Genomic DNA, 134,844 nt, shown 5'->3' with positions numbered 1-134,844 from the left:
CTTCTCCCTCCCCAGGCAACAACGTTGAAGGGGTTGCAGACCCCTGGTAGCTAAATAAGTGAGGAAGACCAGACTCCCCATCCAGACCACCAACTACCATAGGCTTCTCTTCTTCAACAACACCAAGCTGGGATTGGGAAGAGGCCTCAGTTTTAAGTTGAAACTGAAGTTTGGGTTATTATTGGGATGGACATGATCATTACTGAAATAAGACTGAGACCAAGGGTGACCAGAACAATCATGTGACTTGTCTAAATTTCATCCAGTGGCAGAGCAAGATCTAGACCTACAGAATAAATTTAAAAAGCAACAAGAGGGGCTTCCCTGGTGGCGCAGTGGTTGAGAATCCGCCTGCCATTGCAGGGGACACGGGTTCGATCCCTTGTCTGGGAAGATCCCACATGCCGCGGAGCAACTAAGCCCGTGCTCCACAACTACTGAGCCCGCGTGCCGCAACTACTGAAACCCGCACGCCTAGAGTCCGTGTTCCACGACAAGAGAAGCCTCCGCAGTGAGAAGCCCGCGCACTGCAAGGAAGAGTAGCCCCCTCTCGCTGCCACTAGAGAAAGCCTGCGCTGCAACGAAGACCCAACGCAGCCAAATATAAATAAATTAATTTTTAAAAAAAGCAACAAGAGGCAGAAATCAAGTTACTTTCTGATTTTATCTGATGAGTCATGCTTATTCAATGGAATAGTTATACAGTATTATTTTCAGTTGTTAATTGAAATGCATGCATCTTGCATCTCCCCCTAGATTGTAAGTTCACTGAAGGCAGGTCCCATGTGCTATTTATCCTCATACTGCCCCCACAGCCTAGCAAAGTGCCTTGTATGTACACAGTGGGCACTGAAATGGCTGCTGACCAAGAGGGCTTACCCCATAGGAAGCAGCACCGGGCCATTAGTGTGCTTATACAGTACCTAGCACAGAGCAGGTGAGCAACAAGACCTGGTTGAGTTGACATGACTCTTCCTAAACAGAGAGCCTGTGTTCTAGGAAGTGTGATATAAAATGATGTTGCTCTCACACCAGTCAGAATGGGCATCATCAAAAAATCTACAAACAACAAATGCTGGAGAGGGTGTGGAGAAAAGGGAACACTCTCACACTGTTGGTGGGAATGTGAATTGGTACAGCCACTATGGAGAACAGTATGGAGGTTCCTTAAAAAACTAAAAATAGAATTACCATACGACCCAGCAATCCCACTACTGGGCATATGCCCTGAGAAAACCATAATTCAAAGAGAGTCACATACCAAAATCTTCATTGCAGCTCTATTTACAATAGCTAGGGCATGGAATCAACCTAAGTGTCCATGGACAGATGAATGGATAAAGAAGATGTGGCACATATATACAATGGAATATTACTCAGCCATAAAAAGAAATGAAATTGAGTTATTTGTAGTGAGATGGATGGACCTAGAGTCTGTCATACGGAGTGAAGTAAGTCAGAAAGAGAAAAACAAATACCATATGCTAACATATATATATGGAATCTAAAAAACAACAAAAAAATGGTCATGAAGAACCTAGGGGCAAGACGGGAATAAAGATGCAGACCTACTAGAGAATAGACTTGAGGATATGGGGAGGGGGAAGGGTAAGCTGGGACAAAGTGAGAGAGTGGCATGGACATATATACACTACCAAACATAAAATAGATAGGTAGTGGGAAGCAGCCGCATAGCACAGGGAGATCAGATCGGTGCTTTGTGACCACCTAGAGGGGTGGGATAGGGAGGGTGGGAGGGAGGGAGACGCAAGAGGGAAGAGATATGGGAACATATGTATATGTATAACTGATTCACTTTGTTATAAAGCAGAAACTAACACACCATTGTAAAGCAACTATACTCCAATAAAGATGTTTAGGGCTTCCCTGGTGGCGCAGTGGTTGAGAGTCCGCCTGCCAATGCACGGGACACGGGTTCGTGCCCCGGTCTGGGAAGATCCCACATGCCGCGGAGCGGCTGGGCCCGTGGGCCATGGCCGCTGAGCCTGCGCGTCCGGAGCCTGTGCTCCGCAACGGGAGTAGGCCACAACAGTGAGAGACGCACGTACCGAAAAAAAAAAAAAAAAAAAGATGTTTAAAAAAATAAAATAAAATGATGTTGCAGGTTGCCCAGACTTAAGGTAAAAGAGGCAGAGATGAAGGAGGTGTGGATGGTCCTTTTCTATTTCTCTGTTAGGGCTGTTCTTGTACTGGATTAAGGAGAGGAAGGCTAAACCACAAGAGGAGGGTGAGTCAGACCTAGTTTACAACCTGTTATACCAGAAGTGAGTATTGCAGTGCCTTATTAGGCCTCAAACCAAGCTGAATTCATTTTTTATTAAGAGACTCTTAAAGGGCTCCTGTCCTCAAGGTTATATAAAATCATCCCTATCATGTACTTTTGAGATAATAAATCAATAGAAGCACAGAGCCCAATTCTTTAGATAGGGAAGTATATCTCAAGTAGCTCAAGGAGCAACCATTTCTACAATGAAGGTTGAGAAAAGGAAACCCGAGACCAGTTGATTCTGGTTTGGGGAGTGATAACATTGGAGAACACACTCTACTGTCTGATTCTTGTCATGACATCACTCATGCTGAAGTTATCTCCTTTGTTGGCATGGCCTCCATCCCTGCTGGGAGGTAAAAGAGGTGTTTGAGTGGCTCCATTACTAAGTTTAAGTAGTTGATTACTGCCTCTCTGGGAAAATGAACTTGACTGAAAGGAGAGTGGGCAAGCATTCAGTCAAGCAACAAACCACTTACTGAGTGCCTGCAATTGATGGGGAAAGATGTTCTCTCCTTAGACTGGTCCATCCAAAATAAGTTGGGAGGTGAGAGGGAGAAAGACCATAGTTGGTGGGTCTTTGGGGTACTCCTGAGGTAATACCTCAGGTCATGAGCTTACAGCTCAGTTCCAAATTCCAGGATGCCTGCTTAGAGAGACAGTAAAACACACTTTCTCAGGGACAAAAGCCCACAGAGCCAAGGGCTCAGGGTTTCTGAGTCAGAATTTCATCAAGGGCTGGGTGACACTTTCTTTAGAAAGCCATCTGATCTCCAGGGGTCCTGATACACAAGAACTATGCAGCCTGTTCCATCTAGGGAGACAGATGTGGACTCGGCGCCCCCTCCCCCGGCCTCTCATGCATCCCTCCCTCTTACTGCCTCAAGAGCCCCAGAAGCGGGTCCTTCATAAAAGGGTGCATCCCTCAGGCCTGAAAGCTTAGCTGAAGTGGGGATTTTTGTACAAGTCCCATGTTTCCTGGATTTTTAGGAGACTCCAAAAAGATGCTATGAATAATCATTACTGAACTGGAAGAAGCGTGAAGCAGGCACAGGACCAACCTCTGTGACTTCCATGGCTGAAAAGCATGGATTTAAGAGGGGTAGTTAGACCTCCATGCAGAGAATATAACTATTCTCAGCCCCTCACTGTAGGAGTCTGACACTGCACAGATGCACACATGCATACATGATTCCTTCTCTGAAGGCAGAGATGGGAGCACAGAAAAGCAACACTACTATAGGACAAACTGGTCATTCTCTTACTTGTCCTTTACCGTGTTGGAATAGTTATAGATTAATTTAAACAATTAGATTGTCTCTTATCTTTACTCTCTAAGTCTTGCACAGACCTTTAGCAAAAAGCAGTAATATTCTCACGTGACCCTCGGTGGGCTGGGGATTCCTGCCTATACTACTAAGTTCTTTCACTCACATCCCCAAACCAAAACATACAACCAAGCTGTAACTCCATATATTTAAAATTCACTCTACTCACCCCCAGTGCAGCGGCCTGTTGCTCCTGGGCCCTTGAATCCAATCTCTTTAAGGTGGGCCTTGCATTTGGAACCCACCCGTCACTCCTTTTTCTACTTTTGCTATTAAGATAGCCCCTCCACTATTGCTTCACCAACCATCTATTTTAGAATCAAAAGGTCTTTGTCTATTCATAGACACTGTAAAAGTAACATTCATTTTATGTTTTTTAATCTACTGTCTGTGTCTTCCATGATTCTCATTGGTTTATCTAATCAGCATGTTCTAGGGAGGCTTATTATTTGCTGGTTTAGCTTGTCCAAGTGCAACAGGGCCAGCCGAGGCATTTACTCAAGGAGAATCAGCTTCTTTTTTTTTTTTTTTTTTTTGCAGTACGCGGGCCTCTCACTGCTGTGGCCTCTCCCGTTGCGGAGCACAGGCTCCGGACGCGCAGGCTCAGCGGCCATGGCTCACGGGCCCAGCCGCTCCGCGGCATGTGGGATCTTCCCGGACCGGGGCACGAAACCGTGTCCCCTGCATCGGCAGGCGGACTCTCAACCACTGCGCCACCAGGGAAGCCCAGAATCAGCTTCTTAAAATAGGCAATCCTAGGGAAGGATGTCAGACCTTTTGCCTCTTCTCTCCATAAGCCTGAGATTAAGGAGAATGTTCCACATCCCACTGCCACTCCAGCTCTGCAAACCCCAATTCCTGACTTTTCAGAGAAGGATACAGAAAAGGAAAACCAAAGAACAAACCAAACCCTGCCTGCAAGAAAAATGTTGCATACTTTCTGATTTTTCTAGGTTTTATGCTGATTTTTGCCCTCATTTTATTACTTCCTTCTTCGTAAGTAGGAAACATAAGATGAGGGAGCAGTAAGTGGAAAATAGGAAGTTTGGAGAGAGGAGAGAAAGGAGAGACAGTGAATGGGAAGTGAAAAGAAAAAAAGCAAGTGGGAGTGGGAGGCCAGGCACCAGCGCAGGGAGGGGGCAGGAAGCATGCTGGGAAGTCTCTGGCAGTTTGGGAACTCCAGGAACCAAGCACTGGGCTTGATACTACACATACCTTCCCTTATTTAACTTCCTCAATGGTTCTGCCAGGACAGCATTTTCATCCCCAACCTTGTAAACATAGAAACTCAGGTTCAGAGAATACAATACTTGCCCATGGACTCATAGAAATAGGAGGAAGAGGAGGGGCTGGAAGCTCCACTGAAAAATGAATTCCACTCCTCTTATTCCACAGGCCCTTCTGTGGATTTTCTGTGTCTTCAGACCTGTATTTCAGGGTTTACTTCCCTTTCACGTAGGAAATTTATCTCCTGGTTTAAAGTCTTACTTTATTCCCAGATCATGTGGAGTTTTCCCTCAATGGAAAAGCCACACTCTTGGACCTAGTCCTGCCTGCAGGAGACAGTGGAACATGTTCTGGAGGCCATGGCTGAGCCATCGCGTTAACCGTACATCCTAGTTCTCTTCACAATCCAAGGAATGAAAGACTAGCAAGACGACGATGACCAACTCATCCCAGTTTGCCTGAGACTTTCCTGGTTTAAGCACTGAAAAGTCCAGTGACCAAGGAAACCCCTCAGGCTCAGGCAGACCAGGACAGCCTAAGCCAGAAGACATACAGACTTTTGCCTCAGGGAGTTTCCAGCAGGCCAGAGATTAGACAAATTCACAAGCAGAAGAGTGTGAGGCCCCTCAAGAAGCACATAGGGAGGAAGGCATTCAGTAAAAGAGAAACTATGTGTGTTTGGAGAATTAACTCATTCCACAAATGGTCATTTCTTGCCTTCTAAGAGCATTTGAGGCAGAGGCAAGGAGCCACATAAATGAAGAACTGAGAGGTGGAAGAACACAGTATATCCTGGGAATATGGACGTGGTTTCCCTGGCACGGGGCAAATTTGGGGAGAAAAAGGTTTGGGCCTGTAAGATAAGCTGCGCCATTCTAGAGAGAGAAATAAACATCAGCAAATGTGTCTAACTCAAAGGCACGTGGAATGGGACTCTGTACAAGAATGGAGTAATTGGCGTCAGAGTAGACTGCAGCACAGGTGGGAAGACCAATGGGGACATTACTGTCAAGCATTCAAGTGAAACCCTTTGGTTTCTACGCACCCAGGTTTTGTCTAAACCATTTGGATGTTTACTTCAGATTATTTTAGCTTCTAATTTTTGTTTTTGTTTTTGACTTCATAGAGGTATTTGAGGGTGAGCTTTATCCTGGATTGGGGAGGGAACAAGAAGATATGGGATAGGTAGCTTTCCCTCCAGGATGCACACAGGGAACAGGTTTGCAGGCTGAGGATACGTGTGAATTTTAAGGAAGTCAAATTTATCCATATTTTTCTTTAAGGTTTCTAGGTTTGTTGTCAATCTCAGAAATGCTTTAACTATCCCCAAGTTTATGTACACCTATATTTTCTTCTAGTTCTTTTCTGGTTTTGTTTTTTCTGGACTTTAATTTGGTATATGCTCTAAGATAAGGATTTAACTTTATTATTTTTCCCAAGTGTTACATCACCATTTGGTAGATGGTATAAGATAAGGATTTAACTTTATTATTTTCCCCAAGTGTTACATCACCATTTGTCAAACTTTGTACCCTGTACGCACTGGAGTTTGGTATATCTGGGACACTCTGGGTCTCTGCCCCCTGGCATTTGCTCACTTCCCCTCTTTTATCTTCTCCCCACAAATTTTCTCCTCTCTCCTGTGAGCTTGCATCCTGCTGCTGGCCTAAGCCAACTCTACCACCATCGCCACTCTCCGCTGAAACGCAAACCAGCTGAGAGCTTTAAAGACTCACCTTCCTAAAACCTCATTTTTGCATTTTGTTCCCTGTTCCAAAATCAGTAGTGGCTTCACAGGAGAGTCAAATAAAGTCTGAACTCCTTGGAATGGCGCCCAAAGCCCTCCCCTGCCTGGCTTCCTCATTTTTTCCAAGACTTATCTCCCCCGACTCCCAAAGGGAGTGCACTTGAATCCAACCCAAGGGCACTCACCCTGCTGGTGAGGGTGTAAACCAATACAGGCACTCTGCAAAAACAATGTGGCAATGTTTAATAAAGATGAAAATACACATACTGAATGACCAAGCAGTTTCACTTGAGTATGTGTGTACCAGGGCACATGAACAAGGATGTTTATGTAGCATTGTTTGTAGGTGCTCAAACATGGAAGCGACCCAAATGTCTATCAAGAGTAGAATGCATAAGTATGTTCCAGTCTCTGCAGCCTTCTTCACTCTGTCCCCCCACTGACCCTAGGTCAGTGGGCATGTTTCTTTTTCAGATGTATCTTCATTTAAAACAGGAGCCCAACTACCTACTTGCAAAATAGAAAGTTAGGATATTTTTCCACTGAAAACTGAATTTCCAATATCATTGTATTAATATGTAGGAAAATTCTCTTTAACAAGCTGTGGTCATGTTTTATCATTCTGTTAACCTAAGTGCTCCTTTTCTTTTTAAATTAACTTTAGGGCTTCCCTGGTGGCGCAGTGGTTAAGAATCCGCCTGCCAATGCAGGGGACATGGGTTCGAGCCCTGGTCTGGGAAGATCCCACATGTTGCGAAGCAACTAAGCCCGTGCACCACAACTACTGAGCCTGCACTCTACAGCCTGCGAGCCACAACTACTGAGCCCACGCACCACAACTACTGAAGCCCGTGTGCCTAGAGCTCATGCTCCACAACAAGGGAAGCCACCGCAATAAGAAGCCCACGCACCGCAACAAAGAGTAGCCCCCAATCGCCCCAACTAGAGAAAGCCCGCGTGCAGTAACGAAGACCCAACACAGCCAAAAATAAAATAAATAAAATAGATTTTAAAAATAGTAATAATGATAAATTAACTTTTAAAAATGTACACACGTTAAATGGAGTATAATCTATAAAAGTATTGACTCATTATGTTGTACACTTGAAACTAATATTGTAAGTGGACTATGCTTCAATAATAAGTAAATAAATAAAATAGCATATGTTAGAAATATAAAATAAAATCATATTTATATACAGTAAAATCCATTCTCCTTTGGGGGTCAAGTCTATGAGTGTTTAATGCATACAGCTTATCCTTTGTTTGTTTGTTTGTTTTTTTACAAAGGAGTATCAAGATGGGTTTAAAGTAATTTTTCTTAGATACTGTTCACTGGGGCTTTGGAAAACAAAGTTTGACTTCACAACTTCGTAGGTAGGTTGAGTTCATGAAAGTGCAGTTCCACCTATTGGTCCTTCCTCAACTGTTTAAGTAGGTACTGATTGCCTGCCAGGATGGCCAGTCCTGGGCTGACCCTTTCCACTAAGATCAGAAGGATCGCTCCTGACAAAACAGGACTGGCTTTTACTCTCTATAGGAAATTGACAAGCTGTCACTGCAGATGAAGGATCCAGCCAAGGATCTTTCAAAACCAGGTGCTCCTGGCTGCCAAGTACAAAGGTGACCTAAAACTCCAGAGGAGGGTCTGCCATATCTGAGCTACCTTGTCTTCTAGAAAGTGTCAAGATTTGATGGCATAAGCATTGAGGGAGAGTGAATACTTGTCCCCTCACTTCTCCAAGAAAGACAGGGAACATTGAACCAGTAATCATATAGTTTTCAAAGTACATTAAATCAGCTAAGTTAACTGTTTAACCATAAGCCCACCATTCCATTCCATTTGCTCTGACATTATGCAAAAAAAAAAAAAATCAAAATTGTCATTGTTAGAAAAAAAGCCTAGAAATACCTACCTAGTGGTAGACCAGCCACTACCCTGCCCACCCCTTTCACCCCTTCCCACTCCAGTTGTTTTGACCTTTCTACTTCAATGGGTGACTTCACAAAAATGGGATGCTAGGCCTCACCAAGATGGTGACCTTGATGGCAAGCCTCTCTGGGTGGGTAGGATTTAGCATCTCCTACAAGTCTCCAGGTGATGCTAATGATGTTGGTCAGGGGACCATACTTGGAGAATCACTGCTCTAAATCTAACTAATAATTTATAGGAAATATGAAAGGTAGAGTAACCTATTAACACCATGAGGATGCATTATAAAAACACACTCAGAGAAATTGTTCCTTCAACAAATAAATTATAAGGAAAAAGCAAGCAAAAAAGAATCTAGGGATTAAAGGAAACAATAGGCATGGAGAGCAGGGCCAAGACAGTGGCCCAAAGTACAAGCCTTGTCCTGCGCATGAAGCTGGATGTCAATGTCTACCAGATTCTGCCCCAGGCCTCCAATGGTGGCTACAGGCTGGAATTCAGGTCAGTCTGCTTAGACTGTTCACTTTAAAAGGAAAGACTGCCTATATCAACTCGAGTATAAAATATCAGGGGAACTGTTTGCTCAGGCACCAGTAGAACAATATCCTGGCTGAGGAGACAGTGACAGATTCCAGGTTCTATTTTGCAATCTAGCTCCAGGATGACACTGTACATAGTGCTTTCATTGGCATTTGCTTCATAGATCAGGGTGAAGTCTTTGACTTTAATATCCCTTTGCAAAAATCACTTCAGGTGGGTAAAGCAGGTATCTGAGATATCCTAAGAATCTCAGGAAATGGCTGCTCATCCCAAGTTGAATCTGGGCTTTAAGGAAGGACAGATCATCAAGTTAAATAATGGGAACATTATGACCAAAAGATGACGTTTCCCAGGACTACAGGGATTGGAGGCCTAAGTTTACTCCCAACCCCACCTAGAAGCAAAGTCACTATTCTCCCTCCATCCTCCAAGACCGACATCAGCAATCATGTCGTCCCACCACCCATCCAAATCTAACCATGGAAGCAGTGATGCAGATTTCCCTTTAGGGTGGGATTCTCCTGCTGCTGTCATGACACCAGCTCCAGTCATTGAGTAATGACTTGGGGAGACCTTGGCACTGCACCCAGCTCTGTTCCAAACCTGGCACCCCAGCCATCCAACTGAGTCTAAGTCTGAAATAGCACTGGCAGGACATCGAGGACATACTTGAAGAATAAAAATGTCCTTGAGAAGATAGGGAAGAAAACCCCACCTTTGAGGAAGAAAATGAAGAAAGAGGAGGAGGTGCGGAAGGTAGACCTGGTAAAAGAAACTTTTTTCTAAAGAATTACAAGAATGATGTATGGGTTTGGGGATGATTAGAATCCTTATACTAAGCCAGTGGATATTCTTGAAGACTTTGGCATAGAGTTCATCACTGAAATGCGTCAAGGAAACATCAATTGGAAGACAAGGTCAAGTACAAATTGAAGATATCTTTTTTTTTTTTAATATTTATTTAGGCTGCTCCGGGTCTTAGTTGAGGCATGTGGGATCTTCGTTGCCACGTGTGCGACCTTTAGTTGTGGCCTGCAGACTCTTAGTTGCAGCACGTGGACTCTTAGTTGCGGCATGCATGCAGGATCTAGTTCCCTGACCAGGGATTGAATCCAGGCCTCCTGCATTGGGAGCAGTGGAGTCTTACCCACTGGACCACGAGGGAAGTCCCAGATATCTTCTTCATTTGAAAGGATCCCAGGAAGTTTGCTGAGGTTAAAGTCTTGCTTACTATGAATGAAGAACTGAAGCTTCTTTTATAATTTTAAATTTCTGAAGCTTCATTATTTTCTGGGGCAACCATAAATAGTAACAATATTTTCTACAGTAAGGTCCTGATACCTAACCATGTAAATAAAAGATAAAGAAACACAAGATTTTCATGTCTTTGATTTTTGAGTGATATTTGAGATTTTAATTGCTTGCCTTTATAATACCATACTCAAATTACTTATTGGGTTTTAATGACCACACAAAAGCTAAAGTATCTTGCAAACCATGTAGCTCCTTCTGACTTTTGACTATCTGAATTAAGTATTACGTGTCTTTGTGCCATTGTAGGCTATACTATAACTGTTTAATATGTGAAATATAAATGTCACCTTGGACCCTATGATAAGTGAAAATGTGTTTCATGTATTCTCATTTCTAGACAACAGTAATTAACAGATTATTAAGGATAGTGAATTAATTTGTGTTTCTCTTTTGTAAGAATGTTTATCTGTCTCAAAAGATAACTTGTTTTAATATTTTCTTCAGATAGCGAGTGATTTTTTTTTGAGAAACTAAGTTTCACATGAATGCTTCAGAGTTGGAAGGCTTTTTTTTATTTAAAAGCTTTGGGGCTTATACATGCTATTTGTCAAGTTGGAGGAGAACCCATTTTCCCAGATCAGATTAAAGCTTCTAAAATAAATGCTTTCAGTAGTAGCTGGAATGGCATTGCTTAAAAAGCTGACAGCCCAGGGGCTTCCCTGGTGGTGCAGTGGTAGAAAGTCCGCCTGCCGATGCAGCGGACGCGGGTTCGTGCCCCGGTCCGGGAGTATCCCACGTGCCGTGGAGCAGCTGGGCCCGTGAGCCCTGGCCGCTGAGCCTGCGCGTCCGGAGCCTGTGCTCCGCAACAGGAGAGGAGAGGCCACAACAGTGAGAGGCCCGCGTACCGCAAAAAAAAAAAAAAAAAAAGTTGACAGCCCAATAAGCATTTGGTATAGTATTTTATTAATATTTGTTAGTACTTGTTCATTGTGGAAAAGTGTCCTTGACTAAAATCAAATATAGCTATAGAAATCACTTGCTCAACTTACTGCCGTTCAGGATACACAGATTTTGAAATTGCATTTAAAGGGATCAGTGAATGTTATTATTTGTGAAACTGAACATTTTGTGTGCTGCTTATAAACATTATCTATCAATCAGTACTTGGGAAAGTTCTACTTTCTTAACCTATTAATACCAGGAATAAAATATGAAAAATTAAGCAGAAAACAAATTACCCTGGGGGCACAAATCTTTGAGAAGTTGGAAATACCTCCCTCCCCCAGAACTAAAATTACTGGGCAATCTTTTTCTTAGCTTCCCCATTTCATGGGGAAGCTGGTTTATGCCATTCCCTTTGTTGTTGTGCAGCCAAGATTAACAAGATGGGAATAGTGGGTCATACCACGCTCATGGCTGACTCTGAAGGGCTCAGCAAGCCAGGGAGAAATGACCTCTAAAGTCTGTAAAATTCGCCTTTCAAGTTCCTCAACTTATTTCAGAGTCATCTCATGACCCTCATGTGCCTCTTTGTAAAGTCCTATTTAGCAATTTCAGGGGACAAAAAAAAATCTTGCCACTTCCTTCTCCACTAAGCCAATTCTCTGAAAATGGATAGACTGGCCTCAGTGTTTATAAATCCAGAATTTTGACAGGGATAGGGATGGAGAAAGTCATCTTTTCTGGTCACTGTTCTATACTCTTCCTCACTGCATCCAGTGCTGACTGCAGCTCCATCACTCTCTTGCACGTTTACATGTCTCTTCCTATGATAAAAGGGTTGTCTGTGGCACCTCCACTATTCTGTTTGTTGAAAAGTGCAACATCCTTGGCCAGTTTGGTGTGGCTTGAATGAAGGAAGTTCAAAGGGCTGTTCTAAGTTACATTCTATGGAAGTGTTTATTTTCTTATAGCTCCATCCAGTTGCTGCATTTGAAGAAAAGCTTTACTTGGTATTTGCCCCATATTTAAAGTCAAAGGGTTTAGAATTTTGAACCTGACCTGTGGAGCAGAGGTTGAAAGCACATAACTCTTGTTTAATACCCACGTTCCCTTACTGCCTGGGTATCTATCTGACCCCTTTCCATAAACATTTTTTCAATCCTTTCAAATCTTCAGTATAAATTTGTTACATCTACCATCATTTGTAAAGTTGGAGAGTCACTGCTTCAGCTATTTGACAGACTTCCCAAAGTGAAGGGTTTGATACCCATTACCTAGAGTATCTCAAAAGCAAGTTGCTCTCCCATCACTTTCCTTTCCCACTGCCCAGCCTTTCCATATACAATGCTGGGAGGAGAGTGCTCCTTCTCAGGTGATGGGCACTATATATTTGGTATATTAATGGGTAATCTGAGGCAAAAGCAAGAGGATATAATTTCTTTCCTCAACACCAATTTGGATGCTGTTATGGACTGAATGTCTGTGTCCCCCAAAATTCATATGTTGAAATCTAATCCCCAATGTGATGTATTTTTCCAAGTAAAAGCTTTGGGAGGTAATTAGGTCAGAAAGGTGGAGCCCTCACGAATGGGATTAATATCCTCATAAAAGGCCAGAGAACTAGCTTATTCTCTTTCTGCCATGTGAGGATATGAAGAAGTCAGCTGCCTGCAACCAAAAGAGCACTGTCTCCAGAACCTGACCGTGCTGACACCCTGATCTCAGACTTCCAGCCTCCAGAACTGAGAAGTCAATTTTGGTTGTTGGTAAGTGACCCAGTTTATGGTGTTTTGTTATAGCAGCCCAAGCTAACTATATTCAGGATGCTTACACCCTGAATGAAGGAAATCCTTATATTTCGTTTCAAACTATATTCTCTCTCCTTGACTTCCATCTTTTATCTCCTAACGACTCTGGGTCCATTTTTTTTTTTCATTGTACTCCCCCTCTGGCAAATCTATTCTTGCAGAGCCATGGCAGGACATCTTTAAATTCATGTTTTACATAGAAAACACTAAAAGGAAAATCTCTACAATCACTAGTGACTACGTACTGGGAACCTCTGTTCTCAATCTTCCTCCACGTTGTGTTCTTTGTATTCTCGGGATAACATAAGCTATATTTGAATTGCTGACACACTGAAAATGAAGTTTAAGATACATGCATATAAAGTATATGTTGTATTGGTACACTAATGGTAATTTAGAATATGGAACTCAAAAGACAACTATTTGTAGTATATATCTTTTACGTGAACCTTACCCGAATACACATACTATAATACAAAACATTTATAAGACAATCAGGGAAATCTGAACACGGGATATTTGATGAATTTTTTTTTTTAGGTGCAATAATGGTATTGTAGTTTTCTTAAGTGCTCTTTTAGGGATACTAAAATACTTTTGGATGAAATGATGTCTGGGATTTGCTTCAAAATAATCTGGGGGTAGAGGAGAGTGAAGAAGAGCTACACAGAGGAAACAAGATGGATCATGAAACAATGAATATGGGCACATGGAGATTCATTACACTCTAGTCTCTTCATTTGTATGTTAAAATTTCCCACAATAAAAAGTAACAAAACACAGGGTCGCAGACATATATTTACTCTGACACCAGTTATTTGAGCGAGATGAGTCCAGGTCTCACCCCCAAACTCCCCAGCCTTCTGGAGAGAAATGGAGGCCGAACATCCCAGGCTACCCCCCTGAGTACCTCAGCAACAGAGGCTGGCTGTCCCTGGGAGCAGCACTGCCTGTTTCCGTTGTCACATGTGGTAGAGATGAAGGAAGCCTGGGTGAATGGACATGCTTCTCAATATACATAGAGGAGGAGAGGGCTACATGGAGTTTAACATCCACAGGGAGGCAGGAGAGGCTGCTCACCCTCAGATTCCACGTTCTCTAGGTGTTCTGGGCCTACCTGACAGGGTTCAAGGTATTCGGTGCTATGAAGCTTCCCCAGTTGGGCACGTGGGGCTGTAGAGCACACAGGCTCCTGGCTCACTTTCAGCTCCAAGGCTGAGTAGGGCAGAATTGACTCTGGGGCCTTGCACATTTCCTAGGATTAGCCAGCAGAGACCAGGGTCTCCGTATTGCACCCACTCCTGCTTCCCACTCCGCGACAGCACAGAAAATGGGAACCACGAAGGTATATTCAAACTGGGGTGAGGTAGGAGTGCCATGAACATTTGACTCTTCCCCAGCCTTGGCCTGCTAACAGTAGGAGGAAACAGTGCCTAGATGGTAGAAAATAGGATGGTAACCACCCATGAAAACAAGCCAAAAACTGGGGCACTGAGGATTGCCTGTCCTTTGGAGCCCAAAATATGATGATTTGTGTCACAAGTGTATGTCTTGGGAATGTGGCTGCTTGCATTTTATTTCCTTTTCATTTGTTCAATATCATCCTCCCCCAGTATCATTTCCTACTGAGCACCTGTGTCAAACACGCTTTCTCATTTAACCTTTCCCTGAGGATTACGAGGAAAAAATACCACTTGAGGAAGGTGCTATTAGCCTCATATTATAGATACAGAAACTGAGGTTGAGAAGTTAAGCAACTTCCCTTAAGTTCATACAGCTTACAAGTGTAAGAGCTGGGATATAAGCCTTATACTTACTTCACAAAGTTGTCTCCAGGTTGGGGAAGGTGATGTTGACCCTGGAAATCCGCCGAAGAACCCCAAAAAGAGAGGGGCTCATAGGAGACAAAATTGAGACTGTGTTCTTGTATCACAACTGGCAGTTCTGGGTGTAGATGGATCAAAGAAGACTGTTCCCATGCTATGCACCATCCTTGGTACACATAGTGCCTCCCTAGGTCTCCCTCCCCACCACCACATCCTATCCGTTTCCAGAAATCTCCTGGGCTCCATGAGCAGCTCCCATTATCATCTACAGGCAATGATGCTTGCGTCAGCTATCTGTCATCCCCTGGCCACCCAACTTCCACCACTGAATAACGGGAAACAGTAGTGCACACGTGCTGCTCTCTCCCCTTTCTCGTCACCACAACCGTTTCTTTTCCCTCTATTCCACCAACAGAGGGAGCTCTGACCAGCTCACGGGGCATCTCAGAATCAGATGCCACTTTCTCTCTGAACTCAGGCCCATTTGACCACTGAGCAATATAAGAAACTATCAACTACCTCCCCCAAATCTCCCTCTTCCTTGGCCCTGTGACACTTCCTCTGGGGGCCTCTGCTCCAGTGATGATCCCTGGGGCTCTGCTGTGGGTTCTTTAACTCTCAGAACTGCCCAGGGCTCCGCCCTCCTCCTGCCCTATACTCTCTCCTCAGGTGATCTGCCGCCTCACCTGATTCCCAGGCCTCTAGCTGCTTACTCTGTCTTGACCAAGTCCTATAGGCCAGTGCCCGTCTGTTCACCTCACACTTCAGGACTTGTATGATATGCCATGCTGCACGGCGTGGGATCTGGCTTTTCGGGTGGCCAACTAACACAATCCCAACAAGTGAAGGGGAGCAAACACCCAACAGGGCAAACTTGGAGCAACGAAGGACAGCAGACAGAAGAGAGAGGAGGTGAGTTTGCTCTCTCCATCCCTCCATCAACCCAAACGTAGCATTTCTGAATAGTCTATCCAGGGACATCACAGTTATTTGTGAAGCAGTGGCCCACTCATTAAAACAAACCTTGTGTTTTCTTCTCTTTTCCTGCCTAGCTTTCCTCACCCTCACTGCTTGGGGATAGTATCTACCAATAAAGCACTAGGACTGCAGCTTTGCCTCCGGTTCAGTTTTCTAAGTAACCTGAATTAAGACAATACACCTCATCCCAATCATGTCTTCAACCACCACTGACACACTCCCAACCCATTCCCCAAAGTTTCTCTCCAATCCAGACTTCTCTGCTGAGCTCTACACCCAGTTGGATCCAACTGCCAATGGACATCTCCACTTGGACATTCTCACAGGCACCTCAAACTCATTTCTAAAATGAAACTCATAGTGCTGCTCCCCAACCGTGTGCCCTTCTCCTGTGTTTTGGGGGAGTCAGAGATGAAAGACACCTTAAAGGAACTCTCAGTCTGGCTGAAGAAGGAGACAGATGGGTGAACTCACAATTACAATGCAAAGAGACACGTACTGGTATAAAGCAATGCCATAGGGGCATGTACTGAAGAAGAGAAGGAAGCCTGCTGTGGGCTAGACTTGCATGCGTTCTCTCATTTAGCCTTTACCACAGCCCTGTAAGGTTTCGTTATTCCTATTTTGCTGTTGAGAAAGCAGACCAGAAATGAGAAACCTCGCCAAGGTCACAAGGCAACTAAATCCAAGCACACCTGAAAAAAAAAAGGTTCATATTCTTTGCTGCTCCAGAAGAGGAGCACCTAAGAGGTTACAGGGATTGGAGATTTCCTAAGGTAGCAGTGCCGGAACTGTCTTAATAAATGAACAGGCTGTCAGCTAAGATGGGGTGGGGTGGGGGCAGAGAGATAGAAAGGAAGGAAGGAGGTAACTGGCATTCTTGGCAGTGGGAAGAGGCCTGAGCAATCACATGGTGGCAAAGAAACTGCAGGGGTTCACTAAGCCTAGACCATAAGGCACAAGAGAGGCTGGACAGGTGGGCAGGATCCAAATCATGGATGGCCTCGTGCGCCATCCTAGTGAATTTAAATTTGAAATTCTAGACACTTGGAGGAACCATTTCAGGATTTTGTTTAACTTTTAAATTCTACTTGAAAGAACCATTTCAGAATTTAAAGAGAGAATGACACAGCCCAGTGTGCATTTTGGAAAGGTCTCTCGGGCATCCATGAGAATTGGGTGAGAGAGGCAACAGAGGTAGGATGACCATTTCAAAGACTGCTGAAATACCCAGAGCAAGAAATTATACACAAAGTTAGCAGTGGAGGGAGTGGAAAAAAGTGAACAGATGTGAGAGACAGTAATGAAGGAAAAACTGAACAAGACTGGGTAACTAAATTAGCTAAGGAAGAGTGGAGAAGCCATCAGATACCCTGGTTTGTGGCTTGTTATATACAGGACATGGAAAAGATGCTTTCCATTTTAGACATGCTGACTTTGAGATAGATACCAGCAGGCAATTGAATAAATAAGTATGGTATTCGGAAAGCAGTAATGGTGAGAAACCACTACCAAGGCAAACGGACAGAACAAGAAAGCCCTGTCCTCTTCTCGTACCCCCAGGAGTTGCCCAGTCTTGGCCCTTGGTATCTCAAACACCAATGGGAAGGGAGGCCAGCAGCTTAGGTAGAAAGGACAGGAACACAATCCAATCCCAGGGAAAGAACAGTGTGGTCTGCAACTTCCTCAGCACTAGAGGAGGCCAATTTGGAGAGGTGAGGTAAAGACTCTCTGATATCAAGACACAGCCACCCTCCTCAACCAATTCTGGAAGAATTAAGCCCGAATACCCTAAGGTATCCCTTAGGTATATGCATCTAGAATGCTATCAGCTCTGTGTAATCCTTGAGAGTACTGAGGAAAGTCACACAAATCATTTTCTCTTGGAACCCCAGTTGAAAAAGGCTAAGGTGCAGAGCAGGTATCAAAACACCATAATCCACGGACCTTCCCAAAGGGTACGTCAATTGGGAATGCGCCCAGCGCTAACGTGTGCCCTGGGCTCCCAACCTGGAACCTCCTTGTCCTGTTTGCTCCTTTCCCACAAGCAGAGGACCTGACCTAGCTGGAGCTGCTCCTAAGCACTAGGGGTCTCTCCCTCCAATTGGATCAGAGACCTCTGGCAGCCTGCGTAGGATTTCCCCAAGGAGGGAATAAAAGAGAGTATCAAGGGAATTCCCTGGCAGTCCAGTGGTTAGGACGCCACACTTCCACTGCAGGGAGGCGCGGGTAAACGACGCAGACCAAAAAAAAAGAGAGAGAGAAAGAGAGAGACAGACAGAGACAGTATCAAGGAGTCAGCCAACTGAACTAAACTGGGGTTAAGTTCTAAAATGCCGGGGCACTGCTCATTGGCCTAACGGGCCCCAAATCTAGAAGTGATTTCAGTAGGTCTGGGCCAAGGCCCAGAAATGTGCAAATTTTTTTCAAAGGAGCTCCCCAGGTGATACTAATTTGTAGTGGGACTTGGGAGCAGCTTTTGCAACTTCTATCCTTTCTTACCGGTCTGTTGCTTTGGTCTTCCCTTGCTTAGTAAATGTTCCCTCTGAGAGACCCCAGATCTTATGGAGAGACTGTGCCAGTGCATCAGAAAGTTGTCTGGGGTGATGATCATACCATTAGCCCAGCTCCAAACACTGGCCTGAAGAGCAGTGGAAGATCCAGAAAGCAGAGGCAGGCCTGCTGGCAGAGACTACATACTCCTGGCCTCCTAACTCCATAAATCAACTCAGGAGCTAAGCCCGTGGTCTAGCCCTTTTCCCCTTGCTCCGAGAAACTTACTGCACACAAATTTGAGGAACACAAATTTGAGGCATTCTACTGGTCACTAGAGGGAGACCTTCAAATGTGACCCAGCCAAAGCCTCCTCAGCATCCCTTCTCCTCCACTCCTGCTCTGAGCCAAATGGCCCAGGTCCCACTCCCAACACCACACAGAGAACACTGAAGCAGAAGTGACTTTAATCAAGGGGTGAAGTCCTCAATCAGGGAGACCTCACTTGACCTTTGCTGGTGGGGTCTCAGCCTGCCTACCCGCCACGGCCCCTGAGTCTCCTCAGGAAGGAGGGAGCAATTGAACAGCAAGTTCCAGCAGAGGTCAGGGAATGGAAATAGGGGAACCAGGTCAAGGGGCAAGGGGCAGGGCACTGACAGGTGGGAGTGAAGCTGAAAGGGGCAGCAACAGCTTTACACAGGCGGTTCTACCTGGGGGCTACCCAGTGGCTATGCATCAGGCAGAGCGGCACCAGGAGGGCTGAGTGTAGAAGAGGACAGCGAGGGAAGGAGCATTTAGGAGATGAGGCGACCATGAAGCTGGTGCAGCTGCTCCTGGGTGAGCACCAGCCGGTGTCGCTGTCCAAGGCCAGCAGCACACGAGAAGGTCACTTTGCCCATGTATACAGTGTCGTCCTGCTGCTCTTCCTTGGCCTGGGAGTTGGGAAGGGGAAGAGGCCTCCAGGTCAGGGGCTCACTTGAGCTGTGTGCCACTGACAGGGTCCCTGAGCACTGAGACCCTGGGTGACTGAGGCTTTGAGGCTGCTAGACTATAATGACCACATTTTCCAAATCAGAATTGAGGTGCACAGCCTGACAAGGGAGTTTTGAGCCCCTTCTGATGTCAAAAGTCATAGAAGATGTTTAACTGCTAAAATATTGGAATTTCAGGAAACAATGCAAGCACTCTTAAGATACTTGCAAGTAAGACTTGGCCAGATTTCTCAGGATGTTCAGTTGTTGGACCTGAGACCCTAGAAGCCTCTTCAAATTCTGGAGGAGAGGGGAAGGACCCACCTGAGCCCTCCATACTGCCCATCCCCCTCCCCCGCTCCCTCTTACCCTGAGGAAGGCTGATGAAGGGAAGGTAGCAAAGTCAGTGGGAACCGTGGCTCCAGGGCGCTGAGATACAGTCTCCTTAAGGACCTCATCCTGGCAGAGGGGAAAAGGATTCATTTAGGGGACCCCCCACAGGCTGGCCCAGTACCTCCCTGGTTTCACAGGAAGGAACACTAATACCAAAGAAGCAGGGACCAATCCTCTTTATCATAATACTTTTGCTCTCAACTCCAATCCCATCCCTACCCAACATCCTTACTTTACAGATACTTACCCTTTTAAGGCTCAACTCAGATTCTATAGCTTCTGGGAAGCCATTTCCAAGCATTCTACTCTGCAGTGATATCAGCTCTGACAGAAGTTGTGCCTGAAACCACACACTCTAAAGATGATCCTAGCTCAACCCACTTTGTTGATAAGAATCTGTTTTCTGTTGATGAGAATCTGTTTGGGAGTGAGGGCAGGTTCCCAAGGCAGGAATCCTGCCTCCCCTTCCATCTCTTCCCCAGTGTGTCATCTAGCACAGGGATGGGCCCCCAGGAACCCTGGGAGTCCTTGTGGAAATGAACATGCTAGGGGCTCCACCACGGAATGCTCTGAAGTGGGCACTGTCGGGTGAGAAAGGTCAGGGTCTAAACTAACCTTGAGCTTCTCGATGGTGTCGCTTAGGGACTTGAGCTGAGCCACTTGCTCCAGGAGCTGGGCCGATGGGCTCTTGGCAGCTGTGGGGATAGAAGGCTAGTGAGGCCCACCAAGGCCCAGGCAGGCAGCTGTACTGGATTAAGGGTCATTAGTGCAGATACTGGACCCGCTCATGGAGTAGACACGTAAGAGAGTAGGTGAATCAAGCAAATTAAACACTGAGACCAAAGGGCAGTGCTAGGAAGAGCCTCTCTGGCGTGGGAACTGCCTGGGGCAAGGGGAAGGGGTGTGTTTTCCATCTCAGGATTTGGCTGGTCCATACCAGGGCTGGTGCGGGTGATGTCCACGACATGGGTGTGTGCGCTCAACTGATTCAATGTCTCCAGCAGCTGGTTAGTCTTACGATACAGCACTCCAGCAGCTAGATCACTGCCAGGGCCCTCACGGGGTAGGAGAGAGAGCTTTGCCACGTGCAGAGGGGGCAGGGCTGCTAAGGATGCCTTCATCTGGGCTCCCTGTGGGGGAAGGGGGAAGAAGGGTAGCGGTAATAAGTGACAGAAGGCCCCGCCATCTATCATCAATGAGGCAGTTACACTCCACCTCTACCCATCCTCCCTGTGACCTCCTCACCTTGAGGATGCTGTTCTCATGCTGGAGCTGGGAGATGTGCAGCCTCATGGCAGAGATCTGCTGAAGCAGCAGTGGTGAGTCCTTCACCAGCCCTGGGCCTGGCACAGATCCCGGAGCCTGCCCAGAGGCACCTCCTATGGGTACCATAACAAGTGTCATGAGCCCCAGGTGCAGAAGGCTGAAGATGGGCTCCATCCCTACTCAGCCCCTTTCCTTATCCCCTCCTACCTCCAGTCTTGATTGCTCCCAAGGGGGTAGTCTCACCCTGCTCCCCCAGCCCCAATTCCCACCAGCCCTGTTAACCCCCCACCAGGATGGGTGTCTACCTCGCTGCTGTTCTTCTGTGCTCAGGATAGCCCATTGGGGAGCAGGAAAAGAGGAGAGAGGAATTAGATGATTTGGGAGTGAGGGGGACATACCAGAGGAATCCTGGGCACGCAGGAAGATTTTTTTCCTAATCACCATACCTTCTCTAACAAGATCCTGCCTCTACTTTTGGGGAAAGAGCAAATATGTGTGAAAGACAGAAAAGGGGAGCCAGGCCACGATACAGGGTGCAACACGTGAGCAAGAGTGGCAGTGGGAGCGTGCGCAGGAGGAGAAGCACCTGAGGCCATTCTTGCCTCCCTGCCTCAGACTCCAGCTCCCAGAAGGGCAGACGGAACGCTCCTGAAACCCTGATATGTCTGCACCCTTAGTGCTCCCTAGCAGCAAAACTTAAGTGGAGGATGTAGACACATTCCCATGTTCCTCAGGTTCCCCAGTGCTCTGAGACAAAAGTCACTGTTTTTTTGGTGTGAAGTTTCATAAACTAAGAACCAATATTTGTTTAAAGAGCCTATGCTAAAGCAACGCAATGCGGTAATTCTGGAGACTCCCCTCCCAAGGAACATGGAGCCGTCTGCACCACAAGAGTCTAAAGTCAAGAAGACGCTTGGTCACTTTCAGGGTCAAGCGGCACCAGTGACGGGGGCTTTGATGAGGACAAGACCCTAGGTGAGGCCAGCTGACGAGGCAAGCACAGCAGGGGAGATCTAGAGATCCTGAGGGTTTAATTCCATTACAAGGAGTTTGCCTTCTGGAGGTGAGAAGGGTAAGTAAGAAACTGAAGAGAGAACAAAAACCAAACTACACGGTAGATGAGAACTAACATGGTGGTGGCCGCCTCCTTGGTCAGGAAACTAAGGAGACTAGGCCTGGAAGCCAGAAAAACTCCAGGTAAGGAGCCCTGACCACACTAAGAGACCAGGCAAAGGTCAGAACACAAGCCCCAAGTGAAACTGGGAGAATTCAGCAATGGAAGAGACAACTACCCTATAGGGTGAAGCCACGTGAACTCAGTGGGGAAGAAAAAATGCAATGCCCAAGCAGAGGAGGAATCAAGAGCAAGCACCATCCACTGCTGTGGATACCACAGCAGTTAGCCCAGCCTGCTGCAGGCTGATGACCCTCTGGAATACAGGGCTGGGACAGAAAAGCCAGACTGTAGACCCACAAAGGACATCTACTAGAGTCCAACTGTCACTGTAATTCTGAGCTTCACCAACAACTTGGTAAGGCCCCACTGCCCCACCTTGGTCAGAACTCTGCACATATCTTCAAGGAGAAGTAAAAACTTGGTGAAAGTTGCCAGAGGGCTTCCCTGGTGGCGCAGTAGTTAAGAATCCACCTGCCAATGCAGGGGACACGGGTTTGAGCCCTGGTCCAGGAGGATCCCACATGCCACGGAACAACTAAGCCCACGCGCCACAACTACTGAGTCTGTGCTCTAGAGCCCACGAGCCACAACTACTGAAGCCCGCACGCCTAGAGCCCATGCTCCACAAGAGAAGCCACCGCAGTGAGAAGCCCACGTGCAGCAAGGAAGACCCAGTGCAGCCAAAAATAAATAAATTCATTAAAAAAAAAAAAAAAGTTGCCACGGAGTGAAACTGGGCAAGCATATTCCTGGTTGAATATCCAGGGGTAAAAGAGGGGGGCAGAAGTCAAACTGAAGCCAAGGGCAGGAGGGGGGCCATCCAGTCTCCTCTGGGCTAGTGCTGCCTGTCCCACTGCACTCACCACCAGCAATGCCAGACACCAGGGTAGCAATACCCGAGGGAGGGGGACCCCGGAGCCCCTCGATCGTGCGCTTGGACTGGCTGTTCAATCGCTGCTTTAACTCTGCTTTCTCTGCCTCCAGTTGGTCGATGTCAGCCTGAAGTGCATCCATCGTCTCCTCGAACTCTCTGTGAAAGAATCTGGGCTTGGACAGTGTCCCTTCCCCATGGCCCCACCCCACCCTTCTCAGTCCTAACTGAGTCCTTGGAGTAGCCCTACTGGTGAGGAGCCAGAGGCAGAAGAGGCTCAGACTGGGATGAGATGATGGGGATGTCAGTTGGGAAGGAAGATGGCGTCTGTCCCCCTGGGGAGTCTCACTACAAGAGGCCCTGGGCTAGGCGGCAGGGAGCTGCTGGAAGGAGGGAGGGGTGGAGTGAGCAGAGGCCTGGGAAGGTGCCTGACTTCTCCTTCTTCCGCAGCAGCGCCTGGGTCTCCTCCAGCCGAGTCTGGACTTTCTCGATGCGCTCGTCTGCATCCTTGGCTGCACTGTCCAGCTTCTTCTCCAGGAGGCTCAGCCGCACATTGGCCTCACTGAGCTCTTCCCCCTGGACGAGGGCAGAGAGCGTCTAGTTCCCTTACACCCTCCCATGGCCCCCCAGAGACCTGGAATAGACCATGAGATAGAAAGCTTCCTGAGGGCCCACGAGAACTCCCACTGATCACAGGTGCCACTTCTCCCCACTCAACCCCCAGCCCCCCTGAGTTCTGATCACCAACACTCACTGCTTCCCTGTGCCCCATGCTATTTCCTGGCCCCCCAGATCCAGAGCCTTCCCTATCCTCACCTTGATCTTGAGTGACTTCTTCAACTCCTTAATAACTGTCTCTCGATCTTCAAGCTTCAGGCCCAGGCCTTCAGCATCTGTGATCTCTGCACGAAGGGCTGCAGCCCGCAGCTCAACTGGGGGAGGCTAAGGGTAGGGACAGGAGACAGAGGGCAGGGATAGGGAGAGGAGGTCATCAAGGCACTCCTTTCAGAGATCCAGTCAAAGGGAAAATCTTCTCCTTGCCTCCTAAGCAGGATGGTGCTCCCCAGATTCCTTCCTGCTGCCGCCCAGCCCTCCCTCCCACAATTACCAGCAGCTCTCCAAGTCCTGCTCCTCCAGGCCCCTGGAGCCCCTCCAAGGAGCTACCCCACCCACCTTGCTAGGGGGCCGCTCTGCATCGTACTCTCCCTCCTGCATGGCGGTGGCCAACTTGTTCATGGTACTGATCAAGATGCTGCATGACTGGCGCAGACACTCATAGGGGCTGCCGGAGGGGGCTCCGTAGATCTGCAGGTGTCAAGGGCAGTAGTGAAAACCCCACACTGGCCACCTGACTGCCCCATTACCACCTTCCGCCCAGCCTTCCCAGCCCACCTGCTCGCCTGCTTTGAAAGCCAGCTCCTCCAGGGCAGCCACAGGCAGGCCTTCATTCTCTGCCAGTGGGGCAATGAGCTGGGCAGCAGCAGCAGCCACCTCCTGCAGCACAGCCACCACCCACGTCAGGTGTTTCCTGCAGTCTAGGAGTGTGTCGGATACCTGTGCAACAGGCCAGAGTCAGGAGCCCACTCTGGGCCCCGCACCACGGCTCCCAGCTACCTCAGAACAATTCTTGTCCCCTGACCATATCCAGATCTTGACACGCTGGGCCCCTCCTGGTTCTACTTGGCTTCCTTCCCATCCCCCTTCACAGCCCAAACCTGTGGTCCAAAGGCCAGTGCAGCTGGGATCCCAGGAGCATCTGTCCCTGGCATTCGCCTCCGGATCTTCTTGCAGAACTGGCGGATATCACTGCACGAAGTTTCCAGGTCCCGGAGCAGGAGTGCAATATCTGAAGCCTCCTGCCCACCCTACTCAGGGAGCAGGAAACAGATGGAGAGCCAAGTCAGCATGAGGGCTGGGGCGAGGAGGTGGGGACTAAAAGGAAGAGGAGCTCAAATAGACCTAGTTGTGCTCTCACCTGCAAGAAGGCCCGCAGCCGTCCCACCTCCACACTCATGCAGTCCAGGGCACTCTGGGTGAACTGTGAGGACAGAAGCAGGTCGTTGTCAGCCCCCAACAGGAGCCCTTCTGCCCCATCACCATCTCTAAGAAGTCTCCGCCCTCGGCTGGCCCCCATCCATAAGTGGGTCCTCTGGCTTCCCTGATCTGGCCTTAGTGACCCTGTTCCAGTCTTATGCCGACACCCCTTGAGGGTGTGAACTGATGTCTTCCATTTCTGATCTCTATAAGGGGCTCAACCACTGGCCCAGACACCTCACCTTAATGTGGTCAGCCAGCTGTATGGTACTGTCCTCCGGTTGTTCAGAGAGGTGGATGCTGTACAGATGCTGAGGAGGGATGGCAAAGAAACAGACAGTCTTTAGGCCTTGGAAGAATGGAGAACTCTTCCCAAACTGCAATTTGACCCTGTCGTCACAGGACTCCAGAGGTATGAGAGCACCCAAAACCCTCAAGGAGCTGCATGCTGAGGAGAGTCCATCTACGAGCCTCAAGCCGTCAGCCTGGGACATACAACCTTGGCTACACTGGCCAACAGCCTCCAGCAGAAGAAACCCTCCCTCCCTCCTGTGCCAAGGCTGAATTCTCGCCCCAGACCTGGTAGTACTTGATGGCTTTGGTGAGAGGCTCTACGTTGACAGTCTCGTCCAGCTGATCCTTGTGCAGCAGCTCAATGAGAAAATCCAAGGAGCGTTCGTGGGCACTCATCTCAGGGTAGAGGCTGCCCACCTTCTTATACATGTCCACACTGCACTGAGAGAGGGCACTAGAGACCAGAGAAGGGCCCTGTGAGGCCAGGGTCTACCAGGCAATCTCAGACCCGTGGCCCTGGAGTAGAGGTCAGGGGTTACTTACTGCTCATAACGGTGGAGTGTGGCCTGCAGCAAACTCAGCGAATACACCAGCCCAGCAGCAAAGCTGAGCTGCTCCCCCACAGCTCCTCGAAGTCCTGGCCGCTCTGAACAGTTCTCACTTAGTTCAAATTTCTCCTGGGCCTGCTTCCGGATTAGCTCTGCCTGTGGGAAGAAGCACCAGAGACCTGGGGCTCAGAGCAGAGGATGGAGAACACAGACTCAGGAATATAGAGAGCTGAGCAACTATGTAGGGGGCACGGATACATGGGGGAGAAAGCAGAAACGGCTCTTAGATGGGCAGGGACTATCACATGGGCAAAGTGTAATGATGTGATTACTGGTGGTTATGAAGATTTGGGATGTGGGGATGAAAGGGTGGCAGGACCAGTGGGACCAAGCTCTTTCCCGCCTTAAAGCTGCTGCTCCTGCTACCTTTCTACCTAGAATGCTATCCTGACAATTACCTCCCCACTAACTCCTAGTCATCTTCTAAGTCTGGCCTCAAATGTCATTCCTTCGGTGACATCCCTCTATCTAAATCGGCTCTCCGACCGTGCTCTCTCAAAAACGCTACCTCCACTTCACAACGTGCCATCTCCCCTTCACAACATGCCATCTGTAATATACATCCATCTGTGACTCTGCTGACTGTGCTCCTCCACTACATCATAAACTCTGTGAGCAGGGAGAATGACTGTTATCTTCACTTGGCATCCTCAGTGCCTGGTTCACAGCAAGTTCAACAGAGTCCTGTTGGGCACGTGATTGATAGACCATACCTTGCAAATGAGACGAGGCATGAGCAGCAGCACCAGGACGCAGTCATGGTCCCCACCTGGCCGAAGGAAGCTGTCAGGCATGAAGGCTGTCAGCAGGGACATGTGCCGGTTGGCCTGTGCCACCTCCATCTGCCTCAATTCCATCTCAATTGCCTGTGAGGAGGTGGACAGGGAGGTGGGCTCTCAGCCAGGCTGCAGAGGGCCTCATAACCACCATGCCATGCTCCACCACGTTCCCCGCTTCTAGGCCCAGGCCAGGAGTCTTCCAAACCACCACACAAAGCACCCCCCAATCCAGGAAGCTGAAGCCCAGAACCCCACACCAGATCAGCCCACCGCCACACCCAGGCTGGGGTCCCCAGTACTCAGCCCTCTGCGACCCACCCACTTTCCTGACCTTGGCATGGGCCTTAGTCTCAGCAAACTTGATTTTGAAGTCAAAAGTCTCTGGGGGTGGCTGCTGCTGCCTCTCCACAGATGCTTCCTGCTGGTTTGTCAGTTCCCGGTTCACATCCTGGGAACAGGGACAGACAATGAGGCACAGCTGGGTCCTCAGGGAGCCCTGGGGAGATGGTGGGCAGAGAGTAGCGGGTATGCAGGCACCTGCAGGTGGGCGGTCAGCTGGCGATACTTCTTGATGGTCTGCTGATAGTCTGCAACTGTCTCCTGGGCCGCCTCCACACGCTTCTGGGCCTCTCGCACCCGTGCACCCGCCATATCCAGCTGCTCCCGCAGCTCCAGTTCTGTCTCACGTGCATTCTCCTGCAGCTCATCGTTCATTTCATTCATTGCTTCCTGGGAGGCCACAGGGGAGTTGAGGCAAAGGAAAGTCAGAGTCAGGGTAGCAGGCCAGGGTGGGTTCACTCACCACGCCTCCTACTCAAAGGTCAGGGGTCACATGTCAGCCCTTCTCTCAGCAAGTCACTTCCAACTACCCTCCATCAGGGTCATGAGTCAGAGTCTGCTCTTCTCTTACCAAGTCCCCCACGGTTTCTCTCAGTTCCCGCACTTTCTCTTCCAGATTCAGGTTCCGGTCTGTCAGCATCTCCACCATCTCCTCAGCACCCAGAGCAGCATCCACCTGTGTTACAGAGAGGGAACAAGGAGAAGGGCTGAAAGGTACCTAGAAACAGAAGGTGCCTATAACAGAAGCGAGCCAGTGGAGGTGCTCTGGGCAAGGCGCTGGGCTCCCCAGACCTGCTCCTTGAGCTCATCAATGGTGCTCTCTGCCTGGCTCAGCTCCTCCTGCAGACGCTCCCGCTGTTGCCTCACAACTTCCAGCTCTTGGTTCTTCTTTTCCATGAGCTTCTGGAGTTTCACGTGCTCCTGCTTCTCGGAGGAAGAAAGATCCCGCATTCTGTGGGAAAATGGAGAGAGAGAAGAGAGCGCGTGTGTCGGAGTCACCGGGTGGTGGACGCTCGAACACATTTGGAGACAGGAGAGTGAGCCGCACAACGAGAGGACCCTACCTCACTAGGGCATCCTTTAGGCGGGCGTTCTGCTCCTCAAGCTGCTTGAGCTGATAACTGGACGCAGCGCCATCTGAGCCTGGGGAAAACCATTAATACTTTCAGACAAAGTTCCAACCCCACCATTTGGCCCCCAGCAGCTCCTGGCCCCTTACCCTTCTCTTCAATCTCAGCCTTGAGGATCTCCAAGTCAGTGGTGAGCTCGTCCACACGCTCCTTCAGCGCCTCCACCTCTTGCTGTAGGGACTCAGCCCGCTCTTCGGCCATCTCCTTATCCAGAGTGGCCATCTCGATGGCATCAGCAGTGTCAGCCATCTCCTCCATGTAGCGTTCCTTTGCCTCTAGGGCCTCCTTGGCTTCCTGAAGAGGAGTGGAGGTTGGTTGGGGTACAAGCACAGAGCTGCCTCATGCACCCTTTCTCACAGGACACTCCAGGCTCCAGTTTCAGCTTCCAGTACACTTCCTTGGGCCCCGTGCCTCCCCAGACACCCTCTTCATCCCAAGTCCCACCTTCCGAGCCTCCTTGAGGCGCCGCTGCAGGTCTGCCTGCTGCTCCTGCATTTTGCTTTTCCATTCCTGCACCTGCTCCAGCTGAATCTTGTGTTTCTCCAGCTCTTTTAGCTTTGCCTTGTCTTCTGCACGTTTCAGTCGCAGAGTCTCCAGTTTCTCCTCCAGGTCCCGCACTTGGGCCCTCAGCCCCTCCTCCTCCTGCAAAGGAGAGACCCTTCAGTCTATGCACAGCCTCCCCCGTTTTCCCCATCAAGACTGAGCTGGAGTGGAAAGGACAGGAATGTGTGCAGACATCATTCCAGGCCCAGGGCCAAAGCAAGTGGCATACAAACATCTGAGAAGAGCCTGATACATAAGGGGAAAGTGTGGAAGGGCAGAGAGTATAAGAGCTTAGTCAGTGATGGGATACCTATATGCTGTGTCCCCCACTCTTCTAATCCAAGTTCTGGGTCTCCCCCAACCCTGGGAAACTTCGAAGACCCTGCCAGGGGTCATAGGCCCTTTCGTGTCTTGGATCTTCTTCACTCCAACCCCAGACCTTACCTTAGACGGGGAAGGAAGCGGTGGGGCTGCTCCAGGAGAGGTGAGGGCTGGCGTGGGGATGATAGGTGCCGCCAGCGGAGTCTGAGCTGGGGTGCTGGGCTCACTGCTGCTCAGCTCACCTGCTGATGCTGAGCCAGAGGGGCCCAGGGAACTACTGGCCCCAGCTACCCCAGTGCTGGCTGGGCGGGTGGGCTATTCAGACAGGGTAGGGGCAGACCAGAAAAAGCGTAGGGGACAGGGGTGGTGAAACAGAGTAAGGCAGAATATGAGAATATGGCGAGGGAAGTGACAGAAAAGGAAAAAGACAGAGTACCAAAGCACAAAGAGAACAGAGAAACAGTGATGAGCAGAATGAAAATGACACAGTCAGAGATAGTGACAAAGGACCGGGGCAGGGTGGGGGTGAGAGGATGGCAGGAGAGGAAGGGATGGAAAAAGACATAAGATTACAATGCTCCTCCCTTGGCACTGACCCCACATTCCTCCAAGCTCTGGCACTAACCCCTTAGAGCAGAATCCCATACTCCCCAGACCATTCCTTCTGTGACCCACTTGTGATCATTCTAGCAATTTCTTAATACTCCCAATCCCATTGTTCCCCAGAGGGAAAAAGTGCCTCAGTGTCATTCCCAGAGAAAAAGAACAGACTGATCTCTAATTTTCATGTTCCCAGAGAAGGCTGGGCTAAAAGTGGGGGTACTAGGCCCCCCAGCTCTTTAAATCAAGCTGATTCTCCTCCCCTTGATCTACTTCAGGGGACCCTGCAGGTAAAAGAGCCAGGGTGAAAGTTGTAATCCTTGGCTCCCCTCTGAAACAAGGTCAGTACAGCCAACCCATCTGTCACCTCCCTCCCTCCAAGACAGAGGGGCTCTAATCAGATGACAGGACCCAGGTCCCTGTGGAGCTGAGGCCCTGGAGCAGACAGGCCTGCCCAGTGCTCCTCCCTGCAGGGCTGAGCCCTGAAGCTCTCCCGATGGGCTGACACTCAAGAGGCCACATGCCCAAAGCCTTTCACAGATACACCCACCTCCTTATCTCCTGACATTTACACTGCCAAGTTTTTTCACCTTTCTTCCACTCAAGCTACCGGCTCAGACACCCTCCTAAGAGCCAGAAGTCACTTTCCCCGGAGGGGCCTGTCATTAGCCTCAGTCCCCTCACTCCCCTTAAGAGAACCCAGGATACACTGTGACCAACTTACACTTGCTCATACACATGCCCACACACATGCACATGCCTAAAATGAGTGTGTGTACACTCAGGAGTAGCTTGTACAGAGGCCTGTTTTTCCTCACCTTGGGCCGCCGGGTTGTAGTCTGGACAGGCAACAGGAGCCAGAGGAGAAGTAGTCAGGAAAGAAAGGATAATGGCAGAAAGACAGCAAAAGGGACAGCAATGAGAGCAGAAGCAACAGAAATGAGGCTACGGTTAGCGGTCCCACCACTCCTCCCCCATCCCCATCCCATCCCCTTCATCCAGGGAATCACCTCGTTCCTATTCCAGGAACTCAGAACTCCTATTTCCCGTTAGTTCCTTCTCCCACTTTTGTCCTACCCTTGCAGACCTCACCCCTTCAGACACCCTGGAAATCCTGGAAGTCCCCGTCTCCTAGGCTGAACCACAGGAGACCAAACACAGCAGCTGGTAGAGAAGACCAGTCCTTCTGCAACAACCTCTCCCACTCTATCCCAGAGCCCCGCCCACCCACCACTCCCAAGGACTTTCCCAGGTCAGCCCCTTCCTTCAAGTGCTAGACTCCACAGAGGACTCCCTAGAAATACCATGTGACAAGAATGATGATATGAGCCCGAAGTGAGCGATATGAACCCAGCAGAGGGAGATCAGGCCCCCAAGGCAGAACAGCGCTACTGTGTACCCCACCCCCACCCCCTTCCCCAGGACCAGTTCCTGCAGCAATTCCCTTCCCCAGGGCAGAGGGCTCAGGTGTCAGGACCATGAATACTGCATGAGCCTGAAGCCCAGAGCTCAGCAAAGTAGCCCCACCCAGCTGCAAGAAAAGAGGGGTAGGGTGGGCAGCAGCATAGGGAAACTACTGCCCTAAACCAAACCCAGAAACCCCTCAGGTTACTGCAAAGTGACACAGATGATTGACTCCAACTCCCAAATCAGGTTCCTCACACCCAGTGTCTCATTCTTGTGTCAAAGGCAAGATTTGGCCTGGGCCCTGCTTCTAGGTCTCCCAAGGAGACCAACGCCCACCTCTACTACCCTGGGCTAAGCCTCCATAGCTGTGTATCAAAAACTATTCTAGGGAAAGACCCCTGACACAAACCCCAGTGGGGCAGGGATGCTGGTATTACAACCGAGAGTCATTCTAGCAAAGGTTGGGTGAGGTAGGCCTGCTAGAGGCACAAAGACATCTGGACCTGCTTCCCAAGATTCTCTCATAGGAAATGCATCCGGAGCCAGTCTGCAGCAAAAGCTGCCTGAAGCCCAAGCCTGTGAGGCCACTGGGTACAAGGCCCAGAACACAGATTCAAAGCCAAAAGCAGGCAGGCCAGGGAGCAAATGCCCAGGGTGTGGGGCATGGCAGTGACACACACCTCTCCCTGCCCCCCACCTTCATCACCATCCTCTTCCCCCAACCAGGTAGACAGAGGAAGTCAATCAGCCCCCACCCCCACCCCAGCAGCCTGCTGCCACCATCACGCTGGCAACCCAGCAGCAGGACCAGAGCAAGCAAGAGTACCTTTCGGGCTGTCGGTGCCTGTCTCATCATTGCAGAAAACCAAAGAAAGCCAGGATAGGAGAGAAGGAAGGACAGAGGAAGATGGACAAACACAGAGGAAGGACAGACGGGGGGGGGGGGGGGGAAGAGACCGAACAGAGGGAAAGGCGGCGGAGACAGGAGATTAGTGCATCAAATCCCAACAATGCAGCCTCAGCTTCCCAGACCAGCAGCTTCCCAGCTGGCAAATGGCTGCAGCTCAGATGCAGAAGCCCCCACGGTGCGCAGTGGGGACAGCCAGGCTCCGGCAGGCACCGGAGAGGTAGCCGGCCTAGTTCGCCAGCTGAAGCTGATGGCAGCCTCAGTGGCCGCAGCAGCAGCTCCACCTGACGTCATGCACCCACCCTCCTCTGCTCCACTAGGGGTGGAGACACTGCTCCTCAGTCACCTAGCAACCACCAGGCTCTGATGGCTCCTCCTCCTCCTCATGATTGGACAAAGTCCTCTGCTGAACCGGCCCTGCTTCCTCCTCCAAGGAACAGGTTCTGGCTCCTCCCTCTCCTTCCCTCTCCCCCAGCCCCAAGAATTTGCTCCAAGAAATTGGGCTAAGGGCCATCTCATTTCTGGGATGACCTCTCTGGGACCAGGGTATCACTGCACAGGGACACAGGGCCTCACTGCTTCATCAGGCCTCTCTCATACTCACACTCCCCTCTGTCCACAACCCCATCAACTCTACTTCTGTCTCATACACATGGACAATAATACCCTTACGGTGGCTCATCAGGCTCATGTACCCACAGCACTCCTGCTGCATCAGCTCGGCAGGGCACACGAAGAAACCTGGGGAACATTCCATCTGGGCTGCAGCAGCTCTAATGACAGTGTTTGGCTCCTCTCTCAACTCTACCCTTGTTGTAGTCAGGTTAAAACCTGTCTCTAAAGGGCTTCCAGAAAGGACTGGGCACCTTGCAGAGACATCTGGGTTCTCTCTTCCACCCTCCTCCTCAAAGTTCCTTCTTTTGTTCTGGTGCTAGCTCCCTATTCCCTGGGTTAAGTGATGTGCTGTGACAGAAGCACTGAAGAGGAAGGCCCAGGGCAGGACTTGACTACTTGACTGACACTGCATCACGAGCCAAGAAGGTGCTATATCCCAGCACAGGCAGCCTAGGCTAGGCTTTGCCACATTTCTCTAGGCAGCCGCCAAAACCCCAAGATTTGGGCACAGCTCAGGTCCCTTCTCAGGATCAAGTCAGACTGCGGCCAGAACTCCTCCATAGATATCAGACTGCAGGTCCATCCTCTTCTCTATTCAGGGGTCTGGTGTGAGATGGGAACCCCAACCTGGAGCCAATAATCAAGGGAAGAAGCCCAGTGTCTAGGATGGGTCCGGCATCCTTTTGAGAATTATTTTCCTTTTTATATCCCCATTCCCTCCCAAGCCAGGACCCCAAAGCAAGTACCATCATGTTGTCTCTTCCAAGGCAAAACTCCAAAGTGAGGACCCACCACCAACCAGAAGTCAAAAAAAAGATGTTTTACTCTCCCCTCCACTGCCCCAATCTAGTAGCCCTCCATGCAAGGTCAGAAGGGCCTGAAACAGGCTGGTGACAAGGAAATCACAGAATCATACATACAGCACAGCACATACAGGTCTGACAGGCACATGCAGGTCGGAGACAGCTTGGGCATAGCCCCAAGGCATTGGGCTGGTGTGAGGAAGTGGTCATGGCGGCAACTTAAGACTAAAGGAGTTTCAGGGGTGTGGGAGTTGTGGGAGGTGGGCCTCAGACACACCACCAGAGGAAGGAAGAGGCAGTGAAAGACTGACAGAGCACAGTGAGGGTGGGCATTCACGGCAGCACTCACCCAGAGACAAGAACAACGCAGGCTTTTCAACTCAGGACTGTTCTTCCTGTGCTCTGTTCCCTGACCTCCCACCTCCTTACCTAACCACCTCACTTGGTACTCTCCTCACCTCCAGACCCCCAGTCCCTCCTCCCACTGCCCCCAAGCTGAGGCTAAGTGAGAATCCACTGTAACCCAGTAAATGCTCTATTCCATGCTGCTACTGTTTACAGTCAAACGCTTGGAGTCTCTGACTAGACGTCCTGAGGCGATGGGCAGGAATGTGGGAAGGGGTAAGGATCATCCCTAACGAGTACTACCTGAGCCTGATGTCCTTGCACCCCTCAAAGGAACTCTGAAAGCCAAGGCTGCCATTTCCTCTGGCCATCCCAGCCCCAAGGTCACACACACATGCATGCAGCCCAAGGACATGCAGGACAGCTGGGGAGGGGGCTCATGGCCCTCACCCACCCAGGCACAAATAGTAAACACACCACCTTCTTAGGCTTCAGGCCCCGCTGCATGAGGAGTAGGAAAGGGCAGAGTTAGAGAACAGACTTAAACATCACACTGTGCTAGCTGGCCAGATATCTTGGGTGTAGGTATTAAGACCAACTCAGGCATACCCAGGTATGGGGGGAGCCAAGTCACTGTCAAATCCAGGGTAAGTGAGATGAGGGCTCCCTTAAGGATCAGCTTCCAGGAGGTCCACACCCTGACCCAGAGGAGCTGGAGAGTCTGGAGCCCCACCTCACACATCCTGCACAGAGCAGCGGAGGGAGGCTCCAGCAGGCCCTCTGCATACAGCCTGAAACAGGTGGCAGAGGGTCCAGCTCCTCTCCATTCACTTGTGAAAAAGAAAGCACCTTCTTTCTCCAGTTCTTACCTTACCCCTACCCTACACCCATCAGATGCTGGCAGCCTTGGATACCAAAAGGTAGGAAGTTGGCAACAACACTACTGGGGTCAGACCTGTCCTCCCTTTCACCCCCAGCCTCTGTTCCAATTGATCCAGAACTTCTGGGCCTTAAGAGCTTTTTCCCTGATACCACCCTTACACCTAAAGCAGCAACTCATACCCAGAAAGCTTCCTTCTCAGGGAAGATGGAGACTGGAAGGCTAACTCAGTTTACTCATCTATTGCTTCTACCTGCCTGGCATTGAGTCTCCCTCCTCTCTTTCTCCTTTCCCTCTACTACTCCCACCCCACCCGCAACCACTTACCAGTTTGCTGGTCTTTGCATTTGAGTCGGTTCCCTCTGTAGAATGCAAACAGAAACAAAGTGTGTGTCTGTGTAGAGGGGTAGAGGCAGAGAACATCATGGCAGGTTAGGCAAGATATAACAAGGGAGCATGGTGGTGATGGAAACTCTCAGGATCCACCGTGGCCCCTTGTTCTGGGGAGAAGTCCTGGGGACTCCTGGATGTGAGGAGGCAACTTAAGTGGGTGGCTGTTACCTCTTCTGAGGACCTTTGAGGCAGAAGAATCAGGTGTCTCTGGGGAAGTAGTATCTGCTCCCTCTTCAAATACCTGGATCTGAGGACACAGAATAGACTCTATATAGCTAGATCAAGGCTGGATGTAATATGGGCCCCTCCCCAGGCCTTAAGCAAACCTGGGGTACAGGGCAGCTTCCTTAAGGATAGCTCTTAATCTTCCCTCCCCCATTACCTCCCACTCTACCAACCAGAGGCTTACGCTCATGCCCAGGAAAAGGGAGCACCAACACACCAGCCGCACATGCAACAGAGCATGTACACACACACACACACACACACACACAGAGGAGGTGAGTACCTGGGATTGGCGCACAAAGATGCCATGCCCTTCGTCACAAGTGAAGTACTTCCTGCCTTGGACAGTTCCATCATTCTTGCCTTTTGCTTCATCCAGGATCACACCTACCCACTTGCCAGTGGCAAATAGCGTGGCTCCAACATAGGCCACAGTGCCACGGTAGCCTTTTCCAATCACCTCCACGCGGGAGCCCACTCGCAGAGGCCGGGCACTTGCCTCCGCACTCATTCTGCTGCCGCTGGGAGTCTGAAAGACACGTGCAAACATACATAGTTAAAAGCCTCAGGTCAACGGTGTCAGCCTAATATATAAGAAAGGCCCCAATCAGGATCCTGGCCTGAAAAGGGATCAAAAATCACTTCCCTGAACCCCATTCTCAAGGTAAAGTGTCCCCACCACCACCACCAAATTCCCTTTTGAAAAAATGTCAGTGCTGTGTTCTAAAACTTCTCAAAACGCCTCTGGAATCTGCCAGAATTTTTAAGAGATTATATTTAAATTTAATAAATCAGAATTCATTGCTAGATCTGTGAACGTCACCCCACACGGCTGCTTTCTCAAGGAGCACTGCCCCCTAGGAGGGGAATGAAGCTCAAACAAATAACTCAGTTTAGACCAGGCTCCCCACAACCCAGTGCCTGACTCAAAAGCCTGAGCTGGGAAGACAGGTGAGTCAGTGAGTGACCCCACTAATCCTGTTCCCTCCCTACTGCTGCCTGTCCTCCCTGAGGGCACATAACTGTGCCTCCTTCCAGCCCTTAAGTCACTACCACTCCTTCCTGACCTGACTTCCCCCGCCCCCACCAGCAACACTCCTAGATGCCTCACCAAGCCCATCCAACGATTTACTCCCTTCTTCCTGGCCTGAGCCCTGTTCTATCAACTCTCTACCCACAAGTTCTGGAGATCCTTCACTCATGCTATGTCACTATAAAAAGAAAAATAAAGGCCAGGTAAATCGGGTACCTCAGATCTGTCCTGCATCTGTCCCCCAGACTCTGCCCAGTGGTTCAAATGGATGGCTTATCACCCTATCCATGGTGATAATGGACAAGGCAAGGGAATAGACTCAACATTGTCCTTGGGAAGCTCTCATCTTCTGACATACCCATGATGACAGGACAACATGAAATTAGGTTCCAAATAGGCCCATGGCTTAGAAGAAAATCACACCTAAGCCATTTTTAGCAATAGCAGCTCTATGAACCAGGGGCCTTGCAACAAACAGAGAAGGAAGCACGAAGAAGTGACAGCATGGCCTTGAAGACTCCACAGGGCCCCCTTCTGATGCCCCCTCTTGGCTTCATAAGAGAGCTCTGCCAGAGCCAGTGACTCCCTAACTCTCTTCCCCAAAGAGCTCATCCAAGAAGGTGAGGATACCGTTCCCAGGGGCTCCGAGAGGCCAAATCATACCTGGGACAGCCGAGTGGCTCTCACGGACCTGACAATAAAAGGAACTGACAGTAACATCAGGGCTGGCCCCAAACTCAGAGACGCTCTCCAACCTCCTAACCCTAATAAGCCTCTCAGAATCAGGTGGACACAAGAGTGGCTACAGATTCAATCTCAGTCAGAAGAGCAAGAAAGCGAGTGACAAACAACAAAGCAGCTCTAAAGAAAGACTTCACTGAAAGACCATTCCAACCCACCAACCCCATTTGTAATCCCCAAGATAGTCTGGCCCCCTCAGGAACCTCTGGCCTGAGGTCCACTTGGAGTCAAAGGTCAGGCCTCACCAGTACCCAGAGAGGGCCCAACTCTGGGAAGGGAAGCCTGTGCAGTCCCACACGGTCAGGGCCGCGAGTGGCCCCAGCCTAGCTACCGCCTGTCTCCCCACCCCCCACAGCAATGTCCACAGCCACCCAAGGCCTTCTCCAGAAGCCCTCCCGTGGCCATCCCAGATCAGGACCACTTACCCGACTGTACACGTGCCTCTTGCTCTGGGCCATGTTGCTCACCCGGCCTCTACCCCCTCCCCCAGCTGGCCAAAGACAGAAAGAAAAGGCAGAAACCTAGGCAGGAGGGTCAGGGCTCCAGGCCCTCATGGACAAACACAGAAGCCAGCAAGCGTGGCCCTCCCTAGTCCATGGACCCCCCTGGGTGGCCTACTGGGGTAGGGGTAGGGACGGAGACGGGGCCGAGGAGCAAGTCCTCTCTGCTGCTGGAGGATTCCTGAACCCAGAGACACCGAATCCTGCTTGCCAGCTGATGAGTCTCACTCTGCGCTAGTGCTGCTCTAGACTTGTCAGGCATCGAGCTGGCCTCTGGGTCCTAGTGCCCCCTTGCTTCACCTGGGCCAGCCAAGAGGGACCGCGTGTAAGGGACTAGGCCCACGCCAAAGACCCTCAACGCTCACCTCTAAAGTACACTGTCCTACGGCTGGGAGCACAGCCCTGCTGATCCTCCTAACCCGCACCCCCTCACCACCGTCACTGCCACCCTTCCCACCCCCAGGACGTGAGGCCTCAGCCGACCCACAAGCATCAAGCGACACATTCACACAGCCAAAATAAGGGTCTCTCGCCCCCCTTTCTGGTGCTCTTCCTCCTCCCTCCCCTTTCTAAACTCTGGAGTCACGTCCAAACCCACGTGATTAGGGTCTGAATTTCAATCTCACCCTGGGCCGGAGCAGCCAGGCCCCCTGCCCAATACACAGCAAAGGAAGGGCAGCAATGGAGGCAACTTCACACACACACACACACACACACACACAAAGCAAAGCAAAGCAAGTCAAGTACCCCAGCTCCCTCAACACTGGCAAAGGTTGCCATGGTCATTCTTCCTCCCTTCTAGTCGTTATAAAGGGCCAGGCTCTGAACCCTAAGAGTATCAGGTTCAAACGGATTAGTAAGGGTGGTGGTCAGAAACAGAGAGTCCCACTTGCCCCCTACAAGTGGGGGCAGTGCCCAGTCCACCTCAGCCACCTGTCCCCTGTACTCTTGGCCTTGCCTCCTAGGCATCTCCTTAAGAGAAACAATGAGATGGTTTGTTTTCTATTTTTCACAAAATTTCTTTAATAACCATATTACTTTTATAATTTAAAACGTTTAATAAGATTATACATTCTAGTGAGAGGTCTCAAGAGGGCTATGTAACCACTTCATTCATTTATCCATCTAATGGGCTAGAAACCAACAGTCCCCGCCCCTAAGTAGCTAACAAGGTTGTCCTGGGGTCTGATCTATGGCTCTACCAGCTACAGTGTGGATGTAGATTCCCCGGGCCGAGGGATACCTGTCTTGTCCGCACTGGGCTTCACTGGCTGAACAGGGTCTTCCTCCACTCCACCCTCTTTCTAAGGCAGGCCAGATAGCCTAATAGAAGAATGATAGCCAACAGCCAGATATATGGCCCCCAAACATCTCTCCACATCTCCAATCCTGGCCAGACCCCCTAGGAAACCATTTCTCTCCTCCTCTGCAAAATCTCCATGTTGCCCCCTCCTTTCCCTATTCACCATTACACAGGTGGGCAGGGCCATGCAGCTCCTTGCAGCCTGGACTTCGGCATGTTCAGAACACTTTACAGTCTACAGAACACCTTAAAAAACAATTGTATAGTACCATGGTTAAGAATACCGGTCCTAGACTCAGGCTGCTTACATTCAATCCCTGGCTTCACCACTTGGTAGCTACGTAAACTTGGTCCCGTTACTTAACATCTCTGTGCCTCAACTTCCTCATCTATCAATTGGGAACAAAGAACATCTCTGAGAGCTGTTGTGAGGATTAGCTGAGATAATCCATGTAAAACACTTAGGACATTGCCTGGTATTTAGTAAGCACTCAACAAAGTTAGCTAATAACTTAGTTATCATCATATTTGGACATCAAAATAACCCCATAAGAGGCAAGCCAGGAACAATGCTGACAAGGAAACAGGGCTTAGAGAACTGAGCAACTTCCCTGAAGTCACACAGAAGACAAGGAGTGGAGCTGTAACTGGAACCAAAGCCTGAACCAGAACCCTCTGCACTTTTTACTCTCCTCATTGATACCACACATATTTCTAGGCTTCCAAAGCTGTGCTCTTCCTCTGGACCACACTACCGTCAAAGATTCAAAAGAGCGCACATCCAAGAACATCACAGCTCACTAGCCACACAAGTGTATATAGTCACCTAACTTCTTAGATGCTGTTTCTTCTATAAAATGGGACTGTCACCTGCCATATCTACATTAATGCTCAAATAAGATAAAGCACATAAAAGTGCTCTGTAAAAAAAAATGCAGAAGCTGTACAGGTATTAAAATAAAACGTCTAGACGATAAATATTATAAGGAATTACAGAGAGGAAAAAGGTAAGCTAAAAAGAAAAGGGATACTTGATTATCCCTTGAATCATGAGGTTTTTGTTTGGATATATGGAGAGGAAAAGCCTGCAAACACTGTAATTTGTGAGTACAGTATGAGTAGAGACAGAAATAATTTTGCTTGACTGGGGAAAGTTAAAGATGACTAGCTTGGCTGAATCAGTGAATTCTGATGAGTTCTCCTTTCAAACTATAAGCCTTTTAAAACAGGCTCCTCAACTTTTCCTCTTTATGATCCCATCACTCTTAGCTCATGAAGTCAAATATTTATTGAATGAATTAACACTGATATCGAGATGTATTACAAAGTAAATATAGTCAGGGAATTTAACATCACGTAGAGATAGATGAATTGGATCCGATAACAACAGGAAGCCAGTCTCTTCCTGAGCAGGAGACTGGCATAATGAAAACTATTTTAGGAAGATCAAACAGGTGGCAGAGAGCAGAATGGAGTGGAGGCAAGAGCAACTTGATAAAGACAGGGAAAACAGCAAGGAGGCTATGGCAGTAATGAGCAAGGGGTGAGGAGGTCTGAGCCAGGCTCATGAGAGAAAAAGAGAGGGAAGAGGAAATGGACCGATTCAGAGACAGTACAAAAAAGCCCCGAGAAGGCCCTATGATAGATCAGACATGGGGAAAGAAGCAGTAGGCCTGTATGGGCTCTGGAGATGGACAGACCTGGGTACAGCTTTGGTTCTCTTATTTCCTCATGTGTATGACTCTGAGTAAGATATTTTCAGAGCCCTGGTTACCTCAACTGAAAAAAGCGGGAAATAATACCTACCTCACAGGGATGTTGTGAGGATTAAATAAGACTGAAGTAGAGCATTTAGTACAGTGCTGAGCACAGAATGTGTGTTCAACAAATTGTAGATATTGTCTTCATCACTACCGAGAGGGTACATCAATGACAACTGCACACGGTAGGAACTCAAACCTTGCATGAATAAATGGATGGATGAATGAATGCATGGATAAGTAAAGGAATGAATAAGCTTGGGAGTTTTCAAGCAGGAATAATGGGAGAGTGATGATCGATAACAATAGAACTGGATGGGAAACTGAACATGTTAAGAGAGAGAAAATAAGTCATAGGGCCTTCTCGGAGGCAAATTTAGTGTGACCACTAACACGTGTACTTCACGATCTCCTTCCAAAACGAACCTGTGATGCAGACACACGGATTCCACTATTTCCATTCTACAGGTGACAGAATTGAGTCTCAGAAGTCAAACAACTCACCTAAGTCTCATAGCCAGCAGGGCACATGTGAGTAGGAAGGGGGGCACATTTGACTAGCGGTACAGGTAGGTGATCCTTCAACAGCACCATTGGGCCCCACCCCACGTCACACAGACATGTAACTCTGAGTTACATGCTACCTCAGCCAGAAGACAGATACTCCCTGGATTTCTAATCCATTTTCCTCCCTAATGATATTAAATACTAATAAAAACTCTAGGAAAATGGAAAGAGAGGAGGGAAAGAAATCTGTTTCTGATAGATTACCAGTGGTCTTGGAGAACATTTCAGAAATGACAGGAAAAGAAGTGGATTATTAGGAATTAAGGAGGAACTAGTAAGGAGGAAAAGCCTCTTTGGCACCCAGCCTGCACCATTTCTACCCTGCTTTTACTGGTACCCCAGCATCCTTTATGCCCCTGACCTCCTCTTGTCTCACCTTACCAAACTTTGATCCTGGGCTAACCCAACTGTTTGCTTTCTCTGATCCCACTTGTAGAGGTCTGAAATCCAGGCAGTCTGACAGCAGGTTCCACACACTTGAACTGAACTGCATTAGGCACGGGGTATTTCGATTTGGTTGCAAAGAAATAAAATGAAACATAAAGGTAACCAGCAAGATACAGATTTTCTTATAACTAGGGTGAAGTTGTACATCTCTAAAAGCACTAGTAGGAGAGGGATATGTGTGGATATAAGTCCCTCAGGAGTCAGGAAAGGAGAGGGGAATAGAAGCTCAGGTACTGGAAGCTTGGAAGGCCAGATTCCAGATATGCACAGGAACCCCGAAAGAAGATAAACAGAGCTTTTTATTCCTAGGTCCTACTCCAGTATCTGCCTTGCAGATCTCACACAGATAGGACCTAGACCCTAAATAGACATTTTTTTACCTCTCCAGCTCTTCATTATCCCCAGAAATTTCTGTAGCCCACTCTCAAACTGAATACAGGTCTACCCCCTCCCAGGATATCCTCCTCCCCTAGGAATACCCAGTGACTACCAGGCCCACCTCCAAAGGGCCCAGACCTCCAAGAGCCAGGAAGGAAAGCTACACAATATGCCTCACTTATCCTCAATGAAGGCACTTCTGCAGGAAGGCAACAAACACTTGAGTGCAGCCTGGTACTCAAGAATTGCAAGCCGGGACTTCCCTGGTGGCGCAGTGGTTACGAATCCACCTGCCAACGCAGGGGCCACGGGTTTGATCCCTGGTCTGGGAAGATTCCACATGCTGTGGAGCAACTAAGCCCGTTGCCACAATGACTGAAGCCTGCACGCCTAGAGCCTGTGCTCCTCAACAAGAGAAGCCACCGCAATGAGAAGCCCGCACAACGGAACAGGAGCCCCTACTCGCTGCAACTAGAGAAAGCCCACGGGCAGCAACAAAGACCCAAAGCAGCCAATAAATAAATAAATAAATAAATAAATAAATAAATGTTCTTTGAAAAGAAAAAGAACTGCAACCCTCCCAGAGCTAGCAGCAGTCCTACTTAATAGCCTACTCGAAGATCCTGCTGCTTTCTCCCCATGATCAACCAGCAAGTCCCTGGCACTAGGACCCTGCAGACAGGGAACCCTGAGCCTGCGCTCTAAAGAGAGAGATGCACCATTTCACAACTTCAGCAAAAGCCAAAGCAGCCAACAAAGCCACAGCCACCTCGGCTGTGCTGGGCTCTGCCTTTTGGGCAGCTCACCGGCCACTCCCCAGAAGCAGAGCATTCTGTCCTTTCTCTTTTTAAATCCACGTCATCATCTGATCATAATGGGAATCAATCTCAAGTCACCACGCAAAGGCGTATCCATGGCAACATCAAGAGGAAGGACACAGAAATGATGCTCCAGTGGCTGCAGCAGGAAAAGGTAAGTCCATTTCTCTTCCACCCATGCCATCTCATCATTCTCCCCTTTCACTCAAGTCAGGTGTGCACCTTACCTACAAATTCTATCTATCCCACCAATGGGGAAAACAAAGGTGAGTGTTAATAATCTATGCTATTATGTAAGGTCATAGGTCTGCCTAGTCCCATAACTGGCAGCAAAAATTCTTTTTCTGGCTGACTGAGACAAGATCTCTTTTCTTATTCACCATCTCAATTGACATGGTCTCAGCCTGCAGTACCTAACAAATCATTATCAGTCACTTGTCTTTCTAGTCAGGTTGCTGGGAAATCACACAAGGATTTCAGAATTCTGTATGTAGTTGTAAAAATACAGCAGCAACACTGACTCTACCACCCTGCTCACCCAGGCCACTGCCATACCCACAGACTGGCCCTCCTTAGCAGCCCTAAACTCCAGCCCCTCAAGGACCAGAAACTGGGAGTTGGGATGAAATTTCTGCCTTTCTCTGATGCCTCAAGGAAGGAATGCCATTCCTGCAGAGGTAAGAGAGTCATCAGACATAAGTTCTACTAAGTGTAAGTAATACTCCATGCCTCAATTTCTCCTTCTGTAAAACATAGATACTAACAATACCTTTCTAACAGGGTTGTTGTCAGAATCACGTGAGAATGCCTGAAAAGCACTAAGAAGAGTGTCTGGTATGAAGCACTCAATAAAAGTCAGCCATAATTATTATGAAGAAGAGGAAAGAGAGGCCTACAGTGCAGGATTCAAGTTCGGAGGGTACTCAGTGTTCTTGGAGCATATCTCAACTCTGCTCTCTTTCCCTTTCCTCTCTGGACAGTTTCAAGTTTCCCTTACCACTATCAAGTCCCTGTTCCTATCCGAGCCCACACCAGGACCCCCACCCCTCAGCAGATAACCTTGCTGAGAAAGGAAATTGAACCTATTAGATAAGAATTCCTTTGCAAATTTAGGTGTATCCATCATTGCCTCTTTCTTCCTACATTCTTTTCCTTTCTTCTGTCATTCCTCTTCAAAAGAAATGATGTCTCCTTTTCAGAGACAACCCTCCACCCTCCTCTGCAATCATCATTTCCTTTGTGCCTTCAAATGCAACCTCTCTATACTGGCTCTTACATATCATCAGATAACCCATGCTCAAGACTTCTATTCTAGGAAAATCTGTCTCTAGTCTCTGCTACTCCTCCACAAGCTGCCACCATCTTCCTTCCTTCCTTCCTTCCCTCCCAAACTACTCAAAGTGAGTAGTACATCCTCCCTATCCTCACTTCCCATCCACTCTTCAATCCACCTGGCTCCCATCCAGCTGCTCACACTAAAAAAATAAAAGAGCCCTGGTGACCACAATCTCCTAACTGCCCAATCTCAAAGTACATTTTCCAAGCTCATCCTACTTGACCCCGCTGTAGCAACAGAGGCTGCTGATTCTCTTCCTGCAACTTTTTCCTCTGTAGCTCCCTGGACAACATCCTCTCTCACCTTGCCCGCCAATCCCTGTCATCTCCTCTGTTATCTTCAGTCTTCTATAAGCATGGCTAGGCTCATCCATTCCAACAGCATCAACTACCACTTACATCTACCACCCCTAGACACACACTCTCTTCTGAACTCCAGACCCACATTTCCACCTATCTGCTAAGCGCCACAGACGCCCAAATTCAACATGACCCAAAACACACGGAAGCTTCCCCCAGCAAATGTTCCTCATCTATACTCCCCCTTTACTACTGGTACCACCATCAATCCAAAATAGAAAACTGAGTCATCCTCAACAACTCCCTCTCTCTCTTGTTCTCAACAACCCATTAATTAGTCATTACGTCAGGTGAACTCTGTCTCTACAACCTCCAATTTATCCCCTCCTTCCCATCCCCACTAATACTTAATTCAGCTTGAAGCCAAGCCCAGGTTACTACAAGAGTCTCCTGATGTCCTGGATCCAGATTCTCCCCTTTCAGTCTATTTCCACAATTAGCTTTCCAAAATATAACCACATCACCTCCCTGCCTAAAAAGCTCCAGTGGCTTTCCTCCCACAAAATTGAATCTTAGAACAAAACTACAGGCCATTAAAAACCTGGCCTCATTATGAATCTAATCTCATCAATCACCTCTCCTTTGATCCCAAAGTTCTCTTAGATTCCAGCCACTTGGATCTACCTATCTTATGCCTCTGCAAATGTTGCAAACGTCACCAGGTCTCTCTCTTCATCTTCAAGACTCAACTTACTTATCACCTCTTTCCTGAATATTCCCCTGATGTCTCCATGTGGAGCTAGTCATTCCCTCCTCTGCCCAACACTTTGGAAATATCTCTATTACAAGATCCCATTTTACTTACAATATCGTCTCCCTTATCCCATCGTGAATTCCTCCAGGGCACAGAAATTTTATTCATCTCAGTATGCTAAGCACTGAACACAGAAGACACTCAATGTTGAATAGAAGCCTATACCAACACCAGGCTCTAGGGATATAAATTGGTTCTGACAGGTTTCCCAGAGACACCATGGCGGAAGTACAACAGTCAGGCACACATACACCCCAAGAGATGTAGCTCTTTGCTCACCAGATAGGAGCCTAAGAAACTAAAAGTGCAGGGACAGCTCCAGGTCCTATGGAATTTGGTAGTGACAAAAAATCACAACCTCATATGCTTCCAGGGTAAAAGGATGAGAGAGAGAGAGAGGGAGAGAGCGGGGGGGGGGGGGGAGACACCTCTAGACTCTAGGGGAAGTGCAGATCTTTGGGGAAAATAGCTTTAGCGTGGCTTCAGAGTGGCAAGGGTCCAGTCTCTGCTTCAGTGAAACCCTCAGTGGATATGTGGGAGCTTGGGGAGGTCAGACTGGACAGCCAATCTGTCCATCAGCCAAGTACAACTAATATTAGCTGGAACTTCAAAACAAAAATTATATAAAACAAAATTCAGAGACTCCAGGATGGCAAGGACCCTAAGATAGATTTGAATCAGTCAATTGCTCAGCATTTACCTTCTCAGAGGACACTGAGGATCCAGTTCTCAGTTCCCTTAGTATGGGACAGCTAACCCAAGGCCCACACACCACCCAGTACCAATAGACAGGCTAAACAACCTAGGAATCCTCTACCACAATCCCTCCCGACCTATAACTCCAAACAGCCACTAACAATGATAGATCTGAGCAAGTACAACCTATGGCAGTTGTCGATCATGTATTATGATTTTCCCAACTATCCTAACAACTTCTTTTCCTTTGTAATCTCATGTGCATTCAGGCCCAACTTATCAATTCTTCCTCAGTATTGCCTCCTGCATTCTTCCTTTCTCTTCCATTACCACTGTCATCACTTTGGTCTGCCATGTAACAGCTTTGAGAATTAAGGCAAATCATTTACTCTCTTTGGCGCCTCATCTATAAAACTGGGTAACAGCTGCCCTGCCTACCTCACAGGAAAGGTTGTCTGTGAAAGGTTCTGTAATCTGTAAAATGTTATACATAAATAGAAGGCATCACTATTATCAACCTAAGCCCTCTTTACCGATAATGTGAAGCATTATCTGGCTCCCTGCCTCTCTCCTTCTCCATTTCCAACCACACCATACACCACAGTAAGACAACTACACACTCTAAAACATTGCTTTGCCCAAAATCTTTCACTGACACACCATTTCTTACTTGAATCCAACAATTCTGGATCTGACGTACGCAGTGTCATCTCTGGACCACTGTCAGCTGCTTAGGACGCTTTCCCTAGTTTTGCAAAGCCCCACCCATCCTTCAAAGTCCAGCTACAGCCCCACTACACTCCACACAGAAGGACTACATTTATGAGACAGAGATTTGAAACAATGTCATGGAAGAATAAAGGATAATTCAGTTTGGGGAAAACTTGGTAGAAACACTGTCATCTCACACGTTAAGAGTTTTTTGTTTTTTTTTTTTCTTCCACCATGCCACGCAGCTTGTGGGATCTTAGTTCCCTGACCAGGGATTGAACCCAGGGCCTGGCAGTGAAAGCACCAAGTCCTAACCACTGGACCGCCAGGGAATTTCCAAGAGTCATCTTTTAAAGAGGGATTATACTTTTTTTTCTGTTTGATTCTAAGAGATAACCTAGGACCAACAGGATGGAAGTTATAGAGATGTATTTTAGCAATATGAAAAACTTCCTTATTGAGCTATCCCACGATGAAATGGGATGCCTTACATGCAGTAAATTCCCCATTACTAGAAATGTTCAAGCCCAAACTGGCCATAGGGCAAGGATATTTTAGATGTAATTCAATTATCACAAGGGTAACTGGACTAGAATCACAACATTTTAGGTCTGAAGGAAACATGAGAGATCTTCTAGTCCAGTCTCCTATTTTATAGGTCTGGGCAGGGGAAGAGATCATTCAAGGCAGCACGGCTTGCTCTGGAGAGCAGGGAACAGAACGTGGTCTCTTTCAATCCAGTGAAAACCCTTGCTACTCGAAGTGTGTGTGGTCCATGGACTGGCAGCATCAGCATCACCCGGGAACTTGTTAAAAATACAGAACTAACCAAAATCTGTACTTTAACAGATTTTGTGTATGTAGCATTAAGGTTCAAAAAGCACTGACCTACACTGCCCCTTCCAAGCCTTGAGTTTCTAATTCTGGAACTCCATTTCCCAAACTGTTTCGTATGTTAAACAGAGGTAACACCCAAGAAAAACAGTATTTTCCGTTCAAATCTGGGAAACTCTCCATACTATACTTCCAGTAGGAAATTCGTGATAAAAATATCAGTAGCATACTGAAAGTTCCAAAATATTCTGTAGTAGAGAAAACTTTAACCATGAAGTTTCTGAACATATGTGAGCACAAAATGTCTTTGAAAAAAAAGTTATCCTTAACTACTATCGCTAACATCCCCGGGCCTTGGGCTTCGCCCATACATTAGCTAAAGAACTTCAATCTCCACCTCATAGCTCCTTGACTCTCAGTACCTTAAGCATACTGGATTAGTAAGCGGTCAAGACGGGCTTGCTGCTCTCCACACTGTTATAAGTGAGGGTAAGTTTCTAAATCACCGCCTCTTTTTTTTTTTTTTTTCTTTTTTTTCACCGCCTCTTAAAAATACCGGAGTTCGTCATCTGTGTGATTTAGCTGTGGGGATGCGCTAAGATGACTGCTCAAGGGTGAGCCTGCCAGTTAAGGCGGACGCCAGGAATGGGAGACTGACACACCAAACGCATATCCAGGCCCCCCACCTTGAGTCCGCTTTGGTTTTTGTTTGTTTGCTTGTTTTTCTGTTTGACACAACTTCTCAACCGTGTGCCCCACAGGAAACCTGTAGCTTTGGAGTGGGTTCAGGGGTGCCTTGGATGCTCCCAGGAAAGGAGGGGAACCCTTGCAGTTCTGGAGGAATTCGGAGACGCAATCACTCGACCCCGGGAGCACACCACACCGGCAGGCTGAAGAGCTCAGGTGGGTCGGACCAGCCCAGACGCAGGGGGCGCCCACCCCCGCCGCGGCCCACCCCTGCCGACCCCCGCCCCGCACACCCGGCTCCCGGCCGCGCCCGCCCTAGGCGAGCGCCGAGTCCCCAGAGCACAGCCAGGAGCCTCGCGAACACGGTGGGGGAGGAGGCAGTTTCCAGGGTCGCCGCCTCCGTACCTGTCCTGCCAGGGGCTCCGCGCCCGGCTCCGGGCCCCACCGTAGACCGACGCCCAAGCCCTAGCGGGGGCCCGCCCCGCCCGCATGGGCTGCCCGCCGTGCCGCCCGACCCCTGTAGGCCCGTCCCAGGCCCTCTAGCCGCTGAGGCCCACAGGCGCTCTGGTCGAGGGAACACGCTACTCTTGCCCGAAGACCAGTCCGGGTTAAATACTGCGCGCTGAGCGCGGCCGAGAAGACTTCGATCAGGCACAAAGCTGGACGCCTGGAGCGAAATAAGCGCGTGCGCACTGTACACGGGAAGCCGATTAGGACCACAGGAGAGAGGCGAGCGGTGGCCAGCGACCTCTGCAGGCAGAGGGTAGACAGCCCAGAGGGGAGCCCGAGGATTCCTTTGCGTTAAGCAAAGGGCTCCCCCAGAGGGTGGCTACGCTTCTGAGTGCTAAGCTGTTAATTAAAACAATACTAGTAAACCATCTTTCGTCAGGTAGCTTAAGGAAAAAATTGAAATTGGCTGCTATTCAGTATTAGCCATCATATGGGGATTCAGGCATTCTCATGCCCTTATGCAAATTTACATAATGGACTTTGGCATTTTTTAATTAAAAAAAAAGAAAACATGGGTGGCAGGAGTGGCAGCGGCTGAAGTAGGAGATAGATGGGCCCCTGGGCTGGACAGCTGGTGCTTGTCAAATGGAGCAAAACTGAAGTTTATCCTCAGCCAGACAAGAATGCAAGGCCCATTTCCCTTCCTTCATTGATGTGGAGGGAATGAACTAGCAGTGGGGTATTTGTTGCAGTAAAAATAGAAATGAGACTTTTCTTTTTGGATAAACAAGGAAAATAAGTAAACAATGAACAGGTTGGGGAAACAGCATAACCAGGCCTGAAAGTGTTAAGCAATCTTGGTTATTCTTTAGCTGTTACTACTCATAAACACGTGTAGCTAGACTTGTCCTTAGCAAAGCCAATTACTCTCTGACCCCCATATGAATTACCCTTTGCACCTGGCATTTCTTCTCCTACACACCCTTGCAGCACTCTTCATTTCAGAAAGAAGGTCACAGCTGATAACTTCAGGGACACCAGACCCGGTTGCTCAGCTGCCTGATGCCAGCTTTGGCCATAAATTTGCAGAAGAAAAGAAATGCAAGACCTTAATTACTTTGAGCCTTATCACCTACCCCAGACCGCGAGCCCCAAGCTATAAAAACCTTTCCCAGTGGCGGGGCAGGGGGGCACAGTTCTTGAGACTCTAGCCTGCTGTGTTCCCCCTTTTGCCTAGCAAAGAATAAAGCTACTTTTTCTCCTTCAAAACTCCGTCTCCGTATTTCTTTTCGGCATTGGTGCACAGAAAGCCAAGATTTTGGCATCACAGCCAGGCAACCCAGCTTCGTGAAGATTCGCGGCATGCTGTGGCCCGCAGGCACCCAGCACGCGCCTGCCCCGCTGCCATGGTGTCCAAGAGGAAGGTCAGCTCTGCCGAGGGGCGGAGAAGGAGGAGCCCAAGAGGAGACCAGCGATGCTGTTGGCTAAAACAGCTTCTGCAAAAGTGGAAATGAAGCCAAAAAGGTGGAAGGAAAGGATAAATCTTCAGGCAAAAATGTGCAAACAAAGGGGAAAAGGGAGCAAAGGGAAAACAGGCTGAAGTGGCTCACCAAGAGACTAAAGAAGACTTACCTGCAGAAAACGGAGAAAATAAAAATGAGGAGAGGCCAGCCTCTGATGAAGCAGGAAAGAAAGAAGCCAAGTCTGATTAATATCAAACACCCGGTCCTATCAGTGGTCCCTGTCTCCCTTCTTGTACAATCCAGAGGAATATTTTTACCAACTATTGTGTAAATGCAAGTTTTTTAGTAGCTCTAAAAACATTTTTAAAAAGGAGGGAATCCCACTTCATCTCATTTTTTAAGTGTGTGACAGGGAAGAGCTAAATCGGACTCCACATTGGATCTGTTTCTTTGACTTTAACCTTTGATTTTCGTTGCTTTTGTCATTATAATCATGCATAATGACCGGCCTCAGGAAACCCTGCCCACCTGTGAATGGCTGCAAGAAAAAAGAAACTAACACATCACCTCACTGAGGCTGGTCATTCCAGGAGATGTTTTGCAAGACTAATGGCCCTTTTACTTTACTTCCTCACCGCCTCTGCCTCTCTGATTCTATAAAAGAAACTGGCATCCAGACCCAGATAAGATGGTTTATCGGAGACACTAGTCTGCCATCTTCCCGGTCTGCCGGCTTTCCGAATAAAGTCGTATTCCTTACCTCAACACCTCGTCTTCGATTCATTGGCCTGTCGTGCGGAAAGCAGAGTGAGCTTGGACTCGGCAACAAATTTAGCGAGCCAACCAGGAGCCTTGCTCGTGTCTAGCCAGCCCCGGTCAGGGAATATTGAGGCAAGGCCCTAGCAGCTACCAGGACCATTTGTCCTGAGGATCTTCCCTTCAAAATTCCCTGAAGCGGCACTGGTTATCCCAGCACTTGGCAATTGAAGCAAGGCACCGACAAACTTCAATTTGGTGCTATGAGTCAATGGACTCGATTCGATTTGGAGGGTAAGTCGCTCCGGCGTGCACGCCAGGAACATATTCCCCCCTCAATCTGGGCTTTTCCTTTACAGGACAAGCCAATCTGGTTGAGGTACCCTGCTGGAGGGGGGAATTGTTGGACTCTGCCCGATTCTGGGAACTGGTTCCCTGGGAACTAGTTCATTGGTTTTGTAGGGTAAGTCTACCCGATCTGGGAACTAGTTCGTTGGTTTTGTCTTGGTTTTGTGTGCATCGATGCTAGAATTTGTGCCTTTTGTGTTGGAATTTGTTGGCGTCTTCTGTGTCTTGGTGTCATCAAACTTTTAAAAATGGAAAATACTCCATCTATCCTAAAGGAGAGCCCTTTGGGGAATATATTATATAAATGGGCAAAACATAGCCATGAGCCTATGACTAAGAAAGACATGATGTACTATTGTAATAGGGTGTGGACCCAATATATGTTAGGATCAGAAGAACGATGGCCCCTGAATGGCTCACTCAATTATTATACAATCTCGCAGTTAGAAATGTTCTGCAAAAGAGCAGGGAAAAGAGATGAGATTCCATATGTAGGAGCATTTATGCTATTGCATCAGGAGGAAAAGGAGTCAGAGGGCTGCCACCTTATGGTGCAGCAGTCTGAAAGAAAACCCAAGGGAAAACCTGTTCTACAAGGGAAGAGAAAAAAATGAGAGTGGGGACATGTTATTTCAAAACTTAAACCCCCGTCCAGCCTATCCAGCTCCCCCAGTGGCCAAGCAGGATGAACCAGCAGTTGTTCCAACTGCCCCCCCACCATGCCACCAACATATTCACTGCCTCCTGTTTCCCCTACCCAAGGGGATCAAACAGAAGTTTCTATGGTAACACCCGGGACACAGGAACCTGGTTTAGTATCACCATCTAAGACCCGACAGGGCACCCAATTTGGACTGGGAGCCACTTCTGCAGCAGGGCAATTTCCCTTGTCCCAATATCTTATAAGAGGCCAGGACACTCCCTTGGACTTGAGGCTTGCAATTCTGATTTCCCCACAGGAGCCCCAGGTAACATTGATAGTGGGGAACAAGTTGATAGATTTTCTAATAAATATGGGTGATCTTAAGAGGCTTGTAAATATTAAACAAAGGGGAAACAAAGTCATCCTAGGAGAAACTTGCCTGTATCTTGCCTATATACAAATGTCCTATCTGGTTTTCTCAAAAACCCTTATCTCTGCCATCTTTTTAAAATGCAAATTTTGAAAAAGAGGGTACAGTAATTTAGAACTTGACTTGTTTTCCATAAATATTAGTAGAAAGGGTTTAGCCAGCTAGACAAGTGAGCTTGATTTGTTCTGTCTGCCAGAAACCCAACTTTAATGCAACCTCTTTTGTAAACCGACGGGTTTTACATTGCTGTACCTGACTCAGGGCTGAACTTTTGAAATGAGAACTATGATGTCTCTGTGTGTTTGTGTGTTTGTATGTGTTTTTGTCTTTGGATAACATTGCTGAGGTTAATCTGTAAATGAGCCCTATTTAATTGGCTTAAAGAAAAGTAAGCGCTTACAAACCAAACAATTCTAAATACAAGAGAAATTAAGCTAAATGAGTTTCAGGTTCACGTGAACTGGGAAATATTTAGTATGAAATTAATACCTGGTATTAATGTTTAAGTTTGTTGATCTAATTAATACAGACATGTCTTTAGAGCCATCAGCATTATATATAGTACTTTCACTGCACCTAGGTTTAATAAAAGTTAAATGAAATCTTGTTACATCTGTTGCAAATTTGTCAGCAAGAAAAATAACTTGATATGATGAAATTAAAGTAAATATAAATGAAATAAGATCTTTTAGGTAAGCTATAAGAATAATTATGTCTTAAAAATCATCTAAAATAGTTTCTCCAGATTTTGGTAACTATTACTTGCCTCTTGGTTGTCATTGGAAATTAAGGTTTTTAAGAGTTGGGGACTCTAATTTAAATATATAATTAAAGCTACTGAAAATAATAAAATATTTCAAAATGGTAGAATGTGTGTTTTCAGTTAAGAAGGTATGAGGAATGGAATTACATTTTACTGAGAAAGTTTTATACATGGCCAGGATTAACTAAATTTCGATTGAAGTTACCTAAGTAAGTGGATTTTGTTAAGTAAGCTAATACAAGACTGGAATTTGATCTCTCTCTCTCTCTGTTAGAAGTGCTCCTTTTGATAACAGATTATATAAGTTTCTGTGCCCTTAGGTGATCCGTATTTGTTTTCTTTTAATCGTTTTGTGACTTTGGTTAAATGAATAAGTACTGTTTCTCAGTGACCTATGATCCTGTTGTGTTTTAAAACCGTTCTGATATTTTTGTGTATCTTTTTTTTTTTTTTTTTTTGTGGTACGCGGGCCTCTCACTGTTGCGGCCTCTCCTGTTGTGGAGCGCAGGCTCAGCGGCCATGGCTCACGGGCCCAGCCGCTCCGCAGCATGTGGGATCTCCGTGGACCGGGGCACGAACCCGTGTCCCCTGCATCGGCAGGCGGACTCTCAACCACTTCACCACCAGGGAAGCCCCCTTTTTGATATTTTTAACAAACTTCCTAAATATCAAAATCTGAATAAAGCTTTTTAGCCTCCAGCTGACTCTGAGATACTTCAAAGGAACATCTCTGAGACATCTCAGAGAGAGATGTCAAACTAATTTTATTTGGTATGTTAAATTACTTCAAAAACATTGTCAAGTGATTGGAGATGAACCTTAGGTTATGGTGTATGCATAAATGTCATTTTTATAGATATTCCAAAATTTATATGGAATCCCTAATATCTGCCATGTCCTGATATGTTATCAATCATAATACTAGTTATTCTAAAATGTTATATCCAAGTTTCCTGCTAATTACATTGTACTCAAATCTTTAACCATGCTATTTTAAGTTTTGTCCTGATGCTTTTACAAAATGAAGATCTTCAAGAAGACTGATAAAAAGGAACTTTTTAAGAAATATAAGTTTCTGATAGCCTTTAGATAATATCACTGGACCGGGTAACGTATGACAAAACTAATGGGAAACCTGATTATTTCATCCAGATCAATGGGAATTAATTACATGAGACTGAAAACATGGCAGATATGATTTATGACTTTGGGAAATATACTGACTTTAATCTTTGTTTTTCAGAAAAACCTTTTCTCTTATGCGATGCCCTACAACAGGTTGATAAAGTATGCCTTTGTAAACAAAGACGAAATATTTATCTTTTTCTCTCTACCTGATCCTGCCAGAATTTTTTGTCTCCAGCAGGCTGTCCTGTGGACTTGATATTATGTTAATGATTGTTTGAATTTGTTCTTTATTTCCAAATTGTTTGTGCTTTGTGTCTCCCTGCAGCACTATGTCTTTGTCATTGCTACTAGCTGCATTACTTATATCCTATTTTATAAGATTGTTGTCTCTTGCAGTACCCAGTGTGTAACCAGGCCTCAAAACAAAACTTCTGTGGCTAAACATCTTAAGAAAATAAATCACTTTTATAACATAAAATAATTGTAATAATATGATTCTAGGTATGGGAAGAAGCAACAAGGGAAAATGTCTCCTGGATCATAATTAGAGGATCCAGAGAATCTTTTTTTTTTTTTTTTTTTTTTTCAGAGAATCTTTAATTATCAATAGGGCCTAATCCAAAAATTAGCACCTGGAGTGGCATATCAAGAAGCTTTGCCTGACCTGGGATGAGCCTCCCAGCACTGTGGGACAAAATTTGATCGTGAAATGTCTCCCAAATATTGGTCAGATTCCTGACCAAGAGGAGAGGATTAGTCATCGGCGATTGCAGCCCTCCAGCTTGAGCTAGTGAACCCTGAGGAAACTCAGGAAGAAGAATACCTGCCATCTAGCAGCCATCAGACTGCAGCCACCCCCTATGGTGAGCCCTGAGGACACTCAGGATGTGAAAATACAGGATACAGGCTAAGATAGGTGTGGTGCATATCAAAGAAATGATTTCAGTGAGCCCAGACTCTTGCATCTTCCCATACATAGGAAAAACGCTAAATTCCTTAACTGGTTATTTGGGGAAAGGTGAGGGGAAAATGGAATTTGAAATGTACCAACATCGAAGGTATGTCCCAGTTCACTTTATTTATTTATTTATTTATGGCTGGGTTGAGTCTTCGTTGCTGTGCGCGGGCTTTCTCTAGTTGCGGTGAGTGGGGGCTACACTTTGTTGCGGTGCGCGGGCTTCTCATTGCGGTGGCTTCTCTTGTTGCGGGGCACAGGCTCTAGGCGTGTGGGCTTCAGTAGTTGCAGCGCGTGGGCTCAGTAGTTGTGGCCCGCGGGCTCTAGAGCACAGGCTGAGTAGTTGTGGCGCACGGGCTTAGTTGCTCCGCGGCATGTGGGATCCTCCCGGACCAGGGCTCGAACCTCTGTCCCCTGCATTAGCAGGAGGATTCCTAACCACTGCGCCACCAGGGAAGCCCATACACCTGATTTTAAATCAACTGTACTTCTATTGAAGTTTAAAAACAATGAAGGTACAATAAAGGCATTTCAAACAACACTGAAGAAGTTTGCTATCACTAAATCCTGTATTAGTAGTCTACTGCTGCATAACAAATTATTACAAACTCATTGGCTTAAAAGAAAACATGTATTATCTCACAGTTTCTAATGAGTCTGGGTACAGGTTAGCTGGGTCCTCTGCTCAGGATCTCACCAGGCCGAAATCAAGGTGTCATCCAGGGCTGCAATCTCATCTGAGCTCCAGGTCCTCTTCTACGCTCACAGGTTATTGGCAAAATTCAGCTCCTTGCAACCGTAGAACCGAAGACTCAACTACTAGAGTCCATGTGGCCTTCTCCACAATGTGGCAGTTTGCTTCTTCATGATAAACAGGAAAATCTCTCTGACTTCTAACTGAACCCTTTTAAAGGGCTCGCCTGATTAGGCCAGATCCACCCAAAATAACCTCCCCTTTGATTATCTCAAAGCCAATTGGCTACTTGAGTCTTTAACTCACCAACCTATCTAAAATTTCAAACTGGGCCCCTCATCATGGCACTCCTTCTTTCCTTTCTTGCTTCACTTGTGTCCATAGCACTCATATGAGTGCTATGTAATTTTACCATATATTTTTATTATCTCTCTTACTCCACTAGAATATACACTTCTTGAATTCATGGATGTTTATCTGTTTTACTCATTACTGTAGAACAGTGCCTGGATCAGTTGATACTCCATTAATTTATTCATTTAATAAATTAAGTTCATTAAATTTAAGATCATTTAATGAATAAATTAATGACACAGACCGTGGAAAGCTTTGAGGAACTCAAATGTAGAAAGATGTAATTTAAAGATGTGAAGAAAAGTATGGTAGATGAATAAATATTGTTCAGTCACACACACACAAAGCCAAATGGTTATAGACTTTAATTACATCAGCAAATCCCATTAACCCAATATATAACATAATCACAGAAGTAAAATTCTATCATGTTCATGAGATCTCCTCACACCCAGGGGGAAGAGATTATAGAGAATGTGTACACAAGTGGGTAGGGATCTTGGGAGCCATCTTAGAATTCTGTCTACCACAAATCCTCATGAAAGGAACTTCTAAAGGATGTACTTCAGGGTAGAAGGAAAATAATCCCAGATGGAAGATCTGAGACACAAGAAAGAAGAGTGAGCAAAGAAAATACTAAACGTATGGGTAAATCCATACAAATATCAACTATTTAAAATAACAAAATATCTGATTTGTGAAATTAATGAAATAACAATAAATTAGAATATTGGGTTACAAAATCATATGAATTCAAAGAGAATGATTAATGTTAAAGAACTCTAAGCTCTATATATTGTTTGAAAGAAGAATAAAGATATTGATTAAAGCTTTTAAATAAATATGCAGGGACTACCCTGGTGGTCCAGTTGTTAAGACCCCAGGCTCCCACATGTGGCACGGCCAATAAAATAAAATAAAATAAATAAAAATGCAGGTTAAGGGACTTCCCTGGTAGTCCATTGGTTAAGAATCCGCTTTCCAATGCAGGAGACACGGGTTCAATCCCTGGTTGGGGAACTAAGATCCCACACGCCACAGGGCAACTAAGCCCGCACGCTGCAACCACAGAGTCTGTGCTCTACAACTAGAGAAGCCCATGTGCTGCAACAAAAACCCTGCACAGCCAAAAAAAAAAAAAAAAAATGCAGGTTAAAATTTTTGGAACAGAAGTAGATTGTATATTAGAGAGGGAGTTTAAAAATGGAAAAATCGGGACTTCCCTATGTCCAGTGGTTAAGACTCCATGCTTCCACTGTAGGGGCTGCAGGTTTGATTCCTGGTTGGAGAAGTAAGATCCTGTGCACAGCGCAGCCAAAAAAAAAGGAAAAATCATCCCACTGCACTCTAAGATGCTCCCAACCAACCTTCTCTCCTTTATTCAGGGTCAGACTTGTATCACAGTCTGGTGGATCTCCCTGCTTCTTCCCCACTTTCTCTCACAGCCATTTGTACAAGTTTCTTGTACCTTTAATCCTCAATTAATTGGCATCTGTTTCTCATATAATGTCCCTAGACTAACACAAATTCCCAATTTGTTTTATAAAATGAATCTATCCATGACAGCAAAACCAGACAATAGCAATATAAGTAAGGAAAAGTACAGTACAGGCCAATCTCATTTATGAATAAACAGTTCCAAGCAAAAACATGAGTATACTAAATTTAGCCATGTATACAAAATTAACACTCTGACAAAGTTGGTTTAAGTGCAAGTTTGGTTTAATACTAGAAAATCAATTAAGGTCTAGGAAAAGAAATAAAATTTATAATAGTTGAAAGAGAAGAAATAAATGTTATTATTCCCAGATGGTGTGATTTTCTATGTGGAAAAACGAGAAGTCTACAGATAACTTGTCAGAATTAGATAACTTAATAAAGTTGCTTGATGTATGATTAATATACAAATTTTAAAATACCATTTGCAATAGCATAAAAAGTAAGGTATCTGGAATTAAATATAATAAAACTTGTGCAAGATCTTTATGGGTAAAATTATTCAAAATTTTATAAAGATATTCAGAAGATTTAAATAGACAAAAGCACACTTTGCTCACGTTTAGAACTCATTACCATGAAAACTTCAATCCTCCCAAGTAGATGTAGTGCAATCCCAACAAGGTCTGTGTATGTGAAAGTTGAAAAGCTGATTCCAAGCTTTATGTAGATTTAAAAGAAGCAATGCATTCTCACGCTCAGAATTCACTGACCTTATTGCATGACTCAGCACCCAGGAGCAGCTGGTTGATAGAAAGGTGGAATGGTTACCTGTAGGCTCAGTTACAGTACCAGCTGGGAGACAACACCCTATGAAGTTGGGATGCTGTCCTACAGGATGTGGCGTATGCCTTAATCCAGAGGACACTATGTGGTACCGTCTCCCCCAAGGCCAGGAACCAAGAGGCACAGGTAGAAGTTTCCCCTCTTACTGGTACATCTAATACCCGCCAAAAGGGGTCTTACTCCCCATCACCACAACATGGGACTCGGTAGGTTTGGAGATCCTAGTGTCCAAGACATGAACACTTCTATCAAAGTAGTAGCAGTAAAGTAGAAGCTGAAACTGTCCCCTGGCTGATCTGAGCTCTCACACCCCTGAACCAACAGGAAGAGGAAGTGGTCACTATACTGGACAAAGAGATTGATCCTTGGAGCCAGCAAACAGAAGGCATAATCAGAGTAAGGGCTGGGAGTCAAGGAGAGGGTGGCTAGTTAGGGCAGGGGTCACAGAAGATCAGTCCACCTTGTCTAGGTTTGTTAGTCGGACTGAGGTATTCCAGAGGCTTTGGGCCACATGACAATCCCGAGCAGCTTCATGGGGAAGAGTTATCACACAGGAACTGTTAAAATGTTTTCCAGAAATGCCATCCAGCTCCTTTGCCAAGCACAGGTAGAGGACTGGGATTGCACCTTGTTTGCTATCCTGTAGAGACACGGGGGAAGAAGAGGAGTAAAGGGCACTCAGCAGCAGAGCCCTGCCCCACCCTCCACTACCCACCTTAAAGAAGAAGCTGAGGAGCCAGAAGAGGAAGTGATATGGCCAAGAGAAATGCCTCATGATCTTCGTGTATACAACACCTGGGTCCACAGAGTTCACAGTCACACCTGAGAGGGTGAGACACATGTAGTACAAAGTGAAGTGAGAGGAGGATGTTGGGAAGAAAGGGTTAAGTGTGGTTCTGCAATGTGCAATGAGGGGAGGAGGATCCTTTCAGATCTGTCGGGTAGAGGTGACAAGAGACCTGGGGGTGGTGCCAGGGAAGTCAGTGTTTAGTAACTTACATGAATGGTGATATCTGAGCCAGTGAGGAGACATAAGTATTTGAAAGTGTTGGGTGATCTTGAGGGGGAACATGTTGGATGATGTTGGAGGAGAGGGAAGTTGTAGGTGATGAGAGAGTTGGAAAAGGACGAAGGGAGATATGAAGATGGGGTTGAGAGAAACATAGGGTGCACAGATGATAAATGGAGGATATTAACAGCTGCCTTGGGGGATATTGGGAGTATTATATGGCCAGAATATATTGGAATGAGATGGGAAGTGTTGGGAGGTAGTGTTGGGAGTGGAGGAGTAGGGGGTGTCAGAGGCAGTTACCTGTCCCTTGCAGTCTCTGGGCAAGCTTCCCAGTGAATGAGGCCAAAAGAAGTTTGCTGCAGTCATAGTTCTGGTTGAAGGTCAAAGGTCTACCAGCCCCTATCAGATGTTCCTCATCAATGTACCCATGTGCTTGCCGGAAGGAAGACACATTCACTACCCGGGCTGACCCTGCCCGCTGAAGGGCCCCTGGGTAGAGAGAGGACCACACACCTTCAATCCAAGTACTAGAGTAAATTCCCATGCCCACTCCCCAACCTGCTTCTGCATGAGACTCTAGGAGGTCAGGGACCATCCCAGGCTTTCAGGAGAGAGTCAGTGGGTCCCCAGGCAGGCGCCCAGGAGAGGCACAGCATAATGTGAACTGAGACTTCATTTTTATTAGCTGTTTTCCTAATGCTCTTCCTCTTGTTTTATTTTAGTGGATTGTTTTTTTTTTTGCCTAAAGTAAAAGTGGAGTTTTGCCTTTTCTTTCACTTGCCAGCTGGAGCTAATTTAATTAATCCTTGTTTATATTTTTATCTTGCTGATGGCTAAGAAGGGGAAGGAGAGGCCCGAAATGCTGTGAAAACTGTCTTTCACACATTCATACATTCATTCTTTTACTTATTCATTCCACAGTTATTCACTAGGACCCTGTATTATGGCAGACACCACGCTAGGTGCTAAGGACATATGGGTGCTAGGTTTAGGGGGAAAAGAAATGTGTGCAGAAATACTTGGGAAGGTGTGGGTTTTTTTTTTATTTTAACGATCTTCCAAAAGAGTGAAAGTAAAATTACTATCAATAGAACAGGTACAAGTAAATTAAAAAAAAAAAAGAGTTCCTAACCATACAAAAAAAAATCTGGATTATATAAAGTATCAAAAGTTGTAGGACTTCCCTGGTGGTGAAGTGGTTAAGAATCCGCCTGCCAATGCAGAGGACATGGGTTTGAGCCCTGGTCCAGGAAGAGCCCACATGCTGCGGAGCAACTAAGCCCATGCGCCACAACTACTGAGCCTACGCCCTAGAGCCCGTGAGCCACAACTACTGAGCCTGTGTGCCACAACTACTGAAGCCCGCGCACCTAGAGCCAGTGCTCCGCAACAAAGAGAAGCCACCGCACTGAGAAGACCACGCATTGCAACGAAGAGTAGCCCCCTCTCACCACAACTAGAGAAGGCCTGTGCATAGCAACGAAGACCCAACGCAGCCAAAATAAATAAATAAATAAAATTATTGGAAAAAAAAATGTAGTTGTCACATATGAGTTTACTTATTGTTTCAAAATGCTAAAACTATTTTGAGCCCCCCATTTAAATGAAGAATCACAAATGAAAACTAGAGCAGGAGGTATTTAGCCAAAATTTGTTGGAGAGAAGATTATTCTTAAAGAGGACAGTGAACTCCAAACTTGCAGACATAGTGACATGAAGACCAAAGGGGCTCACAACCTAGTTGGAGACTGATCTTCATGCAGTGCAGGAACAGAGATGTGTACAGGGACTAAGGGAGTCCTGTAAATGGGGACGGCTGGGGGAGGCAGAGGTGTCAGGGCAGGATCCGCAGCACGAGTGATATCTGTGCTGAGTGTTGGCAGCTGAATTAAGTTAGACAGGCTAAAGAGATGGGAAAGCCTATTCCAGATAGAGGGAAATACATGTGCAAAAGCACAGCCAGAATTAAAAAACAGAGTGTGGCCCAAGAGATACAGATTGTCTGGCTGGAGACAAGGGTGTGGGTTTGGGAAAGGCAAAGGTGAGACTCTCAGCCTGCAGAGGGCCTTTTAAGGAGAGAGAAGCAGTTTAGTTTATTATATAAAGTACAGAGTTCCTTCAAAGGATTTGAAGCAAGAAAGTGATATGATGAAAGGTGATTTCTTAGAAGTGGCAGAAGGGAGAATAGATTAGAGAAGGGAAGATGGGAGAGAAGGCAGTTTAAGAAACTATTACTAAGCAAGGTACAGACAGGGTATTGTAGCATGTTATAATTTTTGGAAAGAGGGGTGAAATATTTATACTTACAAATGCATAGGGTTTGGCCTTGCTCTTTGCTCACTTTCCAGTTGGGGCTAATTTAATCACCCACTAAAGGGTACATGAGACCTGGCAATAGTAGTTGCCTCCCAGGAGGGGAATGGGTAGCTGATTTTCCAAGAGAGGAGGAGACTTTTTCTTTCTTTCTGTCTTTTTTTTTTTCTACTGCATACCCTTTTGTACTTTGGACATGTAATACCTGACCAAAAAATTAATTTTCTTTTAAAGAGGCTATTAGACAAGCCAAAGAAAATGTTAGGGAGAATGTGCCTGTCACCCAATCCCTCCCCTCCCTAGGAAGAATACAAACCTCCTTAATTCTAGTAGCCTAATACCACCCTCAAGAAGCTTTTGTTGAGATGACTGACTCTACTAGTCTGGCTAGAACTCAGAGCTGGGGGAAAGAGAGGTGGGATGTAGATCTTACATCCTCCTGCTGGTTGCATTTGGGGCTGACTGATTCCATTACCGGCCTCCTAATCCTGACTGTTGCCAGGTGGGTTCCCTGCTGTGTACAGCAAAAATATGCTGGGTCATTGCTCAGCAAGCATCTGGGTGCCAAGGGAAAGGAGATGACCACGGGAGACAGTAAGCACAAAAATGCCAGGGGAATGGAAAAGTGGGGGTGGCACCGAAGGTAAGCACCCATCCTTCCTTACCTTGGAGCAGATTTGTGAGCAGAAAGGGCCCAGTGTAGTTGGTGGCAAAGGTGAGATCAAGGCCCTCTGGGGTAAGTGTAGTGGGGAATCCTGGGAGGAGATGAAAACATAGGTGGTGGGTGATGGAGTGAGGACCCTGAGGGAGACAAAGTCTGGGGAGGACATATTGGGTTCAGTAGAAATGCCACAGGAGCATGGATGTTTTGAGATGGGGGCAATGAAGTTTGAGGCTATAACTTAAGGTAGGCTTTTTAGGGTAGTGTCTGAATTACAGTGTTTCCATGATCTGTACAGGTTAGGCTTGGAGGATGCCTGTTTTGGGGTCCCTGAGCTAGAAAGGAGGTTCCTGAAATGTGCTTAGGGGAAGCAATCAAGGCACATACCACAGACTGCAGCATTGTTAACCAGTAGATGTATCTCATGATACTCCTGCAGAAGCCACTGAGCGAAGCTTCGGATGGAGTTCATAGAGCTCAGGTCCACCTCACCAAGCAGGAGGCGGTTGCTCTTTGACGCTGCTTGTATCTCGGCCAGGGCTCGCTGTCCACGCACCCGGCTACGGCAGGCCAGGATCACACGTGCCCCGCGGCGGGCCAGCTCCTGGGACACAGCCTTCCCGATGCCTGTGGGAGGGCAGCTTCAGAGTATGCTAGTCTGGGGAGTGACTAAAGGGCAATGTGGTGGGGGGGGGGGCGGGGGGAGACAAATGTTCTGACAGTGGGTGCTGGTCCTCCTCCCTGCCCTCCCTGTTGGGGCTGTTGGAGGCTGAGGCCCTTAGTGAAGTGACAGGGCAGGAGGAGCACTCACCACTGTTGGCCCCAGTCACCACTGCTATCTTCCCAGTCAAATCCGTGGAGCAGCATTGGAGGTCCCAAAGATACAACTTATGCCAGACCTGCACACTTAGTCTAAGTAGGAGGACCAGAATGAGGAGGACAGAGCCAGGACCCCAGACTGGGGTGTTGAGTAGAGACCACAGGGACATAGCAGAGAAGTCTGGTCTGCCACTGGAAGTGCTGCCCATGGGAGGGTGGGGAGGGACTAGTCAAAGCTGAGTAGGACTAGGCAAGAGGTTGGTGTGGAGCATAAGGCACAAAATTTAAGGAGGCACTCACTCGTGGGTGTGCTTGAGCATCCCGTTTGAAACTGAGAGTGACTTCCTCCTTAACTTGTTTTCCCCAGCTATCTGATTGCCTCACTCCATTGCTGGTCCAAGTCAAAGATCAAGAGAGTCCAGGTTTCCCTAAACCCTGCATAGGCTCAAATGTGTCTCCAAGTGAAACTTGGGTTTGCACTCTAAGATGAACTGACAGAGCTCCAGGGACTGGAAACTAAATTCCTCATGTCTCGAATCACTCCGTGCTTAAGTGGGGCCATCCCCTTCTTCCCCTACTGGAAGGAGACTCTTATAAATTCTCCAAACTGAGGCAGACCCCGCTTGGAACCCTTATGTCTGCTCCTTTGTGGGGATGGGGATGGTTCTCCAGAATGCCTCTGCTGGGGAGCCACCTTGGCCCTAAAGCAGGGTCTCCTAAGGGTGTAATGGAATTATTCCCTGGAGTCAGTGTTCTATATTCTTCTAGACCACTCCAGTTCACGAGAGCAAACACTTGGAAGAAACTGACACACATCAGGCCAATACTTAAGGCAACTCAGGTGTTTATTTCTGGCAAGCAGACAGAAAGAAGGTAGGTTTCACACTGCCTGAGGTTCAGGGCTCAAAATGGGGCAGGCGCTTGGAGGGGAGTGACCACATTTTGGGGGTTGAGCTCTTCATTAGCTGTGCCACGGTCACCTGGGGCTTTGGGGCGCCTGTGTGGGTGGAGGAGAGGTGCCACCTTCTTTGTCCTCCTTTTGAGGTTCAGCAGAGCTGAGCAGCACCTGGGTGGCTGGGTTCCACATGCTCACACCAGGAGCCAGCTTCAGTGCTTCCGGCAGCAACATGGGCTTCCACGTCACCTGGCACTTGGCCTCGAGAACTCGGGGCACGGGATGAAGCCACTTGTGAGGATCCTGGCTCTCCCCGTCCCCAGGGTCCAGGCCCTGCAGAGGTACGCGGGTGCGGCCAGCCCACAGCTCTCCCAGCAACTCGCCCTCCCCCTCCCAGCCGCTGGGCCACTTGGCACCCGGCCATAGTCTGGGGCTGGGGCTGCGGGCCACGTCGGGGCGCGCCGGGTGTGTGGCGAGAAAACGGAGCCCGGGACTAGCGAAGGGCAGCTTTGAACCAAAACCTGGCGACGGTAGGCCTAAACTTAAAGTAGGGAATTGGAGGCTGGGGCCGGGGCCCAAGGCTCGGAAAGGAACGCCAGGTGCGATAGGGAAGAACACTGACGGGGAGACGCGGCCGCTGGGGGCGGAGGCTTGCGGTCCGGCTGGGGCCTCGGTCTTGTCGCCCCGCTGGCGCCCGCGGTAGGCTTCCAGGGGGCACGTCTCGGAGTCTGGGACCAGAACCTCCGCCGGCGGACGCACCCAGTGGCGCGACAGCCGCGCTGGGTCCAGGCGCGCCATCGCCGCCTTGCGGCCCATTCTGTAGTGCAGCGCGCTGGGCCGCGCATCGGCGCGCCCGGGCTGCTGCGGCTGGAACCCCCCGGAGGGGCTGAGCGTGGTGGGGCCGCCCGCAGAGGGGCCGGACACCGACACGACCGAGGGGATGCGGGGCACCTTCTCCTCCTTGAGCTCCGGCCGGTCTCCAGCCGCGTACGGCTGCGGCTGGGAATAGTAGAGGTCCTCGAGCGAGAACTGAGAGCTGAGGGGCTGTGCCCTCTCGACAGAGGCCTGAGGGCTGGCTACCAAGGACAGCTCCAGAGAACGGTGGGGACTGCCGGCGGGCGCCATCTCTTCCGACGGCTGGCTGCTCGCGTTCAAGGATCCGACTGCAAACAGGTGGCCCCTCGCCTGGTCGTCCAGTTTCTCTAAAGGACCCCTGGGCCCTGTCTCCTGAAACAGGACCGGGGTGGGTAGGGGGCCCGGGGTGACTCTCAGTTCAGGAGGACGCTCCCAAGATTCCATCCGCTCCTGAGAGCCTGTATCCATCCACGATCTTCCTAAAGGGATCTGGTCCACGTTCTCTTGGTTCTGGGGAAATGCACCAGGGTGGACGTGAGGGGTGAGTGGTGAGACGTCAGAAAGGGTAGAGAGGAGGTTGGAGCAGTCCAGTGAGGCCCTGAGGAGATCGAAGACGCGGCGGGGGCGGCGGTGACTGCTGGGAGGTAGCTGGGGGCTGAGCTTACTTCGCCTTGGAAGGTCTCCTCCAGCCCCACCGAGGTCAGCGCGTGTAGCACGGGCACGGATCCCTGAGCCCAGGCGTCCGTCGTGCAAGACAAGGGTTCCTCGTCCTCGCCCCATGTGGGGTCCTCTGCCACTGCAGATTCTCCCTCGTCCCTGGCCAGGAAGCGCCACTCGGTGATCTGCAGCATGGCTTCCCGGGCCTGGCTGATGGTGAATGGAATGCACTGCAGAGGCGAGAAAGGGTCTCAGCCCAGCAGGGAGGGGTCAGGGAGAGGGGAGATGGGTCTGGAGAACAAGGATCCAGGCCCACCTGTTGAGTCAGGTAGACTTGAAAGGCAGAGTCCATGACTCGGGCCAGCAGATCAGCCAAGATGTCCCCCACCACTTCCTCGCCCTCTTCGAGAGCCGTGAGCGCCATCCACTCAGCCTCAGTGAGCCGCCCAGGCACTATGTCCACCTGCGGCACCGGAGCCGTAGGCGGCCGCGCCTTTTCCGCCTTGGATCGGGTCACCCCGCGGTCTCGGACCTGCCTCTGTGGGAAAGGAACAAGGCGATCAGGGCGGGAAACTAAGGAGTGGAGAAGCAGTTATGGGCTAGGAGGAAGCTTCCTCAAGTGGTCTAGTAGGAAAGAAAGCGTTTAGAGAGGGATAATTTACTAAGAGACTACCATGTGACAGATGCTTTTCAGGTGTGTGACCTAGCTAATTTAATTTTCATAACAGCTCACTAAGCCCATTTTACAGACAAAGAAACTGAAACCTGACAGCAGTTTACCTCCACTTGCTTGGGATTACACAGTGAACCCAGGCTAGATATAGCTCTAACTGCACAGTCCTGGCTATTTGCACTAGTTCAAAGTGTTCAAAACTCTTGCAAGTTCAAGAACTTGAGAAAGAAAAGTCAATAGGACTTCCCTGGTGGTGCAGTGGTTAAGAATCCACCTGCCAATACAGGGGACATGGGTTCCATCCCTGGTCTGGGAATATCCCACATGCTGAGGAGCAACTAATCCCACGAGCCACAACTAGAGCCCATGCGCTGCAACTACTGAGCCCATGTGCTGCAACTACTGAGGCCCATACGCCTAGAGCCCATGCTCTGCAACAAGAGAAGCCACCGCAATGAGAAGCCCACGCACCACAACAAAGAGTAGCCCCTGCTCGCTGCAACTGGAGAAAAGCCCACATGCAGCAGTGAAGACCCAACACAGCCAAAAGTAAATAAAGTTAATTTTAAAATGTAGGGGAAAATAGTTTAAATTGTCATATAATCTCTGGGTGAGAAACAGCTGCCTAAGCATAAAAGTAATGTAAGAAATACTAAAGAAATGGATAGATAAGTATATATATATATATATATATATGTCAAATTTTCCTCTGCTTATTTTAAAAAAACATTCCTAATTAGAAGGTGATAATAGTAGTTTTCATTTACTGGCACTTAAAGTATATCAGTCACATACATGGATTCAATTCCTACATTTTTTAGACTACTACTATTTTTATCCCCATTTTACAGAATTTGCCCAGGACAACAGAGCAAGGAAGTAGTGGGGTCATATTTCATATGCCAGTCTGTCTGACTCCAGAGTTTGACTTTATCCTGCTTCCTAAACAAAAAATATGAGCAACAAATTTTAAAAAAGGATAAATATCCCCCAATACATTAAAAATGCATAAAATTTTTTAAAATCATAAGACCTCCAAGGATAATAAGCAAAGGACATAATATTTCACAAAAGTGGAACTGTTGATGACTAATAAACTTTTGAAAAGCTGTCCAACCTTCAAAAGTACCAATTCCAGTTTTATGAACACACACAAAGGCATATTCTGAAATGAAAATAAAAATATATTCTCTAAAATAGTCCCTGTGATGTCATTTATAATAGCAGAATATTGAAAACATACATCTAAAAAAAAGAGAATAGGTGGCTAATTGTGTGCTACCTATATGATGGACTATTATGCAATGATTAAAGGCAGTCTTTAGGAAGAATTTACAATAGCATAGGTAAATACTTATGATGTAATGTTAACTGAAAGAAGCAGGATACAAAATTACTCATCAAGTATGATCTCAGATATGTAAACCAATGTGTTGAAGAAAAGGAAAGCACAAAAATTGTAATAGTGGATATGTTTCTTTCCTACACTCTTCTCCATTTTATAAGTTCTCTACAGTGACTTTGTATCCTTTTATAATCAAGAAAAATCCACTGAAAAAGAAAAATCTAGTCCCCCCAAAATCCATATTAAGGACATAGGAATTTAGTAGCAGATTCTTGGGAGCTTTCTCATTTCCCCACAACAGTCTCCCTGAACCTGATTCCTTCTAAAATTTACCTCCCAACGTAATCTTCCCAAACCTTTGCCTCCCCATCCCCACCCTTATTGCCTCATACATGGTGTTCCCCAAAATTCATTCTCCCCCAACTCTGGTGTTTCCTAAACCTCACGCTGAACTCAAAATCCCTTAAGCCTCATTTCCTCTCTCTGCTAGAGAGAACAGTCCTCTTGGCAAGCCCAGGGAATGGCCCACGGCCCAGTCCAGGCTTGGCCAGAGCAGAGCAGGTAGGGAGAGTTGGTTCCTTAGACTTCCCCACCCAGCGTCTCATGTGACACCCGTGATAACGGCTTTAAACAATTGACTTTCAAGTGCAGCCTCAGAATTGTTGTTTAATCCATTTCTTCCTCCTGAAATTCTCGAAATGTATCATATCTAGCAACACCTCTCCCCAATGCCTAATTCTGGTTTATCCATTCAAATGGGTACCTCAGTATAAGAAACATTATTATACATGCATTAACTGTTTCCAAAGTCACTTCTTGTTCTTGAGCTCTGCACCACCCATTTAACCCCTTTCCCTCAGGTTCCAAGTGTGACAATGCTTGTGAGTGGGCGTGGTGCAGGTGTAGATTTTCTGCCCTAGTGCACCGACATGGCTTCCTTGGTCATCTTGAACGCCCGCATGGAGGGCGGGCGCCGAGTGGCACAGAGCTGGCCCACGGTTCAGGACACCGATCTTAGCCGTCTATCCCCGCTCTGGGGCACCCTCAGCTGAGCTAAAGCTCACCGGGCCTTCGTGCGCCATCGCCGCAGCTGTAGCTCCAGCCCCGGGGATCCAGCTGCTTTCCTGTCCCGCCGCCGCTGCTGCTGCCGCCTATCGGTCGCCTCGGCAACCACGCCGCGGGCGGGCTCGCCCCGCCTACAGTTGACCTGGCAGCAGCGCTGCGCGCTGCACGTTTGGGTTGCTCGCCCCACCCAACGGCCGTGCGTACGTGCGTCGTCTCTATGGTGGCGGCGGATTCGGAGGGACGGAACGCTTCTCGTGTCCGGCAAGCTGCTGGTGTGAACTCTGACCTGGTCCGGGGGCTTCGGGGAGCCAGGGCGAGGGAGGAAGGGCCTGGGGGCTACCCTGCTTCATCCCGCCTTGGCTCGGGCTCTTGGGGCCACTGAGTCCTGGGCCACCGCAATTCCTCCTCTGGGAACCCCTGTCGCCTCATGACTCAGCCCTAGGGTTCCCCTTGCCTACTCCACAATACCCTTCCCACGCCATGTGATCCCCCATCACCATCCTCGAGGCCCTCATTCACATCACTACCCAATCTCAGGGGTCTCTCCCAGTGCCTCGTGACAGCACCCACTCCCACCTCCCAGCCCCCACAGGAATCTCCGCTGTCGTCTGTCTTCCGCGCGCCTGTGATTCGGACGTCTCTCCCCAAGGATGTTCCGCCGGGAGCGCTCCATCCCCCTTCGAGGCTCAGCCGCCGCCCTGTGCAACAACCTCAGTGTGCTGCAGCTGCCCGTCCGCAACCTCACACATTTTGGAGTAGTCCATGGACCCAGCGCCCAGCTTCTCAGCGCTGCTCCTGAGGGTGTGCCCTTGGCCCAGCGCCAACTCCAGGCTAAGGAGGGCGCTGGAGTAAGCCCCCCACTTATCACCCAGGTGAGGCGTGGAGTTAGGAGTGGTGTTACTGAACCCAACCCTAAACCAGTCCTTCCTCTCCAAACCTCAAGGAATAGGCCTTCCCTAACCATCTGAATTTCCACACTTTTGAGTCCTCATTCCCCTGCTCTGACCACTTCTTCCTACTCTGATTCATCTCCCTCTAGGTCCACTGGTGTGTCCTCCCTTTCCGAGTATTGCTGGTACTCACCTCACATCGAGGAATACAAGTAAGAAGAGGACCTTCCTGCCCTCCCCCACTAGGGTCTTCTCAACTTCTCTCCAAGGCCCCTAGACCTTACCCCATTTATTTCTAAACATTTCCAAGCTGTTCAAATGCTTAGCCCCCTCTTCCTTATTTCTCATCTTCATGCCTTCCTTGTTTTCCAGTTCTCAAGTGCCATCTCCAGTATCTGCCCTTTTATAAGTTGTATGACCTTGGGCAATTCAGTTAACTTCTCAGAGCCCCGGTGTCCTCCTCTGTTAAATGGAGATAGAAGTAGTGCCTACCTCCCGGGGTGGTTTTGAGGATTAGATGGGCTAAGGCTAACATGAGTACGTGGGGTAATCAGCACAGAGCTCAGCGAAGGTCAGCTGCGTCATGACCCCCTCCTTGCCTTGGTCTTCCAGATGTATGAGTCTGATGGCTCCGTCATGGTCTATTGGCATGCACTGGATGCTGGCGATGCCTCTCTAGGTACCTGCAGGACTGAGTGGGTTGGGGGTAGGGAGTGTTTGCTGGGGCTAGGGGAGACGCTACTTCTAATCATTTTCCCCTCTCAGTGCAGGCTGTGTTTGCCCGAGGGATTGCTGCCAGTGGCCACTTCATCTGTGTGGGTGAGGGGGCCAAGGGCAGGGCATTGGGGGGTGCTGAGGTATAGGGGTATAGCCTTTGGCCAGGAGGATGCCAAAGGTCTGAGGAAATTGTGGAGTGTTAGAGGGAAGGGTGGGAGTGAAGGGGGATCTGAGAGACTCCAAAAAGCCATGGCGGAGTTCATAGGGGCAGGGTGGGATAGGAAAAGAGTAGTGAATGTAGGGGTGGGGCTGTTGGAGCAGTGAGAGGTGGGTTTGTTACTAAGGTTTCTGGGATGGAGGGAGTGCTGAGTGTGGTGGCTGGAGACCTGGGAGGATCAGGAAGCCATCAGTGGAGCACTGGTTCTGCAGGAATGTGGTCGGGCCGGGTACTGGTTTTTGACATCCCAGCCAAGGGTCCCAACATTGTACTGAGTGAAGAGCTGGCTGGGCACCAGACACCAATCACAGACATTGCCACCGAGCCTGCCCAGGGACAGGTGAGTGGATTCCCCCTACTGTTCCAGTGAATCTGGGGGCCTCCCCACCTTGGGAGGCATGGGACCTGGCTTCCAGCCGTGGCTCTGCCACTAAGCAGCTGGATGACTTTGGGCAAATTGCCACACTTTCCTAGGCTTTAGCAACCTCAGTTCCAGTGATGAAGCCTGAGATACTTTACATTTACGTGGCATTTAATAGTTCACTCACACTTTACAATACTGGTGTGAATGGAAGAGTTGGGACAGATGGTTTCTGAGATACTTTCCAGCTCTGACATGTGTGGCTTCCTTCTCTGAACTTGGGTAAGTTCAGGCCCACCTCCAGTGCTGTCCTCTCCAGGAAGCCTTCCCCCTATTCCAGCTCCCGCTGATCTCCCTTAGCTGAACCCTGAATTGATACTGCCCTCAGACAACTCTTGTCTCCCCAGTTGGATTGTAAACCTCTTGAAAACAGGGTATGTATCATCTAATTCCTATGTTACACTGCACCTGGCACAGAGCTGGGCCCATGGGCTATGTTGGCTGCCTGGGTTTAGGGGTTGTCAAGAGGCCCAGAGTCTAGTCATGACTGTGGCTGGCTCACTGCAAGACCTCCAGAAGGTCCTAACACTATGGCCTCAGTTTCATCATCCATCCAATGAGGACAATTATATACCCTAACACATGGTGTGTGTGTTGGGGTCAGGGTAGGGAGTAAGACTATAAAGAATACAAGGAAAGCATCTTATGCCTCCAGGGGACCCCTCCAGCCAGTGATGGCTTCACATCTTGCCCTTTCCCTGGAGAGGCAAAGATGCAAATACTGCTTCCCTTCCCCTGCTGCCCTGTATACAGGACCCAGCAGGGGAGAAAGGGAAGGCTGATCCTGCCTTTCCCCTCAGGACTGCGTGGCTGACATGGTGACAGCAGATGACTCAGGCTTGCTGTGTGTCTGGCAGTCAGGACCCGAATTCAAATTATTGACCCGAATTCCAGGATTCGGGTAGGTGAGGCGGAATGGGGCTGAGGCCTTCCTGAGGTAGCTTCCGGGTGGGGAGTAGGCTTGGGTCTGGGAAATCAAAGTAGGGTATCACTCTTGCAGGGTCCCGTGCCCTTCTGTGCAGCTGTGGCAGGGGACCATAGCAGCAGGCTATGGGAACGGGCAAGTGCGTCTGTATGAAGCCAGTACAGGAACTCTACATGTCCAGATCGACGCCCATGCCCGGGCCATCTGTGCCCTGGATCTGGCTCCTGAGGTGGGCAAGGTCAGTCTCCTCCTCTGTCCCTACATACCCTTGTTCCTGGTGCTGGGATGTTGAGAGGAACTCCACAGGCTTATCTCTGCCACTCAGTGTCGGCCCCTCCTCAGGCACCTGGACTGGGCTCTACAGCCTATACCAGTCCCCTGTCAGCACGTCTGACTCCCACTGGTCCTCCCTGCCTTTTGTTTTATAGCTACTCTCTGCGGCTGAGGACACCTTTGTACACATCTGGCAGCTAAGCAGAAGCCCAGAGGGAGGCTACATTGAGGTGTGTCTTGTGGAATGGGAAGGGGAGTGGAATGAGGACCCAAGCGTGAGGCAGCAGGCCCTGAGCAGCTCTCTTCTCTCCCAGGTGGAGCACTGTCATGGAGAGTGTGTACCCGACACCCAGGTGTGTGGTGCCCGATTCTGTGATCCTTCAGGCAGCTCCTTTGCTGTGACTGGCTATGACCTCGCTGAGATCCTGAGATTCAGCAGCATGTGAGAGAAAAGCAGCCCTCCGTTTCCCCTGTGGTATTTATAAAGTACCCGCCTCCACCCAGCCCTTGTCTGATTACTCAGTATCATAGTCACACTTCACAACTAGTGAACTAAGCTCCAGGCATGAGGGGATGTGGCAGGTCCAGACCAAGCCAAGAAGCAACCTGTCCTCAAGAACCAGGTGAAGGCTGATGTTAAATAACTTTAATGGTCAATGTGGGAGTCACAAGGGAGGTGCGTTCCCTCCCAGGGCTCTTCAGTGCCATCCTCAAAGCTGGTTAGTGCAGGGAGGTAAGGCAGGGTTGGTTCCAGTTTTCTCCCAGGAAGGGTTTAGGGGGTCCCAGCCAGCCCTGGGAATGAGTCCCTCAGCACCATGGCAACCACAGCTTAAAAGGGGCTTCTGCTCCCCCTCCCCAGCCTATCCCCAGTCCAGCAGAGGAAAGGGAGGCCAAGCTGGCCAACCTGCTACAAAGAGCGCCGAATCCAGAGCCCAACTGCACACAGCTCATCTCCTCTTCTGACCAGATCCTGTTGCCAGCACACCATCTCACACTGGGGACTGGAGCCAAGTGTCGGGTGGGCCTTTGCTGCAGAGGCCTCTGGACTGTGGGGACCGCTTCGGGGGTAGAGGGGCAACCGAGTGAGAAGCCCCAGGGGAGTGGTCTGGGGGGACAGCATCCAGGGAGAACGTTCGGGGTCTCCCCCAGGGCAGAGAATGGGTCTGGGCTGGGGTTGGGGCCACTGAAGCAGGCGAGCAGGGGCCCGGCAGGGCAGGCTGGTCTGTAAACACTGCTAGCCAGGGTGGGGGCGTCTCCAGCCTCGTGCCCTCCCGCTGGGCCAGGATGTCTGTCACCGCTGCGATGTCATCCAGTGGCTCAATAGCTGTGGCACCGGGAAGGGATTGAGGGGAGGGGGCTAGTCAGAGCTTAGGCCCCAGACCTACTCAGCCCTGAGCATCACCTGTCACTGTAGGAGGAAAGCAAAGCCTGGATCTCAGCTGAGATTGCATTATCCTGCAGGAGCAGCCCCTCACTTGGGCCCCCTGGAGTCACAGGTTCTGATAAGACTGGGATATGGGGTGACGGGGTGGACAGGGAGAGGAGGGTGGGCAGAAGTAGGTGAAGAAGCCAAGAAAGAGGAGGAAAATGAAAGCAGTGCCAGGCAAGTGAAGGGTCAGAGGAAGAGACAGGAATCCGCATGCAGAAAGGGAGACAGAAAAGAAGAAATTACGGGGAAAAAATCCATGAAATGCATCTGGTTCTATGGGTTTTTGTTGTGAACTTCGGTGGAGGTGGTTTTAAGAAGAGTTGGAGAAGGGAGAGGAATGCTGGGTGGGACTTGGGTCCCCAGAGCTCTGCCTTAGCCCAAAGTGTGCTTTCTCTCTGTCTACACTATCTGGGTTCCCTTGAAGCCCCCAACCCAAATTCCCATCAGGATCCCAGAGTGCACTTTCACTCACCCATCTCATGGTACAAGGACCCCTGCTTGGCCAGTACTTGGGGTGGTTTCCGAGGAGCAGGGGTTTCAATTTTCATTATTTCATCGCAGCACTGCTTCCACTGGCCTGCAGGGAGGGCATTGATTGGGGTGGGTAGGGGGAGGACTGTGAGAGGGCCAGGCTACCCTCTCCCCTGCTACATTCCTTTCCACACATTCTTGGAATAGAGGCCTTTGGTAAAAGTAACGATCCACAGTCCCTCCCGAAGGTTCAATCCAGCCCCCTCCTCTTACTCATGTCAAAGAAAAGCTGCCACAGAGCTTCCATCCAGCTCTGCAGGGCTCCCCGACTCTCTGCCTGAAGGGTGTGTGTCACCTCATCCTCCGCATACTGGTTACTGATGCTCAGGGTGAAGGGCCGGCCCACTGCCTGGTCCAGCTCCCCTGCCCGGACTCGAGTCTCCTGTAGGAGAAAGACAGGATCTGCTTCCACCGCCTTCACCTTGGTCACAGAAGTCAGCAGTGACATCAGGCAGGCTTGGTCATCCCTGCCTTAGAAGGAGGAGCTTGTGGGGCTTTCAAGAAGCCCTCTCATTTGCCTCCTACTGACCAGAGTGGAAAGAAATACCAGGAAAGGAAGGGGACGAGACAGGTCGTCCTTAGGAAAAGAGGAGCAGACGGAGACAGGGAAGGAGGGGTTGAGCGAGGCAGGGAAGGCAAGGAGGCAGGCAGGAACAGGAATGCCGAGGCCTGAGGTCCCTCAGTACTTTTATAAAAGTCGGCAGGAATGCTAGCAAAAGGGCTAGGAAACAAAGAGGGTCCTTGGACTTGGGTTGGGAGAGAAAACCAGGAAACGGTGAGGGAGATGCACGTTGAATCTGAGGGGAAAGATGGAAGGAGGATGAAAAGTCCTAAACTGGCTATAGAACGCTCTCTGAGACTTGGCAGGGCCTAAGGTTGGTGAGTAGAAGGGACGATCATTTTCCAGTGATGCTGGTTGGGGAGAATATGGTCCCAACAACCCTGGCCCTGAAGCTGGGTGTGGTGCTGTTTGGAACAGGAGGCTAGCTTTGATCCTTCTGAGGTCTGTGCCCACCCTCCTGGGGCCTGATGGAGAGGCTCCCGAACCCTGCCTCCTGGGTGGCTTCACCACCAGGGATTCATCACCTTGTTGATCGCAATAGTAAACAGCGGCTCCTCCCCAGTGTCCGTGTCTTCAGGTTGCCGGTAACAGAAGAGGTTTGTGCCTTTCAAGACTCCATGCACTCGCACCCAGTCCTGCAGCTCCCCAGTTTGCTGCATAAATGACTCAAGGTTTCCTAGAGGAATCACACCCCCAACACCCTTCTTCCCAGCCCCCCACAGAGAAACTGCTCCTTTCTGCCCACCCTCCTGTCTGATCCTCCTCTCATCTTGCCATGCCCCTCCTTCCTCTACCCAGATCTTGCTTTTTCAGTAGTTCTTTGATTCCTGGGTCATCTGGCTTTCCTCTGCCTTCTCCCTGTTCCCTTCCACTCCTCAGGGCCCCTCACCTGCACCCTGAGGATACCACTTGCAGTAGGCTGAGTCATGCAGAAAGGCTGAGCCACCAGACGGCAACACACGCTACCATAAAGGGGCAGCCAGGCGGGGTTCTCCTCTGGGGGAGGAGGAAGTGCAGGGTGAGGGTGGGGAATGTGAAGGGGACCATCCAACGGCCCCTCTTCTCACCATCCAGCATCCCCCACATACACACATACTCACCATGACTGGCGAGGGTCAGGTCATGTGTGCGGAACCCATCTTGCACTGCTGCCAGGGTGAGTGTGGTATGAGCCAAGAGGTGGTAACGAGGACCACTGCAGGACAGAGAAGTGGGCAGCAGCCTAATGAGGGGCATGTTGGATGGCAGGAGCTATAAGCTGAGCAGGTCTGCCCCATTGTTCAGGCTGCCCCACAGAAAACTCGCTTGCCTCCTCCACAGGGGTTGGAACATTTACTGCACTCAAGTGCCGGGGCCTGTGCTTTAAATATGTTATCCCACTGTGTTCCCACAACAGCCCTGAGGCAGCTTGAGGCTTAAAGAGGTTAAGCTATCTGCCCATAAATATAGCTTAGAGTTGGAATTTGAATCTATATCTGTCTCCAAAATAAGCATTCTCTTCATTACCTGGAAGGTTTTCAAACTGCTGCTCAGAGACCCAGTGGTTCCACTAGGTGCCTCCTGTAGGCAACACCACACGACCCAGGCTACCCTGCTTCAACCAGGGACACTGTTCTATCCACATAAGATGTGTTTGCTGCTGCCAAAAAGTGATGACCCCAGAGCCTAGCTCTTCCTGCATTCCTATTGGTCTTCTCAGTTGGCTTGGGGTACAAGCCCTGAGGTACAAGCCAGAGTGCCTCCCAGCTATGTGACCACTGCTTATTCATATTTGTCTGCATGTCCTGGCAGCAGTGCAAAATGAGTTCTGCATGCTCAACACAGCTCAGAGGTCACCTGTGGCCAGCTGAGGGCAGTGGGGGAATACAGGGCCTTACCCAACAGCCGGGGTGGGGAGCAAGATGGGACTGCTCCCTGAGCCCCCAGCTGTCTCCAGCGATGCCCGCACACGCCTCCCCGAGGAGCGGCCCAGCGAGCTGCTGAGTTTGGTGGCAAGCCTCTTGGGGGCTCCAGCCAGGGCCCCCTCCTCTTCCACGCAGGCCCCATACAGCTCCAGCCGCAGTTCAAAGTCTGGCCCTGCCTCGGCACTATAGGAATATGGGAGGAAGAGAGGACAGGAGGATGGTCTGGGGAAGTCCAGGGAGCGGCGCTGTGGTGGAGGATGGATGTCGTGCAAGTACAGGACAGCTCCACAGGGAAGGCCCATCTCCCTTCCTCCCTCTCCTCTCCCTCCCCTCCCCTGTGGCTACCTCATCCAAGGATTCGAGCAGAGTAGAGAAAGGTGGGCGCCATAGGGATGAGGTACTCGTACTCACAAGAGCACGTTGTTCTGAAAGGAGATGTCTGTGAGGGTCCTGTCCACCAGGATCATCTCCGTGTCCTGAATGTGTTCCCCTATCTGCAGCAGCAAGAACACAGCCCAACGGTGCAGGTCTGGGGACAGAGAGCAAAACTGGTAAAGATGTGCCCCACAGGGACCTCCAATCTCAGGGTCACTCCCTTAAATTTGTCCCACGTGTGTGGAACTCACCGCCTTTGTTCTTGAAATATTCTGTGTCCTTCCACATGAGTGGAATCCGGAGATCTAAGGGGCAGACGGGTAGGAATAGATGTTGAGATGGGGCAGGAGATCTTATCATTGGGCAAAGAATGCCAACAGCTGGGGTAGTTGTGCTTCTTACCAGAAATGCAGACCTGGCCACGGCAGGGGGAGCGCTCAGCGGGCGGCCCGCTGTCAGAAGGCCTGTGGGCAAATCACAACGTCCTAGCCTGGCCTCTTGACACTATTCCCCCTGGCTCTGGTTCCCAAGGGCTCTAGGACACCCCTGGCCCAGGACCCAGCTGCCAGGTCCCAGCCAGGCTGACATGGCAGGGCTGAAGGACTGTTAGGGAGAGTTGTCAGTTGAACCCAGGAGGTTGCTGGGCTTGGGAATGTTAGAGGCTCTTAGCTCACACACACAGTACAAGCTCAGGCCACCCCCCCGCACAAGCACCCTTCCTGACCACCTCCCCAGACTCCTGCCAGGGAGAAGTGGGGCTTGAGGACACAGGTGCCCACAGAGAGAGACTCCCTTTTAAGGACTCTTCTCCATTAACCCCCAGGCTTGGAGGAGTTTGCAGGCTGTTTTTAACAACAAAGGAGGCTGCTTGTCTCTACCATCTCATCACTTCAATAAAGGAGGGTACTGGATCAGTCAGAAAATCAGGAACCCAAGTAGGGAACATTTGTGTTCCATTTACTGCAAATCTCTCTCCATCCTCCCCCTCAGCTTTGATTTCTCCTCTACCCTTCTGGCTAGATGGGCCGAACCTTCCCAGTGCCCCAAGTTCCCCAGTGCCCCCCCTGCAGGGGGGACATCCGGCCTTCCTCCCCTCCCCGCCCATCACTAGGACTCACCGAGTATGTGTCCCTCTCCTAAGGTGATGGCCAGCTTATCCATACTAATTTATAATTCATTATAATGAAATGAGTGACTTAGCCTTAAACTAAATGATGTGGCATTGATGGCAATGTGTTTAGCTGCCAGGGACTTGGGGTGCACCTCAGATCACACTGTATGGGCTGTGTGGGGACTTGGGCAGGGCAGAGCCTGTCAATGGCCGCCTCTTAAGAGACAGCAAACTCACAGTAGAAGGCGTCCCCATGCCTGCTTGCTCTTCGTTTAACTTTATGGAGCAGCCTTCCCCTGGTGTCTTCATGGGTGAACTCTGGAGGCCTCCTGGCAACCTCTCCTTGTGTCAGCCTTCATGGATGAGCTGGGATGACACTATGTCGGTGAGGGGCCTGGACCTTCTCCCCACTCAGCCTTGTGGGATCAAGCAGGTTACTTTGCCAGAAGCCGGTTTTCCAAATGACCAGTTCACCAAAAAAGGTCAGTTCTCAGAACAATCAATTTGCCAAATATTTTTTCCCACATTTTAGTTTCACCAGAGCATCGCCTCAACCATTTCACTACAGATTTGTCAGATCAGCAGAGTCTAATGCCAGTGTAGGTTGTGTTTCACATCCAAGAGTTGAGTCCTTTTAGTGCACAATCTAATTTATGTGAATGGGTCGGCTTTCCCTCAAATTTTTTTTTTATTATTATTTCTTTTCCCAATCCCTGACTCTAATGAGGCAAACCCCAGGTACAATGAACTATTGTCAGTTACAGTAAATCGGTCATTTAGCAAATTGGCCATTTGGTGAACCAGCTATGAGAAAGTTAGCTTTCCAGAAGCCAGCCAGCCAGACTCATCAGATCACAGGCAGGGCTTAGCAAATTAGCACTTTTGCATTACTACTCCTCAGACCGCCAGCCTTTCACCGGATACACTGGCTTTCCTGAGCCAGTGTCCTGCAACTCACTAGTGCACCTCTGGGCGGCACACTGTGGTGGTAAAACACCACGGTGTCTTCTAGGACCCTGGTGAGTCTTCACCAGGAAGTCATCTTCAGGGTGCTCCGTACTCCATACTCCATAAACACACACACTGCGCCGCTACTCCCATACAGCCTCGCTTCCCCCTTGCTCACCGCCGGCCTGTCTTCCTCAGCACCTGCGCCTCCTTGCGCCGCTGCAGCTCGCCCATGTAGCTAAGGATGCGGCTGTTGCACACTAGCAGGCTCTTGGTGGCTTCCAGAGCCTGCTCTCGCTGGGAGCAGGCCGCCAGCAGCTTGCAGGCCCCTTCCCTCATCCGGATCTCATGGTCTAGCTTTCTTTGCAACTCTGTGTCCTAGCCGGAGTGGGGGTAAGGATGAGAAGGAAATGTCAATTGGGGGACAGGTTGAAGCACCCTTCATTCCCAAGTGGACTGTGGTCCACAAGAAACCGACGAGAAACTTATGTTTCAGGCAACTAAAGGTCAAGGGTTGAGTCTCAACCTCAGCAGCCCACAAATAACCAGAGAGACTTTGTTAAAATTTATACTCCCTCTGGGAGTATAAATTTTTTTTAGCCTCTTTTGAGCGCAATTTGGAAAAATCTGTAAAAACTACAAATTCACATATCCTTTGATCCAGCTATCCAACATCTAGGAGTTTATCCTACAGATATAGTTACACTTGTGGGCAGAGCCATATTCATTGCAGCATCATTTTAAAACACCAAGATTAAAAGCCCTTCAATAGGGCATTGGTTAAATAAGTTATAGCACATCTATACCATGAAATATGGACTATTGCAGACATTAAAGAGTAAGATAGACATGTGTGCAAAAATGAAGCAATCTTCAAAATATATGAAGTGAGAAAAGAAAGAACAGTATTACAGCATGCTACCATTTGTACACGATATATATATATATATATATATATATATATATATATATATATGCATATACATATCGATAGACATGCATAAAATAGTAGTGGCTGTGGGGCTGGGAGCCAGGAATGGAAAATCAATTTATGATACTTTATATATATGCTCCTTTACTACTGTACTATTGGCAATTGTGTTACCTTTTAAAAAATTAAATCTTCTGAGTTAAAAAAAATAATAAATCACGAGACCCCACCTCAGAGTAGCAGAATAAAAATCTCTACGAGTGGGGCATGTGCATTTTTTGGAAAATTCCCCAAGTGACTCTGAGGTGCAGCCCAGGCTGAGAACTACCACCTAAAGGGAATGGCCACAGATAGTAAAGGCCATCCTGGCTTACCCCAAAGACTCAAGTGATGAGAGAGGACATTTAGTTGGCAAGGGGTCAGTGGAGAAGGAGCATACCGCCTACAGTGTTCATCCATGCTGCACAGAATGCAGTACACACCCCAAATTTGGGAACCTGCCATCTGCTGGCCCTCTGAGTCTGGGAGGTAAGGACAGAGGCAAGGAATGGGGATGGGAAAGCAGGTAAAGCAAGTCAGGAGTGAGTAGGCACTTAGCACAATGCCCAATGCACAGCATATGGTATGCATGGGGGCGGGGTGCTTATTTTAATGATGCTACTTCAGCCCAGTAGCATTCACCCAATAACACTGGAGCATCCCTGTGCTGTCCAAAGCTCCATATTTGAAATCCAGCTGGGAGGTGAGAGATGCAGACATTAATGGCTGCTCCCTAAGTGCCATGTCATGGCACAAACACGCTCACAGGAAACAGACCCTGTTTGTTTCTGGCTGAGGTGATGGGGAAGGCTTCAGAGAAGAGGTGGAAGACTAACCCTATTACAGGGTACAAATCAGAAGGCAAGCCAAGTGGAGTCACAGGGTTGGAAGAGGAGGATGAATGTGACTGCACAAAACCAAAACCTGTCTTCCCCCTCACACCAGCTCTTTTCCACACTATGTGCCCTTGCTTCCTTCCTGATGACTCCAGCCTTCAAGTCTCCAAGACCTCAACACCCTAAATTCCTGCTTCCGGGAATTGCCTTGTCCAGCCTCCCTGCTGATTCTTCCTTCCCTACTTGAGCTGGGCCAGACTTTCATCATGGCTCACCTCATCTCATCACCCTCACTATCCACATTTCCCTTCCTGACCCTTCAGAAATTGGCCAACCGGGTACCTACGCCGCCTCCACCAGGAAGCCCTCTCAGACTACACAGCTGCCCCCACCCCCACCATGACTGCCTGCACCAGGGTCCCACCTCTGCTACGGTTTGCTGCTTGCCAACCCCCATCCCATTCTGCATCTAGCTTCTACCACAAACACCCCCAAACAGGTGAGGGGGGTGGGGCCGAGCAGCGTCCGCAGGCCACCTCCTCACTAGCCTTTTGGTCCCGGCCCCAGCACTCACGAATTCTTCCCTAGCCCTGTCCATTGCACGTGCGGCGCAACGCAGGCATCGTCCCTGGTCCGGGGAGCCGCACCACCCGGGTACGCCGGGAGCCGCCCCGCCCGCAGCGAGAGCCGATGACATCATCTACCAACTGCCGCGAGAGCGGCCGAGGGGCTCCGGGACGCAGGCGGTCCCTCAGTCCCTCTGTGCGATTGGCCCGGTTAGGCTCCAGGTGGTGCTAACCACAGAGACCTAGTCGCGGAGGAACGGTACCTCCGGGAGCACCGTTCTCACTCTAGAAAGGGCTCCAGGCTCCGGAGCTGCCGGAGGCCAGGGGGCCCCTCCGGGTTGCAGTTGCCCTCCAAGATGATTCCTGGCCCGGGTGCATGCGGGAGGGGGATAGTGTATACATCGGAATAACTGGGGCTGCAGAGAAGTCGCTGTATCCAGCCTGGATGAGTCGGACTGGGGGTGCAGACACCCTGACTACCACTCTCCCCCCCACGCACTCGGGTCCGAATCCATTCTCCCACGGCCCTCGGTGGACAGTGCCATAGAAATCTCCCACCCTTTAGGCAGAGCATCTCGGGAATCCTGACGCAGGCTCTGGATCCCGGAGCTTCACCCCCATCTCCGTACTTCTGGTATAGCTCCACGTCGCCCCCCTCCCCACCCACACACCCTCTCTTCCCAAGCCGGCAGTACTTTCACCAGACTCCCCTGGGAAAGAGCCCTAAGCTGGACTCCGCTCAGGGCCCAAGGGGCCGAAGGAGGATGAGTCATGGGCAGAAGCCCCAGCACACATTAGGACCTCTCTGGACATCCTTTCCAGTTCCTCCCACTCCCTTCTATCTCTGACTTCCCTCTCTGCTTCTCATCACCTTATGTTCCCTTTAGAATCTCCACCAGGGCTAAGTTCAAATCCTGGCTTAGGAACTTGACTAGCCATGAGAACTTAACCTCTGGAGCCTCTGTTTGTAAACTGGGGGTGGGAGGACGTGGTAATTCCACCTCCTACTGTTTGAGGATTAAATGGGAAAGTCTAACCCCTACCTGGGCCCAGCACTCCCACCTTCCCTTTAATTGCAGCTTAAGTTGCCTCCTCCAGAAAGTCTTCTTGAATTTACACTTCCACGACTACCTCTCTGGCTAATCCCTGAAACATCAATGGGATGGGGGTTGGGGAACTGCTGAGCTTCCTGGAGAAAGAACACAGCACCCTCAACCAACCCAAGACTGAATGAGAGATGATCAAAGTGAAATCTAAGCCCCCTCCTCTTCCCCAGAACTTGGGCAGAGCTTCTATGAAGAAAAATTACATGGAGGGGGAGGCATGCAGAATTCGAACATTTAACTACCTAGACCAGCCATGGCCAATAAGATCTTCTGCAATGATGGAAATGTTCAGTAGCCATCTAGCACATGAAATGTGGCTAGAGTAATTAAGGAACTAAATTTTTTATTTTATTTCATTTTAATTAACTAAATTTTAAAGTTAATAGCCACATGTAACTAGTAACATGGACAGTGCAGAGGACTAGGGATGGCAAATAGGTTTTATCTCATATGCCAACACAGGACAATATGTAGTGTCAGAGTCCCAATGGGATCCTTGGGCACCTTTCTCCATTTTAGAAAAAGATGATCCTCTCCAGGCAAACAAATTAGATAAAGGTGTCCCCTCCTCACACCACCTGAAACCAGACCAGGACTCCCGCCACTATGCAGTGCCCTTATGAAGGACACAACCTGCATAATTTATGCCAAGGTTGAGCTGAGAAAGATTGTGAGGCCATGCGTGGATTTGTTGGTGAAGACTGCCATGATTGACTCGTAATGTCTATCATGATCTAGGGAGTGGGGACCCGGTTGAGGGTACAAACACATGTGCAATAAATTCCCCTTCTGAGCTGGACTCTCTACTGTCCTGCCTCTGACCTCCCTTAGCAGCAACACCCTGCCTGGTTCAGGCAGTCACTTCCTCAGCTTCCTCTCTCTTCCCCATCTCAGTAAATGACCACATCGCCCAGTTGCTTAGCCACACACCAGAGAATCATCCTGGAGCCCTCTCTTGGCCGCACCCACATGTCCAGTACGTCAGCAAGCCCTGTCAGATCTACCACCATCATCTGAAATCCACCCCCTTCTCCCTATCTCCACCAAGAGCATTTAATCCATACCACCAGATTCACTCCCCTAAGGCTATAACGACCTCCTAGCTGGTGGTCTTCTGCTATTCGTCTGGCCAACCCTTCTCCCTCCCACCCCCCACCCCTGCCTAGCCTATTCCTTTCAAACACAACAGCCATCATTTTAAAACATTAGGTAAGTTGTCCCCCTGCTTAAAACCCTTCCATGAGCCAACATCACACTTAGAGTAAAATCTAAATGCCTTGTCATGGACTACAAAGCCCTGCATAATCTGGCTTGCACCCATCAGCTCGACCCCAGCTATTATGTTCCAGCCCCACTGGCTCTCCTTCTTCCACAAACATATCACCATCATCCTCATTTAAGAGCCTTTGCCCTTACTATGCCCTCTGTCTGGAAAGCCCTTCCTCCCATCTTTACATATCTTCATATCCTTCTGGTCACAGCTCAAAGAGCTCACAGAGGCCTTCCCTGACTCCTACATCTAATGCTGCCCCCCCACCCGATTTTTATTACACCCCCCCGTTTTCATCATAATTTCACTATGTGAGATTATTAGTTTGCATGCTTCTTGTCTGTTCCCCCAGTAGAACGGACCTTTCCTGTTTTGTTCACTGAGGTATCCCAAGATCTAGAAAGAAGCTGACATATAGTAGATGTTCAATAAATGTGATTAAGAATAAATAAATGAGGGACATCCCCAGCAGTCCAGTGTGGGTTCGATCCCTGGTCGGGGAACTAAGATCGCACATGCTGTGGGGTGCGACCAAAAACTAAAAAAAGTAGTTGGCGCAGTAGTTAAGAATCCGCCTGCCAATGCAGGGGACAGGGGTTCAACCCCTGGTCTGGGAAGATCCCACATGCTGCAGAGCAACTAAGCCCGTGTGCCACAACTACTGAGCCTGCGCTCTGGAGCCTGCGTGCCACAGCTACTGAAGCCTGCCTGCCTAGAGCCCACGCTCCGCAACAAGAGAAGCCACAGCAATGAGAAAAGCCTGTGCACTGCAATGATGAGTAACCCCCCGCTCGCCGCAACTAGAGAAAGCCAGTGAGCAGCAACAAAGCCCCAATGCAGCCAAAAATTAATTAATTATCTAACTAATTTTTAAAAAATAAAATAAATCTATTTAAAAATAAGAATAAACAGCTGCCTGCCATCTTCAGGGCCACAGAATCCTGCCCTAGAGTCCTCTTCCCCTCCTCTGGTAAGATCATCTCCTTCCTGCAAACCTCTCACATTGAACTCCCCTCTTCTTCCCATACCTGAGAGGAGCCCTCAGCCCCAGAACACACATCCACACCAAACCACAGAGCTTCCAGAAATAGGTGTGAAGACCCTGTTGCCAACACAGTACTCTAATTGGCAGAACTGAACCTGGGTCCACACGGAGCACCCAACGAAGGGCTTACAGAACCACCTATCCCTCTCCCCACTTGGAGCAGACTCTGCTCTCCCTGCTCAGCCCCAGCAGGAAAGGGCAGAGCAGAGGTGGGCTGGGATGCTGTGGAGGAGGTGCACTCCAGGGGTGGGGGCGTTACCTCCAGGCTGAGCGCCATCTGCCGGATGTAGAGCATATTCAGGTCCTCCAGGATGTGCAATCTGTCCTGCATCTCTGTGCCCCCCAGGCGCCCCTTCCCTTGTTGACCCCTCAGAAGGGTGGGGCGAGCAAGCACCACGCTGCCCCACAATTCCTCCCGCTGCTCCCCTGGTCTTGAAAGAGGTGGGCAGTTCTTGGACAGAGGGCAGAGGCAGCCCCTGTCCCTCTTGCACTCCCGTTAGACCCCTCTGGCTGCTGTGACAAACTTTCCTTGCCTACCGCTGTTCCAGGGCCCTGATGGGAGCCAGGCATGGAGGGAAAGGAAAGCGAGGTGAGGATGAGCAGGGTCCCCGGAGAGGAGGCCAGCTGCAGAGGGGACTCTGGGCACAGAGTGTCCAGTCTTGCTTTGGTGGCAGCTGTTCTCCCAGCTGTGGAAGAAAAAGGCTCTTTCATTCCGACTCTGGCCCCTCCCCAGCCCCCGCCCACATCCCTGGCCTGGTGGACAGAGAATCTGTGTGCGGTAGGGTGTGAGGGGCAGGCACAACTGGAAGGGGGCAGGGAGGGGACACTTCATGCAGGTTCTACAGAGTCGTGGGTTTTGTCAGGAGGTTGCTTTCTGAAAGGGGTTCTGGCTTAGTTTGAGGAAGAAGAAGGATAACGGTGAGGACCTTACTGAGTGAGCCCAGGGAGTGGGACAGAGGGGTAAATGCGGCTCAACCCCCAGGGCCACCTCTTCCAACTTGGGGCCCCCATCCAGCCCGCCCCACCCTGGGTTCACAATTACCTCGCTTTTCCAGCAGAAGGGAGGAGACGGAGGGAGAAAGGCAGGGGTGTGCCTAGCTGCTGCTGCCCCCGCTCCCCTCTGCGGGCCCCTTCCCTTCCAGACAGGAAACCAGCCCCGATTCCCAGCCAGCTGCAGCTTTGCCACCCCCCTCCACCCCAGGCCCACGGAGTCACATACCGCTCCGCCGGGTCCCAGCGGCTCCGCCCCGGCTCCTCCGCTATGGCCCCCAAAAGGCCGGGCTTATCCCCGGCTCCTCCGCTACGGCCCCCAAAAGGCTGGGCTTATCCCGGGGGCGGCCCCAGCTCACAGGCCCCTCCTCCGGGTCCCTGGGCCTGCCCCTCACTCCCCCACACTGGCCCCACGCGGCGTTGCTTATGCTGGACCCGACAGAGGTCCTCTGCCCGAGGCCCACTAGCTTCAAAGTCAGCGAAGGCCCGGGACACTGGGACACCGGTGTGAAAGAGCCTTTGTTCTGGGCAGGGTGTAGGGTAAAGTGCAGAAGCCAGGCCTGGAATCTCGGCAGGGAGGGGTGAGGAAGGCCCTCTCACTTAACCCTTTCCAGGCCAAGCAGGAAAGGAGAGCTGACCTTGGGGATAGCCTCTGCTGTAGCTACTCGCCCTCTCAGTCCTAGCTCAGCCCCACATCTTTCAGACCCTCCTGAGCCTCTTTAGGGAGTTACAGGTAAGGCTCAGACCTGAGCAACGTGTAGAGTGGTGGGCCGAGGAGGCAATTGTAGAGGCTGGACTCCTCTTAGGCCCCAGGAAAGGAGGCTGAAAGTTTGAGTGCGGGAAGTAATCCCAAATCTTTAATAAGGAACCCCCTCCCTCCCGATTCTCCCAGCCACAGAGGAGCAGCTGCGGAGGGTTTCAGCGAAGGGGGCAGACCTGGCGGAGAAGTCAGGATTGATGATGGAGGCTGTCCCAGACGGTTGAGACAGGTTGTGGGTTGCGGCTGGAGCCCAGGGAAGGAGCGGGCGCCCAGGCCAGGAATCTGTTAGAGCCCGCCTGGTTGCACACCGCCCTTTGCTCCGGGATGCGGGGAAGGACCGGGGTGAGGCACATTTTGGGAATCGAGCCTAGGGCCCCATAAATTGAAGCCAACCCGAGGTTTTTCCAGGCGGAGGCAAATCATCCCAACTGGGCCAGGTAATGTCTGGGGTGGCACGGTCCGATTAACGTGCAGACGGTCCGCGCCTGACTTTTTAAGTCAACAACTACTAGTTTGTACCAGACCCGCGGCGTCTCCGCCCCTCGGCGCGCGCGGGCGGGGCGGGAGGCCCAGGCGGCCCGGGCTGCGGGAGCCCGGAGAGGGGAAGGCAGGGACGCGGGTCTCTCACCTCCGGTGGGTCGCAGAAGAGGCTGAGTCGGAAGCGGCCGCGTTTGAACTCCATCTCCAGGGCAGAGCCCCTGGCCACGGTGACCCGGCTCCGGTGGTTTCGGGAGAACATGCTGGCGGTCCCACGCCTTTGCCTGCCCTCTGCACTCCCCGCGCCGCCCGGCCCTGCCTTGTCTCGTAGGCTTCTGTCCCTCGACTACCGCCAGCTAGTCCGGCCGGGAATCTCCCACGGCCCGGTTCCCAAACTCCGCCCCCAGAGACGACACCTGGGCCGGGCAGGGCGCGGCACGCTCTCCCTCCACTCCAACCCCCCGCCCCCGCCAAAGGCCCTGCCCGCCGGGCCAGTCCCGGGCCCCAAGCAGGCCTGACCGGACAGCCGGGGCACCCTACACCTCTCGAGCACTGAGGCGGCGCGTCGTCCCTTCCTGCCCGGGTAGCCAGCGCCTCACCTGGGCAAGGGGCGAGCCCAGAGAAGCCCCGCCCCCCTGCCGCCCCCACTCGGCTAGCCAGACTCCCTGCGCGCGGAAAGTCCCGGGGCCCAGGGATCGCCGAGAGGCACACAGCCCGGCCTTGGGATGGCGCCCAATCTCACCTCTAAGCAGCTTCCGAGGCGACTGTTTCAACTTCCTACAGTCCCAAATGTCCTTTCTTCGTCCCCCTACCCACTAAAGCTCCCCTCCGTCCCTAGTGGCCGCAGTTCACGTGTCTGGTAACCCTGTTCTGTTACTTACTAACCGTGGGTCCTTGGCTCTGTCACTGAACTTTCTGAGCTTCAGTTTTCTTACTTGTGCAATGGGGATACACTAATTACCTCCACTCCTCAGGTCGCTATGAGGATTACATATGAGAATGAGTGTAAAATGCCCAGCATAGTTCCTGGCACAAGACAAGCACCCCGTAAGTGCAGCTATGAAGAAAAACGACCAGGTAAAGCACCTTTGTGCCCTTGGATGGGGCACCAGCGACCTCAGCTCCCTGGACCCAGAGGGTGAGGATATCTGTGACCTCTCAGCTGTTTTGCTGGGTGGCTGAGACAGGGTTAGGATTCACAGCTTCTGCAGAAAAAGGGGCCACCCCCAGCCTCCTGGGACAGAAGGAAATGGCAGAGGATTAGCTTGCTGACCACACGTGAGGAGTTTCCTGGGGACTTATGAACTTACTGGGGAGAACTCGAGAGAGAGTGGGGGTCCTTCACAGCCAGAGCCGGAGAAATACCAGCTTATAGCTTTAGAGAGCCCAGGTTGGAACTGCTCTGCTATGACAAATTACTCAACATTCTTTTAGAAAACCTGACTTAAAATTACTTTGGCAAAAGGGGAAATATATGGCTTAAGGAACAATAATATCCAGGGGTCAGGCTTTAGTTGTGGCTTGACCCAGGCATTCAGCATCACAAGGATTCCATCCCTCTCCTTCATCTGGCTCTACTTTCCTCCATGTTAGCTTCACTCTCCACAGCATAGCAAGATTGTTGCCAAAAATTCTGGGTCTATAATATTTTCAGACTTAAATTCAGCAGAAAAGGGAACATCTGTTTCCTGAAGCTCCTACACATGTCTGGGATTCACTATGGGCCATTTGGGATGATGTATCTATCTCAAACCAATCACTGTAGGCAGAGGGGTGGCCAGACCTGAACCAATCACTGTGGCTGAGGAGAATTCTATTTGCCAGTTGGCCAGGCCTAGGTCACTTCCCACTCCTGGAAACCAAATGGAACCCAGTGAGCTGGGAGAGAGATGGGGGAGGGAGATATGGTTTCTGAAAGACTGTTCCAGGTACTACTACCAGAAGGTGAGGGAATGGATGCTGGACAGGAAAAACGACAAACATCCTTGACATACAAAAGTGTACATGGAGAAGGGAGTTCTTCTGTCGTAGGAAAGGAAGATCAAAAGATTTTATAAATCTGTGGCCTCTGAGATAAACCTCAAAGAGGAGTGAGGGGAAAGGAAAGGCATTGTTTCTGAGTTTCTTCAAATATCTATTGTCACTCCTCTAAACTGTAAGCTCCCCCAGGGAGGGAGAGTCTGTCTTGTCCACTGCTTTATGCTCAGTGCCTGGCACATAGGAAGTACTCAATAAACCATCACTTGAAGTAAGTGAACAAATGAGATGCCTGAAGAAAGCATACAAATTTGAGAGTGCTTAACTGGGATGAGCCATGCTGTTGGACTAAAATTGTTCATTTCAAATGTTTGGCTTTTGGCAGCAGAATGCTTTTTTCTTCAAATGAAATCTCACCTGGAACATGTGAAATATAATCAGAGCTGCTGTGATAGAAGCAGGGGCTGGAGCCCCACATCTTGTCCTCTCCAGAGGCCCTCAGCTGCACGCGGACACACACACACACACACACACACACACACACACACACACACACCTGTGGGACATGGGACCTAAGGAAGGGTTTAAAAATCCCTGACAAGAGCTGGAGGAATGGAAGGCATTTGGAAAGGAAGTAGAGCTCAAATCTTGCCAGAGAATTTGCACTCGATGTGACTGAAGATTTTGGGAAAGGAGTGACGCAACCAAAGTTATATTTTAGACATCATAGTCTGACATCCATTTGTGTGAATCATTTGGAGGAGGTTGTGACTGGAGTTTGGGAAGCCAGCTTACACTGTTCTCTACCAATGGTAGAGAAACAAGGGCCAAAGTTTCTGTGGAGTTATTATTTTTTAATTAAATTCTTATTTGAAAACACACATACAGTTTTTTTAAAACAATCCTTATTCTACCACTTAAAAAATAATACAAAGTAAGGAATAAATGAACAAAAGCACACTTTCCCCACCATCAGAGAGAAACACTGAGACACAGCCTGGTGCCATGGCATGTTGATGCCTTATACTGGCTCGTGAGAGACAATTGCTGAATTTTCTGGAATTGTGCATTCCAGCTGTTAAACACAGCTTTAATTAATAATTGAATCATAAAAACTCACAACTAAATAAATTATATTAAAGCAAAGGTGATAAAACTCAACATTCATCACTTCCTAATTATTTTACTGCATTTTCCCATTATCCCTTGAGGTTGTTTACATCTATAGTGTCCGTATGGTTGAAATGCTATGTCACGGTGTGCTACTACATGTCTTGCCAACTCTGTGCTCAGTAATGAAATTGGCCATGGTGGGAGTTTTACACAACCGAAGTAGGTGAACACTGTAAACCAGGGCTATTGTTTTTTCACCCTGGGGAGATTTCGTTAAATATTTAGCCACATCCCACTTGCTCACCGCATAATATTTCCCAGTTTTTCCTTTTCTTACATCTGTATCTCCGTCTCCCCAGCTGTGAAGCAGATATTGGGGATGGGCTTGTTAGCCACCCAGTATTCAAATTACCTTTCTATTTCTACACAGACCCCTACTGTGGACGACTCTGGTAGGCTGAGGCTCTACCCTCTTTCTGGCAGCTGGAGAAGGACATTCATCCTCCCTCCCACTTCTTCACAGCCCAGGGGTAGGCAGTTGGCCTAAGCCAACCAACTGGAATGCTGCCAACTGGACTTTGAATCTTGAAAGAGTGAAAACAAGACCCAGGGAGAATTCATGAGGAGTGGATGGCTCTGCTAGCAGGGAAATCCTCATCAACAAGTTCCTGTGGCGAGACTTTGGTGTGGCCTCAGCATAACCTCAGCCATATGCCCCTAATGCTTGGCCTCCCAAGGGTTCCCACCCCTTATCCAGGGAGAATACAAGATGGACCCGAAACATTTTGTAGTGCTGGGAAATGTGCTAAAGGAATGATGGAGATGTGTCAGAAGGACACAGAAGTCATCTTAAAGAAATGCCCACTGACCAAATCTGGGACAAATTTAAGCATCAAAATAAATAATAGATTACAACTCATTGAATGAAACAGGAATCTATACCGACACAAATAAATACATATGAAACTGAGTGTAAGGAGAAAAGAAAGCTCCACTTCACCATAGAATGCCAACTAACACATGTAGATGGAATAACGGGAGTAGAATACCACTTGGCAATTATTATTTTATTTTATTTTATTTTTTTTGCGGTACGCGGACCTCTCACTGTCGTGGCCTCTCCCGTTGCGGAGCACAGGCTCCGGACGCGCAGGCTCAGCGGCCACGGCTCACGGGCCCAGCCGCTCCACGGCATGTGGGATCTTCCCGGACCGGGGCACGAACCCGCGTCCCCTGCATCTGCAGGCGGACCCTCAACCACTGCGCCACCAGGGAAGCCCCCACTTGGCAATTATTAAGGTAGAACTGATTCATACAATATTCATCAATGGTTACTATGCCTGGTGGGTGGAAGTTTGATATAGGGGACAGGATATCAGAGTAGTTTCAGAGTATTTCTCCAGAAAATACTCATTAACTACAAAGTTGAAAATGGTGACTTTGTCTAGTGGTTAGGATTTGGCGCTTTCATTGCTGGGGCCTGAGTTTGATCCCTGGTTGGGGAACTAAGATCCTGAAAGCCACGCAACATGGCCAAATTAAAAAATTAAAAAACAAATTAGAAAAAAAGAAATGGTGACTTTACACTGGAGAAAACTGGCAGACACCACCCTGAGCAGGTGATCAAGGTTAGCATCATCAGTGGTGGGATAAGCTGACGTCATGTGCCCCCTGATGTGATACACTGAGAACACAGCATAATATTTTTTGAGTAGTACTCCTGCCAAGAATTTAAGAGTCTTGACTTGAAGAAATACCAGATGGATCCAGGTTGATGGACATACTACAGAATCAAAGGCCTATACTTTTTAAAACTGTAAAGGTCACAAAGGATAGGGAAAGAGTGAGGAAATGTTCTAGCAGATTAAAGCAGATCAAGGAGATATGATGAGGAAATGTAATACATGATCCTGGATTTGAATCCTGGCCTAGAAAGGAAAGGGAGACATTGGGAAGTGAGTGAAATTTGAATGGGATCTGTGGATCGGATGGTAGTATTGTATCAGTGTTAATTTCCTGATTGGGAGGGTTGCACAAAGGTTATAGAGTTGTGTACTTGTTTTTTTGGTTTTTTTGTTTTTGTTTTTTTTTGCGGTACGCGCGGGCCTCTCACTGTTGTGGCTTCTCCCGTTGCGGAGCACAGGCTCCGGACGCGCAGGCTCAGCGGCCATGGCTCACGGGCCCAGCCGCTCCGCGGCATGTGGGATCCTCCCAGACCGGGGCACGAACCCGTGTCCCCTGCATCGGCAGGTGGACTCTCAACCACTGCGCCACCACCGAAGCCCGTGTACTTGTTTTTGAGGAAATACACAGTGAACTATTTAGGGGTGAAGTGGCATCATGTCTGCAACTTGCTCTCAGAATGATCACAATAGGAATAATGATAATGGAGAGGAAGGGGAGGAAATAGTAAATGTTAATAATTGTAGAATCTGATTTAAGGAGCTAAGAGAGTTCTATGTACTCTTCTTGCAACTTTTCTGTAAGTTTGAAATTATTTCCTCAAAAATTATATTTAAAAAATAAGCTAAGGGCAAAAATAAATAAATAAATAAAATAAAATAAAATAAAATAAAAATAAGCTAAGGGCTTCCCTTTGGAAGTGGCGCAGTGGTTGAGAGTCCACCTGCCGATGCAGGGGACACGGGTTCGTGCCCCGGTCCGGGAGGATCCCACATGCCGCAGAGCGGCTGGGCCCGTGAGCCATGGCCGCTGAGCCTGCGCGTCCGGAGCCTGTGCTCCACAACGGGAGAGGCCATAACAGAGCAGCCCGCGTACCACAAAAAAAAAAAAAAAAAAAGCTAAGAACTTTTTCAGAAGGACAAAATTCTTCCTTTCAGCCTACAAACCTGCTCAAACCTCTCTGACACTAAACAAAGCAAAACTAAAAACAAAACAAAATAATGAAGCCCATGGCTACTTACTTACTGTCACCGCTTCCTCCCTGCTGGGCATCAGGATGTTGAGGAAACACCACTGGGTCTAGTGTCAGGAAGTCTCTGTTTGATGCTGGCTCTGCCATTCCCTAACTGTGTGGCTCTGGCCAAATCATTTAACCTCTCTAAGCCTCAGTTTCCTCATGAGGGAACAATAGTATCTCCCACATGGAGCTGCCATGGGGATCAAGGGAGGGAAGGGATATGAAAGCAGGTTATAAACTCTAATATGCTTGACAAATACTAACTGCAGGTGATCCCTCACTTCAACTCCTAGTGATACAGAACTATTGCCTTCACTCCCTGCTAGAATGCATACTCTGCTTGCAGCTCAACCTAGCCTTCGCAGAACTGTACACAGTTCATCATAGCCTTCGTCTGCTGATAATCTCTGCCCTTGGGTACCTTTATTGCCTCTTTTGATCTCTTCACAACCCTGCCTGCCCCTCTGCCTGCCTGTTCAGGACTGGTGTCCACTTGGGTTTGTTCCTGGTCCTTTCCTCTTCATCTGCTTGATCATTCTGGAATGTCTCATCTATTCCCATCCCTTGAAGGGGACCTCCACTTTTATGCTGATGACGATGCCCCAAATCACACCTTCTGCATTGGCTTCTCCTTCAGTATTCCATCTCCATCTGGGCATTCCCACATGCACTTTATTTTATTTTATTTTTATTAACTTTTATTACAGTATAGTTGCTTTACAGTGTTAGGTTAGTTGCTGCTGTGCAGCAAAGTGAATCGGTTATACGTATATATATATATATATATCCACTGTTTTTTAGATTTTCTTCCCATTTAGGTCACCACAGAGCACTGAATAGAGTTCCCTGTGCTATACAGTAGGTTCTCATTATTCATCTATTTTACACATAGTAGTGTATACATGTCAATCCCAATCTCCCAATTTATCCCACCCCTCCTTTCCCCCTTGGTAACCATAAGTTTATTCTCTATATCTGTGACTCTATTTCTGCTTTGCAAAAAAGTTCATCTGTATTATTTTTTCTAGATTCCACATATAAGCAATGTTATACGATATTTGTTTTTCTCTTTCTGACTTACTTCACTCTGTGTGATAATCTCTAGGTCCATCCACGTCTCTGCAAATGGCATTGTTTCGTTCCTTTTTATGGCTGAGTAATATTCCATTGTATATATGTACCACATCTTCTTTATCCATTCCTCTGTCGATGGACATTTAGGTTGCTCTCATATCCTGGCTATTGTAAATAGTGCTGCAATGAGTATCAGGGTGCATGCATGCTTTCGAATTCTGGTTTTCTCCAGATATATGCCCAGGAGTGGGATTGCTGGGTCATATGGTAGTTCTATTTTTAGTTTTTTAAGGAACCTCCATATTGTTCTCCATAGTGGCTGTACCAATTTACATTGCCACCAATTGTGAAAGAGGGTTCCCTTTTCTCCACACCCCTTCCAGCATTTACTGTTTGTAGATTTTTTGATGATGGCCTTTCTGACAGGTGTGAGGTGATACCTCATTGTAGTTTTGATTTCCCACATGCACTTTAAATTCACCTTGGGTAACACTAAATGATTTTCTTCTTACTTGCTTCTCTTCCTATGTTCTAATCTTTACTTAAAACACTATGGGGACTTCCCTGGTGGCGCAGTGGTTAAGAATCCACCTGCCAATGCAGGGGACACGGGTTTGAGCCCTGGTCCGGGAAGATTCTCCATGCCATGGTGCACGAGCCACAACTACTGAGCCTGTGTGCCACAACTACTGAAGCCCGCGTACCTAGAGCCCATGCTCCGCAACAAGAGAAACCACCACAATGAGAAGCCCACGCACCACAACAAAGAGTAACCCCCGCTCGCCGCAACTAGAGAAAGCCCGTGAGCAGCAACGAAGAACCAACGCAGCCAAAAATAAATAAATACATTTATTTTTAAAAAACAAAACATTATGTTCTCTCTAATACTTGGGCTAGAAATATAAAAGTCATTTAAAATTTTTTATTTATTTATTTATTTTAGCTGAGCTGGGTCTTAGTTGTGGCATGTGGACTTCTCAGTTGTGCCATGCGGACTCTTTTTTTTTTTTTTTTTAATATTTACTTATTTATTTGGCTGCGCTGGGCCTTAGTTGCGGCATGTGAACTCCTAGTTGCTGCATGTGGGATCTGGTTCCCTGACCAGGGATCGGACCAGGGATCGAACCCGGGCCTCTTGCATTGGGAGGGCAGAGTCTTACCTGGTGGACTACCAAAGAAGTCCCTAGAAGTCATTTATTATTGTTGCTGTTTGCTTTTTGAACATCTACTATGTACCAGATACTACCCTAGGTACTTTGCATTCTTGATTTGCTTTATTCCTTGAAAGAATCCTATGCAGGAGACACTACTTCATTCTATTTTGCAGAGCTGGAATATGAGGTTCAGAGAGCTTAAATAACTGTGAACCCAAGGTTACATAGCCAGTAAACTGTAATTTGATAATAGGCTTCTCCGACTCCAAAGTTCATTCTCTTAATCTTAATCACTATACTACATTGACTTCTTCCTGAATTCTCATATATAATTGTTCATCAGTTCCTTTAAATTTCATCAATGAAATGTCTCTTGAATCAGTTCTTCCCTTACTATGTTCACTATTGCTACCTTGTTCAGACATGTATCCCATATATATTATATACAGTGCTTTTTTCTAATTATAAATGTGACATATAGGCTGTAAGAAAATTCATTACAAAAAATACTAAGCAATATTTTTTTTTTTTTTTGCGGTACGCAGGCCTCTCACTGCTGTGGCCTCTCCTGCTGCAGAGCACAGGCTCCGGACGCGCAGGCTCAGCGGCCATGGCTCACGGGCCCAGCCGCTCCGCGGCATGTGGGATCTTCCCAGACCGGGGCACGAACCCGCGTCCCCTGCATCGGCAGGCGGACTCTCAACCACTGCACCACCAGGGAAGCCCTAAGCAATATTTTTAAATGAAAAAAGAGAGAGAGAGAGAGAGTGAGAGAGAGAGAGAGTGAGAGAGAGAAAAGGAAAGGAAAGGAAAGGAAAGAAAAGGAAAGGAAAGGAAAGGAAATTCACTACAGATCTAGATAGTGAAATTTCCCCAACCCCAGCTTCCAAAGATAATCACCGTTAATGGTATAGTATACATTCCTTAATGTTTTCTCTGTGAATGTAGTAGCATATTGTGCCTTTTTAAATGGGATCACCGCAGGACTTCCTTGGTGGCGCAGTGGTTAAGAATCCGCCTGCCAATGCAGGGATCACAAGTCTGACTCCTGGTCCCAGAAGATCCCACATGCTGCAGAGCAACTAAGCCAGGGCGCCACAATTACTGAGCCTGCATGCCACAACTACTGAAGCCCGCGTGCCTAGAGTCCATGCTCCGCAACTCGCGAAAGCCCTTGGGCAGCGACGAAGACCCAGTGTAGCCAAAAATAAACCAATTAATTAATTTAAAACAATTAAAAAATAAATGGGATCACCTCATCTTGAAACTTGCCTTTCTTATTTCATATGTCAGCACATACAGATCTACCTTGTTCCTTTTTTTTTTAATTAGGTAAAACATACATGTTTTAGACAAAGTACAATAGGCACAAAAGGGTATATTATGAAGAATAAGTCTCCCTTCACCCTCGTTCTCCCAACTATCCATTGGAATTGCTGTCACCGGTTTCTTGAGTAGCCTTCTGGGGCCTCATTTCTTTTAATGGCAGCATAGCTTCCCACTGTATGGATGTATCAAATCCCTGTACCAAATTATTTTGGTTTTTCTTTAGAGGCACACTTAGATTGTTTCCAATGCTATTACCAACTTGGATATAAATTCCATGTCAATCTTATCAATTACTTATCAGCTCTTAGCTTTTGTGTTCCAGATTGGATAGATGCACCATAATTCATTTATCCATTTCTCTACTGATATAGAATTTAGGCTTAAATGTCATTTGCCCTGCTGGTAGGGCACTTGTGCTGTTAAGTAAGCCCTTCTGCCATTTTGCCGGCAATACAGTTTCTTACGTACTCCACCAAATTGTAAGCTCCTCAAAGGCAGAGAGAAGTGTTCATATTCATTTTTGTATTCTCATAGCCTAGCCCCGAATTTGGTCTGCAATATACGTTCATCACGCTTGAGTGTAATAATAATTGAATTGCCCGCGCTGAGTTCTGATCTCGATTGTGTGGATGCGGAGCCAGCAGAAAGCCATGGCCCTCTGACCGCTCCCGGTCTCAAAGAGGCCGGAACCCTTGTTGGAAGGGGCGTTGTTTCTCCCGGAGGATTTTTAAACCGCAAAGCTTGCCCCGCACAAACATGGTTGCTACGCACCGGAAGTGCCCGGTTATTTGCTGGGATAAGTTGTTCCGTGGGGCGGAAAAGGTATGTCTGCTTGTGTTCCGACTATTTTCAGCCCCTTTTCCTTGCAGGACCCCATGAGTAAGCTGTGGCGGCGCGGGAGCACCTCTGGGGCTATGGAGGCCCCTGAGCCGGGTAAGCGCGGATCGATAAAGCAACTTAGGCCTTCGCAGAAAAGGAGTCCCTTTCTTGCTCCTCCGAGCTTCCCGGGTACTTCGCCACAGGTGGGAAGGAGAAAGGCGGGGCTGTTGTTATGGTAACAGCGAATACCGCGGGAAGAGTAGGACCCCTCCGGGTATTGGGTTCTTCTGGGATTTCCCTGACCTGCTCCTGATGTACACCGTTGACAGACTCTCCTTCTGCAGGGGAAGCCCTGGAGTTGAGTTTGGCGGGTGCCCACGGCCACGGAGTGCACAAGAAAAAGCACAAGAAGCACAAGAAGAAACACAAGAAGAAACACTACCAGGAAGAGGAGGCTGGGCCCACGCAGCCGTCTCCTGCCAAGCCCCAGCTCAAACTCAAAATCAAGTTGGGCGGGCAGGTCCTGGGCACCAAAAGGTGAGGCCAAGAGAGCCGAGGTTTTACTTGGGGGACTTCAGGAGCAGGTAGAGATAGAAGCAGAAGCTGGCTGCGCTTTTCAGAAGACAGAGAATGGACGCTGTGATTTCAGGGCCCAGGTTAATGCAGCAAGAACCCAAGAGGGTGTAGGGAAGGCTGGATGTACTGAGCAGGAGGAGACAATTGCTTAGCTTACAGAGTGGTTGCTTCTCCGCAGTGTTCCTACCTTCACTGTGATCCCTGAGGGTCCTCGCTCACCCTCTCCCCTTATGGTTGTGGACAATGAAGAGGAACCTGTGGAAGGAGTCCCCCTTGAGCAGTACCGTGCCTGGCTGGGTGAGAAGGGTCTGGAGGTGGGGAAACTGGGTTTCTCATTATACCTGGTTAAGGGAAGAGGGTTCGTTCTGAGGAAGGTGAGAATTTTGCGTGTCCCAGTATTAACTTGGCCAAATTAGGGTTCCCCATCTGAACAATTCCACTTTTAGCTCTCCAACTTTCCTTTCCAGATGAAGACAGTAATCTGTCCCCCTCCCCACTGCGGGACTTGTCCGGGGCCTTAGGGGGTCAGGAGGAAGAGGAAGAACAAAGGTGGCTGGATGCCTTGGAGAAGGGGGAGCTGGATGACAATGGAGATCTCAAGAAGGAGATCAATGAACGGCTGCTCACTGCTCGACAGGTAAGTTAGTTCATTCTTTATTTGCTTGCCAAATTTATATTGAGAACTTTCCATGTCCCAAGAACTTTGCTAGGCAGCAGGGATATCAGCAGTGGAGAAAAGACAGACAAGTTTTCCGTTCTTATGGAGCTTGTGCAGTAAATAAATAATTTCGAAAAACTGTAAGGTTTATAACAAAAATAGGGTGATGAAATAGAAAGAAGTAGAAAAGAAACAACATTAGATAGGGTAGTCTGGAAAGACCTCTCTAAAGAGATAACATTTACAATACCAGAGGAGCTTACCCGGCAGAGAGACCAGCAGGGGCAAAGACCCTGAGAGCGGAACATGCCTAATCATGGTCAAGGAGAAGAATAAGTGTGACTACCACAAAAGGGTTGTTTACAGAGAAGTGATGTATTTGATTTATATTTCAGTAAATTTCTTTGGTTTCTTAGTGGTGGTAAGGGATAGAAGCAAGACCAAGTAGGAAGCTGTTGAAGTAGGTAAGAGATGGTGGTGGCTTGAACCAAGGTGAAATGGTAGAGATGGAGAAAATCAGATGGATTCTGGATATATTTAGGAAACAGACACTTGTTGGGGGAAGGAGAGGAATCAAGGATAACTGTTAGTTTTTGGCTTGAGCAGTTATCCAATTGATGCTATCCATTGATATTAAAAGATTTAAAACAACAACAAAAAAGCCTCCAGAGAGCTGGTACAGAGTTTTGGTACACAAGGCAGGAAGGTAACATTACTAATACTTTTCCCCTTGAGAGTCAAGGATCTAAAGCTGGAAGTCTGGAGACCTGAGAGGAGGCAGTATTAAGGGCTCCTGGAAAGGGTGCTCATTTCACCCCTTCTCTCAAGGCCTGTTCTCCTCAAGACCCTGCTTTCCATGTCCCATCTTCCCCTTCCCCCGTTCAGGTAGACCTCACTTCTCCGTTTTGACATCTCTTCCGTCTCTCCCTAGCGAGCTCTGCTGCAGAAGGCTCGAAGTCAGCCTTCCCCGATTCTGTCACTACCTGTGGCCGGGGGGTGCCCAGCCCCTGCTCTCACCGAGGAGATGCTGTTGAAGCGTGAGGAGCGGGCACGGAAGAGGCGGCTGCAGGCGGCTCGGCGGGCGGAGGAGCACAAGAACCAGACTATTGAGCGCCTCACCAAGACTGTGGCGCCCAGCGGGCGGGGAGGCCGAGGGGCTGCGCGGGGCGAGAGGCGTGGAGGGCGGGCCGCGGCCCCGGCCCCCATGGTGCGCTACAGCAGCGGGGCACAAGGTTCCACCCTTTCCTTCCCACCTGGCGTCCCCGCCCCCGCGCCGGTGTCTCAGCGGCCGTCCCCATCTGCCCCTGCTCCTCGGTGCTCTGTCCCCGGCTGTCCACATCCGCGCCGCTATGCCTGCTCCCGCACAGGCCAGGCACTCTGCAGCCTCCAGTGCTACCGCATCAACCTGCAGATGCGGCTGGGTGGGCCTGAGGGCCCCGGATCCCCACTTCTGGCTTCTTAAGGCCTTCACCCAATCTGGACTCTGTGCCTTCTCCTCTGTCCCCGGTTTTCAGTGTCTTCCCCACCCTATTAAATTTCATCCAGTGCCTTGACTTGTACAGAACTGGGGTAATGGGGTATGGGTAGGCCAATTCCGCGTACACACATCTTGCCCGCACCGGAGCTTGCGTCGAGGCCTGGGAAACGTCCACCAGGCCCAAGAACAGTAGCCAACCCCCGCCCAGACTCCAGCCGACATTTGTGACCCTGCCTCTTCCTGGCGTGGTTAAGCGTTTGGCGTCATCTGGAAAATAGGGCTCAAGCCAATCAGCGGGAACTTTGCTGTTCTGGACGGCCGCTCATTGGTTGATAACGCAAACCCGTTTTGTTGTCCATATTGGCTGTTGTCGCTGTCAGTCAGGGCCATGGGTCGAACCTTACCCCACTCTTTGTCTGTGCAAGCTCTTGTTGTCTGGGAGAGTGGCGGAGGCGCTGCTGTAGATTGGTCACGGGGAGAAGCCTGTGATCTTTCCTATTGGCCCATCTGTCGGAGGGTGATGTGGATTGGTAGGACGGAACAACCTGGGTGCTAGTTGGCAGAGCTCTGGCTGGATGGAAGGTCCGGTTGCGAAGTGATGGTGGAGGCAGCGAAGATGGGCCGGGCAGGGACCATGGCGGTGGCGGCAGAAGTGGCAGGGGCGGGGTGGCTGGCGGTAGAGGAGACTGTGGTCTTCAGGGGGCTGTAGGCAGAGGCATGGCTCGGGCCAGCGGCGGGAACGGCAGCGAAGAGGACTGGGGGGCACTTCGGGTGCCGCAACAGCAGGTATCCCAACAGCTCCAAAAGCCTATCACAACAGCCATTTATTTCTCGTTCCCCTTTCCTTGTCCCTGCCTTTTGGGGGGTGGGGGAGGAACTCACGGAGACAAAGGTACTGCGAAGTTCTTAGATATGTTCCTTGCACCCTTTGTCTAAACTTTGTAATGTACTGTAGATGCAGTTGACTTGTGCCTGCAGCTTCATAGACCCCCATCCCGTGGCTGCAGTGGAAGCTTGCAGTGGCTCTCCAGTGACCAGAGGCATAGCGAGACCCCAGGGAGGCTCCCTCTGTTTTGCAACTGTTATTTGTGATGTTTTTCTATATGCCTATTGTCACAACCGAGTCTGGCAGCGTCTTCTCTTGAGGGAACAATTTGGAGAAGAGCTGGAACCCAGACTCGCGCCTTGGATGCCATCCGTTAGCATCCGCAGCAATCCCATCTGGTTGGGAGCCCTGCTCTGGGTCTCACACTGACCCTCCTCTACCCTAGGAAGCCTGAGACCCAGGGGTGGAAAGATCCAGCTTGGGAGTGGGGGTTGGCAGACCATGGGGAATGATGATGAAAACAGCTTTAGAAATTACCTTAAACTCCTTACCCATTGTCTGAGACTTTGAGATAGCTCAGACTGTCTTCTGGCTTCTGCCAAAATACTCCCTTAACAGAAAACACCCTGGGGAGCCAGACCTGAGTATGAGAGAAGTCTCTTATATGCAGAGCTGAAATCTGCCTCTTTGTATGTCCACACCTTGCATCTTAATCTTGGTCTCTAGACTGATTCTTGCTATTCCAAATCCTCTTCCATGCTGGCAGCCCTTCAGATATTTGAACACGCCTCTCAGCATCACTCTTCCCTCTCCCCATAGATTTCTATGAACTAAACTTGGTTCACAGGGTGGGATCGTGTATGTGTATGCAGGGGTGGGGGATGGACAGTGCCTTGGGCTGGAACCTCCCTTGGTTCTAAGTGCCTCCTTGCTCCCAGCTTCGAGAGCTGTGCCCAGGAGTGAACAACCAGCCTTACCTCTGTGAGAGCGGTCACTGCTGCGGGGAGACTGGCTGCTGCACCTACTACTATGAGCTCTGGTGTGAGTCTTCAAGAGGGCTCTTCTTGGGTCCTTCTGCCCACCCGCCTTTGGACCTCAGCCTTCAAGGACCCTTCTCTGCCTGGGAGGTATCTAAGACCCTCCCTCCTCACTTCCTGCAGGGTTCTGGCTGCTCTGGACTGTCCTCATTCTCTTTAGCTGCTGTTGTGCCTTCCGCCATCGACGAGCTAAACTCCGGCTGCAGCAACAGCAGCGGCAGCGTGAGATCAACTTGTTGGCCTACCACGGGGCATGCCATGGGGCTGGCCCTGTCCCTCCCGGTTCACTGCTTGATCTTCGTGAGTGACTTGAGGCTCTGGGCTCACTACCAGTGGTCCCTCCCAAAACAGGACCCTGATTCATCCCACACTCCCTTTTCAAACATTTCAAAGCACACTTTTTGCTAACAGGAAAGAGACCACCCCCCCCCCCCTTGTTGCCTTCCACCAACCATGCCATTCTCTCCTGCAGGCCTCCTCAGCACCTTCAAACCCCCAGCCTATGAGGATGTGGTTCACCGCCCAGGCACACCGCCGCCTCCTTACACTGCAGCCTCAGGCTGCCCCTCGACTGCTTCCAGTGAATGCACCTGCTGCTCCTCTGCTTCTAGCTGCCCTGCCCACCAAGAGGGAACAAATGTGGAAGATGTTTCCTCCCACCAGAGCGACCCTCCTCATCAGGAGGGTGAGCCTGGGGCAGGGGTGAGCCCTGCCCCCACACCACCCTTCTGCCGCTATCGCCGCTTGACTGGGGACTCAGGTATTGAGCTCTGCCCTTGTCCTGACTCCAGTGAGGGGGAGCCAGTCAAGGAGGCTAGGGCTAGTGCCACCCCACCAGATGTGGAGGACCAGTCCCCTGTGCACGGCCCCTAAATCCTGTACCCCAGGTCTCTCCTGTGGGGCTGGCTTCCAATGAAGGGGACATCCCATAAGCAATTTGGGGAGGGTGGGTGGTTTACTTGCCCACCAGAAACAGCCCTGCTCCCAACTCCCTGAGTTCTCCTCGGCCTCTCCCTGCCCTCCTAGAATCGGTCTGTAAGGGCTGGAGTCCTGAGGAGAAGGGCAGTGTTTGGAGGACTGTGCTAGCTCAATCTCCTAAGACATACACAGGAGCCTTTGATCTCATTAAAGAGATGTGAACCAGCTGCTTGTGGATTTGGGTGGACTAGTGCTCAACTTACTGCATTGCACTTGATTGGAGGGAACAGTCAATGGCCACTTTTCCACCTACTCTGAAGGACAGCAGGCAGCCCTAAGGCCTGGACTGAGCTAAGACCTCTTGGTGAGGCAAAGTTGGCAAAAGCAATAGAGTTTGACATGGCTTTCCCATTTATTTATAAAAATAGACTCTGAATTCACATTCACTCCAGGGCTATGTGGGATGTCAGTAAGGAGACACCTGAGATGAGCTGAGGAGGGTTTGAAGCACTGGTACTTGAGGGCTAGGGGCAGAAGTGAGAGACCTTGTCCCTCGACTCCAGAGTGGCATAAGGGGCCTGGCTCCCCTCCCATGTTCCCCCTTCAATAGTCTTCAGCCATGGCCAGTAGGACAAGGCTGGTCCAGCCCTGGAAAGGGCGGCAGCCCATGCCTCGCCCATCCTGGTCACTGTATTGCTCCCACAGGAAGCCCGTGGCCTGGTACTGCCGCCTCACATTGCTCACCAGATTGGTACGGAGCTCTCTGTGGAGCTTGGCAGCACGGGCCTGGTAGGGACCCTTCAGATGCCCATAGTAGTGAAGAGCCCCCAATGCCAGGTAGTTGACATTGAGCCACACAGCACCTCGCCAGTAGGGAGGATCATGCTCTGAATTGCGCTGGCTGTAAAAGGGGCTGGTTGCTGCAAGGGAGCGCAAACCAAAGGGGCTCCAGAGCTGGCGGCTATCAGCTAGAACATCCAGCAGGGGTCCAAGGCGGGATGAGTTGGGGTCCAGTAGCCTCAGCAGGAAGGGGAAAAGACTGACATAGCCCAAGGCATCCACATATTGTAAGCGAGGGTTGGGCCGGCCCACCACTCGCACCAGGCCCTGAGGGGGTCTAGGCTTCAGCTGCACGGCTTTTGTATGATTCCCAAAGTCTGCAAAAACTCCTAGTTCTGGGGCCCAATGCAGCTCATCCAGGCTCTCCTCTGCTTCCAGGGAGGCAGCCAGTGGGCCCAGCTCTGCAGCTGCCTCAGCCTCTCCCAGCTGCTCCGCTAGCCGCATCAGCACACGGGCACCCAGTGCCACCCAGCACCGCAGGTCCAGGTGCCGCTCAGTGGATGAAGGGTGTGAAGCCCGGGGATAGTCATCCAACCCTGAAGGCAGCGTCTTGGGGTTCAGTAGGGTTGGCAAGGCTGGGTCCCGGCCCCGCCAGCGGTAAGATAGTGGCACTGGCCCTGCCTGGCTCTGATGAAGCCAGGAGAACCAGGCACGCAGGCGGGGGAAGGCCCTGCGGAGGAAGGCATAGTCGGCAGGGTCACCACCCTCTAGCATGTGGGCTACAGGCAAAAGCAGAGTTGGGGGGTTGGCGTGGGCTGTCCGTTGCACCAGGAACTCTGAGGGCACCCGGGCTCTGGCCTCATCCCCCAGCACCTGCTCCCGCCCAATCCAGCCGTCAGCATTTAGCAGCCCCAGCCAGTGGCCTATGGCCTCCCGGGTGAGCCGGGGATCCCACCGTTGGATCACCAGCTGGTGAAAGCCCTCGTCCCACAGGAAACCTCGCGGGAAGAATGACCGGGAGGGCACTGCTGTGAAAAGAGGGACAGGTGGAAAGAGGACTGGGTCCACCTTCTGCTTAGACCCCTCAACCTCCATGTCTGGCAACACCAGACCCTGTCCATAGAAGTAGCCAATACCACCAAGAAGACCACTGAGGGCAACCTGACCCAAAGCCTGCTCCTCAGGGCTCAGGCCCTTCTCCTTCAGCCGAAAGGTCTTCTCAAAGCGCTCTCTAAAGGCTTCAGCATGGCTTTCCAGGGCCTGGGTCAGCAGGCTGCCTGCCAGCTGCTCTAGGGCTTGGCTTCCTCCTGCCTGGGCACTGCCTGATTCAAACACCAACTCCACAGAAAAGGGGACTTTCAGTGTCACCTGTTGTATCAAAAATTGCCCTTGTCCCTGTCCTTGCCCACTTGGGCCTCTGTCCTCCCACTTCAGAGATCCTGGCAAGCCGAGGTAGCGTTCAGGGGAAGCCTCTGGGGGCCGATGCTGAAACCAGTTATTTAGGCGGCTCTTCACCATCTCTGTCAGCAAGGGAAGTCCTGGGTTGGAGGACCAGAAGACATTGTAGCTTGAAAGGAAAAAGATAAACAGGAAATATTACTCAGGAGGAAGTGGTGGGGATTATAAAGCGAAAACATGAGGTGATCAGGAGTCAGGATGGGAGAGTCTTGGCAATGCAGGGAACATGGTGAAAATAGGGTAGAATGGGGGAGATGGAAATCAGGCTAAGTCAGCATCCATACCACCACCCCACACTCTCTTCCCCCAGTTACCTGCCATACTTGGGGGCTGTATCTCCTGGACTGGTTGGTGGCATAAGTGTAAAGCGGAAGTCACCAAGTTCACTGGTGTGTCCACTGATGAACTTCAACTGCCCCTTAGCCCCAACCTCTGGCACTAGGACTTCTTTGCCATCTGTTACCACATAGAAGAACAAGGACACCAAAGGGAGAGCAGAGGTACCTGAGGCCTGGGAGACCAATGAGGACATAAAAACACAGCATTAGGTTAGCAGTCTCTCCCCTGAGAATCAGCCTTAGGGAAAGGGACACCAGGTGAGAGCAACACAGTAAACAACATACATCTAGCAGTGTTGAGGGTCACTGAAAGTAAGCACCAGTGGGATGAGATAAAGAGCTCTGCACAGGGTTCTCTGGGAAATTATAGTACTTTTGTCCCATGTACTATGCTAAGAACTCTACATATTATTTCTTTTAATTCTTACAATTCTGTGAGTTAGGTACTTTTTTATTTCCATTTTACAGACAAGAAAACCAAGGCTTAGAGATAGTAAAAAGAGATGGTCATACAGGCAAGTGTTTAAGGCAGGCAGCAGATTCAAACCAGGCAGCCAGTCTCAGAGCCCCTGCTATTAACCCCCACTTTATCCTGCATTTGCACGCAGCAAAGGAAGGGTGGAGGAAGTCTGGGCTAGGGGAAGGGTGTCCTGAGGGCCCTGACCTGAGGCTCTACAGTCACTCTCCAGCTCCAGTTCCCTCCGTGTTGACCCCCAGGCCTCTTGACGAACTCAGTGGTGAGCCTTAAGGCCCCATCCTGGATGTGTTGCCGCCCGAAGGAGAGACCGTCGTGGAACTCCCAGCCATAGGGACCCACGCCGTCCCCCTGCTCACACGTGTGCCTGAGCTTAGGGGTCCCCGGGGTGGTGCCTTGCTGCGCCCACATCAGTCCTGGGGGTAGAATGGCCAGGTAAGTCAAAGAGAGAGCAGGGGACCTGTCCCTCTGGGTCGCCGAGAACTTCAGGGTCATCCCTCTTAATAACTCTCCTGATCCACTCCTCACCACCCTTGATCTGGCGCGAAGCTGGGGCGCCCAGATTAAGTGCCCGCCTGCCTGCCCGCCCCGCGTCCAGGTTACCGGTGAGGAGGGGCTGCGGACTGCGGGTCTTCATGCCGAAGTAAACGTGAGGACGGTAGGTGCCCCAGAAGAGGTCCGGGGCCACGGCGGGGCTGGAAGAGTCGGGAGGCAACGCCGGGGGCGCGGAGTGCAGCGTGACAGCCCGCCGCGCACGGTGCCATGCCAGCAGCCAGCATCCCGACAGGCCCAGGGCCAGAGACAGGACCACGACGGCCAGAGCGGCTCCGGCAGCCGCGCCCCGGGGCCTGCCGCCCCGGCCTTCCCGTCGCGCGGGACCGCCCCGAGCCGCCCTCTCAGCGGTCCGCGCTCCGTCTGCCGGCGCTCCGCGGCGCCGCCGCTCGCCCCGAGCCATCCTTGCACGGATATCGGCGTCGCGGAGTCCCGGAGAGATGGCCACAAAGCCCGGGTCCCTGCTCGCCTCCTAGGCTCGCGCGCAGCGCCTGGAACACCACTGATGTGTCAGCCGCACCCACCGGCCCGTGTCTCCCCCTCCGCTTCCGCAGGAAGTCCCGCCCCTCCACGTCAGGTTAAGCCCCACAGCAAAACAGCGCGGCGTGGCGTAGGGCTGGTCCCTGGGGTCGGCCCTCTGGGCCGCGTCCACTGGATCGGCGTGTATTTGGCGTTCTCACGCAGTTGACAGGCTAGTAGGAAAAACCAATCACATTTGTCTTTTTTTTTTTCTTTTAATAACTACTGTATATTAAGAGCATGAGACGCTGTCCTAAGTGTTTTACATTTAACCGCTCCCCATATCGCCCCAATCAGGTGGCTGAAAACCGACCGTGGCCTAGAAAGTTCAAGTAACTTGGCCCTGGCTACAGAGCCAGGAAGCGGCTACCTTGGAACCCACGTGTATCTGAATCATATTGTCCACACCTATGCCTTCTTTCCTAGTGAAATGGAGTGGATCCAAGAGGATCTGTGATTTTAGATGTCATACCTCCACTCAGTCTAGGATTCCTTATCTAGATAAACCCTAAAAGGACCATAATGGTGGTGGCTGTACTTTTTTTTCTTTTTCCTTTTCTACAACCCAGGAAGCAAAGGCGCTTAGAGGAAAGATTGCTTATGTCCAGGTCAGGGAAGGCTGTAGGAAAGAGGTAGCATCTGCACCTGATGTTGTCCTAGAAAAGCCAAGATTACATTTGATGATGATTCAGAAATGCAACTTAGGGCTTCCCTGGTGGCGCAGTGGTTGAGAGTCCGCCTGCCGATGCAGGGGACATGGGTTCGTGCCCCGGTCCGGGAAGATCCCACATGCCGCAGAGCGGCTGGGCCCGTGAGCCATGGCCGCTGAGCCTGCACGTCCGGAGCCTGTGCTCCGCAACAGGAGAGGCCACAACAGTGAGAGGCCCGCGTACCGCAAAAAAAAAAAAAAAAAAAGAAAAAAGAAATGCAACTTCGATTCATAGTTACTTCTCTCCAACAGCTCAGCCTAAAAGGTGTTTTCATAAAGTACAAATCTCTATCATCCTCTAAAAAAACCCTACTCCACACCCTTATGCTAGTCTAGCTATAATCACACCTCCCATCCAAACTCTTAATTATACAAAACTACTATTTTATGCGGCACACCCACTTCTTCTTTCGCTATAATCTGACTTCTGGCCCCACCCTCCACTGGTAGACTTTTTACTCATTTAACAATCACCTTCTGACCAAACCCAATGGTCAGTCCTTTCTTGCTACCACTGCACCTGGTCCACACCTATTCAATATATTGTAGCACTTAGTATACACACCTGAGTTTCACCATTCATCTTTGTATCTCAGTACTAATCAGTTGAAGTCACAAGGTTGATGCTAAATATTGGTAAATTCAACAAAAGTTTATCGCACACTCTGTATCAGGCACTATGCAAGGTGTGGGGGACACAGAGAAAACAGCCCCAACCTCAAGTTCAAAATCTGTAAGCACAGTGCCAGCACTCAATCCGTGTTTACAGCAGTGTTTGAACCACCCCTGTTTTTACAGACGAGAGTAGTTAATCTGGCCAAGGATAATAGCCAGTTAACCATGGACCTGAAGAACTCAAATCTAGGTTGTATCCTTTCGTCAATGAAGAGGCCTATAACACACGGCCTCTTAGATGCTATGCTATGCTCACTCAATATTCTAGGCAGTTTACAGATATGTTTATTTATTGATTGATTGATCTTTGGCCGCGCTGCATGCAGGGATCTTAGTTCTCTGACCAGGTATTGAACCCGTGCCCCCTGCAGTGGAAGAGCAGAGTCTTAACCACTGGACCACCAGGGAAGTCCCAGATATCAATTCATTTAATCTCTCAACAGTTCTATGAGGTAGGTACTATTATCCCCATTTTACGAATGAAGAAACAGGCACTGAGAGACTAAGTAATGTGTCCAAAGTTACATAGCTACTTAAGGGAAAACCCAGGATTTCAATCCCAGGCATTCTGGCTTTTTACTACACTATACTGTCTCCTGATAGTTTTCTTTCCTTTAAGGGAGAGGGGAGAAAACCAGTCCTTTGAAAATATCACCGTCTTAAGAGAGAAGCAGTAATGGGGTAGGAGGAAATATATTTGGTGAAGTACACAGCAGCCAGTGTCCAGAGATTCTTGATTGCCTAGCTGAATATTCTGAAGTTTTTCTCTAAACCAGTGGCTATCAACCATTTTTTCCTACAACCTGCAGTAAGAAATAATTCTATACTGCAACCAAGTACATGCAGGTAGACACACATACACATACTTTATATAATACCTATATCTATATTGATGATATGCTTAAAACAAGTTTCTCCAAGAATACTTCCCAGTCCATGTGCCATCTACTGATACTTTTTATTCTATTTGTTTTTTAAAGGCTGATTTAACCCCCTAAATTCACTTCATGATCCACATTAATGGGTGGTAACCTAGTATGAAAAACACTTTAGGCAGGGTGCCTAAAAAGTACTTTAGGCACTGTTCTCTGAAACAAGTTGTAATAATAAAACCAATGATATGCTTTAGAAAGATAAAAGTAAGCAGCAGCAAAAACGGTTAGCAAAAAGGAGACCAGGTGGGAGAATGCAACAATCATACAGGAGAGTGAATGGAAATGTAGAGAACATTTCAGGAGTTTTTGTTTAAAACAGAATATTATGAACTTACTGACTGGATTATTCAGGGAGCGGGCAGAACCAGAGATAATGCTGTGGTTTCCAGTTCAAGTGGCTGAGCAGATGAAGTGCCTTTTAAAGGAATGAGGAAGTCAGGGGAGGAGGCAAGTACAGTTGACCCTTAAACAATGGGGGTGGGGATGGGAGTTAGGGGCCCAACTGCTCCACAGAGTTGGGAATGGGGGGATAACTTTACAGTCAGCACCCACGGTTCCACAACCGCAGATTCAAACAACCACAGATCGTGTAGTACTTGTACTATGTATTTATTTGAAAATCAGGCATGTAAAAGGACCTCTGCAATTCAAACCTGCATTGTTCAAGGGTCAACTTTAGAGAGTATGTAAGATTATCGGGTTAGGGTTAGACAAAGAGTGTTGGTGGAATTTGGAGAAAATTGGTAGTAAGTACCCTGACTATAGCACAGAATCTGAGATTAGAGCCGAACAGAAATGTAGGGTTTAACCCAAGAGGGTAGTTCAAGTCATGACAGAATATGAGATGCCCCAAAAGTAAAAGAGAGAAGAGAAAGAAGGAGAGTAGTATGCCTTTATGGTTAAAAGAAGAAAAAGGACCTGAGTGGAAAAGAAGTTACACAAGGGAGGGAATTAAGAGTGGCAGGTGCTGCTGAAATGGAAAAATTAGGACCGAGATAACAGCATTTCTAATAAGAGTAAGAGGTACCTTGAGTAGTGTTGGAAGAAGCCAAATTCAAAAGGGTTAAGCAGTGAGTGATGGTAAGAAAGTGAAATAAAATTCAAATTTGTCCAGACCTCTCCCCATCTTGCCTCATCCCAGAAACACTGGTTGGATTTGTAGTCACAGGGCTCTTTCTTTTCTCTTTTGCGCTCTGTGGTCTTCTAGATAGTGATTTGAGTAATTAAGTCAAGCTCTTCTTAGATGTGTCCTTAGCAGTCTTAGGTGAAAACCTGCTTGTTGGTCTCTTCCGCGCTGTCAGCGCCCGGTACTGGCACCCGGCTTGTCCCCGCTTCCCGCCGCACCCCTGGCCTGGATGTGGGAGGCGAAGGCAGTGAGCATTTCCTGGGCGGTGAGGTGCGCGCTGCGCATAATCAGGCGATGCCCGTCTCCTGGGGAAGAAACAAACGAGTCAGGCACCGGGAGGACAGCGGGGCCAGCGCCGAGATCTAGCGACTCCCTCCCGTCTCCCAACCAGACCCACCGAACAGCACGTCCACGCAGGGCTCGGAGCCGTCGTGTCTCACGTCCGCTATCACCGAGCAGTTGAGGTTGGTGCAGCGAACTTTCTCGCTGCTCACGGCCTGGAGGAAGGTCCTGCGGTGAGAAAACGGCGTGAGCGCCCGGCAGAGGGGGCTAGACCCCCGGCGGGAGGAAGGCGCGCCCCTCGCGTCCGCACTCCTTCCCCCTCGTACCTTGTTGACTCCACGTTCTTCTCGAAAGGGCAGAATTGAACCCGAACCTGCTTGACAGAGCGGAGTCCGAGCCGAGCCAAGGCCGCTGCCATGGTGACCCTCACCCCGGAAGGACTCGTGCGGGCGGAAGTGTCGCTAGTGCGAGACGCTGTGGACTGCTACGCGCTTCCGCAGTCCCCCCACCTCCGCCTCGTGCGGCTTCTCTGACACTGTCGGTGGTGCTGGTCCCCAGGCCGCCGCCCTGGGGTCCCCAGCCGAGAAGAGGAGGAAGGCCAGGAGGGAGACAGATGATTTCGGCACAGGGTATGGGGCGCCCAAAGTACACGGTCAGTAAACACAGCCTGTCATTAATAGCCCCCTTTATCACGGTGAAGACAATAAATAGTGCAAAAGCCGTTTGCACCTGGCTCCGATAACACGTCTTTTGCAGCCTTTACTCCTCTGTACCCTGCTGTGCCAGATCTACGTTAACACCGTCTTAAGTGCTGGTCCCTTCCAAGGAGAGGGCACCACCACGGCAGGGATTATAAACCTCCCAGAGGGTAAACTCCACTCAGGTAGTTTAAGATTAAACACATGGAACTCTGGAGTAGCGAAGCTTACACGTGAAGGTCCTACAGCCCAGTATTCTTAAATGACTAAAAATAGTGATGGGGAGGGGAGTGCAGGGTACTATTATATAGTATACGCTGTGGGACTGATTTAGGTGTATAAATTCCTATTCCACCTCTGTGGTTTCTGATGAATTAACTTTGTAGTAGTGTCCCGAACTTTTAGTGTTTAGCCTGGCTCCTGGGACTTAAGAGGAAGTGGCATCTAGGCTCCCTGCTTTCTATTGCTTTTCCTCTTTCCCTTTCCCCTGGGATCCAACCCTAAAGCCTTACTCCCAGCATCTAGCCCCTTACTGCTAGTGTCTAGCTCTGAGATGTCTTCACTGATGGGGAACTAAGCCCAAGCCTCCCAAGGATGCTGACCTCCAGGTTTCTAAGTCCAAGCTCTGTGTAGCTTGTGGTTCTCAGGTATGCTTTCTTCCAAGCTCCCAATTAGGCTTTTTTAATATGCATTTCTAAATGTCTGGGCTTTTTCAGACAGAGATAGGGAGTTCTGACGGGCTCTGATTAGGGTCCTTAGGATTCAGAACTGGTCCTCAGGCAGGAAAGAAAAGGTAAGTGCCTGCGGGGATGCTGGTGCTGCCTCAGGGCAAGCCAGGCCTGCTGATTTCCTACCAGGTAAGCCTCAGGACTAGGTCCTTCTCCCCACAGTGTGCTTAGCAGCTGAGCTGTCTGGGCTGGGAGTGCTCCAGGTCGAAGAGGGGGCTCCAAGCTCTCCAGGCTGTTGAGGCTGCTGCTGGGCAATTCCATGGTCTGGACCTCATTACATGCACCTGGTAAGGCAGGAGTGGAAGGCAGGTGGCTGGCGGTGTGTGTGTGTGGGAGTGGGGCACACGCAGAAGCCAGATCAATGATGAGGATGGGGGATGCGGCACATAAAGCTATGAGCTAGGGGCAAAGAGAGCCTGGAGTTGGGGAGGGAGAGTGACTCACAGCAACAGGGAGGCCCCCTGTGGACTTGAGTCTTGGGCAGGGGCTGCTGCAACAGACACAGCAGGGCCCCATCCAGCCGCTGGAAGATGCTGAGCGTGAACAGAGTCTGGCGAAGTTCTGGGGACAGGCCCCACTGCTCCTCCTCCAGCAACTCCCTGACCACTCCGAAGTCTTGTCTGAGCTGCAGCGCCCCCTGCAGGCTGAAGGCCAAGGTACAGTGTGGCCACCTGACCCTCCTGCCTCTCGGACGGCTCTGCCCCACCCATCCCCCTCTTTTTTTCAGTTCCATTCATCCCCCTGCCACGGCCTCCTTTTCTCCCCACCTGAATCGGATCCCGTGGGTGAGGATGTGGTCAAGCCAGGCACCCAGGATGGCAGTCAGCGCCAGGCTGAGGGCAGGGGCCTGGGCTTGCTGTGGCAGTCCTTGCAGTCCTTGCAACACAGGCTCCAGTACCCTGCGGACCACCAACCCAGCATACTCACTAGGAATGCTGGGAAGTTCTGGAGTGAGAGAAGAGGAAGGACAGGATATGAGGCTAGGGAGATCCATCAAGCCCCTAATGGAGCATTTAGGGGAAGACGGTAGGATTTCAGGGTGAGGGGACACAGAAGGTGAGGACAGGATGGAGACAGAGGAGTGGAGCCAGGATTTGGAGGGGCCAGGACACTGTTACCCCCTGAGAAGCCTGGAAGGGAACGCTGGGATGAGGACTTACCAGGACAGAGGCGATGCCGCCAGTACCGACCCCGTGGCATGTGGAGTTCGAAGTCCTGTGTGGCTCGTTTATGACATTCTTGAAAAAAGAGACTTAGTGACTCTTCAGGCAGGAGCTGTGGGGATAAGGAGAAAGTAAAAGGGGCTTATCTCTGAGGGACTTGTCAAGTTATATGCTCTTCTAAATCTGAGGTGTTTAACCTGGCATCCATAAAGCCCCAGAACAGAATTGTGTGCATAATTGTATGGGCTTGGACATTTTCTGAGGAGAGATACTATGGCTTTTATTGGATTTTCCAAGAGGTCTGGACCGAGAAAAGATTATGGACAGTTGCCCTAAGATTACCCTGCTCTCCTCAGCTTGGTTCAGAGGATGGAAATCCTCCATGTTAATTTTGTTCCATAGGAACGTTAATAGGAAAAAAAAAAGGGAGACACCCTCACCACCGCCAGTGTTCAAAAGCACATGCTAGAGAGAGGTCTTCATGATCTGCAGACAGGCAGAGGCTGAAGAAAGAAAAGGGAATTGTACGATCTTCTGTCTGTCATCTTAAAAGGAAGGCAAGAACTGTGTGTAGACCAGGAGCAATGAATATAACTTTCTAAGATTCAGGAACCTTTGGAATGTCCTCACACTGAGTATTCTTTATAGCCACTTCCATTTCTCCAGAGCACTGTAACCCACAAAGCAAGAAAAGGCCCATGTGCTGGTTTGGTTTCTTTGGTTTCATAGGTTTTGGAGGGGGAGAAGACAGCAAAAAGGAGGGGTCTCTACAGCCCATCTAAGAGAAGAACCCAAGAAGAGGGGTGTGTAGTGGCAGGTCTAAGGAAAAGGTGACTGTATGCCTGAGAACCTGAAGAGAGGAAAGGACCTGGCGGGGGCCAGACTTGGTGGGAGAGAGCCCATGTGGCTCCTGATACATGGGCTCTCTCCCTCCAAGTCTAAATCTAAACTCTTCTTCTCTTATCCCAAACACCAGAACCCCCTTCTTCCTTATATATAACAAAGAAATTACCCTTTCGTCAACTGACATTTGTTAGGAAATTCTGCACTCAACACTCGGAAGGTACAAGGTCACACTATGGGACAGTTTTTTCTGTGGGACGTTACAGTGCTGCTGAGGAGAAAACTCACATCTGATTCTTGTTTTTCATCCCAGTGCTGTATGTGGTAGAATGCCCAGAGCGGATGCCCAATAGTGCAGTCATCAGGCACAGAAGCAAGGCATGAAACTGCTTTGGACAGGGTTTGGTTCACATGATGAGCACACTGTCCCTGCCCCTTTTGCTCTGTTCTCACAGCAACTACCAAGAGCTGGACCCGTCTCATATTATGTCTCCCCACCTCCCTTCTATCCTGACCACTATAGCTGGATCAAACTCTATCACTGTCTTCATTGTTCCCCTCCTGCTCTTACAGTGTCTCCCTGTCACTTATGAAATACGGTCCAAAATCTGTGGGCTGGTGTTCAGTGCCCTCCACAACTTCATGACAACCTACTCCTTCATAATCCTCCACCCCCACCCTTGAGATGCACATGCGAGGGCAAGTGTATGCTTATGTACACATACACCCACACACACACACACACACACCCACACACACACACCAAAGCTTCTGCTTTGGTCAGACCATCTCGCCAGTACTCCCCCAAGGAACTATGAACTACCCACATCCAGTAACCCCTGCCGCTCCTCTGAGGCTGCCCAGCCACCAGCTTGAGCCATAGACCCTGTAAGGAACTTCTGTTACCATGTGTCCACCAAGGCCTTCCCTTCCCAGAGCTCCCACAACCATCACTGTCTACCCTACTCATGAAAAGCCTGTTCTGGGACATGTTGAGTTGAAAGAGGCAGCAGTAAATTGAGGTATAAATGCCCAACAGGCAGATGCAGATGGTGGATTAGGGCTAAACTGGGGGTGGGGGAGTGGGGTGGTCTACAGCACCAAGGCACTGTGGAATGCAGAGAGAAAAGGAGGAGAGGGACAGGGACTGAACTCTACAGCCATGCCCCTATTCAGAGCAACGAGTAGACATTTGGGCAGGAAGAGAACAAAAAGCAGAGAGACATCATCCATAGTAGGAACTGATACTGTGTAAAATGGGGAAAAGTTAGAAGTATAATGGTTTAATTCATAAATTTAGAAGAAAATAAAATATTAGAAGAAACAGCCAAGAGTGGATGACAGTTACCAGTGTGGAACAAGGATCAGAAATCGAAGTTGGGGAGGGGCAATTAAAGTGCTATTTTTTCATTAGAAGCCTTCTAAAATAATATTTTATTTCAGTTTTAATAAAAATACAAATTACGCTCTTAGAAAACAGGAGAAACATATCAAAAACTAGTAAATAAAAGGAAAAGTCAATCATTTATCTTGCTGTTTCTCTACAAATTATACCTCAAAGTAACCAAGTAATTTATGAGAGCAAGTTTCACTTTATAAGAGTAACCCAACTAATAAGGAAGAAGGAATGATAGAATTGGAATGTCACCGCCTTGCACCCTCTAATGAAATAACGGATATAGACAATGATCATCAGTCATCAGTGGCTGTTAACATCACAAAATGAGAGCCTGACATGGGAGTTGGGGGTGGGATATATAAGTGAAGTAAAATTGACCATGAGTTGATGAGTATTAAAGCCTCAGTGGTAGGAATATGGGGGTCCATTATACTCTTCTCTCTACTTTTGTATTTTTTTGAAATTTTCCATAATAAAGAGAGGACAAGAAGTGAAGAGCAAGAAAAGATAAATTTAGTGGCGATTCCAAGGCACTGAGTTGTTCTACCACCACCACAACCTCCCCACCAACCCCAAAGCTGGCCCCTGTCAGGTCTCCTGCTCTCCTTACCTGGATCTGTGCAGTCAGCTTCTGGATCTCCAGGCCCAGCTGCTGCTCCACCTCCAGGGCCAAGCTCTCCTCTGAGGCCAGGCTAGACAAAGCTTCTGCCTCATATAATAGAGGCTTTGGCAGAAACAGGGAGTGAGATCCGAGCCCAGCCCGGGATGCTCCCCTCCCCATTCCCTAGCTACTCACAGGTAAATCCTTCTGGATCAGGAGCAGGAAGGAACCTGGGGCCCACGCTGCCAGATGCTGCTGAGTTCTGCCCCAAAACCAGAGCAAGATGGTCTGCAGGGTACAGAGCCCCAGGGCAAGGGGGGCAGGACCTGGGGAGAGGAGGGACAGAGTATCAGAAGGGCCACAGAACACCTTTGGGACGAGGCAGGCTTCAGAACAGATTAAGGAATAAAGGAGATGTCCTCAGCTGTTCTCTTATCCCCCCATCCCCAATACCTTGTCTCACCTGGAGGCTGGCAGAGGAGCAGTCCTGACCTGGGTTCTCGAAGGGCATCCAAGAGAGGAGGGAAGAGCTGTTGCAAAAGTTCAGTGGTATGAGAGGATGAGGGAAGGCTGCTCTGATTTCCACTAGCAGATGCCAAGGCCTGGCAGAAGCCTGAAGATGAGGGGGTATGGTTTGATAAGGAAGGAGCAGTCTGGGGCTTGTGTCACTGCCATTGCCCCTTCCTTCTCACCTTGATCCCAGCTCCAGATAAGAGACTGATGAATTAGGTTGTGACACAAAGAAGCCAGCTCCTTCTCACACTCCTGAGGCAGTGATGCTAGTGGGAGAAATGACTAGAGCCTGAAAACAGGGTCCCTCTTTGCCCAACACTGCCCCCACTCAATGATGGGGGAAGAGGGGAGGCTTCCCCCAAGACTCAAGGCTGGCATGGAAAGCAAGACTTTGCCTTGAAAGCCCAGAAGCTATAGCCTGAATCCCCGGGGGTGGGGTGGGGTGGGGTGGGGTATGTTCATTCTAAAGAGCCTGTTTTTGTAGTCAGGTGGCAAGTGAGTGAGGTGAATACAGAAGAGATCCCAGGCTTCCCAAACACCCACCCAGGCCCATCACTCACCCTGACCCAGTGCCTGACTCAGCTGTTGTGCCGCTGCCCGGGGGTCCCTCCAGGGTCCTAGACTTAGGTCCAGACTCTGAGCACAGGCTGCCCACAGCATGGTCCAGTACTGGCTCCACAGGGCCCCAGCCCCTCCAAGCCCCAGTCCACTGCTGGCTGAACCCGTCACGCCCCCCATCAGGCCCAGTAGCACTAGCAGCAGCTCCCGCTCCTCTTGGCACCGCCTGCGGAGCTGGTCCCTCAAGTCAGATCCCCTGAGCGCCTCATCCAGCCAACCTGCCACCTGGCAACCCCGCTCCCCCGTCAGGAGGCGGAGCACACGAGCCGGGGGATAAGGGCGCGCTGCCCCTGGAACGTAGCTCAAGGCTTTTCCCTGCAGCTGGTGGTAGGCGGGAAGTGCCAGCAGCAGGTCGGCGATTTGGGACGATAGGCCCGGGCTGGCGGGCGCCTGGCCCAGAGCCCGAAGCTGCATCTCGATAGTAGCATCCAGGCGCTGGGCGGCTAGTCCGACGGATCGTGCCAGGAGTAGCGGCTCGGGTGTCTCCTGAAGGCCGTTTCGCAGGACCGCGCCTCCGGAAGGGTGCCCCAGCAGGTCGCGGCACAGCTGAGGCAAGTGGCCGGGGGATGGAGCACCGGGACTCAGGATCCTCAGGAGGCGCACGGTCGCCTGTAGGTAGCGGGCGCAGTCCTGTGCGTGGAGGAGCTCCTGCCGCTCGTGGTGCAGCCGAAGCAACACCGCCCGGAGACGCTGCAGCGCTGGAGGGGTCGGGCCGCCAGCTGCCGGCTCCCGCCCCCAGTCCACAGCGCCAGCCTCACGGTGCTCTCCTGCGTCCGCCGGCACCGCCCACCACGGCTGCCCTCTCGGAGCTCCGCCGGGCCGTGGGTGCAGGCAGGGGATGCTTCGGGCAACCGGCAGCCGCAGCCAGCCACGAACGTCCCGGCGGAGAGCGCCTGCCCGCTTTCTCTGCCACTGCTCCTCCTCAGCGCCCCCGGGCTGCGCCCGTAACGGCGGCACGGTAGCCAGCGGAGGCAGAAGGCCACCAGAGCGAGACGCTTGGGCCATGGGACAGCTTGTCCGGAACGAAGCTAATGATTCCCACCTCCCCGTACTGCCCAACGCCTGCCGCAGCCGGGGCTCCGCCCCATCCCCGGAGCCGTCATCTCTGGCCCGGGAGCCGCCGGGACCGTCATGCACTCTCTCGCGCTCCGTAAGCGGAGGCTTCTGCCCCCAACAAAGATGGCTGCCTACTCTGTCCTACTCTGCCCTTCGGCCGGCGTCGAATGCCAGACTTTCACTTTCGGGTCACTGTTGACGGGGATGGCGGCGATTCCGAAGACTGTGGGGCTGGTCAAGCTAGGTAAGCAGGTGAGACAAGACCGGAGGGGGTCCAGGAAGACTGGGGCAGCCCCAATTAGATCTGTTTTCAGTAGGATTTTGTGCTTCACGCGATGGGCAGAGGGCTCCAGCTCACCTACCCCGAGGCCCCCAGACGCGCCGCCGCCTTCCTTTCCTATAGACTGTCCTCTGCGGCCCGGCTGCCCGCTGGGGGTCGCTGCTGTCCCCAAACTCTGCAAGGAATTCGGTCTCTTGGTGATCCAGCGGTTAGGACTCCGCGCTTTCACTGCCGAGGCCAGGGATCAGTACCTGGTCTGGGAACCAAGATTCCGCAGGCCTCGCGGCGCGGCCAAAAAAACAAAAAACATAACTCTTAGCTGCTCTTCGGCCCGTTCCCTTTACGGTCACGCCTCTTTTCAGCCTTCCGTGTTGAGCCCTGCCCGCCCCGGCCCGGCGCCGCGCGGGGCTGCACCAGGGCTTTGGAAGAGGCGTAACTGTGGGCCCTACTGCCAAGAAACACAACGCAAGTGGAGGGGGCGGGGACGACTCAACGGTGATAAATGCTTGAAGTGGGCAGGATCGGGCAGACGAGGGTCTCTTAGTTGAGGATTGGGGAGTGGGTAAGAGTTGCTTGGGGAAAGATATTATGAACAGAGGGAACAGTGTGAGCAAAGACACTAAAGCAAGGAAACGTTAAGAGAACGTCACTGAAGTGAGACCTTAGTTATGGGTTTGAGAGAAGAGGCGAGCAAGAGGGCAGCAAGTGGTTTGAAAGTCCTGGTCTGGCACATGGATTTGGATGTCCTGAAGGAGGTGGTAGGGTTATAGAGGGAGGGAGAGGATCAGATTTCGGAGCACTGAAAAGCTATACTTCCAACTGCTACCTGGTTATCTCTAAAACCAAACTCAACAAGTCCAGAAGTTAATTCATCATCTTTGCAAATTTGTTGCGTTTTCTCTCATCTTAATCTTGGTTAATAACACAAACTTCCATCCAGTTGCTTAATTCAGAAATCTGAGAATCATTCTACATATTCCTCCCCTTTTCTTTACCTCACCTGTGTAGTCAGTCACAAAGTCTACTTCTGAAGTGTCTCTTCTATCAAATCCATTATTTCCATTCCTACTTCTGCTGCCACTACCTTAGTTCAAGAACTCAATCTTTCTGGCCTGAACAGTTCTAATGACCTGCTAACTAAACATTTCACCCCTAGACTCATCTCTTTCCCCAGTACAATTTCATTTGAGCATTTCGCTTCCCAGATCAGATCCACTTCCACCACCAACAGGACAAAGTGCAAACTCACTGGATCACACAGTGTCCTTCAGGCACAGGTCCTGGCTGCATCTCTGTTACAATAGTCTCCTCACCCATCTCTCTGCCTTTGCTCATTCAGCACACACTTATTGAGCACCAACTATGTACTGAACACTGTTTTAGGCACTGGGAAGAAAGCAGTAAACCAAACAGACAAAAATTCCTATGGTCAGTGAATTAGCAGTGTCTAGTGGGGGCAGCCACTCAACAAATAAATGATATAGTATGTCAAATATGAGAAGTGCAAAGAAAAGTAAAGCAAGAAGGAGGATAGGGAACACTGAATGGAACTGAGAGGTTTTGCTTTTTAAAGGGAGTGGTCAGAGAAGTCCTCCCTCAGAAGATTTAAGCAGGGATCTGAAGGGGATGAAGGAGTGAGCCATTCACTGCGGAAAGAGCATTCCAAGCAGATGAAATAACAAATACAAAAGCCCTGAAATGGGAGCACGCTTGGTGTATTGTAGGAACTTCAAAGGAGACCACTGCAGTTGGAGGAGGGCGAGAGGGTAGGAGATGATTTCATGAAGAGATTTGGTGGTCAGATCATGTGTGGCCAGGTAGTGAATTAAGAGAGTAGTATAGACCGTGTTTTGGGGAGAGGTAGAAGGTCAAGGCAGTCCTTTTTTTGTTTGTTTTTAGAGATGGCTTACACTAACTAAGGAAACAATCCTCATTAGAACCACAGAATGTACAGGCCAAGCCTTGAAGAGTCTTGCCTCATTTTGTGAATGGGGAAGCTGAGGTCCAGAGAGGTTAAATGACTTGTCCAAGATCAAACAGCCCAGTAGTGGCAGAGCCAGAACTAAGATGCAAGCAGCTGTGCTCCAGGACAGTGTTCTCTCCAGTTCTATGCTACCTGGCTAATTAAGAGAGCAATAAAAAGCAATGAATAATAAGGTTTTAAATTATATAACATAGGCTATGTTAATGCAGCTTGGTTGAGTGAGGGCAGAGATAACTGGAAATGAAAGGGTCTGGGAAGGCTTTGTGGGGAGATGGAGTTTGAACTCTCGAAGGTGAGGCAAGTTGTGGTGAGAAAGAAGCTCAGAGCCAGGAGGGATTTGAGGACAGCTGGGGGAAGACCCCAAGGCTGGAAGAAGCCTGGTGGCAGAGGGAGGACAGCAGCTAAGTAGGAGAGGATTGCAAGGGAAAACTGGAAAGGTCAGCCAGGGAGCTTTTTGGAAGGCTCCAAATCCCAGGCTAGACTCAATCCTGCCTGTGGCCCTGGCAGTGGGAGATTACTGGAAAATTCTGAGTAGGGGAGTAATTGCTGAGAGCTTGGTTTGGGGGAGAAACAGATAAAGTGCCGGGGAGAGGCCAGCCAGGAATTGTGGCACTCATTTAGGCGTTGAGGTAGCTCCAGGGTGGACTATATGGGGGTGTTCATATTCAAGGATATGGCAGGGGACACCGCTGGAAGAGCAGGTAAGAGGGCTCCATTTCAGGGGCATCAGTGTGGCTGACCTAATGGCAGGATGTCAGAGAAGCCTGGACTGAATGCCACCCTCAGCTCTTGGGAAGGCAGGTGATACATGTGAAAGTCAGGAGCAGCATGTTTTGAGGTGCTGAGCAGGGAGAGGTCGGCCAGTAAGGTTTTCCAGGCTGGGTGGCTGGTTAGTGGTTGCCGTGGTGGAGCGGTCAACCCAGCCAAGCTCCTTGCTGTCTCCCAGAGTTCCCCACAACACCAACCTAATGTCCCCTCCCCACCCCCTCCCAAGACATAGTGGATATTTTTCGACGGCTTGTGGAGAATGATCCCCAGGGCCTGCGTCGGATCCGTGTGGGTGGGAGCGGCAGGCAGCTGCAGCTGTGGCACCGTGGTGGGGAGTGCAGGGGCCGGGCCCAGGGATTAACGCTGGTACCCTGGTTGGGGTGGGGGGTGGCTTTCAGATGCTCCTCTCTCTCACGTTCTTCCTTTCCCTTCTCTTTCTCCCTCCTGACAGATTCCCTCCGGACCATTTCTGTTATGAGGGGGAAACTACTGGACAGAATGACAAGGCCAAGGAGGCTGAGAGACTGGGCACCTACTGTGGTCTCCAAAAGTCCTTCCTATACCCTCCACGAGGGTCTAAGCCCTGCCCTCAAAGCCCTTCTGCCTCAGCATCCTGCCTCAGTGACTCAGACAACCTGCTTCAGGTGGCCATGCCGCAGAAGCTCCTGCTGACTGAAGAGGTGAGACTCTAGTTCTCCCAGTCCCCAGATTCCCATGTCTATATTCTCTCCTAATCTGGATCTTTCAAGATTCGTTCATACTGCTTACCTCCCTTTCACTTCCTCTCTCTCTTTTCCTGCCACCTGCCCTTCCTCTTCCAGGAAGCCAACCGCCTGGCTGAGGAGCTTGGTGTCTGAGCAGGAGCGCATGAAACAGAAAGCAGAGAAGAAACGACTCAAAAAGAAGGTAGCTGGAGGGCAGAAGGAGTGGGGGCCCAGAGGGACTTGGGGGAGGGAAGAAGAGAGAACTCTAGATGGCCAGGGGCCCCCACGGGGCTCAGGGACTGGAGGGTCTCCTGGAGGCCATTTGGTGCAGTGGTTCTGGAGTCACTGTGCTGTCTGGGCTGGAATCTGCCTCCTTACTATGAGCCCTCTGCCTGATGACTGTCTTACCTGCTTTTTCACCTGTAAAATGAGGATGACAACAAAACCTACCTCATAGAGCTGCAAGGGTTAAATGAGATAGTGTATGCAGAGCTCTTAGTACGGTACCATATATATTGTCCACATGAAGAACTGGTCTCAGGATACAAATTGTGTGTGTGTGTGTGGGTGTGGGTGTGGGTGTTTAAGTATAGTGCTCAAAATACATCTTCCTCTTCCTCGTCATTGTCATTACAGCGTCATGACAAATGGATTGGAAGCGAAGGGAGCGTTTGGAGCAGGATGGCGGGGAGTCCAACGCGAATGTCTACAGGCAGGTACCAAGAGCACCAGGTACCAGGAGGTGGGGGCTGGAAAAGCAAGCAATCCCAACACTGCACCTATTCACCTTCCTGCCTCAGCTTCCGGGCTGAGGCATTGCAGATGGGGATGGGAGCCCACCGTCCAGCTCTGGGAACCCAGCTCAGGGACAGTGTTGCGAGGAAGAGGTAAGAGCCCCCTTCCTTCCCTTTATGGTCTCTGCCCACCCTCTCCTCCCACTACTCTAGGACGTACCTCATCCCTGCCCCTCCTTAACTTTCCTTTCTGCTCACAGGACTCACTGGATCTATCTAGTACCTTTGTGTCTCTGGCTTTGTTCAAGGTTGTGGATTGGCCCCCCAGTGCCTGCAGAGAAAAGGGACTGAGTCAGGAGCCCCAAGGCAGGAGCTTGGGTCCCCAAGAGGAGATGAGTTAGGAGGAAGGAAGCACTCCAAAAGAAGAGAGCTCCAGGCAGAGTCATAAGGCAGAGGTGAGGAGGAGGGCAGAAGAACCTCAGCTGGAACCAGTGGAAGGGGTGCCAGAGGGCTCTGGGAAGTTATGCAATCTAAGGGTAGAGGGCAGTGACCAGTAGAAGGAGTTCTCTGGCCCTAGGATTAAGAGACCTGGGATCAAGCTCCGTCACTGTCACCCTGACCCAGGGTAGTTTCCTCTGCAAGAAAGTAGGGCTGATGCCATCTTGCAGACCTGTCACGAGGATTACGTGAGTTGCCTGATACAAACTGTTTAAACAAAGGAGAAGGATTTGGGAAGGCTGAGGCCTTGAGTCCTGCTTGACTTTGCTTCCCATTCCTAGGCATCTCTAGAATTGCTGGCAGCTGCCTTACAACAGAGCCAGGAGTGAGATTCTTTCTCTCTCCTTCCTCACCCATCCCTCCCTGCGATAGCCCCATCTGAACCTTCCTACCCTCTCTCCTCCCCAGAGTTTGGTACCAGCTTTGCCCAAATTGGTTTCCACCACAAGGCCGTGGTCCTTTTCACCCAGGCCTCGAAGCTCAACCCCCGGGACCACCGGTAGGTGGGGGGGTTGGCCTCTATGCTGGGATGTCAGGGCAAGGCCGGGTGCCGAGGGAGGACCTGGACTTTTGGCCACTTTGTCTTTATCAGGTTATTTGGAAGTCACTCATTCTGCCATGAACGGCCGGGTCAGCCGGTGTGGGCCCTGGCTGATGCCCAGGTAGCCCGCCCTTTGTAGCCTGGCTGGCCCTGGGGCCTCTTTCACCTGGGCAAAGGCTTGATGGGACTGCAGGTAATGGGTCTGAGGTTGGAAGCAGAAGAGGAATTTGAGTGGGATCGGGTGGGGATCAGGTCTACATTGACATTTTCTAGTTAAGCTACTGCCACAGTGTCACAATGTTAGTGGTACTCGGAACTGGAGCCAGTCTGGGAAAGGGGGCAGTTTTCAGCTCCCTACCCCGCTGACGCCTACACTTTCCTCTTTCTCGTTCCTCTGGGGCCGAAGTGTTTCGAAGAGGCAGCTGCTGTGCTCCGGGAGACTCTGAGAGGCGGGTCCCAGCCTGACGCAGCCTGGGAGCGCCACTCCTGCCTTCTACAACTTGCTCTGGTAAAGGGACCAGACCCACTCTCATGCTGAGGGGGAAACAGAGGGAACTGGCCGGGATTGCAACACCAAATGGTGCTGCTTTCTGCCTCAGGCAAATAAGGGGGATGGGCAGGAATGCATGGGATGAGGGGGGCACAGGCAGCACTGCTGGAAGGAGTAGCAGGTGCCCCTCCCTCTTCTTTCTCAGCAGGACCAGCGGGGAGGAAGCCCTGGGCTGCCTCTGTCAACTGGATTCCCCTATGCATTTCCCCATGTTGAGCTGGGGCCTTCAGGTCTCCATTCCCTCAGTTGCCCTGGAAGCACTGCTCCGAGGGCCCCTGGCCTTCTGTCTCCACCCTTGCATTATCCCCCACATCACCTGAGCCACTCCAGCTGGTCCCTCCCCCATACTCGGAGCAGAAGACCCGGTCCTCTCCATTTCCAGGACTCCTCAAAGGGCTGGGGCATCCTGGGACTTGGGCCCCAGCACCTACCTCACACCAGATGAAGGAGGACCTGTCCCTAATAAGGTAAGGCCATGTGTGCATCCCACAGGGATGAAGGACACTGTATGGTAGCAGTTCACTGCACATTTTGAGACCTGTACTCTAATACCATGGTTGGGAACATCCCTGGCAGTCATGCCTCTTGCCACAGAGACCTTCTGATGAGAGGAAGGAGCCCTACATCCACTGAAATAGGCTTCCTTTGGTTTTAAGCAGATGGCTTCTTCTGGGAGCAGTAAGGAAAAATGAAATCCCCCAAGGCTCAAGAAGGGATCTGTACAAAAGTTCAGGTTTTCAGACTATAACAGACCTGGCAGTGGGGGCATTTGAGGCTTGCCCTGCTTCTTGGCCCTGGGGGACTCACTCACCGGCCAGATCTCTGTGCTCAGGATGGGGTCACAGTAATGAATAAGGCCCAAGTCTCGCCCTTCAGCTTGACAGATGCTCACTTCTTCCTAATCCCAGTTCTTGCCCTGTTTTCTCAAGCCTGAGCTCCTCATGCCCTGTTTCCTGTCCACACTTCCATGCATATTCTGACCTCTCCTTTGCCCAGTGGTCTGATGCTCACCTCCTCCCACTGCTAGAAGATTCACCAAGGGTTTGTATTTACCAGCTTACCAGCGCCTGCCTGGAGCTGGCAGAGCCCATACATCTCCACGTACCTGCACTGCTGGCTCTCCCACTGATGGGGCCTTAGCAGGAACCCAGGCTTCTGCTACTTTGGTCATGGTCTTTCTCCACTCCAGCACTGGGCATTGTAACCAGCCTTTCCCCCATGTGAATTTACATAATTTTTTCCACCCAGGATCACTGCCCCTAAAGAAGGCTAAAATCCTCTACTTTCTGTATAAGAATCATGACCTCCTTCTGGTTTCTCCTCTAAGGTCCTGGCAGCTGCTCCTGGCTGGTTCCTCCCTAGCTCTGCCTGGGACTCTCAGCTCATTTAAATATGGATCTGCAGGGGACTTTTAGGCCTCCAGAATGCCTTTCCTAGAGGAACCATTTATCAGGATGAATGACTCTTGCTGCCCAATGGGTCTTATTCAACGCCATTTGCACCTAGAGATAGGAGATGCTGAAGCACCTCTTTATTTAAGGCTGTCCCAAATTCTTTTATTGTTTATGGTTTCAGGCCCCTTAAATATTGTATGACAGATAGAAGTCTGCCATTACTAGTTGGGTCACCTTCGGCAGATTTCTTAACACCTGTGCTTCAGTTTCCTCATCTGTAAAATGTGGGCAATCCCAATCCCTACCTCACAGGGCTGTTGTGAGGGCTGAAAGAGAAAGTGTGAGAACCTACCTACCGAAAGCCTGGTACATAATGGGTGTTAAATAAACTGATTTTTATCTCAATTGTCCTACATATTCATGATTCCAACACTGGGAAGAGGAGTATGAGTGAATTGCTGCTTATTTCACAAAATACAGAGTTTGTGGGACTGTAGTTCTCAAAGCGTGGTCCCTGGGCCACCAGCATCAGTGTCACCTGGGAATTTTTTACAAATACAAATTCTCAGGCCCCCTCTAGACATTCTAAATCAGAAGCTGAAAGAGTGGGCCCAACAGTTTGTGTTTCAATAAGCCCTCCCGGTGATCCTGAGGCACCTGACGTTTGGGAAGCTCTGCTCTAGGACCTAGCAGAGGAGACACCCATCCAGGAGGCCATTTTGGTGGGACAGGTTTGAGTTTTGTTGATCCAAGCCTTGATCATAAGAGGAGGTAGCACTGGGCTAGAATTTAGGAAGCCCTAAGTAGCAGAGGGTTATGGCTCAGAGCCAGTTAACTTGACTGAACCCTACCTTCCTGACTAGAATTATTTGCCCTGGGAGTTCTTTGCTCATGCCCGGCTGGCCGGGGGGTGGGGTTCGGGAGAGGTAGTTGTGTTTGTTTAAGGGGTGATTATATCACAGTGCCTCCATACCAGGCCTGCTCATGTGGCCCTCTTGTTCTGGACTGGGGCTAGGAAGGTGGGACTTACATGCTTTGGGGACTCCACTAGGGCTCCTGGCCCCTCAAAGAAGGGCCACCCACCACTACTGTATGGCATCTTTGCTTTCAGGCTGAGCTGCTCCTTGCTCTTCCAGCCCCTCAAAGAAATGTCCCCGCCCCAGTACCTCTTAGACTGTCCTGGACTTGAATCTTTCCCAAGAGCCATAGGACTCCTGACACCTTGCCTCCACTTTGTCCCACACTCACACTGCTAACTGGTAGGGTTCTGACCCAGCAGCCTGAGTTCTGAGTCCCCAGGGCTGGAAAGCAGAATGACCAAACATCCTGGTTTTCCTGGGACTGAGGGATTTCCAAGGCTGTGGAGCTTTCAGTGGTAAAACTGGGAAAGCCCTGGGCAAACAGGAATGAATTAGTCACCCCAATCTAAAGGTTCCAGAGAGGCAGTCTTTAGAAGGGGATGAAGGGAATACAGATGGAGCCCTGAACAGGAACCAGGGGAGGTATGTGTGTGTTGTATATGTGTACTGTAGAGGCAACACAGGTGCAAAGAATACTTTTTGTATATAACAGGTGACAGATTCTTATCTCTGTACTAGTAGTCATTATCTGTTCCTGTCAATGATGCCATTTTCCTTCCAGTTGCCCAGGGTTTCAAGGTTGTCTTTGACTCCTCCAATCTTTGGTCACTGGAGAAATTACACTGATTCCTGTTTCATAACAACCTTCCTCCCGACTCCAAGTCTGGCCCTGAATTCTCTCTGCTCTTACTTTTTGCAGTGGCCAGAGCTACACTCCTTCATCAGGTCTGTGCCAGTCACCCTGCACATGCAGCCAGATGAGCCTGCCCTAAACATTGCTCTTATACCTCTCCTCCCTAAAACCTCCAAGAACCATGACATGCTCTGTCTACAGTACAATGCCTAAATTCCTACCTTTGGCTCTTCCCTCTCTCTGCTCTGTGAACACTTCTTTCGGTTAGTAGTCCCAGCCCCCACTTACAAGCTTCACGACATGATCATGGGCTTCTGTGATTTCATTCTCCTTATCCTTAAAATGAAATTAAAGTCTCATCTCATGGGATTTATTGTAAAGATTAATCCATGCAAAGCATTTGGAACTGTGTCTGAAAATGCCAGGTTCCTTTCTGCCTTCCAGCCTTGTTCACTTCCCTGAAATATCCTTTTCTGGGACTTCTACCTGCAACTGAGGCCCTAGCTGACACATACCCCTCCCCCACCCCCAGCGCTGGGTGGATTATTCCCAGAGCATCCTGAGGGTGGGATTGTGGCACCTGAGCATGGGAAGGTCTGAGGAGGGAGGAAGGACTGAGGAGGAGGGACTCCTAAAGATGAACCGGGATGACCAGGCATGGGGGAAGACCTGCACCACGGGGAGTGTTCCTTTTCCCTCCCCGTCACATGCAGCAGGATGATTAATTACCAGCGTTAGAAATTAGTCTCAGAAATGTCTGTTGGAGGAGGTGGGCTGGGCTCTCTACCCTGCAAGCAGCTACTCTAAGCTCTGCCTCAGCAAGTAGGACCAATCCTTCCCACCCTCCCGCCACCACCATCATCCTGGTGGTGACATTTTCCGCCCAAGTGCGGGGTGGGATGGAGGTCCCAGAAGCAGGGGTATGTCCCCTCTCCCAGAGCTCATCACTTTGCCTGTGTCTCAGTGTAGGATTCTCTCTGTGGGGGCGAGGAGAATGGTCAGGACTCTATTAACAAATGACCTCAGGGTGGGGAAAATGGAGAGTCAGGCAGGACGCTGTCACTCTGGGGCCAGTCTATTAGTTAGGTGCAAGGCCTCCCAGGTGGCAGCTGATCAAACGCTGGGTGGAGACCTGGAACTAAGGCGGCCAGTAGAGGAGGAGTACGCGTCCGCAGCTACCAGAGTCCCACGCCCTTCCCCTCATCCCGCAGTCTCCAGAGCATAAAGCTGACAAGCACCAGCTCTGAAGGCTGGTTGGATGCCTGGGTCCACATCCTGACCTAGGGGTTGTTCTTTTGTAAAATGGGCATAATTATATCACCTACCTTATAGGGTTGCTTGAGGGTTAAAGGAAACATCGGATTTAAAGCGCTCAGCACGGTGCCAAGCACGGAATCTTCGCAATAATCAGATTTTGCTCTTACTGCTGGGAGCGTCAGGACTGCGGCGTGCTGCGGCGGAGTCTCAACTTTATTCTCAACAATTGGGAAAGGTGGGCGTCTGGACTGTGAGCCGGAAGGGGCCCGGGTCGACACCCTCCCTTTACCCCGGAACCCAGACAGGACGCGGAGGCGCGGAGTCCAGGGCCCCAGAGCCCTTCAATCTTCCACCTGTATCTCCTCGTCTGACAATCGGGGCCCAGAGTCAGGCCGGGCGGGGCCAGGGCAGAGGCCTGGGGCGCCGTCAGGCAGCGCGAGGCGGCACTGGATTTCGGGGGACAGCGAGCGCAGCGAGGCCAGGTCGGCGCGCATCTCCTCCACGTCGCGCTTGAGCTTGGCTCGCCGGTTCTGGAACCACGTGACGACCTGCGCGTTAGCCAAGCCGAGCCTCGCCGCCAGCCCGTCACGCTCGGTCGGTGCCAGGTACTTCTGGAAGACAAAGCGCCGTTCCAGCTCCAGCACCTGCTGCGCGGTGAACGCCGTGCGTGACTTCCGCCGTCTGCGGCCGGCCCGGCCAGGGCCCAGCGCGCCTGGGGCCGCGCGGCCTGCGGGGACAGGGCGGGGGTCAGCCTTCTTCTAGTTTGCGGAAATCAGGCTTCGGTCCGGGAGGAAAAGCGGGGGTGGGGTCAAGCCAGCGAGGGGGGCGTTGGTGCGGAGCGAAAAGACGGACGGGAGCCAGAACCGCCGCCCCTTCCCGAACTTTGCGAGGGGGGAGGGTGGTATTTCAGCCCGGGGGTGGGGCACAAAGTGGAACCGGCCACTGGGGTACTGGAGGCAGGAGGCTGAGGGTATCCTGCGGGGACCGGGGAGTGGGAGGAGAGCGGGACAAGCCAGAGAACTGGTGCACGGTCAGGCGGTCTAGGGCGGGGCCTTTGAGGCCTTCCGGAGCCCCTGGTGGAGCGGGCTTGCAGGTCTGGGCCGGCACCAGAGGCAGGGGCCGACCATGGTCAGAGTAGGGGCAGCCAGCCGGAATGGTGAGTGTAAGAGAACCTGCACCGTGCCCTTCTTTAAGCTCGTGGGTGTTGGGCACTCTCGGCTTATTCTTTTTGGGTGACACGGGCGCCCCCTCCTCGAGCCCAAAAGGGAGAGAGTGGGGGTACAAAGGGCGAGGAAAGGCGGAGTCCAGAGTCCCGCGGCCCTTGAGGCTCCAAGGAACTTCTGCTCCTTGCGCCCTCTCGAGAGGAGACCGGCTTGGAGCGGAGCTCGGTCACCCGGAGAGGCCCGAGCCTCGCCTCCCTGCACTTTCTGCGCCGCCCTTGCCCTAGCTCACTCATTTACAGCCTCCGGGGCAGGCCTTTTGTTTCCTCCCTGGCCTTTCTCTGTCGCGATTGCCCCGCACAGTTCTCGACAGACTGGCCCTTCCCCTCGGCGCTGGCGGCCTCCAGGAGCGGGCGCGGAGCCTGGGAACTAACGGAGGGGAGGGGAGAAGAGGGAGAGGCAAGCCCCAGCACGTGGGCTGAGGGCAGGGTGCGGATTAGGGTGGCGGCCAGGGTGAACGAAGGTTCGAGACCGGGAACCTGGAGGAAAGAAATGGGGAGAAGGCCAAGTCACAGTGAGCGACCTCGCCGGCGCTATACCTTCAGAGGGCTGCGGAGCGTGCCCGTCAAGTACGCGGAAAGTTTTACTAGTCAGCTCCTCCAGCGCGCACAGCGGCGACGTGGGACCTTCGTTCGACTCTGGAAGCTGCGACGCAGAGGGTCCTCGGGGAACCATGTGCGGGCCTAGGATGTCTGCGATGCTGAAGGGTGTCCGGGGTGTCCGGGGCTCGGATCCCGAGCTCATGGCCAGCCGGGCTGTGGCGGTCCCGCCGCCCGCCGCGCTCGGCTCCGCAGCTGCCTGGGCCCCAGCGCGGCTCCCGATCTGGGCCCCCAGCCTCGGACCCGCCCCCCCGCGCTGGGCCCGAGCCTCGAGTGCCCCTCCTCCTGCGCCCCCACCCCCCAACCCGACCGGGTCCGCGGTGGGTCTGGAGCTGGTAGACGTTCCGGCAGCGGTATTTCTACAGGGTGGGGAGGTGTGGAGAGAAACCGGAGGAACAACCCGCCAGGCCGGGCCGCAGGGCTGCTCTGCGGTGCCGGACGCGGCGCAGTGCACACTCGGGCTGGACCCTTCCTGGGCGGCCCCCAGATTCTGTACACCACAGACTCCCCGCCTAGCCGCAGCTCTGGCTCATAAACTCGTCGGCAATAAAATTGCTTTCCCTGGCCCCAACGGCTGGGGAGTTGCAAAATTCCGAAAAGGGAGAGCAGAACTGGCAGTGGTAGGATACCCAGTCTCACCTAGTAAGGACCTCTGTCTCCTGACCTGGCCCCCTCGTTCCGCCCCATCCCTGCGGAACGCTCTTAAAGAGGTCGGGCGGCTGGAAGTTATTAGCGCGGTGCTGGGGGCTGGGGGACTTGCAACTTGGAAGGACCTGGCCAGGCAGAGCGATTGTAACGGGGAATACCGGGGATGCCATGGGGAAGCAAGTGCAGGTGAGTGGACTCTGCCGGCTCTCTGGCTGGACCCAAGGCTGTCCCGCTAGGGCTCAGAGGCCCTGAGGAAGTCAAAACACGTGGAGAAGGGGCCGGAGACCTGGGCCTCAGGAGAGAGGACACAGCAAGCCAGAGCTAGTGTTACTGCCCAGGAGGGGTCTTTGCCAGTGAAGCCTGGGCTCCCCGGTTACTCTTTCCATCTACCAGTCGATCTGTCTGTCTTTGTTTTCTTATTAAGCTCCTGTAGTTGGAGTAGAGGTCCTTCAGCCTGGAGAGGCCCAGAAACCACCCAGCATCTACAACAGTGGAGGCGGCCACTGGTCACTGCCCAGGAGCATCAGGGTCACTCGCTATAGAAGAGTGACTTGAAGGGCAGACTTCATCTACCCAACCAGATCCTGGGACAGAACCCCTACCAACCCAGGGGCAAATTCTAAGACCTGGCATATTCATTCCTATTTTATCTGGGTTCTGTCTTTCTCACTTCTCTCCCACAGCTAGTCCTGGGCTTATACCACAGCCCTCCTTTGTAGGAAGAAGACAACTCTGGGATAGCACTGCTCACCAGTGGAGGCCCAACAGGGCAAGGGTTTTGTTCACGTATCACATCCCAGAGGCAGAGAAGCCCCACCACTCCTGAGGAACTCACCACTCCTAAGGAACTCGCTGCTATGATTTCTTCTATTTTTTTCGAACAGTGCCATGAAGAAGTGGACCAGCCCCTCCTGGACTGTCCATTACGTCACCTTCTCTGTAGACTTCTGTACCTCCCACCATTCGTGCAGTGATACTCTGAGTCCACCTGTCTATTCTCTGGGGCAAGTGGAGCCTGCAGTTGGGGTGCCCTGAACAGAGCTTGGGAGATCCAAGACACCTGGGTCAAAGACTCCTTGACAAGGACAGGAAAACACTTTGATAATGGGGGTCAGGGAACCTCATGTAACCTGAGGCAGTGACATAGCCCACACCCAACAAAGGGTATTCTTGGTAAAGGGCTCCCTCCTAAGTCACCCCCCATCCCCTAAGACTCACACAGACACTCACATAGTACCTTCATGGCAGCCTAAGCAATAAACTCAGCCCAGTGGGCCACTGTTGGATCGGAGAGCAGACAGTGGAAAGCTGAGATGCCAGGACCTTGTTAATTGGTTATTAATGGTGGCAGGTGGAGGAGGGCCAGGAGAGATCCTCTTAGCTGGAGGCCTCAGCCCTCTGAACCATCCTGGGGGTTTCCCTTAATCTGCAATTAAAGAAGGTCTCAGGAGGCTGCAGGAACTGCCTAGCCTATGTCCCAGGCCTGTCACCAAAAAGACACTCCAGCCTTCACTCATGCATCTTCTTATGTAGCTTTTATGTCATCTCTTCTGCTCTCAATTACTCCTGTGTGTCAGTGTGGGGCTTTCCTGAAGGGCCTTTGCTTTCCTCCCCTTCTGTCTCTCCAACATTTTCCCCCTTGCAACCGGGCTTAGGGATGGGGTTGGACAATGGGCTTGGGCAGTCCCCAGATGTGGGTTTGGGGGAGGAGAGGGAAGGAGAGACTAGTAAAGAGAAGAGACCACTTACAGCAGAGCCCAGCTAAGGTCATCTCAGCAGCCAGGGACTTGTCCAGACAATTGTGGGGCCACAGGAGGGGACTTTTCCCAGCAAAGCCCCTGGAACCTGAGCTGGGGAGAAACCAGATCCTCCGAGGGGGGTAGGAGGAAGGGAATGATTAATGAGGGAGATTAAGAGATTAAACCTGGGTTCTGGGCTGAGGAGCGGGGCGCTTAGCTGTCTCATAGGCTTCCCCCAACCCCAGCTTGGCAGTGCTGCTGCTTTCCAGTGCACCTCTTCCCACCATACCTCCCACCCCCATGGTCCAACCCTCTCTGACTTGGGTCCTCCCCAGAGCCATCCAAAGACGTGAGCCTACATTGCTGCCTGCCACCCCGCCTTCTGCAACAGACTCTCCCCATTGTCCCTTCAGACATTTGGGGGTCCTCTGCTCCCTCCTCTAGCAGAGATCCCCTCTTTCTCACTTTCCCTCCAGAAGGCACCTCCATTCCCACTTAAGGGTGCCTTCTCACCCACCCCCAACACCCCCTTTCAGAATTCCATTTCCTCATCACCCCCATCTTATTTCTCATTCCGTGACACTGCACCTCTGACCCGCCTTGCCCTCCTCAGCCTCTCAGCTTGCAGATTCCTCTACCCAGGCCTGCCCCGGATGTACCCCCTCTTCTTGGCATCCATATCTGCTCAATAAATGACCTTCAGTCCCCTGGATTTCCCACCCCACGCATTTCTCTGAATTCTGTGAGTGTAAAGGGGGGCGGAATCCCCAGAATAACCTCCTTGGGTTGGTGGACGGCCGAGGACAGTCCCAAGAGATGTGCTTGTCCTCCCCCCCCCCCCCAGGGGAAATCCCTTAACCAGAGTGAGAGGGAAGTGGGCATTTTAGAGAAGAAACTCCAGGCAGAGGAGCTGGGGTGGGGGAGTCCATACATCTCACACACTTCTGGGATGGTTTTCTCTTTCAGAAAACGTTAATGCAGATATAACCGATGCAGACATAAATTTTAGTTTTCTCACTTCTAGGGCCTCAGGTCTGTGAGTTCTTTTAGGCCTTTACACTGACTCACAAAAAGCTCTGTGCAATTGCCGCCAAGCGGGGAGTGTGCAGGCTGGGGTGCGGGAGCGGCGGGATGCTCAGACACTCCCCCACACCCCTACACTGGTGTACCCCTTGGGACTCATTGTTCCACGGAAGTCCCTTTTCCCTAACTCCTCACCCCCGCCCACCCCCAAGTCCTGGGAGAGACTGGCCAGGCTGAGAGAGACGGGTCCTCCTCTGTGCCAAAGGCCAGAGCAAATCTTGGTGCCCCCTCCCTCAGGTGAGTGTGGACCACGAAAGGGGTTTGGTGAGAAAGGGCATGAGGGGCAAGGGCGAGCTTGGCCCTGCAGGTGAGGACCGACGCCTCCACCCGGGCGCCCCGCGAGGTCCCGGGCTCCTGAGGGCGGGCTGCGTGCTGGGAAGGCCCTGCGGCCGCTTCTCTGAGCACAGCGCCGGCGTTCTAGGTCACCAAGCCCAAGAGAACCGTGGGCTTGATTTGCCCGCTGTGGCGCAGATCGAGACCCGAGTGACCCCGAGGGTCAGGATCTGCGTGGGGCAGGCCAGGGAGGGAAGTAATGGACCCACAGATGGAGGGAGAACGGCGCGGTTGCCCGCAGCTGGTCTGCATCAGCCACTTCGGGAGACGCACGGCAGGGGCAGCTACCGCCACCACTGCCACCCCGGCTGACAGACAAAACAAAAGGCCCCACTGAGCTGGGGACGAGGAGGGGAGCCGCGCCAACCCAGATCCAGGCC

The 134,844-nt window shown here is 50.2% G+C and overlaps 12 protein-coding genes and 1 pseudogene across 22 annotated transcripts; 5 read left to right on the top strand and 8 right to left on the bottom strand.

Annotated features, from left to right (window-relative positions):
• Positions 1-8,901: 8,901 nt before the first annotated feature.
• On the top strand, positions 8,902-9,689 carry LOC114900438 (annotated as a pseudogene).
• Positions 9,690-18,810: 9,121 nt separating this feature from the next.
• On the bottom strand, positions 18,811-48,864 carry DCTN1 (dynactin subunit 1). 3 transcript variants are annotated; one of them, XM_029231914.1, is made up of 28 exons: positions 48,594-48,864; positions 35,548-35,793; positions 35,208-35,286; positions 34,974-35,008; positions 29,213-29,404; positions 28,670-28,867; positions 28,315-28,519; positions 28,160-28,238; positions 27,888-28,047; positions 27,667-27,771; positions 27,294-27,485; positions 27,088-27,204; positions 26,691-26,843; positions 25,913-26,073; positions 25,655-25,823; positions 25,318-25,386; positions 25,017-25,079; positions 24,757-24,906; positions 24,434-24,595; positions 24,215-24,346; positions 23,858-23,983; positions 23,475-23,617; positions 23,034-23,200; positions 20,973-21,106; positions 20,665-20,857; positions 20,343-20,422; positions 19,704-19,793; positions 18,811-19,295 (listed from the first exon to the last, which is right to left on the bottom strand). In XM_029231914.1, the coding sequence occupies exons 2-28, from the start codon at positions 35,773-35,775 to the stop codon at positions 19,158-19,160; spliced, it is 3,720 nt and encodes a 1,239-aa protein (XP_029087747.1). In that variant the 5' UTR covers positions 35,776-35,793; positions 48,594-48,864; the 3' UTR covers positions 18,811-19,157. The 3 variants fall into 3 exon arrangements, with proteins under 3 accessions (XP_029087747.1, XP_029087749.1, XP_029087748.1); XM_029231915.1 differs by having other exon boundaries at positions 18,812-19,295; positions 23,067-23,200; positions 48,594-48,854; XM_029231916.1 differs by lacking the exons at positions 35,548-35,793; positions 48,594-48,864 and having other exon boundaries at positions 29,213-30,528.
• A 9,018-nt stretch (positions 48,865-57,882) lies between these two features.
• LOC114900380 (retinol dehydrogenase 12-like) lies at positions 57,883-63,445 on the bottom strand. Of its 2 annotated transcripts, XM_029231458.1 has the most exons (6): positions 63,253-63,445; positions 62,829-63,068; positions 62,446-62,535; positions 59,768-59,956; positions 59,171-59,277; positions 57,883-59,095 (listed from the first exon to the last, which is right to left on the bottom strand). In XM_029231458.1, exons 1-6 carry the CDS (start codon positions 63,428-63,430, stop codon positions 58,907-58,909), a joined length of 993 nt encoding a protein of 330 aa, XP_029087291.1. In that variant the 5' UTR covers positions 63,431-63,445; the 3' UTR covers positions 57,883-58,906. The 2 variants fall into 2 exon arrangements, with proteins under 2 accessions (XP_029087291.1, XP_029087290.1); XM_029231457.1 differs by having other exon boundaries at positions 58,127-59,277.
• A 641-nt stretch (positions 63,446-64,086) lies between these two features.
• On the bottom strand, positions 64,087-68,809 carry CUNH2orf81 (chromosome unknown C2orf81 homolog). Of its 2 annotated transcripts, XM_029232101.1 has the most exons (4): positions 68,750-68,809; positions 65,984-66,205; positions 65,676-65,897; positions 64,087-65,520 (listed from the first exon to the last, which is right to left on the bottom strand). In XM_029232101.1, exons 1-4 carry the CDS (start codon positions 68,765-68,767, stop codon positions 64,237-64,239), a joined length of 1,746 nt encoding a protein of 581 aa, XP_029087934.1. In that variant the 5' UTR covers positions 68,768-68,809; the 3' UTR covers positions 64,087-64,236. The 2 variants fall into 2 exon arrangements, with proteins under 2 accessions (XP_029087934.1, XP_029087935.1); XM_029232102.1 differs by lacking the exon at positions 68,750-68,809 and having other exon boundaries at positions 64,089-65,520; positions 65,676-65,877; positions 65,984-66,314.
• Positions 68,810-68,954: 145 nt separating this feature from the next.
• WDR54 (WD repeat domain 54) lies at positions 68,955-72,696 on the top strand. 3 transcript variants are annotated; one of them, XM_029232107.1, is made up of 11 exons: positions 68,971-69,022; positions 69,334-69,622; positions 69,790-69,852; positions 70,253-70,319; positions 70,406-70,459; positions 70,787-70,914; positions 71,343-71,369; positions 71,796-71,896; positions 71,996-72,158; positions 72,349-72,423; positions 72,508-72,696. In XM_029232107.1, the coding sequence occupies exons 2-11, from the start codon at positions 69,401-69,403 to the stop codon at positions 72,637-72,639; spliced, it is 1,032 nt and encodes a 343-aa protein (XP_029087940.1). In that variant the 5' UTR covers positions 68,971-69,022; positions 69,334-69,400; the 3' UTR covers positions 72,640-72,696. The 3 variants fall into 3 exon arrangements, with proteins under 3 accessions (XP_029087943.1, XP_029087940.1, XP_029087942.1); XM_029232110.1 differs by lacking the exon at positions 71,343-71,369 and having other exon boundaries at positions 68,955-69,022; positions 71,996-72,149; XM_029232109.1 differs by lacking the exon at positions 71,343-71,369.
• Positions 72,697-72,802: 106 nt separating this feature from the next.
• On the bottom strand, positions 72,803-87,531 carry RTKN (rhotekin). 4 transcript variants are annotated; one of them, XM_029232104.1, is made up of 12 exons: positions 87,225-87,531; positions 79,232-79,431; positions 77,397-77,458; positions 77,246-77,299; positions 77,031-77,148; positions 76,593-76,802; positions 75,816-75,910; positions 75,605-75,711; positions 75,240-75,368; positions 74,367-74,535; positions 74,095-74,199; positions 72,803-73,517 (listed from the first exon to the last, which is right to left on the bottom strand). In XM_029232104.1, the coding sequence occupies exons 1-12, from the start codon at positions 87,333-87,335 to the stop codon at positions 73,183-73,185; spliced, it is 1,695 nt and encodes a 564-aa protein (XP_029087937.1). In that variant the 5' UTR covers positions 87,336-87,531; the 3' UTR covers positions 72,803-73,182. The 4 variants fall into 4 exon arrangements, with proteins under 4 accessions (XP_029087937.1, XP_029087939.1, XP_029087938.1 ...); XM_029232106.1 differs by lacking the exon at positions 87,225-87,531 and adding an exon at positions 85,889-87,125; XM_029232105.1 differs by lacking the exon at positions 87,225-87,531 and adding an exon at positions 85,106-85,848.
• A 9,915-nt stretch (positions 87,532-97,446) lies between these two features.
• On the top strand, positions 97,447-100,317 carry INO80B (INO80 complex subunit B). 2 transcript variants are annotated; one of them, XM_029231830.1, is made up of 5 exons: positions 97,447-97,573; positions 97,804-97,996; positions 98,214-98,332; positions 98,503-98,672; positions 99,625-100,242. In XM_029231830.1, the coding sequence occupies exons 1-5, from the start codon at positions 97,465-97,467 to the stop codon at positions 100,153-100,155; spliced, it is 1,122 nt and encodes a 373-aa protein (XP_029087663.1). In that variant the 5' UTR covers positions 97,447-97,464; the 3' UTR covers positions 100,156-100,242. The 2 variants fall into 2 exon arrangements, with proteins under 2 accessions (XP_029087663.1, XP_029087664.1); XM_029231831.1 differs by having other exon boundaries at positions 97,501-97,573; positions 97,789-97,996; positions 99,625-100,317.
• A 409-nt stretch (positions 100,318-100,726) lies between these two features.
• On the top strand, positions 100,727-103,186 carry WBP1 (WW domain binding protein 1). Its single transcript, XM_029231832.1, has 4 exons — positions 100,727-100,956; positions 101,935-102,037; positions 102,157-102,333; positions 102,506-103,186. Exons 1-4 carry the CDS (start codon positions 100,888-100,890, stop codon positions 102,904-102,906), a joined length of 750 nt encoding a protein of 249 aa, XP_029087665.1. The 5' UTR covers positions 100,727-100,887; the 3' UTR covers positions 102,907-103,186.
• Positions 103,187-103,339: 153 nt separating this feature from the next.
• On the bottom strand, positions 103,340-107,883 carry MOGS (mannosyl-oligosaccharide glucosidase). Its single transcript, XM_029231828.1, has 4 exons — positions 106,606-107,883; positions 106,192-106,418; positions 105,504-105,700; positions 103,340-105,298 (listed from the first exon to the last, which is right to left on the bottom strand). Exons 1-4 carry the CDS (start codon positions 106,955-106,957, stop codon positions 103,555-103,557), a joined length of 2,520 nt encoding a protein of 839 aa, XP_029087661.1. The 5' UTR covers positions 106,958-107,883; the 3' UTR covers positions 103,340-103,554.
• Positions 107,884-109,982: 2,099 nt separating this feature from the next.
• Positions 109,983-111,305, bottom strand: MRPL53 (mitochondrial ribosomal protein L53). The gene is made up of 3 exons (XM_029231833.1): positions 111,127-111,305; positions 110,916-111,028; positions 109,983-110,823 (listed from the first exon to the last, which is right to left on the bottom strand). Exons 1-3 carry the CDS (start codon positions 111,216-111,218, stop codon positions 110,690-110,692), a joined length of 339 nt encoding a protein of 112 aa, XP_029087666.1. The 5' UTR covers positions 111,219-111,305; the 3' UTR covers positions 109,983-110,689.
• Positions 111,306-112,180: 875 nt separating this feature from the next.
• CCDC142 (coiled-coil domain containing 142) lies at positions 112,181-118,467 on the bottom strand. The gene is made up of 9 exons (XM_029231829.1): positions 117,306-118,467; positions 116,925-117,011; positions 116,696-116,845; positions 116,428-116,558; positions 116,242-116,355; positions 113,387-113,501; positions 112,994-113,171; positions 112,671-112,870; positions 112,181-112,510 (listed from the first exon to the last, which is right to left on the bottom strand). Exons 1-9 carry the CDS (start codon positions 118,366-118,368, stop codon positions 112,254-112,256), a joined length of 2,295 nt encoding a protein of 764 aa, XP_029087662.1. The 5' UTR covers positions 118,369-118,467; the 3' UTR covers positions 112,181-112,253.
• Positions 118,467-126,328, top strand: TTC31 (tetratricopeptide repeat domain 31). Its single transcript, XM_029231599.1, is given in 15 exon segments — positions 118,467-118,896; positions 119,219-119,234; positions 121,678-121,786; positions 121,903-122,131; positions 122,273-122,296; positions 122,298-122,357; positions 122,815-122,887; positions 122,978-123,042; positions 123,150-123,344; positions 123,669-123,717; positions 123,793-123,886; positions 123,980-124,121; positions 124,335-124,436; positions 124,624-124,945; positions 125,806-126,328. Coding segments are annotated over 14 exon segments (1,860 nt in total). The 5' UTR covers positions 118,467-118,494; the 3' UTR covers positions 124,924-124,945; positions 125,806-126,328.
• Positions 126,329-129,136: 2,808 nt separating this feature from the next.
• On the bottom strand, positions 129,137-130,847 carry LBX2 (ladybird homeobox 2). Its single transcript, XM_029232554.1, has 2 exons — positions 130,602-130,847; positions 129,137-129,569 (listed from the first exon to the last, which is right to left on the bottom strand). Exons 1-2 carry the CDS (start codon positions 130,804-130,806, stop codon positions 129,184-129,186), a joined length of 591 nt encoding a protein of 196 aa, XP_029088387.1. The 5' UTR covers positions 130,807-130,847; the 3' UTR covers positions 129,137-129,183.
• Positions 130,848-134,844: the final 3,997 nt, after the last annotated feature.

The sequence above is a fragment of the Monodon monoceros genome, unplaced genomic scaffold (assembly GCF_005190385.1).
Source record: "Monodon monoceros isolate NGI ecotype Baffin Bay Population unplaced genomic scaffold, NGI_Narwhal_1 Super_Scaffold_19, whole genome shotgun sequence".
NCBI classification, from domain to species: domain Eukaryota; kingdom Metazoa; phylum Chordata; class Mammalia; order Artiodactyla; family Monodontidae; genus Monodon; species Monodon monoceros.
The sequence above is the reverse complement of the archived record's forward strand: the minus strand, read 5'-3'. Positions and strand labels throughout refer to the sequence as shown.

What these genes read in the sequence shown, in the direction of transcription:
- DCTN1 (XM_029231914.1), bottom strand. Translation starts at nt 35,775, where the DNA reads ATGAGTGCGGAGGCAAGTGCCCGGCCTCTGCGAGTGGGCTCCCGCGTG. An exon ending in AGAAGTCACTCAAGATCAAG is followed by an intron (nt 23,618 to 23,857) that starts GTGAGGATAGGG and finishes GCCCTCGTCCAG; the next exon opens with GGGGAAGAGCTCAGTGAGGC. An exon ending in CTTCATCAGCCTTCCTCAGG is followed by an intron (nt 19,296 to 19,703) that starts GTAAGAGGGAGC and finishes CCCAACTCCCAG; the next exon opens with GCCAAGGAAGAGCAGCAGGA.
- LOC114900380 (XM_029231457.1), bottom strand. Translation starts at nt 63,430, where the DNA reads ATGTCCCTGTGGTCTCTACTCAACACCCCAGTCTGGGGTCCTGGCTCT. An exon ending in GGTGACTGGGGCCAACAGTG is followed by an intron (nt 63,069 to 63,252) that starts GTGAGTGCTCCT and finishes GCCCTCCCACAG; the next exon opens with GCATCGGGAAGGCTGTGTCC. An exon ending in TAACAATGCTGCAGTCTGTG is followed by an intron (nt 62,536 to 62,828) that starts GTATGTGCCTTG and finishes ATCTCCTCCCAG; the next exon opens with GATTCCCCACTACACTTACC.
- CUNH2orf81 (XM_029232101.1), bottom strand. An exon ending in AAGTCTACCTGACTCAACAG is followed by an intron (nt 65,898 to 65,983) that starts GTGGGCCTGGAT and finishes TCGCCTCTGCAG; the next exon opens with TGCATTCCATTCACCATCAG. An exon ending in AGGAGACCTTCCAAGGCGAA is followed by an intron (nt 65,521 to 65,675) that starts GTAAGCTCAGCC and finishes GCATTTCCCCAG; the next exon opens with AACCAAGAGAACGTGGACCA.
- WDR54 (XM_029232107.1), top strand. Translation starts at nt 69,401, where the DNA reads ATGTTCCGCCGGGAGCGCTCCATCCCCCTTCGAGGCTCAGCCGCCGCC. An exon ending in TGGCCACTTCATCTGTGTGG is followed by an intron (nt 70,460 to 70,786) that starts GTGAGGGGGCCA and finishes CTGGTTCTGCAG; the next exon opens with GAATGTGGTCGGGCCGGGTA. An exon ending in GTAAACCTCTTGAAAACAGG is followed by an intron (nt 71,370 to 71,795) that starts GTATGTATCATC and finishes CTTTCCCCTCAG; the next exon opens with GACTGCGTGGCTGACATGGT.
- RTKN (XM_029232103.1), bottom strand. Translation starts at nt 81,559, where the DNA reads ATGATGTCATCGGCTCTCGCTGCGGGCGGGGCGGCTCCCGGCGTACCC. An exon ending in TGGCCAGGTCTGCATTTCTG is followed by an intron (nt 77,300 to 77,396) that starts GTAAGAAGCACA and finishes TCTGCCCCTTAG; the next exon opens with ATCTCCGGATTCCACTCATG. An exon ending in CCTGACCCTCGCCAGTCATG is followed by an intron (nt 75,712 to 75,815) that starts GTGAGTATGTGT and finishes CTCCTCCCCCAG; the next exon opens with AGGAGAACCCCGCCTGGCTG.
- INO80B (XM_029231830.1), top strand. Translation starts at nt 97,465, where the DNA reads ATGTCTGCTTGTGTTCCGACTATTTTCAGCCCCTTTTCCTTGCAGGAC. An exon ending in TATGGAGGCCCCTGAGCCGG is followed by an intron (nt 97,574 to 97,803) that starts GTAAGCGCGGAT and finishes CTCCTTCTGCAG; the next exon opens with GGGAAGCCCTGGAGTTGAGT. An exon ending in GGCTGCTCACTGCTCGACAG is followed by an intron (nt 98,673 to 99,624) that starts GTAAGTTAGTTC and finishes GTCTCTCCCTAG; the next exon opens with CGAGCTCTGCTGCAGAAGGC.
- WBP1 (XM_029231832.1), top strand. Translation starts at nt 100,888, where the DNA reads ATGGCTCGGGCCAGCGGCGGGAACGGCAGCGAAGAGGACTGGGGGGCA. An exon ending in TTCGGGTGCCGCAACAGCAG is followed by an intron (nt 100,957 to 101,934) that starts GTATCCCAACAG and finishes CCTTGCTCCCAG; the next exon opens with CTTCGAGAGCTGTGCCCAGG. An exon ending in CGGTTCACTGCTTGATCTTC is followed by an intron (nt 102,334 to 102,505) that starts GTGAGTGACTTG and finishes TCTCTCCTGCAG; the next exon opens with GCCTCCTCAGCACCTTCAAA.
- MOGS (XM_029231828.1), bottom strand. Translation starts at nt 106,957, where the DNA reads ATGGCTCGGGGCGAGCGGCGGCGCCGCGGAGCGCCGGCAGACGGAGCG. An exon ending in GAGTGACTGTAGAGCCTCAG is followed by an intron (nt 105,701 to 106,191) that starts GTCAGGGCCCTC and finishes TTGGTCTCCCAG; the next exon opens with GCCTCAGGTACCTCTGCTCT. An exon ending in ACAGCCCCCAAGTATGGCAG is followed by an intron (nt 105,299 to 105,503) that starts GTAACTGGGGGA and finishes TTTCCTTTCAAG; the next exon opens with CTACAATGTCTTCTGGTCCT.
- MRPL53 (XM_029231833.1), bottom strand. Translation starts at nt 111,218, where the DNA reads ATGGCAGCGGCCTTGGCTCGGCTCGGACTCCGCTCTGTCAAGCAGGTT. An exon ending in AAGAACGTGGAGTCAACAAG is followed by an intron (nt 111,029 to 111,126) that starts GTACGAGGGGGA and finishes TTCTCACCGCAG; the next exon opens with GACCTTCCTCCAGGCCGTGA. An exon ending in CTGCGTGGACGTGCTGTTCG is followed by an intron (nt 110,824 to 110,915) that starts GTGGGTCTGGTT and finishes TTTCTTCCCCAG; the next exon opens with GAGACGGGCATCGCCTGATT.
- CCDC142 (XM_029231829.1), bottom strand. Translation starts at nt 118,368, where the DNA reads ATGGCCCAAGCGTCTCGCTCTGGTGGCCTTCTGCCTCCGCTGGCTACC. An exon ending in AGCTGACTGCACAGATCCAG is followed by an intron (nt 113,502 to 116,241) that starts GTAAGGAGAGCA and finishes TTATCCCCACAG; the next exon opens with CTCCTGCCTGAAGAGTCACT. An exon ending in CAGGGGGCCTCCCTGTTGCT is followed by an intron (nt 112,511 to 112,670) that starts GTGAGTCACTCT and finishes CTGCCTTACCAG; the next exon opens with GTGCATGTAATGAGGTCCAG.
- LBX2 (XM_029232554.1), bottom strand. Translation starts at nt 130,806, where the DNA reads ATGAGCTCGGGATCCGAGCCCCGGACACCCCGGACACCCTTCAGCATC. An exon ending in CGCTCCGCAGCCCTCTGAAG is followed by an intron (nt 129,570 to 130,601) that starts GTATAGCGCCGG and finishes CTGTCCCCGCAG; the next exon opens with GCCGCGCGGCCCCAGGCGCG.